This window comes from Mustela nigripes, chromosome 5, assembly GCF_022355385.1.
Source record: "Mustela nigripes isolate SB6536 chromosome 5, MUSNIG.SB6536, whole genome shotgun sequence".
NCBI lineage: Eukaryota > Metazoa > Chordata > Mammalia > Carnivora > Mustelidae > Mustela > Mustela nigripes.
Window position 1 is genome coordinate 80,973,612 of NC_081561.1, and position 144,179 is coordinate 81,117,790.

The 144,179-nt window shown below is 39.2% G+C and overlaps 2 protein-coding genes and 1 long non-coding RNA gene across 5 annotated transcripts in view; 2 read left to right on the top strand and 1 right to left on the bottom strand.

The window, feature by feature from the left end:
• The first annotated feature begins 7,564 nt into the window (after positions 1-7,564).
• On the top strand, positions 7,565-81,176 carry ENPP1 (ectonucleotide pyrophosphatase/phosphodiesterase 1). 2 transcript variants are annotated; one of them, XM_059400740.1, is made up of 25 exons: positions 7,565-7,804; positions 42,656-42,728; positions 44,168-44,284; positions 45,079-45,204; positions 46,259-46,319; positions 48,508-48,605; positions 50,493-50,572; positions 51,820-51,939; positions 52,986-53,095; positions 54,498-54,563; positions 55,079-55,151; positions 57,511-57,619; positions 58,582-58,713; positions 60,544-60,575; positions 61,530-61,657; positions 62,812-62,881; positions 63,581-63,668; positions 64,798-64,967; positions 66,029-66,080; positions 67,953-68,107; positions 69,685-69,814; positions 70,949-71,029; positions 71,902-72,034; positions 74,021-74,183; positions 77,123-81,176. In XM_059400740.1, the coding sequence occupies exons 1-25, from the start codon at positions 7,565-7,567 to the stop codon at positions 77,291-77,293; spliced, it is 2,778 nt and encodes a 925-aa protein (XP_059256723.1). In that variant the 3' UTR covers positions 77,294-81,176. The 2 variants fall into 2 exon arrangements, with proteins under 2 accessions (XP_059256723.1, XP_059256724.1); XM_059400741.1 differs by having other exon boundaries at positions 7,640-7,804; positions 77,126-81,176.
• Positions 81,177-118,102: 36,926 nt separating this feature from the next.
• On the bottom strand, positions 118,103-121,132 carry CCN2 (cellular communication network factor 2). The gene is made up of 5 exons (XM_059400742.1): positions 120,982-121,132; positions 120,635-120,857; positions 120,200-120,451; positions 119,853-120,064; positions 118,103-119,466 (listed from the first exon to the last, which is right to left on the bottom strand). Exons 1-5 carry the CDS (start codon positions 121,045-121,047, stop codon positions 119,170-119,172), a joined length of 1,050 nt encoding a protein of 349 aa, XP_059256725.1. The 5' UTR covers positions 121,048-121,132; the 3' UTR covers positions 118,103-119,169.
• LOC132018169 (uncharacterized) overlaps positions 120,963-144,179 on the top strand; it is a 193,288-nt gene continuing 170,071 nt past the window's right edge. For both annotated transcript variants that reach the window (XR_009404469.1, XR_009404468.1), the window contains exons 1-3: positions 120,963-121,048; positions 139,994-140,042; positions 142,280-142,461. This is a non-coding gene — a long non-coding RNA (uncharacterized LOC132018169). The remainder of the gene's footprint in view (positions 121,049-139,993; positions 140,043-142,279; positions 142,462-144,179) is intronic.

The following is a 144,179-nucleotide window of genomic DNA, read 5'->3' on the forward strand; positions in this document are numbered from 1 at the left end:
TTCATGTACAATTATTCATAATATTCCTGTATCCTTTTAATGTTTGGAGGATTCCTAGTGGCTGTGTCACCTGATTCATTCACAATATTGGGAATTTGTGACTTATCTCTTTTTTTTCCTGGTAAGTCTAACTAGGGTTTTATATCAATTTTTTTTTAAGATTTTATTTTATTTATTTGATAGAGAAAGAGATCACAAGCAGGCAGAGCAGCAGGCAGAGAGAGAAGGGGAAGCAGGCTCCCTGCTGAGCAGAGAGTCTGATGTGGGGCTCCATCCCAGGACCCTGAGATCATGACCTGAGCCGAAGGCAGAGGCTTAACCCACTGAGCCACCCAGGGGCTCCTTATATCAATTTGATTAAGCTTTTCAAAGAAACATTTTTGGTGTCATTGATTTTCTTCACTTATTGCTGTTTTCAATTTCATTAATTTCTATTCTTCTCCTTACTACTTTCTTCCCTCAGCTTCTCTAAATTTAATTCATTTTCCATTCTAAATCATTCATTTGGGACTTCTTTTCTTCTTCTCCTTCCCCTCCCCCTTCCCCCTTCTCCTCCTCCTGTTCTTCCTCCTCCTTCTTCTTTTGTAGGGAGGGAGAGGTGGGAGGGGCAGAAGGAGAGGAAGAGAGAAAATTTTAAGCAGGTTCCATGCTCAGCACAGAGCCCAATGTGGGGCTTGATCTCACGATCCTGAGATCACAAACTGAGCCAAAATCAAGAGTTGGACACAACCAACTGAGCCACCCAAGCTCCTGAGACTTCTTTTCTAACATAAGTTTAAATGTCATGGCATTTCCTATAACTATTGATTTAGCTGCTTATGACAAATTTTGATTCACTGTGTTTTCATTTTCATTAAGTTAAAAATATTTTCTATTTTCTCTTGTGATTTCTTCTTTGACTCGGGTTTTTTTGGAGTAGTATGCTATCTAAGCGCCAAATATTTGGGAATGTTTTTATTTTTAGGTTAAATCTATCACGTTCAGAGAACATATTTTGTAGATTTCCATCCTTTAAATATACTGAGGCTTATCTTATAATCTATATTGTTCATATACCATAGCACATGAAAAAAATGTGTATTTGGCTATTGGGTGGAGTTTTGAATATATGCCAGCTTCATCAGTTTGGTTGATATTGTCATTTAACTCTTCTGTATCTTTACTGATGTTCTGTTTGTTCCATCGGTTCCTGAGAGGAATGTTGAAATCATTATGTATTACTGTAGATTTCTTTTTTTTTTTTTCAAATTAACACAGTTTTGCTTAATATACTCTGATTAAGTGCATGCACATTTGAGGTTAGTATATTTTCTTGACAAACTGTCCCCTTTATCATAAGAAAACGTCTTTTACCTTTGGTAATTTTTTAAAAAGTACTTTGTCTAAAACCATTATAATATGCTAGGTTATTATTTTTTTTTAAGATTTTATTTATTTATTTGACAGAGAGAGATCACAAGTAGGCAGAGAGGCAGGCAGAGAGAGAGAGGAGGAAGCAGGCTCCCTGCTGAGCAGAGAGCCCGATGCGGGACTCGATCCCAGGACCCTGAGATCATGACCTGAGCCGAAGGCAGCGGTTTAACCCACTGAGCCACCCAGGCGCCCCTATGCTAGGTTATTTTGATCAGTGTTTCATGGCATATTTTTTTCCATCTTTTCCTTTTATCCTACCTGTCTTTACTGTTAAAGTGGGTGTCTTGTGCATAAAGCTGGGTCTTGCATTTTTATGCAATATGGAAACTTTCCCTTTAGTTAAAATAGATTTTAACCCATTTGTTCTTAAGGTTATTGTCAATGTAAGTAGATTTAAATCAACCATGTTATTTATTTTCTATTTTCTCATCTTTTATTTGTTTGTTTCTTTTTTCTTCTTTTCCCCATTTGGGGGTTAGTTTGTGTAATTAATTCTGATTTCATTTTATCTCCTATATTGACATATTAGCTCTTTGTTTTTATTTTATAAGTAATTGACCTAAATTTGCAGCTTTGAACATATCATAACTTATCCTCCATTAATTTCATATCCCTTCACCTATAGGGTATGAACTTTACAACAGTAAATTTCCATTTCAGCCCCCCATCTTGTGTGCGATTGCTGTCATGTCTTTTACTTTTATATATACTGCCAACCCCATGGCAAGCTGTCATTAATTTTGTTCAAATGAATTCTATTTTTAAAATATTATATGAGAGGAGCACCTGGTTTGCTCTTGGGGTAGGTGGCAGGCTCTTGATTTCAGCTCAGGTCGTGATCTCAGAGTTTTGAGATCCAGCAAGACCAGAGTTGGCCTCTTGCTCAGGGGGAGTCTCCCTGAGGATTGTCTCACTCACTCTCCCCTCCCCACCACCACCTTGCACATGTGAACACTCATGGGTGTGCTCCTTCTCAAATAAATAAATCTTTTTAACAAAAGATTATATGAGAAAAAATTTCTTATATTTATCCAAATATTTATCCAAGTATCCCATATATCTTATGCCTTTGTATAGATCTCAGTTTTGAGTGGTGTCATTGGAGGAGTGACAGAGTGAGAGGGAGAAGCAGGCCCCACCAAGCAGGCAGTCCAATGTGGGGCTCGATCCCAGGATTCTGGCATCATAATCTGAGCTGAAGGCCTACGTTTAACCAACTGAGCCACCCAGGAGCCTCCATTTATTCAATTATTTTGTTCCATAATTTCTTCAAATAGTTTTTTTCTAAACTCCACACTCCATCTTCTTCTGAAATTCAAGTCTTGTTTATGCTAATTACATGTCCTCAAGCTTTACCTTTTGTGAGCTGAAATACTGGGTGGGGTAAGCCTTAGATAGGTGATGTAGAAAGCCTGAAGTACAGATGCATTTATTCTACTTCCTGTTGGAGCCTGCAGGAGGAACTGTTGACAGATTGTTCCCTTCACTAATACTGCCAGGCAAAATCTGAGGAGTACCCTGGAGCTTTCGTTGACTTTCCTGTACAGAAGGAACAATTCACAAGTTCCTGCATACATTGTGGGGATGTAGAAAGTACTGAGCTGAGAGCCAATGGAGTTATGCCATAAACCTTACAGTTAGTGGGACGCCTGGGTGGCTCAGTTGGTTGGACGACTGCCTTCGGCTCAGGTCATGTTCCCAGAGTCCTGGGATCGAGTCCCGCATCGGGCTGCCAGCTCCACGGGGAGTCTGCTTCTCTCTCTGACCTTCTCCTCACTCATGCTCTCTCAAACTGTCTCTCTCTCAAATAAATAAATAAAATCTTTAAAAAACAAAAACAAAACAAAACAAAACCTTACAGTTCGTGATAAGGTGACCCTAATTCAGAGAGTCAAATATAAAGAGCTCAGACCGTGGTTGGATGGAGGATGTGGCTGTACTGAGAAGTATCTGAGCTGAAAGAAGTTCTGAGATTTGTTGGAGCCAAGAAAACAAGTCAGACATTTACCAGCATCATTTTAGATGACATAAGGGTACATGTGCAGAGACCAGACATACATGCAGATTAATGGCACCCTGAGGTTTTGCTGGAAATGAAATATAAGGGACAACGGGAAGTGGCAGAGACTGCAGACAACCAGAAAGTGAAGGCCTGGACAGCAGCTCCCTCTAGATGGGATATGTGTTTTCCATGTTTCCACAGTTTTTATTACTCTCAATTGCATTTTCCACTTCACTCATTTTGCTATCTGCCTGATAACAAGCCATTTCTCCTCCAACCCAGAGGGGCAAGCATCCCTTCCTGACCCCATGGGCTCCCCCTTTGCAGATGCATTCTTACTGGCAGCTCTCAAACCTTTCCAGAAATTAAGTCTAAATCGTGGATTGTGTATGTGAAAATGAAATTGTTCTATTCTCTCTGTTAGGGATGTGAGTTGAGTGATTGAAATATGGAAAAAAGGGGCACCTGGGTGGCCCAGTCAGTTAAGTGACTGTCTTTGGCTTAGATCATGATCCCAGAGTCCTGGGATTAAGCCCTGTATCAGGCTCTCTGCTCAGCGGGGGGCCTGCTTATCCCTCTCCCTCTGCTACTACACCCCCCCCCACGCTCTCCTGCTCTCTCTGTCAAATAAATAAATAAATAAAATCTTTAAAAATATATATTAAAGGAGACATTTACATTTTTGTGTAAGTTGGGGAAATGTTCCACATCTTGTTGGCATTTGGAGAAAACTATGTAATTTTATGGTATTATTTGTAACACCATTTTATCAATGAGAAAGCCAAGACTCAAAGAGTTCTTGTAATCTGGACAAGGTCACGTAGTTATCGAAGCTTCTCCCAGAGAGCGTCATGTTTTTCCCTAAAAAAGGAAAGAGAAAGGATGTCGAACAAAATTTTAAAAACAAATTAACATGTGGAAAATAATTTTTTTCTATATCTCAGGAAGATTAAAGGGCCATGTGGGTTTTTTTTTTTTTTTTTTTTTCTTTTAAGGCTGGGCTTCATGTTTTACCGGGAATTGGAGAAAGCTGGACCAGCTCTAGAACAGCTGGTAAAATAATTACTAAAATAATTTCCATTTTTCAGAGCCAGGAAGAACTGTTCCTCATGTCAAGAAGTCATCCTTCAAACACAGATAAGTTGGTTTTATTTGGTGTTTTGGTCTTGTCAGTGTCTCAAGTTTCAGGCACTGAGGGAGAAGTGTTTATATACTTCTGCAGAATAAAACTTAAGGAATCTTATAAATTCTTTTAAAATTTAAATATTTAAATTTAAATTTTAAATTCTTTTAAAAAGGTTTTATTTTTACTTATTTGACAGAAAGAGACACAGCAAGAGAGAGAATACAAGCTGGGGGAGTGCGTGTGGGGAAAGCAGGCTCACTGCTGAGCAAGGAGCCCCATGTAGGGCTCAGTCCCAGGACCCTGAGATCATGACCTGAGCCAAAGGGAGAGGCTTAACGATTGAGCCACCCAGGACCCCCATGAATCTTATAAACTCTTAGACTTTCCTCTTTACTGCTATACTAGATTACAGTCTTCAATCATTCAAGCAGAGTCATTTAGGACCAAGGATGAAACAGTTATTACTAACCTTGCATTAACCACGAAAGGTCTGTTGTACTTTGGAGGGTAAAGCTGTCCCTCAGACAATTTGGAGTAGAAACAAGATCAAGGCAAGAAGATGTCTCTACAGGCATGGTGATGTCTGTAGCGAAGCAAGATAAGTGGCGTACTCAAGCGATCCATTCATAGTCCTCTCATTTTAAAATTTCAGTGAGACTTTTATAGTTACCCATGGAAGTCCTGACAAGCCCCAGCGAGGCCAGAGTGTAAGGCAGAGGCCACATCCTGGTGGCCTGTTTGCCAGGCCCACCCTGCAGATGTGTTACATTTTGTTTGGCCTTACAAGTGTTTAGAGAAATTGCTTTTCTGAATTTTGTAGACAAAAATTTTGCGATCTGGAGAATTCACACAAACATCTAAATTTCCTGTTTCTCTTGAGAAATCTATCTTACTACAAGGGGCAGGGACAGGATCCTATGTGAACCTTCACCCTTGTCACAAGAGCCCACGGGTCACCTGCAGGGGGCACCCCACTCATTGATGGAAGTTAAGTTTGTGCCTCTGCAGACTGACTCTGTGTGCTCTCTTTTCCCACAGGGGGGGAAGCCTGGAGAGTGATTTCCTCCTTGCCTTGGGATGTCTACGATCAATATACAGATTCCATTTGTTTTGTCAGGTTCAAAGCCACACTGGAAGTTTCTGTTGACTTTCTTGTAGAAGTTTGGACACTCATTTGACCAGTCTCTATGGCACAAATCTTTGTCCTTGAATCAGATTTTTGGAAACAGTTAAAGGAAAATTTGGAGCCAAGTTTGGGGTAAAAAATATGTGACTATGAAATAGTGAAAACCTGTTTCTCTTGGGTGGTTTGTAAGCTGACTCAAGGTAATTAAAAAAGAAGAAGAAGAAGAAGAAGAAGAAGAAAAAGAAAGAAAGAAAAAAGAGCTCAGTCATGTTTTGAGAGATGGCTTTTACTTCTTCCAGATGTCAATTACCTTTTCACTAAACTTTGAAAATAACTTATTTGTAACTCTATTATGCATCTAGGACTTGGGTTTTAATTTTTTGTTGATGCTGTTTATTGTCTTCACCCCTTCAACTACTTGAGAAATACGTACTTTTATTCATGTTGGTATGGTATACATAGTTCGAAGCCAAAGAGTGAATTGAAAGATTCATTACTGAGTGAATGAATGAATGAATGAATGAGTCAGTATAAATAGAAAGCATCTTAAATTTGACTATTTTAAAGGGAGTAAAACACACTTTATATCTGGTAAATATCCATCCTCAGTTGTTGTTTTTTTTTTAAGATTTTATTTATTTGACAGAGAAAGATAGACAGTGAGAGAGGGAACACAAGCAAGGGGAGTGGGAGAGGGAGAAGCAGGCTTCCCAGCAAGCAGGGAGCCCAATATGGGGCTGGACCCCAGGACCCTGGGATCATGACCTGAGCCCGAGGCAGATGCTTAACTCCTGAGCCACCCAGGCACCCCTCTATTCTCATTTTTTTTAAAAAAAGAATGTTTGTATACATTTGGGCAGTCAAAGTGAATTGACGATTGTCTTTGGAATGTATAACTTTCTTTGGTCCCCACAGTCGGTCCCTGGCATCGCAAAGCAGTTGGAAGTCACTGGTTGGCCCTTGGCCGACAAGCATCACTTCATTACACACTTGTGGTTTTTCTGACAAGGAAGGAAAATTGAAAGTTGTAGAATCAAAGGTGAATCAAAACCCATCAAGAATTATAGTTCACCGTTCGTGTCCTCGTTTAAAAATAAAGTATCAGCGTATAAAATGTTCAATACTCCTAACCAAATATCAGCGTCAACGTCAGGATGAGGCAGCGTTGACACTTTCAAGCCTTCACCATAAAAAGACTAAAGGAACTAAAAAGTAAATATATGAAGGCAAGATCATCAAGAAAAACCCAGAAACCACATAAATCCGCGGAAAACCGAGTATCCCTGATGTATGAGGGCTTTAGTTACACCAGGTATTTTAAGGTGGGTTATTCCTTTGCCAGAGTAGCGGAGCAGTGGGTAGCAGGACTTGGAGGGAATTTTCGCTTGCTTCTACGCCGGAGAAAAAGGTCGCCCCGTCCCACCCCCGACCCTTCCAGCCTCTCTGCGCGTCGCAGCACAGGCACGGGTCGCCCGACTCCGCTCTCGCGCCGCCGAGAAGCCACACCGGCCGCTGCTGCATCCTTCTCCTCCGCCTCCCGCTCTATTTTGGGGCCCCATGATCTCATGCCCTCTGCAGACCACACTCTGCAATTCCAGCCCAGCCCGCGCCGTGAGGCCACGCAGGGCGATTCCTGCAAGTGTTCGGAAGGTGCCCCGGGGCGCGGGGAGGGGAAGGCTTTGGGGGAAGTTAAAGACGCGCCCACGTAAAGGACCCAAAATAACCGACACGCAGAGTGCCCGAAATCAGACAGGAAGCCAAATAATGCTGGGCGTTGAGCTGCTTTCCCCTCGGGGTCTGGCGGCGAGGGGCGGGCGCGGCGGCCGGCGGGGCGTGGCCGGCGCGGAGCCTATTAAAGGCGCGGCGGGGCGGCGCGGCCGGAGCGCCGGGGGCCACGATGGAGCGCAGCGGCAGCACGGGGGGCGGGAGCAGCGGCGGCGAGGGCGGCCGCCCTCCCCGGGAGGGCCCGGCGGGGAACGGCCGCGACCCGAGCGTCGGTCGCGCCGCCGCGGCGCCCGGGGACGGCCAGGCGGCTGAGTCCTTGCTGGCTCCTATGGACCTGGGGGAGGAGCCGCTGGAGAAGGCGGCGAGCGCCCGCACGGCCAAAGACCCCAACACCTATAAGGTGCTCTCGCTGGTAGGTCCGCGGCCCTGCCCCGCGCCCGGGAGGGCGGGGAGGGCGGCGCCCGGCTCCTGCGCCCCGAGCGCGGTCAGCACCGGCGACCCGGAGAGAGGCAGCGCTGCGGCCGCTCCTCTTCGCCTGCACGCGCTCGCCTTCGGGCTCGCAGCCCTGCTCCCTGCTCCGTTCCTGCTCTTTGCCCCCGGGGGAGCCGTTCACGCTCAAGTGTGGCACGCATGCTTCTGAGGGCCCCGTTGAGGAAACCAGGCTGTGAAAATGGCCATCTTGAGAAATACTTCTCGTCCCCCTGCAGAGTACGAAGTTTTTAGAAAGGATAAATGACCAGCCCAAAAGTTGTTGGTCTTAGGCAAGACCAACATTTTTTCCCCTTTTTAATCCTTTTGGGGGGCGACTCTGGGGGTAATATTGATGACTTTCTTTGCATTAACCGATTTCAGTTGAAAAGATTTAACAGAGTTCTTTAAGTGTTATCAGGAACTTTGGGAAATGCCTTTTCTTTTGGCTCTGCTTAGGAATTTCCTTGCAGCTGTACAGAAATCCATCAATATTCATGTTATGCGAATGTGAAGAAACGCTGACGATTCTTTGTCCACTCTTTTAACAGTAGGTTACAGGGTTTTTCATGCTAACAAAAGTAGCCATTATTCCTCTGCTATTGTATAATGACAGTTGCAGGATCCAAGGTAAATTTGACGAAATGTGGCGGGGGGGGGGGGGGGGGGGTGGGGTTCATTCCTATGGTAGGAAATGCTGTGCTGACAGCCTGGGTTCTTGGTTTAGTCAGTAACTGCTGAGGCCTTGTATAACTCTACCAGATCTCAATTTCTTATTTGTTAAAATGAGGACATCACCTCCATTGCCCATTGCATAGGATTATTATGAAGATCCAATGGGAACGAAGTTTGTGGGGAAGTAAATTGAAAGTTACATGGAGACAAAATTTTTATTGCATTATGTGGGAGTAATATCACTTACCTTATGATTGAACAATGCTGTGTAGAGAATATCTTTTCTGATATTTGAAATCTACTTTCCTTTAATAAGCATTTCCATTTTGACTGTATTTTAGGTATCATGGAGATGTTACAATACTTTGAGGAACGAACATTCCTAGACTAAAGAGATGGTATCATATGCTCAGTAATTAAAACTTAAGCCCAAGGTTCAAAGAGTCACAAACCACATAATGTTTGTATCTCAACATATATTTTTGCATCAGAACTTATTTTGGTGTTTTGAGTCACCTTTTCTGTTTGTGTTAGTGGTCAGCCTTCGCTTCTATAACATGATCACTAAAACTATTTAGTATCCATATTTCCAGGTGTTTAGCACACTACCAGGTGTTCACTAATTGTACAGTGAATCTGTGTGCAGTTTTAATGTGAAATCATTTCTAGATGCCTATAGCCTTGGAAGGTTGCTGAATTGCCAGTTGCTATATTCAGGTTTTAAACCTTTTCCTACTCATTTCCTTATAGCTTCACAATAGGTATCAGCAAAGGTCTACCTTTGAAATGTGCATTTCAGTCTTTGACAGGGCAGCATCAGCTGGCCAAACAGCATTCCATTGTGCTCTCATGATGTAACCAGGGTACTGGACATGGAAGTGTCTGTGGTCTTCCTTTCATAGTCACAGTCATGAATGATTCTTATCCCACTAGGTGGGGTCTTTGTCATAACATGAATCGTCAAAGAATTCTTACCTTATGTCTTCGATGAAATACTGTGGGACATTAAATATACACCTAAACTCATGGCAATGTTTTTGAAATCTTAATTAGTAACTCAAGTGAATGTGGAACCTTTTACCCATCCTTCTTTTTCTTCCCTACTTCAGTATCCTGCTTCTCCCCTCCCCCTCCACCCCAAAAGGATGCACTTTTTTTTTTTTTTTTAAGATTTTATTTATTTATTTCACAGACAGAGACCACAAGTAGGCAGAGAGGCCGGTGGGGCGGGGGAGGGGGGGAGCAGGCTCCCTGCTGAGCAGAGAGTCTGATGCAGGGCTCCATCCCAGGACCCTGAGATCATGACCTGAGCCGAAGGCAGAGGCTTAACCCACTGAGCCACCCAGGCGCCCCAAATGATGCACTTTTAAAGGGAAAAGTCTCCAGAAGGAATTTGACAATTGACATCAGAGAGTTCAGGAACAAGTCTTCTAGAAAGGAGCTGCAATTACGGATTCCTTCTTTCAAGTTAAACATCCACACAATTTTCATAAAGCTGAAGAAATGGATTGGCTGATTGCAGTTGGGGTTGAGATTACTAGAGGCTATCCACTGAGCTGGTCCTCAGCCAAACAGTTTCTCTCTAGCAGAGTAACTACAGAGTTGCCCTCCAGAGAGAATCAGTGGCAGCTTGGCATTTTTCTGAAGATATTTCAGACCATCTTAAATGATGCAGTAATGTGAGAGTGGATGACGAGGGGAAGATCCTGTTCTACCCTTGTTTCTCGTTCGTACGGTGTTTGAGTCCAGGGAAAGAATTGCAGACTCTAGTGGCTTTTGGCCCCGGGCCCTGGAAATGCTCATGCCCAGGCACCAAGCTAGACTGTGGGGAAAACTCAGACAGCAAGTAGAAGTATTACTCTGGAGATGCTCCAGCAGATGTGGTATATACTGGATGCCTTTCCTTAGTTCCAAATTAAATTTTGAACTGAAATTTTGACTTTCACTGAGGTCAGACTTGAAGATTATTTGAAATAATCCTTACTCTCTGGTATCATTTTAGAGGGCAGAGAATTCTCAGCCCCAGTGCAGTACCTGTTTCCATTGACCAGTGAGTATGCCCTTCTACACCATTATTTTGTATTTGTGACCTTCTGCGGTGCTTATGAATACGAGTCCACCTGTGTGTAAAGGGCTTTGTGGTGGTGGTGGTTAAAGACCACTTTCATCTTTCAGTGAAAGAGTTCTTGGTAAGTGGCAGAGGTCGCCCTTGTTTATCAGAAGTTTCGGTATTAAAGTTACTAATTCGTATTAAAGTTACTAATTCAGTAAGCTTTTCTCCCCTTTTTACAACACATTACTTTATCTCTAAAATAGGGTATGGAGAACATTCAAGATAATTCTCTGCCCCCCCCCTTTTAAAGGGTTTTATCTATCTATCTATCTATCTATCTATCTATTTAGAGAGCCTGAGCGGTGGGAGGGGCAGAGGGAGAGGATAGGAGAGAATCTCACGCAGAGGCCGATGTGAGACTCCATCTCACAACTCTGAGATCAGGACTTGAGCCGAAATCACAGAGTTCAGATGCTTGCTTAACTCAGTGAGCCAGTGGGTGCCCCTAATTCTCTGCTCTTAATGGGACTAGGAATCTGCATTGCTCTTGTGTTGTTGAAATGTAATATCCATCCAACCATTGTTTAGCATATTTCAAAATGACCAGAGCATCTTAGAGCCCAGATAAGTCTCCCACTTGATCCTTTTGGTATTTGTTTCACATGTTGTGAGAAAATGAATCAAACGTTTCTAGGAGGCAAGCAAGATGGTTGTGTTCAGCACTGGGCCTCAGACAGCACATGATATTCGGTGTCACCTTTTGGCCAAATGAATGAATGCACTGCATTTTTACTTAGACCAAGGGGCACTTTGCTTTGGAAAAGGGCCAGATGGGAAGACTGACTATACAATCACAGACCATATGGTCAGTTGAAAGTCATACGGCGCTTAGGTAGCCATTCAGGAGTAACATCAAAACTGGGATAGTGTTTCATTAGGGCCTTGGGAGATCGAAGAGGCAGTGAAGGAGCTGTAAACAAAAGCTTCCAGCCAAGGCCCACATGCCTTAGGACAGGCCAGACACAGCCTCTGTGATCACGTGGGTTCAGAAACAGGATCTGGCCACCCGCCATCCTCTCAGGTGCAGACAGCCCCAGTGTGGCCATCCTGCTCGCCCAGGTTAGGTCATCCTGTGGGTGCAAATGAGAGTCTGCCTCACTTGCACCGAGGCCCCTTCTGTGTTGGTGACTTTGCTCTCATACCCCACATTCAGTCTTCGTGGCTTTTGAGGGGTACTGTTTCCTTCAGCACTGCTTTCAGTTACTTCCTTTCTGCTCTGAGTCCCATGCTGGTCTCTTTCTCTTTCGACATTGGTACCTCCGCAGTGTCCGCTCCACGGATACACAGCCATCCTTTCAACACTGTCTTTATTCCCTTGCATTCCGCTTGTTCAGTTCACTCTGGACAACAGTTTTGCTGTCTCCTGCCTCCATTATATCCTATCCGTGACTCTGAAGAGAATCCCTAATGGCTGTGTTGAGAGACCTTGTGTGTTCTGTATAATCAAGAACTGAGGACCACTGACCCATTTAAAATAGTTAAGGAATTTTTTTTTTTTTAAGAATTTATTTGTCAGAGAGAAAGAGAGACAGCATAAGCAGGGAGAGCGGTAGGCAGAGAGAGAAGCAGTCTCCCCACTGAGCAAGGAGCCCAGTGTAGGACTTGATCCCAGGACCCTGGGATCATGACCTGAGTGGAAGGCAGATGCCTAACTGGCTGAGTCACCAGGCATCCTTATTTATAGAAATTTTTATCTATTACCTTCTCATCTTCCTCCAGTTAACCTTTTTTCCAGATACCAACATGAAGGTAAATGAAAATAGTTTTATATTCAGATTGGGTTTGATCAATTTCATTGCAAAATATCCCTGTGACTTCTAACTCATAGCAAATGTATTTCACCTGTGTTAGGGCATTTCAAGCTAAAGAACTTAATTTTGTGAGATATATATATATATATATATATATATATATATATATATGTATTTATTTTGGTAGAGAAACATTTCAAATAATTCAAATGATTTAGGAATATATAAGTTTTTAGAATACAACTTGCAATTAGAGATCTACGTCTGGTTAAAATAAACATACCTTTATCAACTATGAAATATTGCGAACAGAAAGTAAACAATGAGGGGTGCCTGGGTGGCTCAGTGGGTTAAAACCTCTGCCTTCGGCTCGGGTCATGATCTCGGGGTCCTGGGATCGGGCCCCACATCGGGCTCTCTGCTCAGCCGGGAGCCTGCTTCCCTTCCCCCTTCTCTCTCTCTGCCTCTCTGCCTACTTGTGATCTCTGTCTGTCAAATAAATAAATAAAATCTTAAAAAAAAAAAACAAAGTAAACAATGAGTTAAAGGCAGAACATAGATTACTCTTTCAAGCCCACATCTTATGCAGCAAAAACTGATACTCAGAAAGTAAAATCCTTAGGCATCAAATAAAATCTAAGGTATGTATTTACCACGGGAATAATGTATAATAATATATTTAAAAGGGTTTTTCAAAAGAGTGACCAGAATGTTCAGCTACATATTAACTAGTCAGAACACTCTATTTCCTGAGTATTTTAGTTATTTGAGGTATGATTATAAGAATTAACATCTATAATAATCTTTATTTTATTCTTCATTTTTTTCTTAAGATTATTCATTTATAGTTTTTATTTTAGAGAGAGGGGAGGAGCGGAGGGAGAGGAGAGACTCTCAACCAGACTCACCACAGAGTGGGGAGCCTAAGATTGGGCTTGATGTGAGGACCCTGAGATCATGACATGAGCCAAAACTAAGAGTCAGATGCTTAATTGACAGAGCTACCTAAGTGCCCCTCACTTTTATTTATTTTATTTTTTTATTTTATTTATTCTTATTTTTTTATTAGTGAGAGAGAGAAAGGGAGGGGCCAGGGGAAACAGGGGAGAGGGAGAGAGAGAATCTTAAGCAGGCTCCCTGATCTCACAACCCTGAAATCATGACCTGAGCCGAAATCAAGAGTGGGACATTTTAACTGACTGAACCACGCACTCCTATTTTTAGTTTTTAGAAGGAGATTTGGTGGAAATGTAGGTGGTAAAAGTTCAGATGATTATTATTCACAAAGCACTTTGCAGTTTGGGAAAGCATTTTCCCGTATTTTTTTAATTGCTCCTCAGCATGTCGGCAACTCTGGAACAGGAAAGTATAGTGACAATTAGTTCTCATCGACAGATTAGGAAAACAGGCTCACAGGGGTGCAATCAGGTTTCTCAAACGGCAGCACACTTAGGAAAACAGCCGGAAGCTGTTAAGGACAACAGATTGCTGGGCTCCATTCCCAGAGGTTGTGGTGTAGAGGCTTGAAATTGTTATGGGCTAAATGTTTGTGTCCTTCCCAAATTCACATGGTGAAGTCGTAACTCCCAATGTGACGATATTTGGATGTCGGGCCTATGGGAGGTGATTAGACTTCACTGAGGTCGGGAGGGTGGGGCTGTCATGATGGGATTAGCAGCCTTACAGGAACGGGGAAGGAGAGAAGATGCGAGCTGTCTCCTTCCCTCCCTTCTCCTATCCCCCTCTCCGGCACAGCCTGAGAAAAGGTTCTGTGAAGACCTCATGAGTGACAGAAGCCAAGAAGAGGAGTCTTCATCGTTGGCTTGCCGGCCGGTAGAACTGTGAGAATCTCTGTGGTTTAAACCACTGAGTCTGCGACATTTTGTCACAGCAGTTTGAGCAGACCAAGATAGGAATGGACCCAAAGACTCTGCATAATAGATTAAGTACCTCGAGTTCTTCAGATGGATTTGGTTCACTTACTCCACTTCTAGAAACAGTGGGTCAGATTTACAGGTGAAAAGTTGTGCATTTGGGAGTAGAAAACTCGGATAACTAAAAGGACTTAACTACAGACTTTTATTCTGGGTTAATGGCTGATGGCATCCCATTCATTTGCTTTTTCGTTGTGATGTCAATATCACATGTTACTCGGAGCTTCCAGTGTCTATAAATTTGGTTTTCATCTTACTTTGAGTGCCCTTCTGAACACATTTTTAAATGTACTAGACTAGGAAAATGGAGAGGCCTTATAGAAAGTCATTTTGGAGGAAGTGGATTTTCACAAACATACCTGTTTTGTGGATGGATCATCTTCTCACTGTGTCCCGTCTCAGGGACTTTATGTAGATTTAGGTGGCAAACATTCTATCACAGGTGTGGTCCTTCAAGAGCATCCTATCTTGATCTTCCGGAAATAATTCAAAGAACGTAGCTTGTTTCTAAAGCTGATATCTCTCCCTGGAAAAGCTTTGTGACATTAGCAAGCATCTGGGCTATGTGGTCTGTCACGGAGAGACAGTCGCAGAAAGGAACTCATTTTTACCGAGGTGTTGTGCAGCAAAATAAGTACAACTGTCATTATGAAATGTTTCCACACAGTCTCCCATTGCTCCAGACTACCTTTATTTTGAATAAAATATGTTTTATAAGCAAAAGACAACACAGGTAGAACAAAGTTTCAAAAGCCAAAATATTTCAGGCAGCAGCTGTCAGACTGTGGTGTGTGGGTCCTTGGGGAGTCCCTAAGTTAAGCCTTTCAGGGGGATCATGAATTCCAAGTGATTTAACAACAATAGCATGAGGTCCTTTGCCCTTTTCATGGGGCTGACCTTTATGCTGATGGGATTAAAGCAATGGCCCTGCTGTCCTCTTAGCCCAGATCCAGGCAATGGGTGACTAGACCAGTAGTTCTGCACTTGGGATTACACCACAAAGAAGCCAATTTTGCTTAAAAGAATGTACTAGATAAAAGCAGTAAAAATGTCCTCAGTGAGGCAAGTCTTACTAAATCTCAACCCTGAGTGACAGATCTCTTCAGTAGGTGTGAGATGGGAAGTACTTGTCCACAATCTGCTGCACACTGAAGAGCTGTGGTTTTCTGGCGGGAAACTATGTAATTGAGCTGTGAGCCGAACTAGCTGCCTTTTTTCACAGAACATTTTTATTTGAAAGAACAACTGACACACTGTTATTCGGGCTTTTGCATGTGGCACACATTTTCTCAAAATACATAATGTTGGCTTGTCTCTTCAAGGAAAACAAATTAAGGTATCTGTTCTCATGATAAAACCCAGTCTTTTCAGCAAAAATTAGAATTTTGGAGAACCTTGTATCTTCTCTTGTACAACTGATAACTTCCCAGTTTTTAAACTTTCCAAAGAAGGGGCGCCTGGGTGGCTCAGTCAGTTAACCATCTGCCTTCGGCTCAGGTCATGATCCTGGGATCCCGGAATCCAGCCCCAGCATGGGGCTCTCTGCTCATCAGGGACGCCTGCTTCTCCCTCGCCCTTTGCCAGTCCCTCTGCTTGTGTTCTCTCACTCTCTCTCTTGAATAAATAAATAAGACCTAAAAAAAAAAAAAAAAAAAAAAAAAAAGACTTTCCTGAAGAAATTGATGGAAATAGTAAGGAGTGTGGGTTTTTTTCCATAAGGTGTAAGACATTGTGTCAGCATTTGGAAGAACTACATAACTTGGTAAGCCAGTATTTTCCAAGGGGCCAATGGAGGATTTATTAAACTATGAATGGGTGCAAGTTTCATTCAAAGTGCAAGGTAGACTATTGGATTTTAGTGTTATCATATGAACAATATATTAATATTGTCTCAAGTTTTATGTTGTATTTTGCCTTTAAGAGATGACCACTTGTAGAATTTTGGTGTGGTTTTAAAGAATGTCCACAATTGTGTGGAAAAGGCTTCTTAAGATCCTCTGTAGGACTATAAAGGAAATCTGAGACCAGAAGTTTTAAGAATATCGGCTTTAAGGAAAGGTATACATTCAGTACTATTTTAAGAAATGAGGGGTTTCTGGGTGGCTCAGTCAAGTGTCTGCCTTCGCCTCAAGTCATGTGATCCCCAGGGTGCTGGGATCGAGCCCCACATTGGGTTCCCTGCTTAGCGGGGAGCTTGCCTCGTTTTCTCTCTCTGCCTGCTGCTCTCTCTGCTTGTGCTGTCTCTGTCAGATAAATAAATAAAATCTTAAATGAGACTTAGAGATATAAAAAGAATCAGCTAGTTATGACTTACTCTATGTAAGATCATTTCTAGATTTCAAAATACTTCTACATCTACTGTCTGGTTTTGGTCTAAACCACAGCTCTGCCATGACCTCTGTGTTAGAGATGAAAAATCATGGCTTAGAGAAACTTGGGGGACTTTCTAAGAATTCCTCAAAATTCTATTAATTTTATCTCTGTACTTTATTGATAAATAGTTTTGAAGTCAGACAGATTTCGGTTTAAATCCCGAAACTGCCATTAGCTATTTGCATGTTGGCAAATAACTTAAGTGTCCTGACTATTAGCTTCCACAACAGCAAAATAGTGATGATCCAAATGTAGGATGCTGTCAAGGAGAATTAAGTAGCATATAAAAATTGGACCCAAAATGTGCCCTGAATAAGTGGTCGGTTTTCTTGGGATTACCAGTAAGCTTCAGTGTGACCAAGTTCTTTATTTTTCCTTATTCAGACAGCACGCAGTTCCTTTCTACCCAAAGTGTAGTCAGCAGGCTGGAAGATCAGCGTCACCTTCTTGGCCTTTGTACAGAGTGCAGAATCTTGGGCCCCACTCCAGACCCACAAAACTAGAATCTGCACTTGTGCGGATCCCCAGGTATTTGTCTACACATTCAAGATTGAGGAACAGCGCTCCATAAGGGGTACAGAAGGCCCACCAACCCGAATTCCTCTAGCTGGGGTGCCCATTCAGCTTCGTGCTTCCCCAGATTTCATACATGAGGCTGTGCTTCAGAAAAAATTTCTCAGTGTTCCTTAAAGGGCTCCCCTGTGTTGGCTTTGGGTTGAAATGGTGCAACTGCTCGGTTGCCTTTGGCCCTATTCTTTCCTTGGACCTCAGGGTGCCTTCATTAATGGTGCCTGTTGAGGGGTGCCTGGGTGGCTCAGTTGGTAGGCGGCTGCCTTTGGCTCAGGCTCAGATCATGATCCCAGGATCCTGGGATTGAGCCCTGCATCCAATCTCCCTCTCCCGCTGCTTGTGTTCCCTCTCTCACTGTGTCTCTCTCTCTCTGTCAAATAAATGAATAAACTCTTAACAAAATATCAAGTAGCCCATCACCCTTGCTGTGCTTTTGGACATGACATACAGGGTCTCTAACCCGCCTCCACATGTACGGTTTCTGGGTCTCAGGAATCTCAGGAACTGACCTGTACTCTCATTTGCTTCTTGTACTTGAACTGCCTCTTCCTTACTCTGTCCTGGCTTGTTCTTTAATTGTCCTTTATTGCTCTCTGCAGAGCCAATCTTCTGCCTTTGCTGATAACATGCAGATTTCCTTCCAATTCAAACATCCATCTATCGGAGTGTCAGGCAGATTTCACTTCTGTGCTGCATCATCAAACAGAGCTCTTCATGTCAAGAGTTTCCATTGCCAGTACCTTCTCAACCATCCACAGCATACTTGACACAAAACCAAAACAAAGAAATCTTGGAGCAGGGCTTTTTCAGGTGTTTTTGAATCACGTTCAGTGTCCTTGGCACAGAGTTTATTCCATAATACTTCGTCATTCAAACACGCTGGTTTGCTATGAATGCCACCGGGCATCACTGAGATTAGAATCTTCTGGAGGCTAGGAAACAGGTGAATGAAGTTTATTCAGGTGGGAAGGGTGTGGTTAGCATTATGAATACTACGTGGGTCTTGTCTCTTGAATTAACAAGAGAACTACAGAACAACTCGTACACTAAAATGCCTTGCCGATCAGCTCCAAATAAGTAAATGTGAGGAATGTTGATACATAAGAGTATCGACACATATCTCATCTCTTGGAGACTTGGAAAAGAGAACAGTGATTTTTCTGGGCTGATTCAAGCATGTCTTGAGGGACAGACAAGTAAAGAGTCTGAAACTTGGAGTCATAAGAATTAGCTGCTGTGTGACCTTTGAACATTGGCTTTGCTCCTCTGACTCTCAGTTTCTTTAACCACAATTCAAGGGTTTTGAATTAGGTGGCTTTCTTCTAGGTCTAAAATCTTTGTATAGTATAGAGAGCTTGTAGTATTTTCTTCTTGTTATAAAAATACTGCATACTACAGAAAATTCAGAAAATGTGGGCAAGCATAAGGAAGAAAATAAAGATTGCATTCTTATTATCTGCTAGTAATAGTTTTTTTGTTTGTTTTTGTTTCCTACCTCAGGACTTTTCTTTGTGTGTATTACTTTTTTAAAACAAAAATGGGATCATACAACAGATACTGCTCCATTTCCTTTTTTTTTCATTTATATTCCATTATTAGATTTTGTTATTGCTGGACAGATTTTTCATCTTTCAGGAATAGGGTTTCAAGACTTTTATTTTGCTAGTTCATGGGGTCATCTTTGAAAGCATCTCTGCTGATACTTCAGACTTACTCAGTCCTCAAGAATTAAAAAAATGTCTATAACACTTTTTTGTTTTTGTTTGTTTTAGTCATTCCTGAGCCTCACCTCCACTGCTCAGGTCTCTTATAGCTGAACAGTGAGTTTTCCTAAACGTCACATATAGGGTAGGTGCATACCTCTAAGCTCAATCTTCTTTTTGCCTTTCTCATTGCTTCAGTTAACAGTGTTACCAGATGGGGGCTGGGCACCAACAGCTTCATCCATTTCCAGCGGTGCTGGAGGCCAGTGACATACTGTGTCAGTCACTAATCAGTCAGTATTTGTGAAACACTTAGAGCAGACCCTTGTGCGTGGTAAGAGCTATTGAAGTATTTGGCGATTTTTTTATAAGTGCCTCTATGGAGTTGACTCTTTGTCAGGCTCGATGTAAGCACTCTTCCTCCTTGGATTGGCGCCGTTGCGTGATGTAAGAGGGAGCACATGCAAAGGCTGGTAAGTGCAGTTCTGGGACCCACAAGTCGGTGGGACTCTGTCCCTTCTGTAGTGTATGGGACATGCATATATTGTATGCCTAACTTGGACTTAGATATTTGAAAGACTCAGGTAATTTTCAACTTCTGCTCTTATGGTACTATGCCAACTGAGAGTTAGCCAAGATCTCCAAAGATGCCTGTTCCACAGTGTCCTAGCTCTGCTGAACATACCTTCCGTTATAGTCCAGAATTGCACTGTTTTCCAGATACATTTTGTATTGATTATTTCTGTTTCCTACCCCGAGTGATTTTTTTTACCCCCCTTTCTCTTACCTGACTACTCTCCCTGGGATCCAAGACGAAGCGTTCCTTAGCTGGTTGTTGGCTCCGTCTCCCCCATCCCTGAAGCACTCAGTTGCCTCTTACTCATATAGAGGTCATAGAGTTGAGCGCTAAAGAGCCAGACTACTGGAGTGGAAACTCATCTTTGTCCAGACTTCTACGTGCCCTTGGGCAAGTCCCTTAGCTTCCCTGTGACTTGTTTCCTCACCTGCAAAATGGGGATAAAAACAGTAGCTAGCTACCTCATTAGTTTAAGGATTAAATGAATTAATATACGTAAACTTATTAGGAAAGTGCGTGAGAGAGTGTAGATGCTAGATTAGGGTTAATTGTTATTGTTAGGGTGGGGTAACTTATTTAACTATTTCGAGTTCCTACTGTGTGGCCAGTCAGTCTCCGGCGAGAAGCCGGCGTCTAAATGGCGGTTGGGGAAGGGAAAGACTTCCTCCTTGTTCTCGTGATCCATTGCGGGGATCCATTGCCGCAGGACCAGACAGTTATCAAAGAATCTGGAAGACTGTCTCAGTGATAAGAGCTGCCTCAAAGCCTTACCCAAGGCCCTAAGGGAGAGTCCTGAAGGGAAGATGGCTTAGTTACAGAGGATGAACGTGTCCTGTGCAGAAGAGGCTTCCGAAGGGGGGGCGGCTCCAAGTATGAAGGCCCTGGGATAGCTGAGCGTGGTCCATCCCAGAATTGGGAGGAGACCAGGGCCGCTGGTAAGGAGAGGGGTGTGATGTGTGACAGAGCTGGAGAGGGGGCCTGGGGCTGGGTCCAGGCAGGGCCTTGCAGACTGCCATATGGATTTTGCTTTTTGTTTCAAGAGCACTTGGAAATCAGTAAAGTATTCTTCTGTTTATTTTTATTTCTATTTTCATTGTTAGTGATAAAGTTTGATTTACATTTTGGACTGATCATTTTAGCTTTAATGGTAGTGATGAGGGAGCAGAGGGCCAGCTGAGGGCTAAGCAGGAGCTGACCCCACCCCCCTCCCGAACCCGCATGCAGGTGGGATCTCTGTGACATTCCTCAAACACTCCTGCCTGCCCTAAAACTAAGAGAAGGAAAAAAACAAATGGTTAACTAATAGAAATCATAGTCCAAAATGGCGGGAGCCTCTGTCAGTTTACAAAATGTCTTAGTGATTTACAAGAAAAATGCATTCTTATCAGTAACCTAACTTCCAGAAGGAAACTGGCAACTACCTTCATGTTAATGCTTTATTAGAGGGAAAAACAACCTGAACTTGACGATGGATTCCAGTATCTTGTAGGTCTTCTTCAACACATAAAAATTCTTTAGAAAACCTCCCTTTTCCTTACCTCTTCTAACTCCCAACTATATAATAGGTCACCCCACTTAACTGGAGCAGCAGCTTTCTGCCCACAGGTTGTGTGATTTAATAAAGCTATCGTGTTGTCCCAAAGACATCCCAAGAATTCAGTCATCAGCTCTGGACCACACTCCACCAACACCAGATCACTGGCATTCCAAAACTACATCAGTGGGGACAAATTAAAGAGCATGGTGGCTGAAGAAAGAATATGCTTTTACTTTTTTACTTGGCTGTTTCATAACTACTTTCTATTTTTGGCTAGGTTGTAAGTTCCACAAGTAGCTATTCAAATTAAAATTTACATAAATTAAGGTTAAGTAAAAAGGAATTCAGTTCCTGTCACACCAGCTACTTTTCAAGTGTTCCACAGTGAAGAGCTAGTCACTACCAGACTAGACAATAGAGACAAAGAGAACATTAGCATCTTACAAACTTCTGTTGCTAGAAGGTTGTGATATTACAGGATTGGTTTTTTTTTTTTCACTTTTATAGTTATTCCAGCAGGTAATAATGAACGTGTACATAGAAGAAATGTTCTTTGTTCAGGAAACATTGGTTGGAACAAAAGAAATTGCTCAAAAGGTTTACTTTGTGAATGTTCTTACAAGTGTAATTTTAGGATTTTTTTTTATCCAGATGATTGAGTGTAATTAAGTTGGCTTAAGCCTAAATATACACATTAAAAAGTGACACATTTCTAAAATTATGTTCCTTCCTAAATTATAAACCCGTGTATCCCTTACCAGTTTTTTTAAAGTTCTGTCTTAATTTTCCACTGTAATTGTGATTAACTATGGTGTTATCTCCTTGTTATTCTCATTTCCTGTCCTTGGGAAGACTTGCCCGGAATCCTCTGGATAGCTGTCTTTTTTGTTGTCCGCCACCCCCCCCCCCCCCCCCGACTATCTTTCAGGAATAACTACAAGTTGCTCTCTCGTCATTATGGTACAAAAATTACTTGGTGTGGGGGGGGAGGCAGAAACCAGTCACAGAAATTTACCTGAGCACAATGTCTTTTCTCCATCTTTTGTGTTTTATCTCTGACCTACCATCTGCGAAAGCAAGATACCTGCCTAGGCAAGAAAAACTGGCTTTTGGATAAAATCCATGGCTCCTTACCTTTTAGTCCATCTGTTTTGTGCTTGGCCTGGGGGTAGAAAGGGCTTTCCTGTCCCATAAATGAACTACTTTTCCTGTCTCTTCTATCTCATGAGCTTAACTTGAAACATTTTTTTCTAAAATTATTTAATAGTACTTTTAATTTAATGACTCATATCTTTCTTGACTGTAGCTTCAAAAGAAATAAACCTTTTTCATGATTATTTTGGGAGCGATTATTTTTTCCTTGAAATCCAGCTGACTTAATTTTAAAAAAAGGTTTGTTTTTTTTTGTTGTTGTTGTTTTGTTTTGTTTTTTTGTATTTAGGAGATAGAGAATTAAAAACAAATGAATCCTCAAAATGGAAACTTCTTTGCCTATATTCAGTTTAGTTTAGATTATACCCTTGGTTTGTGTGTGTGAGAGAGAGAGAGAGCGCAAGCTCTTGCTGTATGGCCAGCATCCAGTCAGAAAAACAAACACCATACTTGGTAATTTCATCAAGAGAATTTAATGTAGGGGCACCTGGGTGGCTCAGTCGTTAAGTGTCTGCCTTAAGCTCAGGTCATGCTCCCAGGGTCCTGGGATCAAGCCCCCCACATCAGGCTCTCTGCTCCGCCTGAGGCTTGCTTCTCCCTCTCCCATTGCCCCTGCTTGTTTCCTTCTGTCACTGTCTCTCTCTCTCTCTCTGTCAAATAAATAAATAAAATCTTAAAAAAAAAAAAAAAGAGGGAGAGGATTTAATATAACACATAAGTTGCAAAGCTGTTGGAAGGACTGAAAGCCAAATGGACTGGTGTGGCAATGAGGCAGCCCCATAAAGGGTAACAGAAAGAACCTGCTACCACCTTGAGGGCAGGAAGGGCAGAGGGAGAAGGTTGATGAAACCAGAGCTGGGATGATTGACATTTTGCATTACTATGGTGCATTTGTCTCAAACAATGAACCCATGCTGATAAAGCCTTATTAACTGAAGTCTGTGCTCTATTCCTGTTTCCTTAGCTTTCCCTGATGACCTGTTCTGTTTGTTCCCATATCCCATCCAGGAATACCACATTACTTTCTGTTGTTACATCTCTGTAGTTTCCTCTTGGCTGTGTTTCTCAGCCTTTTCTTGTTTTGATGACCTTGACAATTTTGAGGAATACTAGTCATGTCTTTGTGGAATGTCTTGCAACTGGGATGTGTCTGACATTTTTCTCATGATTACAGTGGGAATGTTCACTTTTGGGAGGCAGACCACTGAGGTCGTGTTTTTCAGTGTTCCTCATTGCTAGAGATGCTCCTTTTTGTACTTTTCTGTCCTGTACTCTGGAATCCTAGCCAACACTTTTATTAGACTAGAGTAAGTTCTACCTGGAGGGTGGAGTATCTACATAAATTACTTGGAATTCTATATGGGAGATTTGTCTGTTCTTCTCCACTTATTATTTATTCAGTCATTTGTTTATTTCAGTTTATACTTCACTGATACTTATTTAATCCTTTGGATTATAATCCAAAAATCTGTATATCTTTGTATTTTTGCTCAAATTGTTCTGATTTTCAAATTGTTCTGGTTTTGGCCATTGGGAGTGGCCCTTGTGTCCCTTTGACCTACCCCATCACTCTGTGTGTGTGTGTGTGTGTGTGCGCGTGTGTAACACTTCCTTATTTTCTGGTACTACAGAAAGTTTCTGACTTTCAAACTCATCTTGTTCTATTTTCTCTCCTAAATGTTTACTAATATTGTTTTCTTTTTGGATTAACAGCTTTTTAAAATTAAATTATAGTTGGCTTTTTAAAAAAAATTGTATTTGACAAAGTAGCTTTAATTTCAAAATAGTGAGGATTACGATGTTGTGAAATGGAGACATTCATACACTGGGTAATTGGATTGTAATTTTTTTTATTGAGGTATAATTGGCATGTAACTTTATATTAGTTCCAGTTATACAACATGATGATTCAATACATAGGTATATTGTAAAGTGTTCACTACAGCAAGTCTAGTTAGCATCCATCATTACACTTAGTTACAAATTTTTTTGTCTTGGTGATGAGAACTTCTAAGATGTGCCCTTAACAACTTTCAAATATGTAACAGAGTATTTTTAATTATAGTTGCCATGCTGTACATTAATTACATCTCCAGGACTTTTTTATTTTATAACTGAAAGTTTGTACCTTTTGTCATCCCTCTCATCACTCTGTGTGTGTGTGTGTGTGTGTGTGTGTGTGTTTAGCACTTCATTTACTTTCTGGTGCTACAAGATGTTTCAGACTTGGCAGTCTCATCTTGTTCTACCTTTTTTTTCCTAAATGTTTACTAATATTCTTGATACTCATAACCAAAAGTCTGCTTTCCGCTTGAAAATTAGGAGTGGACTTCAGAAATGTTTGTGCCTAAATTCTCTGTGCCTTTACCAAAGGAAGCAAAATACACCTCACATCACTCCCATCCCCATGTCGCTCTGTGGAATATTTTTCAGGCATTACCCTTCATTCTGTGAAGTGATGAAGAATCAGATCATTACCTCTGAATGAAGCTGAATGAAACTGACCATTTGTGTGCTTTAAGCAGAGTCAACTCTTAAATGCCTCCATGGGTCATTTTACCTTGGGAATGATGGAGGCATAAAATCCTAGGGGAAAGAAAAGTAAGCATGCACTCTCCTGTGCTCAGAGAGCGTACTAGTTGGTTCTGCCAGCCTCATAAATTCCTTTCTTCTCAGTGTCTGGTCATCAGTTTTATAGACTCAAAACCCTCTAGTGGTATTTGATGGGTCAGGATTTTGGCGGAAGCTTGGCAGAGCAGATGTGGTTCACTCAGGGTCCATGATGTGGTTGTAGTCAGATGGTGGCTGGAGTTGCCGCAGCTGGAGATGGAGCATCTAGGTGCTGGCTGAGCATGTCAACCCCCATTTCATGTAGTTTCAGGACCTCACAGGGCCTAGATCTATGCATAGGGTAATTTGAGCTTAGAACCTGATAGCCTCAGAGTAGACTGCTTACATGGAGGCTGAAGGCTTTAAGTGTAAGCATTTCAGTGATGGATTTACGTAATTTGCCAAGAATTGACCAGTATTTTATATCATTTGGGTTTATCATAATGCATTACATTTATTCAGTTGTCTATTATCAGAAGTTTAGATTCTTTGCACACTTTTGCTATTACAAATAATGCTGTAATAAATAAATATCTCTGCATAGCCTTTCACTTGTGTGAAGATTTCTATCAGATACATTATTAAATTTGGAATTTCAGGAGTGGAGATTATGCACATTTTGATTTTAGGTAGATGAATCTAAATGACCTTTGAGAAAAGAGCATATACTTCTATGAAGGCAGTGAGAAAGTTCGTGTTTTTCCTTACATCCTTGCCAACATTTGTAATTATTAATATTTTGTTAATTGTTCATTTCATTGGCTAAAAAAGAACTCTTGACAGTTCTTCGACTTGTAATGAAGGTGAATGTCATAATTTTATTGGCCGTTTTACTTTGGATAAACTAGTTTATTACTTTTGGTATATTAAAACTGCAGATTATCTTTCTCTACTTGGTTATATGCTCATAATCTTTCAGGGACTTTAACCTGTTCAAAATGTTTGATTTTTTCAAATGATTTTATTTATTTATTTGAGAGGGGAGCAGTGGAGGGGCAGAAGGAGAAGGTAAGGGAGAGAATCTACAGCAGACTCTGCACTGATCATAGAGCCCAGCATGGAACTCAGTCCCACAACCCTGAAATCATGACATGAACCAAAACCAAGAGTCAGATGTTTAACTGCCTGAGCCTCCCTGGCTCCCTCTGTCAAAAACATTTTATCCCAGTTTCCCTTACCCCATTTTTCTTATGACTGATGTTCTTTTTCTTTGACATTGCAGACATTCCTTATTTTTATGGATCAAATATATTAACTTCTCCATTCTGATTTCTGGATTTTGCACCAACCTTATAATGGTGTTCACTACCCTAAAATTATAAAAATATTTGCTCGTATTTTTCTTCTAGTGATTTTGTATTAAATTTTTAAATACTTATTCCATCTGCCCTTTTATTTTGAAACTTTATTTATTATTATTATTTTTTAAGATTTTATTTATTTATCTGATGGACAGAGAGCACAAGCGAGAACAGTAGGCAGAAGCAGAGGGAGAAGCTGGCTCCCTGTTGAGTAGGGAGCCCTATGCGGGGGGCTGGGTTCCAGGACCCTGGGATCGTGACCTGAGCCAAAGGTAGACGCTTAACTGACTGAGCCACCCAGGCACCCCTGAAACTTTCTTTATTTATTCTTTAGAGAGAGGAAGAGAGAGCATGAGTGGGGCAGGAGAGAAACAGAGGGAGAGAGAGACTCCAAAGCAGGCTCCATGCCCTCATGACCTTAAGATCATGATCTGAGCCAGTATCAAGAGTTGGAGGGCATTTAACCAACTGAGCCATGAAGGGGCCCCCTCATTTTATTTTATTATAAGTCAAGAGATAGAAATCCAGTTTACTAAACACTTTCCTCAAGATCTTATCTCAATAAACTGCATTTCTTAAGAGACTAAAGGAAGTGAGAAGATTACATAAAGAGAAGCCACAAAAATGTATTTTGCTAACTGAAAAAAACCACAGTTAAAGAAACCATCAAACCAAGAACAAAGTGTGGCTGTTTAATAATTCTGTGATCCCTTGTGGGCAGTTCCCATTTGTGGATATAAATGGAAGCTTTAGTGGCAGGAGACTGTATCTGAGGAGTTCCCCTCCAGCCTTTATAAGACTGATCCTGCTTCCTGTTGAGGGATTTTGTTACCCATCTTGTTGATTAGGTGATCACATCTCAAAACTCAGGGCAGGAATAGAGATCATGGAGTGAAATTGCCACTAAAGCTAAGTCTCTTTCCTGAAACCATGACTTTATACCACCAAATGGCTGCTGCTTTACCCCCTGACCTTTAAGTTTAGAGAGAAACAGTCTGTGAAAGCAATTGGTGAGCTCTGAGAGAAGTGATTTGATTGCTCAGCCAGAAGTTACAAATACTGGATAGTCTTCTCTTTGAAGGGCTTGGTACTTTTTGAAACAGAAATAAATGAACAAGTTTTTCTTTTTATACCTATGAGATGATCAATGTTAGTCAAACCTACTGTGGTAATCATTTCACAATATCTATCAATCAGACCATCACGATTTATGCCTTAAACTTATGGTGATGTATGTCAGTTATTTATTGTTAAAACTGGAAAGATATTAAATGAACATAATAGGAAAAAGAGTTGCTGCCCCAGATAACTCAGTTCTCTGGAGGCTTTGCAGCTTTCCACGAAAAATTTTGGCTATGGCTCAAGTGACTTCTTGACTCCCACTTCTGATTTAATTAACACCCTGTGTCATATTAGTTTCAGGAATAGAATTTAGTGATTTATCACTTATAATACCCGGGGCTCATCCCAGGTGTCCCCCTTAAGACCCATCACCCATTTAGACCATCCCCCTGCCCACATCCCCTCCAACAACCCTCAGTTTGTTCTCTGTAGTTAAGAGTCTGTCTTGGTTTGCCTCTCATTGTTTTTTTACGCTATGTTCATCTGTTTTGTTTCTTAAATTCCACAGATGAGGGAAATCACACGGTTTTTGTCTTTCTCTGACTGGCTTATTTCACCAAGCATGATACTTTCTAGTTCCATCCATGTTGTAGCAAATGGCAAGATTTCATTCTTTTTCATGGCTGAAGATTGTGTGTGTGTGTGTGTGTGTGTGTGTGTATACCACAACTCCTTTATCCATTCATCAGTAGATGGACATTTGGGCTCTTTCCATAATTTGGCTGTTATTGATAATACCGTTACAAACATTGGGGTGCATGTTTCCTTCAAATCACTATTTTTGTATCCTTTGGGTAAATATGTAGTAGTGCAATTGCTGAATCTTAGGTTAGTTCTATTTTTAATCTTTTGACCAACCTCCATACTGTTTTCCAGAGTCAGCCAAGAATCTTAATACATGTACATAGTTAGGGTAAAATTCCTTAAGAGAGGAGGGTGTAGGAGATGGGGTCAGGAGTGATGCAAATAGAGGTAGAATCAATTTTCAGAAGTAGATTCATAGGTATTTTAGATTTATCAGGGACCACAGAAAATACTCAGTCCAACTCAGTGAATGGGGGGACGATAGATGATGTGGGTTCCTTGGTATCACAGAGCTCCAAATGTAATACATATCCTTATATGGATCTAAAGCCATAAGAGTTATTGGTCTTTTGTGATTAGGGCCACAGTTTTGCCATATTTATATTTTTAACTGAAAATGGTTAAAATTTTAATAGTTTCCTTGTGGATTATGGTAAAGTTAGTAACATTGTTTCTACTTTATATTTCCCACCCTTTTAATTTGATATTTTATTTTAACCTGTGCTAAAAAAGTTATTTTTTAATTATCACCACCAGGCCCTATTGGCTATTGATATGAGCTTTCTTTGGTACTTTTCTTCAGATGTTTGCTTAACTAGAATATGTCTTTGAAAATCAGGGAATTGATGAAATGACTATTTGCTTAAATATTAAAGTTGCCAAAAAAACCTTTTCTGGCTTATAATTAAACAATTTTTTCTGGTTTGGAATTAAAATAATTCTAGTTTAGGGAAGAATCTCATATTTTATTACCCCAACCAAATATGAAATGTATTTATTCAAAATAATTATCTTAAACTGCATGTTCTTTTATCATTATCTCCTAACAGATTTATGTTAGATTGGGGGCATTGTCTTCTCTGTTTTATGTGAACATTGTATGATAACTGATTGTTACAAAATACCTGTTTGCTGTTTTCCTTTCTTTCTCACTTAGGAAAGGGTTAAATGTCTGGAGCGTGATACATCCTAGCATTTAAGAGAGCCAGTATTTAAAATATTGTGTCTTACTAAACTGTTCTACCTCCTTGTGATTTTATTTCTCTTCTTTCTTTTTAATGATATGAAAAAAGAACACAAATATTCCAAAGAAGAGTGTATGGATTTTCACTGGGGAACAGTTCTCCTTACTCACAACCAGAATCTAGGTTTATAAAGTCTATTAAACTAAGCCTGTTGTGATTTCCCCCTTTATTAAATATGAGAAGTATTTGCCATTAAAAAAAATCCAACAAATTGATAACACTATTTCTCACAAATTAGAAGCAAGGACTGTTTGAAATGATAGCATACATTCAGTAGTTCTCTTAATTAGTATTTATGAAAAAAAAATGTTTTGATGATGGAGTTTTAGAAGGCCCAGAATTTCGTGATACGTCTTTGAAACTTGTTTTTGTGGGCTCCAGTCTTAATAGTGCTCATTTTATTTTATTTTATTTTGTGGTTTTTTTTTTTAATAGCACTCATTTTAAAGCCAGTATTTTCCCTTTCATGTTTGAGGAAAGTGCTATACTAGTATCTATGGGGTGGAGATTTTTTTCTTTTTTTTTTATCCGCAGTACTAGGAATCTCTCTGAGAAACAGTGCTATAGTTTTTGATGTTAGTTTGCTTGTAATAGAGGGGTTCTTGAAGTACTTCAACAGCTGGGTTTGAGCAGGTAGTAACAAGCTGTGCCTCATAGGCACAGATCTTTGCAGATCCAAAGGAACCACCAAATTGTTTCCCCTCTGTTATGTTGTCATTAGTCTTCTGATTGGTCCTTCTAGTTGCTCTTAGAAGCAATGGTTTGGTCACAGATAGCCTTGCCTACCATGACCCTACATATTTTTTAGGTTTTGCTGTCATTGTGTATGTGTGTGTGTGTGTGTGTATGCTTTAATAAATTGCTAGTTATTGCTTAAAACTTTTTAAATGACTTCTCTTTTGCTTTAACATCTGCTCCTCCTTTTGTCTACAAATTCTAGTCTTCAACCTGTACTAGTAATCTGATGATAAATATTACTACAATGACTTTTCTCTGATTCTTAATTGAGACCTGTTAATGAGATAGTAAAAAATATCACTATTTCCATAATTGCCAAATCCTACAAAATTGTGAGGATAAAGGACATTTTACTTAAGACAGTTACCATAATGGATATTCCCTGATATGGTACAAGCAAGCATTAATATTTCTTAAACTGAGTTTGATGAGCTTGACAATAGATAAAAGAGACAGAAATATAAAAGGTACATTTCTGGAAGCTATCATAAATCAGAAATAAAGTTTTGAAATCATAATTTCATTCTATATAGAAATTGTGCATATTTATTTATCTTATATGCTATGAATTGTTATAAATGTGTTACATATGTATTATGTTGTATGGAGTTAGAACAGTCTGTGAAAGACCTAGCTATTGTGTAATTTATGGTTTATTTCTCATAAATAAAGATATATGTAAGTTGATTTCACTTTATCTACCTTAAGCTATAAAGGTGGTCTCAAACTTGAAGTTTCTCTATCTTTGTTTTTGGCAGAAGCAAATATAAATCCTTTTTGGAAGAAAATACTTCCATCCCCGGCTTCTAAAGAATTCTGAAAATTTTCAACATCAATGAACAGAACACAGTTTAAAAAAACAACCTGGCACATAGAGGAAAATGGCACAGTGAACAAAACCCATCAGAAATATCCTACTTCAGGGACGCCTGGGTGGCTCAGTTGGTTGAGCAGCTGCCTTCGGCTCAGGTCATGATCCCAGCGCCCTGGGATCGAGTCCCACATCGGGCTCCTTGCTCAGCAGGGAGCCTGCTTCTCCCTCTGCCTCTGCTTGCCATTCTGTCTGCCTGTGCTTGCTCTCTCCCCCTCTCTCTCTCTGATAAATAAATAGAATCTTTAAAAAAAAAAAAATATCCTACTTCAGAAGCAGGCACTTCAGATGGTATTGTTATAGATGCAGGTTATAAGACTCTTGGCTACTTTTGAAGAAAATATAGAAGTAATAGCGCTTGCGGGGCTCAAGTCAGTTAAGTGTCCAGCTCTTGATTTTGGCTCAAGTCATGATCTCAGGGTTGTGAGACTGAGCCCTGTAACAGGCTCTGTGCTGGGTTTGGAGCCTGCTTAAGATTTTCTCTCTCCATCTGCCTCCCCACCCCCCCAAATAAAGAAATTTAAAAAAATTTAAAAATTAAAAAAAAAAATCTTAGTAGTTGGGGAGGGTATGTGTTGAAATGAGTACTTGATATTATATAAGACTGATGAATCACAATCCTGTATCCCTGAAACAAATAATGCATCATATGGTAATTAGTTGAATTTAAATGAAAAAAATAAAAATTCAATTATTAAAAAAAAAGAAAATATAGACAAAATAATAGTGAATTGGAGGAAGGGTAATTTCCTGTGATCTTTCTTTTTGTGATACATGTTAGATGATGCTTTCTGAACTACTTTCCTGCTTACTAATCCTGTTTTTCACTGTGTGTCTTATGATGTGAATCCTTGGCACTGAATTTTGTTCATTTGTTTATTCCCATAAATTTTATTTGGTTCTTTAAAGACTTTCTAGGTCACTTTTTATAGTTTAATGTTTTCCCATTAATATCCATTTTTCCTTTAATGCATACTATTTGAAGAGATAACAGTTTTCTAGAACTGAGGAAAGATACCAATCCTCAGATTTAAGTAGCTCCTAAACTCTTAAGCAGAAAAAAAAAAAAAAGAAATACATATCAGCAAATGACAGAATAACATTGCAGAATACGAAAGTAAAAATAAAAAGATTTTAAAGGTATTGGAAAAAAAGACATTTCCTTCAAAAATGTAACAGACAGCTGAATTCTCAGTAGCAATGATTAAAAGCATAAGGTAGTGTAACCATATCTTCACTGTGCTGAAGGAAGGTAATTGCAAAACTGCAATTATGTACCAAGAAGAAATATCTTTCAAGATTGAGAACAAAATAAAGACATGTATAAAGTAACAAATACTGAGAGGATCTGCCATCAGGAAAATTGTGAAAGAAATACTTCAGGCAGAAGGAAATACATTCCAGTTGATTCCAGATAAAAGGTGCAAAGGAAAATGTGTTAAAATGAATGAAGTCATAAATAGTTGGGTAAATCTAAATGAACTTATAAAACAACAATGACTTAAGGAATTTAAAAATTAGAATAAAAGTAATATTAAAGAAGAAGAAAGTCTGTAAAGCTATAACCTAAATAGCCATACTTGGGAAAAAACACAAAACAAAATAGAAATTAAACATAGGCTACTGAAGGAAAAAAAAAATAAAGATAAGACCAGAAATCAGTAAAATAAAAAAATAAACCAATAAAAGAGGAGACTGACAAAGCAAGAAATAGATTCTTTAAAAAGGAGTATTATTTCTGGTGAGCCTCATTAAGATAAAAAGGAAAGGAGGAATGGAAGAAGGACCATAAACAGAGCTACAGACACTGAAGAAATAACAAAAAACTATTATAAATCACTTTCTATCAATATATTTGAAAATGTATATAAAGTGAAAAAGTCCAAGAAGAAAAATAATTTATCAAAACTGGCTTAAGAAAAATTAGAAAATAAATAATTTTATAACCCATTAAGAGATTGATGCAGAAAATTAATAAAATTATACAGATCTTTCTAGGCCCAGAGAGCTTCACCAATGAATTCTATTAAACCTCCAAGGAAAAACTAACTCTGATCTTATACCTCTTTATTGCTCTTCTTTTTTTTTTTTTTTTTAAAGATTTTATGTATTTATTTGACAGAGAGAGATCACAAGTAGGCAGAGAGAGAGGGAAGCAGGCTCCCTGCTGAGCAGAGAGCCCGATGCGGGCCTCGATCCCAGGACCCTGAGACCATGATCTGAGCCGAAGGCAGCGGTCTAACCCACTGAGCCACCCAGGCGCCCTCTTTATTGCTCTTCTTAAATTTATTTATTTATTTGAATTTGTCACAGCTTAAAGATCTTTTTGTCATTCATGTTCTGGAGTTTTAAAATGCTGTGAATAAGTATGAGCCTCCTTTTATAATTCTGGAAGCTTGATATTAGTATCTTTGATTTGAAGATTTATGTATATCTTTTTTAATCCCACTGAGAATACTAATTAGGTGTTTGTTTCTAATATATTTTTCTCTTCCTCTTCCTTTTTTTTCCCCTTCGTGTTGATCTTATACTTTCTGTTTATCTTGTATTGTAGGGTGGTGAATGAGTAGTGAATCATGGCTGTTCACTGATAGTTAAGAATGACTGATTGGGGGGGTTCCTGTGGCTCAATTGGTTGTGTCCAACTTGATCTCAGCTCACATCATGATCTCAGGTGCTCCATGCTCAGCTCAGCCTGGAGTCTGCTTGAGATTCTTTCCCTTTGCCCCTTCTCTGTTCAGACACATTTGCTCGCTCTCTCTCTCTCAAATAAGTAAATACTTAAAAAAAAAAAAAAGTAGGATTAGATAGGTTGAATGGAGGCAGAATTTGTTGATTGGAGTTTGCTTAGAGTAAAATGGACAGGGAGGAGCTTCTGGTTGGGTTGAAGATACCTAAATGCCAGGATAGGAAAACTTTACTCTGGGTCACTAATATCCATATCCTAGTGCCCTTAGTCCTCTGGCATATGGGTTCATTGTGGAAAATTTGGAAAATAAAAGTACCAAGAGGAAAAAAAAATCACTTGTGAGCCTATCAGGCAGAGATCAGACTATTTTTAAAAGATATGTCATGTATAATAGAAAGTTAGGACAACACTGCCCATTTTATTTTATTACTTGCAATATGTAGTCATTACTGTATTTTTCCCCATGCTGTAAAATTTCTTCTACATTATCATTGTTAATGACTATATAATATTCAATTACATAAATATATTTTCTTTAGCCATTTTCTGTGGAGATTGTGTATATGTCTATTTTTTCTTGTAAGTGGTGCTACATGTAAACATTTGTAATAAATATTTGTACATAAATTTTTATCTTAGGATAAGCTGCAAGACGTGTAATTTTTGAGCAAAAGAATATTAATATCTTAAGGTGTTCTTATACTCACAGTGCTTGGATCAGTTAAATGCTGTACTTTGTTAAGTGTGCAGACATGGATCTGTGGTGCTCTAATATACAGATTGTTGTTTACCTGGATCCCTTTTTCATTAACATGGATTGGAGAGCTGCTGTATAGATATAATTAAAAATACCAGTACCACCATCCCATGAAAAACAACATTTTGCTTTATTTCTCACTCTAGTGTATCTTTTGGGTAGATTTTTTTAAACCATTGCATGGTCTTCAACGGCTGTTGAAAATAGATTGCTGCAGAAAAAATAAGGGGGAGGGGAAATGTTAATATACTAGTTTATGGCATTTCTTTTTACCAGCGTCTTAAAAAGAATACCCTGTAGTTTGCTTAAACATTGGTTATATTGTCCCTGAATCTTCAATGGGCTCAAGTGCTCTTAGTGAGTTGGCTGTTCCTGGTAGGGACCATCATTTATTGAACACCTTTGTGTCACAGTCACCAATCTGGGCACTTTCTGTACTTTATGCCCAAAGCTTGTGCCAATTTTGAGAGGTAGGTATTATCACCTGTTTAGTGGTTTTTGAAAATAAAATTAAATGGCGATATGAAATGCTTCCAAGTCACACCATTTGTGGTTGTCTAGAAGTCACTGGAACACGAGCTTCATGAGAACACTGAAATCATTTTGTTCACTGGTGTAGTCCTAGCATTAGATCAGTCTTCACATGTAGTAGTCTCTCAAGAAATATTTGTTGAATGCTGACAAAAATGAATTAAGAGAGGTGGGATTTGAACCATAGCCATTTTGAACCTAAAACTCTTTCTGCCAGGCAGAAATCAGTTTCTTCAGAGTTTTACTGTGAGGTTTGCCCCAGAGAGATGGACTTGGTCAGTGTTTGGTGTCTTCTTCCTCATTTTCATTTGTGCACTCATATAAATTGCTTTATGTAAAATGTCACTGTCATTTGAGAGAATCCTCAGTTAAGTCAAACATAACTAATAATACTGAGTGTGTAAAAGGCTAAGCAGAAGTTAGAACTATTTTTTTCAAAAGTTCCAAAATGCACTCTAGCAGTTGTTCTGAAGGATACTTTGAACTCTGTAATAGTTAAAAGTTCCTCAAGGATATGACATTTTCTCTGGTATCCCTTCAGATGCCCTGTGGAAGTTTCTGAGGATCTAATACTCAGTAGGAAAAAAAAAAATTTGCCTGAAGACTCAGTCTTGTATAAAACTGGGTTCTCACAAAGTTTTCCTCAGAGAGCTTGCAGCTATGCTTAAAAGTCAGAAGACTGATAAGCAATGTGATAGGTCAGCTAATCACCTTCACCTTGGATGAGCATTTACAGTCCATCTATCATATGTGAATACAAGATCTATCAAATACCAGTATACCGTATCCTAAAAAAAAAATTGGTTTTCATTTATATTTATTGTAGGCATCATTTATATAGAATAGATATCAAGGCACTTAGATTGACCCTGTCAAGTCAGATGAAGAAAAGGGACAGGTTTATGGTTTTCTCTCAAATTTTGTTTAATGAAGTCACAGTTTGCTCATTTTCAGCTCAGCAATTATTGGTCGAATGCCTACTGTGTGCTGGGCACCATACTACACACAGAGAGTACAGAAATGAGTTAATTACCCCTCCCTGGAGCTCACAGTCTAGTCAGAGACAGACCCATCTCATGGAACATGGTGAAGGCTGTAGTGCTTGGGAGTGAGGAGGATAGAGAGGACAGAGCATCTCCTGAAAAAGGAGAGGTGGGTGAGTCCAGGCTCTTACTTCACACTTGGACTCATACCAGAGCCTTCCACAACATTGCCAAAGGATTTTTCTAGAATTTTATAAATCCAGTCATATCACTTCCATGTTTAAATGCCCCAGCAGTTCCCCACTGACTGCCCCCCAGACTGTGGCCCCCTTCCATCCACTCCCATGTTCCCCACTGCCCCCACTGCTTTACAGCCTGCTTGCCCAAGTTCAAATCCTGCCCCTGCGACTTGTCAGCTCTCTGCCGCTCAGTTTCCTTAAACTGGGTGAATGTCAATAATCTGCCTCAATGTTACTGTTAAGATGAAATGATTTGATCTAAAACCCTGAGAACAGTGCCTCCTGCATGGTACTGGAGAAGTGATGCTTATTACGCCATTCCTTCTGTCTCCTAGGCTGGTGGTAGTTTCTGGACCCCTCTGGCTTTGCACAAGGTGCCAATTGCACCCATTGTTGCTACCATGTGATTTAATTCTTAGGCCACTTCTCACCATTTCCTGTCTTTATCATCAATAAACTGGAGTTCTCAGCCTGATTAGATGGTAAACTCTGAGATTAGGAATTTCACCACAAATAATTTTTTGTTTTATTTTTGTGCTTCCCCACAGAACCTAAATACAGTGCATATTGCGGACACTCAAAATACCTGTTTATTGACTGAGGGGGAAATCCCTTTCTCTCCAAGTCTCTTCTTGTGAAGTGTTTTCTGTTTTTTATTTTTTGTCTTTTAAATCAATATTCTTTCCTTTTCTTCTCTCCACTGTGCTATTAGCATGTTAACATTTTTTTCATATTTCTGCTATAGCTCTTGTCCCATTCCATTGTAATCATTCATTTTCATGTTCCACCCTCCTTCTCCTGCTTCATTTATATTGCTTTCATTTGTCTCTCTGGCCTTTAGTAAAGGGACTGCATACAAGTAGACACTCATATATGAATGAATGCTCAATAAAGAATAATATCTGTTATATTAATGCCACTGTATTTGAGGGAATCTGAGAAAAATAAAATTGAGTGCTTTCTTTGAATCTATTTCTTTTGGTTAACTAAATGTCCAAGAAAGGCCTAATGATTTAAGTACCCCAACTAAACAAGCAGGAAACTCTCAAATAAATATCCTTCTAATGTAGAGGCAAAACATTCCAATAATTTACCTGTGTGTCTTGTAGCTCCATGTGTTCTAAGATAAAATGTTCTGTCTCTAATTTTTAAGAGAATATCAAAATATGAAAACTACCTAAATTGTTATAGAGGTAAAAATGAGTAGTGAATTTTGACATTGCTTTAAAAAAATTATTTATTTGAGAGAGAGAGCACACACACAAATGAAGAGTAGGGGAGGGACAAAGGGAGAAGCCGACTTCCTGTTCAGCAGGGATTCTCATTCTGGGTCTCTGTCCTAGAACCCTGAGATCATGACCTGAGCCAAAGGCAGATCCTTAACTACCTGAAGTCACAGTTGGCTGATATTCAGCTCAACAATTATTTGTCCAGCTGAGCCACCTGGGCGTCCCTGACATTGCTTTCTTAAACCACTTTGAGAAGAAATTAAAATTGAATTAGATTTCACCACTCTGAAATTTCCTATTAAAAACTCTTCTGATTGGGTATTGTATAACACAGTAGTAGGTGATCTAAGTTTCATCTTTTACGGATGTGATTGTAGATGGGAATTGATTGTCCCTATTGTCATATTTTTTGTTTCATTTCCATGCTTTTCATTATCTTATAAAAGATAAATTCAGGGGTGTCTGGGTAGCTCTGCACGTTAAGTATCGCCTTCGGCTCAGGTCATGATCTCATGGTCCTGGAATCAAGCCCTGTGGTAGGCTCCTGACTCAGCAGGGAGCCTGCTTCTCCCTCTCCTCCCCACTGGTGCTCTCTCTGACTCTCTCAGATAAATAAATAAGTAAATAAAATCCTTTTAAAAAGAAAAATCTAAGTAACATCTTTTAGCAATGAAGAGGTAATGAAAAAAAAAAAAAATCATGCCCCATCAGCTTAACGGGAAGGTGGAGATTGCATATATCATGTGTGTTTTAAACCCATGCTTACCATTTACTTACTTATTTTGATTTGTATTTTGCGGGGCTTAACTCCCAACCTTGACATCCAAAGTCGGATGCTTAACTGACTGAGCCACCCAGGCGCTCCAATTGAGAATTTTGTGTATTTCATTTTTCTCTTTTTATTCACCTTTTATTGGTTTTCAGTAAAGTTTTATAGTTTTCATCATCTAGGCTTTTAAGTTATTGGATTTATTTTTGATATATTTGGCTGCTAGAAGCAGTATTTTTTACAAGGTATTTCTGTTGGATGTTAACTGTGTGACACATAGTGACTGTTGAACGTTGATTTTTCCCTCACAGTCTAACTCACAGTCTGACTTGATCACCCACTTAGTTGTTGTTGTTCTTCTTCTCCTCCTTTTTTTTTTAAGTTGCCTCTTTGCCCATCAGGGACCTTGAACTCACTGACCCAAGATCAGGAGGTGTGCACTAGCCAGGTGCTCCTCCCTAATGCTTGGGATTTAAATGCTTGCTTCCACCAGATCGTCCTGTAGCTTTCCTCAAGATGAGTCGTCACTGTAACGGAACCATTCACGCTTTCTGTTTTATGTTTAGTAAGAACTGTACAGTTGTTGGTAGTATATCTTCATGACTAAATTTCTTACAGCAGTGAGGGAATGTGTATTTTAAACAAATACATTTCAGAATATAAATAAAGTTCTCCTGTGATTTTTTTATTTGTTGGTATAAATTTAACTCTGATTATTAGCATAAGTAGTAGAACTTTTGGGTCTTCTTACTTCCAACAAGCATTTTATGCCAATTTCAGGTTTCTCCTTTTAGTTTCATCTCCATTCCAAGCTGTCCTACTTCTGAGAACCCAGACTCTAAAATTCCTTTTAGGCTCATAACTTCCATTCTTCCTCATTCCTTGCTCTCTTCCTCATTCCCACTCCCACACTTGCCTGATCCCCTGTCTTCTCCCAGTTCTCACATTTATGTCCCCATGGTCTCAACCCTGTTCAGCCTCTGCAGCCATAATTTGATTCTTGTCAGCTTTTCTGCTTAGTTTCCCCTGCCTTCCTTTCTCCCCACTCCATGTTATCTTTTTGTCCCATTCCTCCACTCCCAGGTTGGAAATTACAGGCTACCTGGACCATTTATAATTCATGATTTCAGGTTCAGCTGGGCTCCCAGAGCATGAAGGTCTTTGCAGTCTTCTCTTGTTGACTCAGTCTTCTTTGCACCATGGATTTGCAACCATTCTTCACTTGGGATGTCTTATGCCCCTCATTATAGGGCCCCAGCTAGACTTCTTCACTCCCAGGAGATATTCTTACTTGCCCAAGAAAATTGAGGATGTCCATCAGCAGTGGCTTCTAACTTCCTCTGGCTGTATCTCAGTTTTGTTGTTTGTTTGTATCTTCCTCTCAGCCTTCTTCTGACGTTGCCTATCTTTGAGGCTAACCTCCTGAGATGGTGTAGATTAAACGGACTTTCTAAGCCAGTTTCTTAAAATGAGCTTATTTCTTGATTTTTGTTTGTGTGTGTTTGTTGTGAAGACAGTTTTGAAATAAGCATCCTTGGACAATTCTCTTGTCCCTTGTGACAGTACAGATGACCCTAGATTGACATGATCCTGTGGCATGCTCACTTTCAGTTACCACAGTTTAATTCATGAACACCAGTCCCCCAACAACATGGTTCAAGTTTCAGTTACCAAGATTTATTGACTGTAAGGAGTTGCATTGAGTACAGTTTTCGCTGCTAGCTTTTTCAGTCCACAAATCACCATGTAAATAACAGATGCATATGGCGGCCAGTGACCAACATGGCTTCTTCTAAAGTCTGTCAGTGATTGTTACTATGCATCCGATGGTCATTCACAGACAGCAAAGCAAGTGGTTGTGTTGCTTCCTTGTCCGTGGGTGGTAAATGTACATGACATTTTATACAGATGGATGGTTGAAAGAGAAAATTAGCTGATGAAAGTAAAAATTCAGAAATGGAAAGAAAAGTGATAATGCCAGAAGTGAAATTCAGTTCACATGTAAATGGGGTTCTGGAAGAAAAAGCCAACCATGGAAATGTTAACACTGCCTCTGTTCCACAGACTGTAGCTAGCTATGCAGCGAGAGGAGCTTAGTGGTGGTGAGTTTATGGATATAGAGAGGACTGTGGTCATGATGGAGAGGATGAGGATGTCCTAGAGCAAGGGACACTGGCATAAGAATTCATATTAAAGGGGGTCCCTGGGTGGCTCAGTGGGTTAAGCCTCTGCCTTTGGCTCAGGTCATGATGCCAGGGTCCTGGGATCTAGCCCCACATTAGGATCTCTGCTTGGCGGGGAGCCTGTTTCTCCCTCTCTGCCTACCTTTCTGCCTCTCTGCCTACTTGTGATCTCTCTCTCTCTCTCTCTCTGTCAAGTAAATAAATAAATAAATAAATAAAATCTTAGAAAAAAAAAAGAATTCATATTACAGGAACTCATGGAGATACTTCACATTATTAAAAGTCCAAAGGTTGAAATATGGAAAATTAAGCGTGGAAAGGAATGCGGTGGTTTGCCAAGGCCTGGAAAAGATACTTACTCTGTATTGTAAGCTGTATGATGAGAAGATAAAGCACTGTTCAAACATTCTTCATAAGTTTATTATCATGAAAACTTTAATTCTCCATGTTTTAAATTATAGTATACTAAATACAATGAGTTTTACAATTTTTTCATTTCCCCATATGTTCATCACCGACAGAAAGAGTTTTTAGTATTTTTGATAGAGACTTAAAAATTACCTTTCATATGTTTGTGCCTGCTTATACCACCATCGAAGGTTTAGGGGAATCTGTTAGTGCTCTGCTAGTACCTTGTTCTGTTTGCCAATGTTTACTTGTTTGTCCAACCTCTTCCTCTGGTGACTCCCTATTTCAGTGGATATACATACACTTAGGTTTTTGATTTCCTAGGGGAAAGACTTCACCTAGACCCTGTTGTGTTTGAGGCCCACTTTATATCCTTTTTTTTTTTTTTAAAGATTTTATTTGTCAGAAAGAGAGAGAGAGCAAGCACAGATATGGGAGAGGCAGGCAGAGGGAGAAGCAGCATCCCTGCTGAGCAAGGAGTCTGATATGGGACTCTATCCCAGGACCCTGGGATCATGACCTGAGCCAAAGGCAGGCACTGAACTGACCAAGCCACCCAGGTGCCTGAGACCCACTATATTCTTGCTCCCTCTTCCTTCACCCTCATTTTCTTCTGAAATAAGTCAGACCTGCCAATTCAGTTTACTTATTATTTCCTTTCTCTTTAGGTCTTGCAGTCACTTGACATTAGGCACCTCAAGGACAAAGGTCATGTCTGTTTTATTACTGAGTATCCAGTACTTAACCTGGCAACTGCCATATATAGTTAAACTTGGTGTCCCATTTGGGGGAGTGAGTTCATAAAAGCCTGCACCCACCATCCACCTTGTCCCATTTACCCATTCCTCTGGTCTCTGTTATCTCTTTAGCTTGGCTTTGGGGAAACACCACTCCACCTGTCACTACATTCATTCCCCTTTGCATATTCTTTGTTCTCACCAAAGTAGGCTGCTCGCTGTTCATTTGTTGCCTTCCATTTCTTCCTTCAGAACGGTCCTGATGCTGTCCTTACTCCTACAAGTGTTCTCTATCAGATCATCTATCATCTCATACCATCATCTCCCCCTTTCAGAGTCCCGGCTAAAGCTTTTCTCCCTGAAGCCTTCTCTGATCTCATTCTCTCCAACCACTGCAACCTTTCTCCTTCTTTAAACAACTGTGGAATGGGAGCTGCTCCTAGTACCTGCCAAATATGAGCCATTTGTGCTTTCATATTTATGTTTTCCCGAACAGATAGAAGCTCCCTGAGGCATTTCTTCCTCTTTCCTGTGCATAATTCAGGCTTTACACATAGTTGGTACTGAATGCGTGGTTTGTTGGATTTTCCTGCTAAGTGAGATTCCAGAGATCTGTCAAGGAAACTGCATGCTGCTAAAAATATAGAGGGTTGTTCTATGGATTATTATTATTATTATTATTATTCTTGCTCCTTTTCTAATTCTCAAGTAAAAATTCTTTCTGGTATATCTGTCTATCTTAAAATGCCAAAGGCCCCAAGAGTGGAGAATGAGAAAGAGGCAAAATGTTAGAGCTGAAAAGATTTTTAGAGATCCATGTAGTCTAGCCCTTTACTTGTATAGGGGAGTAATCTGATGTCTAGAGCATGTTCGTGATCTCCCCCAAGTTACACAACCAGTGTGTGGTAACGTTTGGGCCCACAGTGCAGGTGCCTAGTCCTGTCTAGTAGTGCCTGTTCCCACAAGCTGCTGTGGGGCATGGGGCATGTTAGGATATTGTTTAGGTTTGTGTAGTTAAATTATGTAAAAGAGGCATCTACTAGTCTCATATTGCCTTTTGTGGATTAACAAATAAGAAAGAATGAAGAATTAAGAAAGAATTAAGAAAATGAACCTCTAAATAGATTGTTTTCCTCTCTCCTTCCCTTAATTATTTCCAAATTCTGACTGGATTCATTTGCATTCACTGGGAAGTTTCTGGAAGCATTCATCTTCGATGGCATAGATTTGTTTGCTAACACTTAAGTAAACTTTTTCTTGAAGTATAACATACATAAAGAAAAATGCACAAAGCCTAGGTGTGGAGTTTGAATTTTCACAAAGCACATCAAGAAACAGCAGCACCAGCAACTTCAGAAACATTTGATGAAATAAAAGGGTTTGAAGCCATATAATTTTTTTTTTCTCTCTGCAGGTATTGTCAGTCTGTGTGTTAACAACAATCCTTGGTTGTATATTTGGGTTGAAACCAAGCTGTGCCAAAGAAGGTAATTACTACAGTAATTCACATGTACACACACTTGTGTGTATGTGTGTTGCTATTTAGACTTCTTCAGAATATGATTGAGAAAAGCATTATATCCTAATCTGTGGGTGGTCCGTAGTTATGGCAGACCTGATGCTGGTTTGAGCCTTCTTGAAGCTCTTTCATTGAATCGGCCATATAAAATTTTACCTATTTGCAGAACTGCATCCTAAAACAACAAAGACGGGCTTGGACCAAAAAAGTCAATCAAACAAAGAGAAAACCCCAAAACAACAACAAAAAAATTCAAACAAACAAGCAAATAATGGCCTAAAGATTCTGGTGCTGGGCCCCTGGAGCCTTCTCCCTGCCTCTCCAGGGACTCCTAGGACACTCTTTCCCCAGGGAGTTAGTCTCTGAAGCAGTCCTGGCGGGGTTACTAGGTAACCATTCAGTGTCACTGGGTAACTTACTGTTACGTGTCCTCACTGCTTTTAAAATCGTGGGATTTGGTGGTCAGGAGATAGGATTACTGCTTTTTTTCTGTTGGATTTGTATTATCTTACAAGTGGATTTTAGTAATCTAATGAAAACCTAGCTTTTTCCAAGTATGTAGTAAACAGTTACAACATAAAATTACTGTTTTTAATAAAAAATCCGTTTTAACAGAAACTTGCTAGTACCAACTATAGCCCAGCATCTTGTGGGCTGCTGGGACACAGTATGCACAGTATACACAGTATACTGGTCTTTGTCCTTAGGAAGCTGGGAGTCTAGTGTGAGACCAGGCTATTAACCAAATGCCCTAGTTCAGATGGAAGGAAGTGACGGGGGTGGGGGAGGGTGGGGAAAGAACAAGGTTTTATAAAAACTTAAAAAAAGGAAATCATACCTTGACTTGGGGAGTTCATGCATTAGGCTGTGCCTAAAGGCTAAATGGGTGTTTTAGGTGATGGGGAGGGTCACTCCAGCAGAAAGCTCACATAGGGACATTACATTACTTCTTTTATAAACCAAGACTGGGGATGGGGTATGTCCGGCATTCTTTCTCTTTCTGAAATATTCAGAGAATCGTTTTTAAAATCTTAACCTCACATACAAAATTTTAGAGAACGTTATTGCCGTCTAAGCCAATCTTTTCTGAGCATAAAACATTCAGCGCAAGTCCTCCTTCTGACTTTTCTTTACCGTGCCGTAAGGATTTAAGTCTTATAAGCCCCAGTCGGGTTTGTAATCAGTTTTAAAAGTTCTATTTCTCTATGACAAGAGATAAAATCAAAATTCTGTGCCTTTTCTTTGTGCCACTTTCTGTGTGTATTTCTGAAAACATTCTTGGATGCCTTTATTTCACCATCCGTGTTCTGTCAAGTAGGATTTGAATCTATCTATCTTAAGTCTGTCAGTTGATTGCTTTGTGATTCTGTGATCTGAAAGCTCTAATGCAGTATTCACTATTTTTAGTTAAAAGTTGCAAAGGTCGTTGCTTTGAGAGAACATTTGGGAATTGCCGCTGTGATGTTGCTTGCGTTGATCTTGGAAACTGCTGTCTGGATTACCAGGAGACATGTATAGAACCAGGTAAATAAAAATATGCAGGGAAAAAGAAGGGGCCATGGACATTAGTAAAAGATCAGACATAAGTTCTGCATCTTTTAGGTATGGGATTTATCTAACTCACTCGAGATTTGTAAAATTTTGGCTTTTGTATTTCCTTAGAGAAAAAAAATTACAAGTTTTGCCCTTTATGGCTAGCCAAACCATGCCTCGTTTTAACGTATGCTGAAACCAGTATAATCTAATTTGCACTTAAACTAACGGCAAAAGTCTGCTTGAAATATATGAATATTTTCAATGTGGGCTCATTAAAACAAGAGTTCTTATACATCTACTTCTTTTTATTGAAGTGTAGCGTTGACACAGAATGTTACATTAGTTTCAGTGTACTTACGTGTCTATTTACACTTCAAAATAAAATAATCAGAATATGGAAATGTTCTCAGTTTGATTTGGATTTCTCTACATATGGCTTGCATATTTAATATTTAAATGAGAACGGGTTAGATTCAGATTAAATTTTGAGAACCCTGAAGATGTTTGGAGGAAAAAGCCTGAATTATATGATAATAATGTTTGTCCATGTTTTAAAATGATGAAATTCTGTTCTTTTTAGCAACATAATAGCATTTGTTTCTTGCATGTTTTCTGTCTGTTAGTTCAGCTCGACCAGTGCAGTGGCAGGCTCTGTGAAGAACTACGAATTATGAAAGTGTTCATGGTGTCTTGTGGATCCTGCTCCAGAAGAGAGCAAGTCTGGGTCCATGTCAGATGTGTTGAATTGGGACTGTAACGTGTATTTTGTTGTTTGTTTCTAGAACGTATATGGACTTGCAGCAAATTCAGATGTGGTGAAAAAAGGTTGTCCAGAAGCCTTTGCTCCTGTTCCGATGACTGCAGGGACAAGGGCGACTGCTGTATCAACTATAGCGCCGTGTGCCGAGGTCAGCTCTCTACATATCCATCTTGTTCCACGGCAGCTCACCATCCTCCTCGGTGGTGGTGGGGTTTTGCAGAGGGGTCATTTTTACACTATGAGTCTTACCTAGGGATCAACTATGTTGGCTGAGAAAATACTTAAAAAAACATTTTACCAAGGGAAGATTCAAACACATCTGAGTAAAGAAAGTACACAGTGAATTTTGTACCCATCCGTCGGGTAAAGAATTACTACTATCTACGCTCAGCAAATCATGTTCTAGCCATAGTCACTCCCTCTCCTGCTACCGCCCCCTTCATGTTATTTTGACATCAGCTCCATATTTCATGCTGCCTTGTGGAAAGATGTCTTTTGCTGTCCTGGCTGACTTCGGTGTCCCAGGTGCCCTCATAGTGAATGAAGACAGTGTCTGCCACGTGTTAAAAGAATAGATGTGAAATTACAGCCCAGGGTCATAGGATATTATGTAAACTGATGATATGCTGATGTTTTGTCCCAGGGTTCTTTGCAATTGATATGAGAGGAACTATGATATCGAGGATTTAGTACTAGAAGATGTTGTTGGGTGGATAAAAGGAGGCTTGTAGGGGCACCTGGGTTGCTGGCTCAGTGGGTTAAGCCTCTGCCTTCGGCTCAGGTCATGATCTCAAGGTCCTGGAATCGAGCCCCACATTGGGCTCTCTGCTCAGCAAGGAGCCTGTGATCTCTCTCTGTCAAATAAATAAATAAAATCTTAAAAAAAAAAAAGGAGGCTTGTAAATTTTGCCTGAAAATATTAACAACTAAAGAGTGAAAAAGATGCCTCTCGGTTCTCGCAAATACAGTAATGTGTTTTAGTCTTACAATTACACATTTTTTTTCTTTCTGATATAAACTAACTCTTACTATGAAAGAGTGTAACTTCCTGTATTTGTTGTATTTTCCTAGAATCATGCCCCATATTATGTATATATCTGTAGACATTTTCGTTTTGGACCCTTTCATAATGTCTCCCAGCATCACAATCATTGGTACTCTTCAGTGTGTTCAACTTGTCTTATTTCTTGAAAATATTTTAGGAGAGAAAAGTTGGGTAGAAGAAACATGTGAGAACATTAATGAGCCAGAGTGTCCAGCAGGGTAAGATGATGTTCTGAAATACTATTTTTCTGAGGTACTATTTCTTTTTCTCTTTCCAAATTGAAAAGATAAAAATAATAACCAGTCCTTGGTTCATTAAATGGTATTTTTAGTCAGGCCTTGTGTTGGGCACCAGTGGTGTAGTTAATTATGGAATGTCTTCCTCTTCCAGAAGCTAACAGAAAAAAGAGAGATTATTGACTATTTAGTCTGTAGTGTTCATGAGCAGTGGGTGGAAATCTTTTGTCTTTCTCCTCAGGAAGGAAGACCCTTTACTTCCATTTGTAGCTTTGAGAGTTAAATCTGTAGCAAATCACTTTACAGTTTTCTTTTAATTTTTTTTATATTTTGGTTCACTTATAAATTAGAGGGATAAGCAATGTATCTGTGAGAGAATGTTGCATAATTTTTACAATTCATTTTGGTTCTTTTTGCCCTTAAAGTATTTTTCACAGTACCTTATGTATGCTAGGCCATCAGAAAAATTTGTGTGCAATTCATGGGAGGGGGGATTTTATGAAGATGTTACATACATTTACCTCTGCTCCAATTGAGATCTCTTAGCTCATATAATTTGAATTATTCATCTTCAGAAATACATTTTTACCTTTTTAAAGTCATCATTTTTTTCCAAACTATTAAAATATTTAAAGCTGTGCTTTAGCTTATTTTTTTGTTGTATATAATTTATTTTTGCTTTATAGGATGTGTATTCTTTTTTTTTTGGATGAGAGAGTACTTTTTTGTTTAAAACAATAGTAGTAGCTGCAGCAAAAACTAAACCCAAACCAAAAATCACAGTAGAAGAGACTTTTTTCAAAGGGACCTCTCTTGTACGTTGTGCTGTCCTTTAAGTCCAAGATTTATTAGATTTAGTGAATTTTGAATCTTTCTTTTCCTTCTACATACTGATGAAGATTTTTCAGTTGTAATACTGATCCTTTTAGTGGAAATGTAACTGTTCCATTCTTTACAATGAGATCGTAATTAGGAACCTGTGTTATGATACTAGAAGTATTTACCTTGTAAATTTTATAATTTACAAAATTTACACTGGCACAATGAGTAGTTTATGTTTTATGTTGAGTGAATACAAATGATTTTATACAGTGATGGACCATTGAGACCCTATGCATCTGATTCTGGAATCTTCTAACTGAGCTATGGTGCAAACATGAGTTAGTGGAAATTACATACCAATTTTTTTTTCTTTTTCCTTTTGTGTTTGTGTGAGAGAGTAAGCTGAGGAGGAGGTAGAATTGAAAAAAGGCAAGGCAAAGTTAGGCATTTACTGTCAAATTTTAAATTACTCAGTAAACTTTAAGTGGGAAGTTCTTTTATGGTGAGCCTGTGATCCATAACTCTCCTCGTCCACCAGGTATTATTATAAGTTCAGAAGTTCTGAACCATGCCTGTTCTGGTTTGGCTGTATAACAGCTGCCCATAGTTGTTCTCCTTGACTGAGCGCGTCACTGTAAATGTTTCTCCTCCTTTGGATTTCCACACCACGTGCATTTTGTGTGTGTGTGTGTTTGTGTTTGCATGTGTGCACGCGCACATACCCTCATTGTTTATTCCTAGCTTTGGGTCATTTCCTTGTTGTTTATTTATTAAAAAGTAATGAATACATTTCAAACGTCTCTACTAAATAGTACTGTCTTTTCAATATAGTAAATTCAAAAACTAAATTTTATATATATAGTTTATGTGATATGAGCTACCATCTAGCAGATTCATATAGAGATGATATCAGAAAGTGATTGTTCAGGAAAAAACTTACTGGAAACAGAAACGTAATTTAGAGAATGCTATTTATTAGCATTCTGCAAACTGGGAAAATATTATTATATTTTAGTAGCATTTGGTCCAGCTTTTGGAATAAGCAGGGACCATGAATGCTAGTGTCCATACAATGGTTCAACATGGTCTGAGTGCTTGAGAAATCCTATTTGATGATATATGTTTATATCATACAGATAATGAAATGTAAAAGCATGTATATTGCATATCAATGTGAAATCTCCTTTATAAGGATGCTTGCTGAACATGTTAGTTTCTTTTAGATCACAGGCTGATCTAAGTGAGAAATCTTCATTGGACCTGTGCCAAGGGAGGAAAAGAACCTTCACTGGATGTGTGTCTTCCATCTGCTTTTTTAAACATTTTTTTTCCCTTTCTCATTATCCAGGTTTGAAATGCCTCCGACCCTCTTATTTTCCTTGGATGGCTTCAGGGCAGAATATTTACACACCTGGGGTGGCCTTCTTCCTGTTATTAGCAAACTAAGTGAGTAACTTCAGAGTTCACTATTGGGAGTGTCACTGTTTCAGTGAGATAGACTAGGGATGCGGGCTTTCTTTGGAAAAATACTGGCAGGATGTGTTTTACCAAACATCACTATGATGAAGTAGTTGAACCTGATGATAAGGAATTAGTCTCCAATATTATAATTACTTTGAAGCTGCCTTTTAAATACTTCTAAGGTAATACAGTTTATATACATACACACACACACACACACTATAGATACCTGTATGTATGTATGTATGTATGTATATATTTTTTCTTAGAATTTTGGATTCCTTTTGTGGAAAAATCATTTATTTGATATTTATTACATCTTAAAATGGAATTTTCAAAACTGAAAGTATTTCTGATATGATTCTAGTAGTGTAGAATATTTGCTAGTTATCCTATAGTATCATGTAGCATCCTTCCAATTTCTTTGCCTCATACAAGGCCTTAATTGAATGACTATTCTGTAAGTTATTGATGCAGTAGTAGAGTGGTCTTAATATTAATGCTCAAGTTTTAAATCACATTAAGCCCCAGTTATATGGGTATCACTTGTATCATCACTGAGAAAGGAAAAGAATTGCATATGGGCATAAAAACTGTAGAACTTTGCTCATTCTCAGTGATAAGAAGTTAAGTAGTTACAGTGTAATGTGAGGCTGAAATAGAAGTTAATACAGTGATTTTAGTGTTCTGGAATTCTAAAATATTACTTATTAGCCTTGAGTATATGAGATTAGTTTAAATATGAAAATCACTCTCAGTAATTACACATGTGCATTTATTTTACTTCTTTTATGATGAACCAAAATAATTTAGGGAAACTTTTAAAACATGTCTCTTTTTAATTTCTACCTAGAAGAGAATAATTTTTATAAGTAATCATTGACATGAAAAGAAATCTTTAGCAAAAAAGCAGTCATGGTCAAGGAAGGCTCTGTTCTTAGCAGTTAGGCCCACAGGCTTTGAGGCCTGAATCTGGTCCTTTGTGACCCTTAAGGGGTCTTTGTTTCCATGGCAGCAAAGATGGCATCCCGGGTTCAGAATTAAGGAGTTGTGGGTACTATATGTGAAGTTTTTAAAGGAACCAGCACACAGTCAGCCTAAGCCCTAGCTTTGGATACTTAGGGGACATACCCTGTAATTCTGCACTGTTTGGAAGGCATTGAGATAGATAGACACTTGCTAATTTGAGGAACATTTTCAGCAGTGATTTATTGAAATGCTAGAATCATTAGTTTTTGTGGTTTTTTTTCTCAGTAGTAGAGGCTGGAGAAAAGGAGCATGACACCGTGAGTATAACACCAAGGCTAAATCCAGAGCAGTCTGGCTTCTGTGCTTTCTCCAGCATGAAGCCAGAAGATGCCTTTTGTCTTTAGAGTTGTGTTGAGTTTGTCCAGACATAGCTGGTTCTGGATTTTCACACTGGGACACTGTCCCCCTCAGCTGCTGCTTCAGCCTTGTTTTAATTTTGCAGATTTTGGCATTAGTGTAGGGTTTTCTTTTCTTTTTTTTTTTTTTTTTTTAAGTACCTCATATAACTTAGGTATATGACCATTAAGTAATATCGGACAGAGCTATAGTAGGTGTCATTATTGTACATGCTCCTTCTGGAACTTTATGTTATTGATAACATGGGATAATTCTTTCATTGGCTTAATTATTTTGTTCAATATTTTTTTGAGAAAAATTAACTCTTAACATTGAATTTGATTCTACAATGTTGCTTTATAATTAACTCTAAATTTTTATATGGTTATAAATCCCTCCGGGGTTATTTTTTTAAAGCTGTTTAGACTTATTTGGCAGGAAAGCTAGATGAAGTAAACAGATTGTCAGTTGCACTTAATAACAATCTTTAATTTGTTTCCCTTATAGAAAACTGTGGAACATACGCCAAAAACATGAGACCAGTATATCCAACAAAAACTTTTCCCAATCACTACAGCATTGTCACGGTAAGCTCCAAGTTCCAACTTTTGTATGTTCACAGAAGAGAGGTGTAAAAGTTGCATTTTTTGAACCAATAATTAGACATCAGATCACTTGTTTTCCAATATGTGATTAAGCGAGGAAACCTAGTCTTTGCCACTAATTGTGTTAATTTGGGGAAGGTCACTTTACCTTCTGGTCTCAGGTTTTCCATCTTGAAAAGAAGTGACTAAAGACTCTTCTTGGTTTCCTTTCAGTTTAAGATTCTCCAATTTTTGTGTCTTGTTTCTTCTTATGGTTTTGTAGCTTGCTCTATTTGTACAAATTTGTCCTACATTTATGGGTTCTCAACTTGTCTTTTTGATCACCTTGATATATAAGTTTAAGCAATCCAGTTTGCCTGACTCTTCATAGGATTGCAGCCCTGTTTTTGTTTCAAAGTTTCCCAGTTTAATTGGAGTCCAAAAAAATAGTCAAATTCATTAGGCATTATGGTTGAAGCCCGGAAATTAATTCTTTAGCCTGTATTAATACAAGTGTATGCTCAGACTCAACTAAATGTTTGTTCCACAGAAATGCTTTACTCAGCAATGCAAAAGGAAAATAGGACACTTTTTTTAAAAATTGGGGAGGCTGTAGGAGTGCCTGGATGGCTCAGTTGGTTAAGCATTTGACTCTTGATTTTGGCCCAGGTCGTGATCTCAGGGTTATGAAATCCGGGTCACGTTGGGCGCTGCTCCGCGTGGAGTCCGCCTGCCCCTCTCCCTCTGCTCCTCCCCCGCCACTTGCACACTGTCTTTCCCAAATAAATAAATACATAAAAATAAAATCTTTTTAAAAAATTGGGGAGGCTGCTTATTTATATAGCTCCTCATCCATACCATTCCTAACTTAATTTCTCCTGTTACATAATTTAAAACGCAAATACTATATTATAAAATCTTGAGTGGTTGGTTGTGTTTTGACAGTCACGTTGTTTTGTTCTTCTCTCCTTAAACTACGTTAAGTTTCTTGCAGCTTCAGTTACCTGTTTTCTCTTCGATGCTTTCATTCTTGAACTTTATTTCATGTTAAAAAACTGACAGCTTGAGGGTGGTTGGGTTATGGACAATGGGGAGGTATGTGCTATGGTAAGTGCTGTGAAGTGTGTAAACCTGGCGATTCACAGACCTGTACCCCTGGGGCTAATAATACATTATATGTCAATAAAAAATAAAAAATGAAAAAAAAAAACCCTCACAAGTTGCATAAATCCTGTTTTTCTATTTTTTAGGGACTTTATCCAGAATCCCATGGCATAATTGACAATAAAATATATGATCCCAAAATTAACGCTTTCTTTGCACTTAAAAGTAAGGAGAAATTTAATCCTGCCTGGTACAAAGGAGAACCAGTGAGTTGTTTGTTTGTTTTAGCTACTAAAATAGTTTGTTTTTTAAAGTATTCTCATCTCTTTCAATCAGAGTAAAACAACAGATTCCCTGGAGCTTTTAATAACTTATGTCATTGATCCTGTCTGTGGCCATCCTTTTGTACATGAAAGGAATGCTGATAATCCTAAATCTTGTATCATTGTGCAGTGGGTGTAGTTTTATTTCATAGCCAGGTTGGGGAAATTCTGAACTTTTTTTCTTTTCTGCTTAATTCTACCTTCTTGTACCAGTAGTTTGTAGCCGTAGTCTGGGGGCCATATTTTGATCCATACAAAACTGTTACTGAAGGAGGTAAACTCTGACTTCATTTGTATATGCTGAGAAGATTCTTTCCGGCCATGATTTGTATGTGTTCTTTGTATTTTTAAAAAACCGCCACAAAAATTCTGTGGGGTCTTTTTGGATAGTCTCAATATTCCTCTTAGAAGGAAAAAAAAAGCATGATGTTTAATTTGCAGGGTATAAATTCATATTTTAGTGCTGATATTTGAAACTATGTGACTTTGGGCAAATTATTCTTTCAGTGGCTCAGTTTTCTTATATTTATACTGTAGATGATACTGTTATCTACCTCAGGGGGTTATTGTGAGGATTAACCACATTAATAATTGGGATGCTTCTGGGGATACTATTTAGAATTGTAATTGGCAGGAGGAGCTTAATATGTGTTAGTCACATAATAAAAATGTCAACACATAAAACACATGTGTGTTTGGGAATATTTTTTTCTTGCAAGGGGAGCCTGTTAAAATCAAAGGCTAGGGCTCTGAAAGTTGCAGAGGTTTCCAGCTGATGGCGTCTATATTTTTTAGGTTAAGTGCTCTCTATTTGGTTTCATGTTGCTGCTGTCCAGTGTCCTATTGATTATTCTGTAGTCTCACTGCTGAAGCTCCTTCACTTCAGAAATCCTGTAGCACTTGGGGGAAATGATGTCCCATGAACACATACTTGCCTAACAGATGCACAGTTGTATAGTTTTCTGACTTGGGTTCACTCTCTTCCCCAGATTTGGCTCACCACGAAATATCAAGGCCTGAGAAGTGGCACCTTTTTTTGGCCAGGATCAGATGTGAAAATTAATGGAATTCTCCCAGACATCTATAAAATATATAATGGGTATGTATACACGCACTTTTTTCAGAACAGCTCATTTGTTCTAAATCTCAGCTTCTCCTTTTTATCAAGTGCTAAGTTCTAGCATTTCTGTGATATGTTGGCTGAAACATGAGAACAGTCAGAATAAGAACTCTATCTCAGTTACCTTTTAGATGGAGGGTATGTAAGTTTTAGATAGATGGATGGACAGCAAAACTAGGCTGAGTTTTTTTTAGAGGTTTTCTAAGAAGTGCTGGTGCATGTTGGAGTTTGCATTCAGATCCTTGGGCAGGAATAAAATAGGAAGTTGTGGTGACTGTGGCTTTTTAAGAATCATGAGCAAGTGAGCTGTCCAAGAGGTACGCTTTATAGAATGTATCGACACACAGGTCATTCACCTGGTAGCAATTGCTCTTCTCAGATACAGGAATAACATCCTTGAGTAGATACAAGAAGCAAATATTTATTTATTTATTTGTTTGTTTTTCCCCTTAAAAATTTACTTATTTGAGAGAGAGAGAATGTGTGAGCTGGGGGAGGTGCAGAGGGAAAGCGAGAGAGAGAATCTCAAACAGACTTCTCACACAGTGAGGAGCCAAACACGGGACTTGGTCTCATGTCCCTGACATCATGGCTGAGCCAAAATCGAGAGTCATACGCTTAACAGACTGCACCCCCCAGGTGCCCCTACAGCCTCCCCAATTCTTTCTTTCTTTCTTTTTTTTTTTAATTTTATTTATTTATTTGACAGAGATCACAAGTAGGCAGAGAGGCAGGCAGGGGTGGGCCGGAAGAAGGCTCCCCGCTGAGCAGAGAGCCCGATGCGGGGCTCAATCCCAGGACCCTGAGATCATGACCCCAGCTGAAGGCAGTGGCTTAACCCACTGAGCCACCCAGGCACACACTCCTCCCCCCCCCCCAATTCTTTTTTTAAAGATTTTATTTATTTATTTGACAGAGACACACCAAGAGAGAGGGAACACAAGCAGGGGGAGTGGGAGAGGGAAAAGCAGGCTTCCCACTGAGCAAGGAGCCCAATGCGGGGCTTGATCCCAGGACTCTGGGATCAAGACCAGAGCTGAAGGCAGATGCTTAATGACTGAGCCACCCAGGTGCCCCCAGCCTCTCCAATTTAAAAAAAAAAAAAAATGTGGAGCATTTCTATAGAACAGAGTTTGTTTTAGTTGAGTCTGAGCATAGCTTATATTAAGACGGGCTAAGGAATTAATTTGTGTAATTATGTGTAAAGCTTAACCTTTGTTCCTTTATTGAGTTTTCAAATAAAACTTCTGCATTGCTTCAAACACAGTTAATGCATGGGATTGTTTTAGTCGTTCAGTGCTATTTTGCATAAGAAAATCACTGGTATTTTAAATTCAACAATTGTCACAGATTGTTTCATTTTGCTTGTTCTTAATTTTAGCTCAGTACCTTTTGAAGAAAGGATTTTAACTATTCTTAAGTGGTTGCAGCTTCCTAAAGATGAAAGGTATGTAGAGGCCTAATTTTCTATGGGAAATACTCCTTTGTTTTATAGAAATTACACAATATTTTAAAATGAGCTGCAAGAAGACATTGCACTTGTCTCTGGCATTTTGTATCCAAATAAACTCTTTTTATGGAGCATTTTGAAGAACTCCAAACCTGTAAATAATTTCTCAGCAAGTTTAGAAATGTTATCCCAGTGTTGTAGACTTTTTATTTTTTATTATTTATTTTTTTAAAAGATTTTTAAAATTTATTTGACAGAGAGAGATCACAAGGAGAGAGAGAGACAGGCGGGGCGGTGGGGGGGGGGAAGCAGGCTCCCTGCTGAGCAGAGAGCCCAGTTCGGGACTTGAGCCCAGGACCCTGAGATCATGACCTGAGCTGAAGGCAGAGGCTTAACCCACTGAACCACCCAGGCGCCGTGTTGTAGACTCACTATCAAGTGTTAAGTTATTTTTTCCGTTCTGTTTTACAATGTGTTTATAAAATATTACATTTTGATGCTGTTTGATTTAGACCACACTTTTACACTCTGTATTTAGAAGAACCAGATTCTTCAGGTCATTCATATGGACCGGTCAGCAGTGAAGTAAGTATCATTTTATCAGTGATTGCTTCTAACTACACCTTGCTTTGAAGCAGGTTTCTAGACCAGTCTCTAAGATTCCATGATTCTGGAATGAGTAGTAAACACAATTTTACTAAACCAGAGGATGACCTTTCATAAAAATAATGGTCGGGAGAATTTGTCTCGTCTGTACTTTCGACAGTGCCAACTCAAACTGAGGGTAAATCCCATATTCTCCATTCCAAAGCCTTTATCCACTCCGTTTCTCCCTACATCAACCTAAAAAGTAAGGGGTCTTTGGAAATGTTATAAATGGGAAAAACTCTAATTTTCTATTTATAATAAGAGAATTAGTCAGATGCCACAAGAAGCCTCCGGTGACCTCTCTACCCTAGGAGATATATCACTAATCTCTGAGCTCATGTTCACAACAGAGCCTGGGCATCAAAAAATGGGAAATTTTGTCAAAACTATAGAGAATTTGAAATTACTGTGGTTTTATTGAGCAGTTACTAGGAAGCTAGAGATGGGGAAACAGCTCATGGACTAAGGTCAGTGTATTTGACCTGACACTCTTGAAGGAGCTTAGCTCACTCCTGGCTATGTTGTAATCTGTATAGAGCTTTAAAAGATCAAATACTGCTTTCAGTGTTTGTGTGGCCGTATGATTTTTGTATCTTGGAGCAGAGGAAGCATTAAAACAGAAAATGATTTGAGCTTCTTTCTTCTTATCTCTAAGCCGACTTTCCTTATGATGTATATTTTATCTGTGACCTGAGATCTGAAAAGAAACAGGAAGTAAGGATCTGTGAGTATTGTTAGTCACAAGGAAAGGAGAATCAGTGTAGCCAGTCCCTAATCTTAGACTCTTTGTTATCTTTTTCCCCATGTGATTCTAGGAGATGAAAGACTAGGAATAGCTAGAATTTTACCCCCAAGCTAAATTGTTGGTGAGCCTCAAGGACTCTTTAGTTCAGAGTTTAGAGCAGAGCCCATCTTCATGTGTCTGTTGCGAGCTCTGGTTTTGAGAGTGCTACTTGCTCTAAGTTCTTGCTTCAGCAAGAGCAGGAGGGGAGAATATAAGCTCATTTTTCTCACTTGAGTTTAAAACACTTGCTTAATCCATCTTCTCCTGATTTCCCTTTCCCCGGGTTTACTCCAAATGTGCCCCCTTAGAGCATAGGTTCTTTTGGGGGCCATCTTGTTAGCTAAAAGAGCGTGAAGAGAGGGGGAAGTTGACCCTCAACCTAGGGCTGTATTTACTTTCCAGATCTTTCCATCAAAATCCATCTGTAGTAGCTCCAATGTAGTTAGTAATTCCATGTGTCCTTGCTTTGCTTCTGTCCTTCAACTAAGCACAAATGGTCCTTAGACGTGGGGTAAGGAAGACGCATGGCAGACAACGCAACCACATTATCATCAGTGAAGGGGAAAGCTTCTTGTCGGTGTTATGTCGGTTTGACAATTGGCCAGATGCTAGTGTAATTTTTATTCATTCACTAAGGGAACTTAGTGTCCTGTCCAGGTCAGTTTGGCTACAAATAAGTCTAAGGATCATTTTGTAATTGTCTGATTATCAGATCATAGGAATTGTAACGTTAGTGCCGCCTTTTCTAATTTCACTGAAGATTTGCCAAAGTACTACTTTTTCTGATTCATCTGCATTCAAGATTGAGCCCATTGCTTTTTATATTACAGTTACCAATGTGTAACCTCTTTTAAATTCTAATGGCACATTGGAACCCACTTTATTTTAATACTTAAAAAATCCAATTTGAATTACTTGGGTAGCTTTAAGCAAATGAAAGACCGCATTGAGGGAGCTTGTTTCATATTACAGTGAAATTAATTGACCATAGAGACAAGACAGATTTGATGCACAACAGAAAACACATATAGAACTGCCAAGAATTTTCCTCAGGTGGTTTTGCAAGGAGAGCAGAAAAGCAGGTTAAGCAAGTTGCTAAAACCATTTGCTCTTCTGTGTCCTTGCGATAAAACATATTCAATATCCATAGAGTTTGTAAGGAAATAATGAGTTGTTTTCCTAATTTTAAAAATCAAATACAATATAAGAACTGTAAAAAGCATTTCATGAAGAATTTTAACATCTTTGACAGGTTAGACAATCAGATCCCCTGGTGTCATTCCTAATATTTATAACTGAGCATGTGTGGGATTTGCACCCCCCCCCCCACTATTTTTTTGGCCCTTCTTCTGTTAACGGGCATTGCCTTACCTGCCCTGGCTTAGCCTAATGTAAATCAGTTCATCATAATAGTTGCATCCACTGAAATTTCCCTGTATTAACAGAGATAGTTTTATGTAGAAATAACCATTAGTATGGAATCCATCACATGAACTCCCTTCCCTTTCGTAGGTCATTAGAGTCTTGCAGAGGGTTGACAACATGGTTGGCATGCTGATGGATGGTCTGAAAGAGCTGAACTTACATCGATGCCTGAACCTTATCCTTGTTTCAGATCACGGTAATCTGACTTTGCATCATTTACCCTTCAGGTTAAATGGTGCTCCCAAAAAAGTTTCCTTGATTAGTTATTGTGACCTTATTTCTTCTGATTGTTACAGTTAATTTTTTTATGTAGTTTTTTGTGGAAATTTTTTAGGAAAAAATTATATTAGACATAAAGTACAGGTAAAACACAGAATTCACAGAAACCTAAGAGCCTATCAATAACAGTGCACCCATCTCCTGATTTGGGTTTACACCGGGAATTTTAGATAGCTAAAAAAAAAAGTAATATTAAATTTTGGTAAATCTAGTCTAATGGTTCTAGATTTAACTTGAACACATTATTATGTGCTTTTCTTATTTTCTTTAGCATGAAAAATCTGATTTTAGAAGGAGTATAAATTCTAGCACTATGTTAATTTCGTTTTTTCTTACTATGACCTTTAGAACATGTTTGTGTAACAGCCTTAGGAGTACAGAAGCAATGAGTGCATAAGAAAATAGAAAACAATTTTCTTTTTGTTTTTGCTTGTTGTTATTGTTTGCTTCAGAAAGAATTCCTAAAAGCTATTTCTAGAAATGATTGTAAGAAGTTCTGTTCCGAAGAAGCTACAGTTCTGGAATGAGACTGAGAATTTTATGCTACCATTCATATTCTAGGTGATCTGGGGAAAATGAGTAGGCATTTCTCTTCAGTTTGAAACCGTGATATTCTTCCTCATAAAAAGATACTATAATACATAAATAAGAAATATTAAACTAATTGTGGATGAAGGAAGGGAAAAAGGTTTTTTTTGGGGTGGGGGAGTGAAGTGGTATATATGGCTGAAATTCTGTGACTTACCTATTAGATATTTAACTAATGTGAGCACTCAGCACATAGTTAGTGAATTAAATTCTGGAAGTGAAAGAAATTCTCTTCTACATGTAAAATTCCTTATTAAAGTTCTAACATGTTTGAGAATTTTTTTCTCCCAGGCATGGAACAAGGCAGTTGCAAGAAATATGTGTATCTGAATAAATATTTGGGAGATGCTAAAGATATTAAAATTGTATACGGACCTGCAGCTCGATTGAGACCCTCTGATGTCCCAGATAAGTACTTTTCATGTAAGTATATTTGGTTGCTAACATTGAATATGATTACATTCAGAATATATACCTCTAAATTATTCTATCTTACACTAAAGTGCAATGGTTAAACTTAATTTCCTTTTCATGATTAATTCTCCAGTGCAGATCTTCTGCACCCAGAAAGATTTTATAAAGGCACTGGGTGTGAAGACACAGGTCTAACCACTTATCTTTGCTATTCATTACTAAGCATATTATCTGATGAGCTTAGTACAATTTTATGTTATAGTGTGTGTTTTACTTGTGTTAGGTTTGAGATTACTTATACTAAAAAAAAAAAAAAAACCTGAAAAGTTCGGCTACATGTATTCAAGTTTAATTAATGACATTCCATTAAAATAGCTTAGAGTTGTTGGAATAATATTCTATTATGAGGAGGAATGTTGGCACTTCTGTAGTTCTTAAAATTCTATAAACAGCTGGTTTCTGTCCTCAGAAATGACTTTCCTTGACCATTCCAAAACACAGTAAGAATGTGTTTTGTAAACAGAAAAGAAGAAATTTCACATTCTTTCTTGACTACATGTGGAACCCCAACTGCCAGGAAATTTTCTAAAAATATTAATTCTTTTGCAAGTGAGGTCCATTTCCTAACTGTTTCCACCTCTGTTATTGCCTACTTTCTGATTGCTCTTTGGTAACTTTCAGATACCACCAGCAAGTCTTTTTTATCTTTCTGTGACAGTTAACTTTGAAACAGAAAGAGAAAAAAGCTTGTGTGACATTTATTGGAACTGGTTAGGTTTGGGCACTGCATGTTGTATGTTTCCATAGAACTATTGAATATTCATGGGGAGAAATAGAGTTTATTTCAGGAAAGTGTTCATGCAGATATTAAACAGTAGGTTAACATAGTGACACTCAGCGTAGACTCTGTACATGCCTCGTAAGTTTTAATTCGTATTTTGTTTTAATTTATAAAAGTAGTATACGGTTGTTACAAAGCCTGATATAAGAACTGTACAGGTGGGGTCAGTGCCCAGAACTATTTAGGATGGGATGGCTAAGCTTTGATGACACCTTTACCTCATTAGGCCTCTATCTTCCAAATTAAAGCAAAATACTATATCTGTATTTATTTACCAATATACAGACATAAGATGTATATACAATACATGTTCTTTTATCTGAATAATTTTCTCAAACTTACATAAAGTACAGCTAGAAGAATCTTTGGAAAGCTACACACTTATTGATTTGTAGTCCAGAGTACACTACATTTGTGGTCTTGCTATGCAAATTCAGTTTCAAAACAAGTCTGTTTGCCCTCTTTTCTAAGGTCCTCCATGTCCTTTTTATTTGAAAATTCTGGAATTATCAAATATCAAAATATGTAAAGTAAAAAGTAGCAGTTTCCCTAAACCTCTGTTATTCACAACTGATTTCCTCTTTCTAGAGATAAACGTTGCTAGGCTTGGAATAGGTCTTCCCAGATATCTGGTATGCTTATGTAAGACGTGTTTGTTTTTTAATCTTTATACCAGGCCATCATACTAGATCTAGATGCATGGGTAGATAGATGGATGGTCAGATGGATGGACACACATATGGATGAACAGATGGATGGATAGATACTTCGTAACTTGCCTTTTCATTTAATAGTATGACACAATTTCACAGGCATGGAGTGGTTCCTAACAATCTCTCTCATTCTTGCCAATAACTAATACATAATGATTTCAATAAGCTGTTTGAAACTTGTTTTGGTATTGAAGAATAGAGTTTGAGTCTGACTTCAGCATTTTTGTTTCATTTTTAATTGTAGCATACCATCAACAATTAATTATTATCTTTGCCCCCCTTCAGTTGATTATGAAGACCTTGCCAGAAATCTTTCTGTGAGTATCTTTATGTTTTCATGATCTAGTTATTGTTAGTTTTAAGATATATTTAGAAAAGAGGTTCAGTATCTGTTCTTGGGATTTTAGCATTAGAATTTTTGAGTATGTAGGCCAGAATTTAGATGCACTCTTGTTTTTAAAGATCTTTAAGGACATGTCCCAGTAAGCTGGCATTGAAAGTTTTTAAGGGGAAGGCTGGTGGCTCAGAGGGTTAAACGTGTGCTTTCCGCTCAGGTCATGATCTCAGAGTCCTGGGATTGAGCCCATGTCAGCCTCCCTGCTCTCCGGGGAGTCTGTTCCTTCCTTTCCCGTGGCCCTTCCCCCCTCACTCTCTCCCACTTTCTCAAATAAATAAATCTATCTTCCAAAAAAGGTTTTTAAGAATTCATTTATTGTCATGGTTTAATTTTTATGCAGGTAAAGAAGTAATTGGAAAAAAACAGAAGAAAAAAATGTATAGCTATATCCCCATAGATACTGTTAGCATTATTAAATATTTCCTACCAGTCTTTTTTATGTCCACTTAAAAAATAAGTTTTGTCTTGATGATGAATTATCTATGGTGATAAATTATCTATAGTGCATTTTTTTTTTTACTTGATTCATTTTAAGCATTAAAGAAAATTCTTAACATTGTAGTTATAAGTGTTTGAAAAGAATATCATCAGCGGTAAATCATATAAAATTGAGTGACATAGTCTAAGAGTTTAGGGTTTTTATGCATCAGATCTAATTTCCTGTAAAAAATGTGAGTATTGAATTGTTGGGAATGGTCAGCTGGTACGTTGTATAAGTAGTAAGAACACAATTATTTTTGCATCTGTGACTTACTACGCAGGCTGGTAAAATTTTTATCGGAAAAAATTCATACAGAATTCAACAATTTCAAGAGAAGTTTACATGTAAGAAAATATGGAAATAAGAGTTTTTCTTTACCTTCTATAATTTCAGTGCCGGGAACCAAACCAGCACTTCAAACCTTACCTGAAACATTTCTTACCGAAGCGTTTACACTTTGCCAAAAATGACAGGATTGAGCCCTTGACATTCTATTTGGACCCTAAGTGGCAACTTGCATTGTAAGTTCTGATGGTTTCCACGTAAATGTAGCCCTGATATGTTTGTAATTCAGTGTACCCACTGGACCCTTTCCAACAATGCTGTTATATGAAAACTGTACAAATGTGATTCTCTCTGCTCTATCCCAGGGTTTCTCAACCTTGGCCTGTTGGCCTTTTGGGTCAGATAATTCTCTGTTGTGGGGAGCTGTCCTGTGCATTGTAGGATGTTTGAGAGCAATCCCTGGCTTCTACCAATTAGATGAAAAAGCACCCTTTTCACAGTTGTGCCAACCAAAATGGCTCCAGACTTTGACAGAAGTTCCCTAGGGGGAGGGCCATCCACCCCCAGCTAGGAACCGCTGCTCTGCTCACATCCATATTGATTATTTCTTATGTCTACATTTGTGTTACCATTGTATCTCTTCGGCACATGACAGCTATCCTAATAATACCTTTAAACCCAGTGAACAATTGGTAAAAGCTCTTTATAATAATGAGCAATTATTTTCTTCTTAGAGTTGTTTTTTCACCTCAGCTTTTGGTGTGTTGGAAAATTATTTGGATGGTTAATATTGTTAATATCTCAAAACATGATAATTAACTCTTTTGATGGTTGCCAGGACGCCATGCTGTAAAGCAAAACCTAAGCAGTGAACATCTCACTGTCTCTCTCCTTTCACTAGAGAGCTGTGCTTTTAGTGTTCAAAAGTAGGTCAATGGTGGGCATCTGTATGGAGATGATGAAGAAACGGATTGTCCTTACCTCATATAATATTTCGCAGACATCTCCTGTATTCCAAAGATATCTTTAGACTAAGCCATTTATTTTGTACAAACAACCCAACATGATGAAATTGAAACCAGGAGAAGATAACTAACTTGCCAAAGTCACAGCTGGTAAATAGCATAGTCAGGGTTCAGAACTAGTTCTGTGTCAATGCTAGTGATTTTTCCCTTCTATGCCACACTGCTTATGCAGTTGATTTATCTACAAAATAAAAGATAAGGATGACCCCTTAATGCTTCCCAAGCCCAGTGGTTTTGTTTACCTTTTTTTTTTTTTTGGTTTAACCAAATAGTAACATTGTTTATGAACAGAAATAATGTCATGATTACAAATCTGACACTGTGAATAGAATTTGCATCATTAATTCATATTATATCAAAATTAGGGCTCCTTCAGAAAAGGAACATTGTGGAAATGGATTCCATGGTTCTGACAATTTATTTTCAAATATGCAAGTAAGTAAACTTGTTATTCTTAAAAAAATAATGATTTATATCTGAAGAAAACTATATAAAGTTATACACTTAGAAACGTGGAGTGTGATTATATGTGTTGAATGAGAATCAATGTAGCTTATAATTTTATAGAACTGTTTTACTTTGGGCATTACATTAAAATTTTATGTTCATGTTTCATGAACATGTGACTTTTACCTCACACTAAATTTCTAATAGTTATTTTGTATATACTTGTGCCCCATTAAGAATATCGCCACATTGTAAGTGAAATGTAGTGATTTAATAGGAGAAAAGGTATCATATTTTTGTTCTAAATGAAGATAATGTCTTATAGTTACCTATAAATTTAAAATTTCAGAATATACTTATAACAGTGATTTAATTTGATGCCTGTAGCACTGTGTGAAATGGGCAGAGTGACATTTATATCACATTTCCTAGATGAACAATGATTTCATCATCCATTCCATTATGATTGTCAAGTCAAGCTGAGAGAAGTATCCCACATGTCCTTAGATTAGATGTGCAACATGGGTTCAGTCAGTATCCCACCAAATCCATGGACACGGTAGTTTTCCCATTATGTTAACCAGTTTATGTATGTACAGCATAGATAATATAAAATACTTTTTTTGTCACCAGCTGCATACACAGGGGAAATGAATTGACACACTGTTACTTTTCTGGCCCATCTAGGCCCTCTTTATCGGCTATGGACCTGGATTTAAGCACCGCTTTGAAGTTGATTCCTTTGAAAATATCGAAGTCTATAATTTAATGTGTGGTAAGTGAGAACAGGCTTCCTTCATTTCTTCTGAAAACAGAGCTGGAATGGGAAAATCCAAAGTAGGTCAATGGTGGGCATCTGTGTGGAGATGATGATGAGGGGAGCCAGACCTTCTTCCTGACCCAGACTCATTGAAAAAAAATACGGGGATTGTGCCATCTGATGACTTACATTTCTTCCACGAGGCTGTACACAGGTAAAGTGGGGCACTCAGAGGAGGGAGGGTCATACGTCACCCATGCCTACCAGTTTGCCAGGCCGTGGGCTTCATTATATGGCAGTTAAAACAGGTCTGGGGTGGAAGCCTGAGGAAGAGTTTGGAGTCTGTGAAGGGGACCCAAACAAGGCGGAACCTCTGGTAGCAGTAATACTCGCATGGATGACAATGTCATGGTTGTAGAAATTGAGGAGGTTCTATTAGATATAGTCCTCGTTTACCCAGTACTTTCTTCATTAGTACTTTTATGGTTAGATACTGTGTTTTAAATATGACTTCCTTTTCCTGACAATGGTACTGAGAGTTTGCAAACCTTAAATATGTCCTCAGTGTAATTCTTTTAGTGGGAGCCTATATGCTTAAATGAATTCATATGTCCTAAAGCTCTTAAAACAGTGCCTGGCATATCCTAAGTGCTTTCCTATAGAAGTGTTTGCTGTGGTTATTGCCAAGGGCATGAGTCAGACTCAGACAAAGCTGGTTTTGAATCCTGGGTCTTACTCCGTTAGTAGCTTTGAGGCCTTAGGCACAACACTCTAATTACTCAGCTACCAAATATTGGCAATAACTTATTAAATTGTTTTGAGGATTAAGTAAGAAAAATACGTTAGCACAGTGACTGGCATATAATAAGCATGCATGGCGGTTACTATAGTCATACACACTGAAATTCACAAGTTCATAGAGGACAGTGTACATATCAGTAATCCCATTAAAATCCCATTATTAAGAACAGCATAGTCATAAATGCTCTAAAATTCAAGAGCATTTCATAGTTTCATTTTGGGTGGAAAGTAAAGAACTCTTGCATAGATAGGGTTTAAAAAAAATAAAAGTCATGAGCTAAGTCTTATATTTATTTGTTTTTGAACCTCTAAGTAACCATTTACCATTCTTGGAATCATGCAGATTTACTGAATTTGACACCTGCTCCTAATAATGGAACTCATGGGAGTCTTAACCACCTTCTAAAGAATCCCGTTTACAACCCAGAGAATCCCAGAGAAGTCCACCCTGTGGGGCAGTGCCCCTTTGCAAGAAGCCCCAGACGTAACCTTGAGTGCTCATGTCATCCTTCAGTAAGTACTGACCAAAGTGTAGCCCAGTTGGATCTTAGGGTGCCCTCTGCATAGCTTATGCCGTGGAAACACTTAGTGATCAAATTGAAATCTGTGAGTAGGCATAAATATCTAAGTATGTTTAATTCTGATGGAACACATGCTGCCCTCTTATTGTTTATTTTTCCTCTTCCTAGTTTTTGCATTTTCACCTCTGTCTTTATCCCTTGGTGCTATGACTTAACTTGGATGCAGGTTGGGAGGAAATCTAGCCAAGTCCTGGAACATCCTGAATCATGGAGTCTGTGCTGTTATCTAGCAGTGAGGGCTTGATTATCAACCAATCATAATTTTCCTTCTCTAAAATATCTCTCAATTAATTTTAAATTTAGAGGGAAAATCACATATTTGGGGGTTTGAAATGGATATATGGCACTCTTTCTTTTTTATTCCTGTCTTAACATAGTCGTAAGAAGATGAAAATATGTGACAAGTGAACAAAACTGATAATGTCCCTAGGGGCACCTGAGTGGCTTAGTGGGTTAAGCCTCTGCCTTCAGCTCAGGTCATGATCTCAGGGTCCTGGGATCTAGTCCCACATCAGGCTGTCTGCTCAGCAGGGTGCCTGCTTCCCTTCTCTCTGACTGCTTCTCTGCCTACTTGTGATCTCTTTCTCTCGCTTTCAAATAATAAATAAAATCTTTAAAAAAAAAAAACCGATAGTGTCCCTAAAGATAGAGATTTAGGGAACAGTTGGGATATGCTTTTCATTTTGTTCTAGGCTCATAGAAAGACTCTGAGAGAGCAGTGCAAAGATGATAAAGGAACAACTCTTGTTTTTCATTCATAGTGCTGTGCTTGGGTAGCAGTTCTGTCTTGTTGCAGTTGTCATCTGAACTTTATCCTCTTCGTCAAAAAAATAAGTTTGACTTGTACAAGATGGCTTTATCTTCATCCCATAATGGGATAATTATGCTGCAGAAGTTGTTTGTTACAAGATTGAAACATGTCTCAAAACAAAAATAGAACAAAACGAAACCTCACGTCTCTCATTGCTTAAAATCGTATTATTAACTTTTTAGGTCTTACCAGTTGTGGATTTTGAGATACAGTTGAATTTGACTGTGGCAGAAGGTAAGACATGTTTCCCTTGAGTTTGGAATGTAAAAGTGGGCTAGTTTCTCAGCCAGGTTAATCATAGAACATGTGGTTTGGGGGCATTAGTTGAGAACAACCAGTAACTTAAAGGTGGTAGTGGAGACCACCTGAGGAAACACAGAGATGTCTTTGCTTGATGGTCTAGACTGTTTGTCATACGGAAGGGAGGGATATTTACAGCAAATCATATATTTAGTGGAAGCTGAATTACTCTTTATGAACATAGTCGAGGTGGTTCGAGATCTTGAAGATTTTTATAGCTTTATTAGAGAACTTCAGATTTCCATTGTAAACACCTGTTAGATTTCTATCTCATCTGCTTCTTAGTTCATTATAAGAGAGTATAAATTGGCTTGTTTATCTAAAGTTATTTCTTTATAGCTTTTGAGTGAAGAGTATGCTTCATATACAGACAACTGCTAACATTTGTCAGTCACTGGGATGTTCAGCCTCACTTTGATACAATCTCTGATACACTTTGATATAGTCTGATACACTCTGATATAGTAAAGTGATTCTTGTTACTTGGCTCAGTTTTTTCCTTCTGTAATAAGAAGGCAAATTCTGCATAATTCCCAAGTTGAATTTGCCTGTATAAAAATCTCTGTAAATGTGGGGCACCTGGGAAGGCTCAGACAGTTAAGCATCTGACTCTTTGATTTCAGGTCAGGTCATGATCTTAGGGTCCTGAGATTGAGCCCCACGTCGAAGGTGTGGAGTCTGCTTGGGATCCTCTCTCTCTCTCCCTCTCCCTCCCCCTCTGCTCCTCCCACCACTCGCATGTGCTCTCCCTCTCTCTTTCTCTTTCTCAAAAATAAAAGAAAATAAAAATAAAAATCTCTGTAAATGTTTAGAGATATCTTTGATAGCCTTGTGATGACAAAACCTTGTGGCAAAGGATTGCATTTCTGGAACTGATTTGTGTTTGAATATGAGCATAGGAACTATATGTCCAGGGAAAAAGTATTCATTCTCTGTAAACTACTGTTTTCTCATCTGTACAATGGGCATATAACCTTAATTTGTAAGGTTATGTAAGAATTAAATTAGATGATGTATACAAAGGACTTTACAAAGCACTTGGCACTTGGAAAAAGTACAGTAAATGGTCTATACTATTACTGTTTCATTCAGCTCAGTCTCATAATTTTAGTTATGAATTTTTGCTTTCTCATCCAAGAAACTTCTCTGCCTAGAGTTTTCCCTGAATAATAATCATTAAAATACTGTTGAAGAATTTTAGCAATATTTTTAAAGTCCTAATGCTGAAATTTGTAGCAATATCACACAGTGTTCTCTTGTGATATCTTGATATTACATTCATCTTTCAGACTCTTCATAGGCAAAAACTACAATGAATCCCTTTTCTTAACTGTTTATGGTTCTGCTCTTTGTGTTTAGTTTTATTTTACAGTTAAAAATAACTTTTCATGGGGTGCCTGGGTGGCTTAGTGGGGTAAAGCCTCTGCCTTCGGCTCAGGTCATGATCCCGGGGTCCTGGGATCGAGCCCTGCATCGGGTTCTCTGCTCAGCGGGAAGACTGCTTCCCTTTCTCTCTCTGCCTGCCTCTCTGCCTACTTGTGATCTCTCTCTGTCAAATAAATAAATGCAATCTTTAAAAAAAAAAAATAACTTTTCAGTAGGTTTAAGTAGAGAATTGGATGGATTCTTATATACTCTATAAGGAAGTATGTTCTTACATATTCACTGTATATATATACATACACACACATATGTGTATATATATAATTTATTCTGTATATACATTCAGAATATATTATATACTGTGAATTATATTCACAGTAAGTATGTTTGAATGGTGGTTTCATTTTTCCCCTACAACCCAAGAGAAGGTTATTAAGCGCAGCACTTTACCTTACGGAAGACCCAGAGTCCTGCAGAGAAACACCTCGGTCTGTCTCCTTTACCAGCACCAGTTCGTCAGTGCTTACAGCAATGACATCCTGATGCCCCTTTGGACCTCTTACACCGTCCGCAGAAATGCAAGTATTGGTCGCTTCTTTAGCTCTGTGTGATTATTTCAAATTATCATTAAGCAAAACATTGAAAGCCAAGTTAGTTTAGGTCAGTTAATCTTGGCTCTCTCATCAGTTGCTGAATTAGAAGATCACTGAACTGTGAGTTAGAAGATTAAGTTCTCGTTCTAGCCTGACCACAAACTCACTGTGTGACTCTAAGACTCCAAGCAGATGTCTTCTTGTGTGAAAGGAGGCGTGTGCATGCAATAAAAGTTTCTCCCTTGCTTTATGTTTGATTTAATATTTTAGGATTCTAATTTACAATTTTATGAAATCAATTTTGCAGTCAGGCACAATGATTCATCTCTAAATACATAGCTGGATTTTCCTCCACTGCGCTCACCTTAGGGGTTCCTCACTGATGGGCAAGGTCATAAAAGCTTAGTGATCTCTCTGCATATACCACCTACAGAAGATCCCCCCACCCCGCCAACCCAGACCAGACCAGACCAGAGAGAGGCCAGGGATCTGTGCACCTCCCAGAACACAAGAAGGCCTTGAGAAGAGTTGGGGGTTCGGGGTGGGGCAAATACCCCAGAATAAGACCACCATTCCCCCTCACCCCTGCCCCCTGGCTGCCCTGGTGGAAAGAGAAACAGAAGATAAGCCTTGAAAGAGAGAATGGGGGAGGGGATAAGATTGAGATTTTAATCAAATTGAAGTTTTAAACTAGACCAACCAGATTTTCAGAAACTGAATGTCTGCCAAGCTCTACAGGATGCCCTTAAGGGGTGGAAAGGGGATCTGAGAGAGCTTAATGGAGGGTAGCAGCAGGATTTAAAAAATAAAACTATTGTTCATAGTCACTGAGAATGCCAAATAAAAAGAGAAGGCTATGTGTGTGTATATATGTAATTTCTTTGTTAAAAATACATATATTATGTACCCATACACGTTCATATAATTCCATAACGTTTCTACCATCAGTTTGATTGTTCTAATTTTGAAGACAGTTTCCCAACACTGTAAACATGTTTTTTTTTTACTTGACTTTGTGATATGTAGGAGTCTGCCCGGTGTTTTGTAGGTTCCCATCAAATTTACTGTTGTTTCATGCCATAATTACAATGTTCTTTGATTCTGTTCAAATGTTCGGTTGACTTATGTAATCAAAGCTGCTTAAATTCAGTCCTCAGTGCTCCTGAGGTTTTTGTGCTACACAGTGGCTCCCCACCCCCAGCTGGAGTTTGTGCAGTTGTGTATGGAAGATAGATAGGCTCAGATCCCCTCAAAATCAGTATTTCAGTATATAAAAGCTTGCAGTTGACCAAAAAAAAAAAAAAAAAGGCTACACTAAATTGGCCCAGCATAATAGGAAAATATTTGCACATATGTAATAAATGACTAATATCCTTACTATCGTAAAAGAGTTTTTGCATCTCAGGAAAAAATGAATATACTACTAGAAAAATGGGAAAATGGCGAAGGACAGCCAGAGCTCTGTTTTCAAATGGTGTGATGCATCTTCAGCTACTCATAAAGCCATCTTCTTTTCTTTTAGATGCCTGACGCCTAATGGCTCTTTTCATTTTGTTTTTCAGGACAGTTTCTCTGCAGAAGACTTTTCCAACTGTCTTTACCAGGATCTTCGAATTTCTCTTAGTCCTGTCCATAAGTGTTCCTTTTATAAAAATAATGCTGAACTGAGCTATGAGTTCCTCTACCCACCACGTAAGTTTCTACCTCCCTGACCTTCCTTTCTCTTGGCCTCTTTCTCTTCTTCCTTTTCTTTTCCTTCTGAGGCCGGATACATCATCTTGTTGTTATTTATTGGTGAAAATGGTGAATGAGAAGTATAACTCTTAGAGAAAAATTTTAAAGTGTCTGAAGCTTGACTTTTAGACAACTTTTTAGCTTTTGCTTGGATGAAGGTTTCAGCATCTGCCTTTGGCTCAGGACATGGTCCCAGAGTCCAGGGATGTTGGGCTCCCTGGTCAGTGGGGAGCCTGCTTCTCCCTCTGGGCTCTGCCCTTCCCAGCCCCTCACCCCTGCTCTTCACTCATATTCTCTCTCTCTCTCTCTCTCTCTCTCAAATAAATAAATATTTTTTTGATAAAAGGAAAAATGTAATTCACCTAAGAAGTAGGGATAGGCAGAACCTAAGGGTGCTCACACTTTCACAGAAATGGATCTGCTAGGGAAGAGCTTTTATTTTTTCTTTTTTGAAGTTAAGTGTTCTGTTTTTAAATATGGCACATCTGTGTGTTAATGAGAAGACATTTTCAGGCTGGCCTTAAAAGGCAAAGAGCAGAAGGCTCCAGGTGCTCAAATATTCTCCATATCCAGCCCAGTCCCCGGAGTAAGGGTCTGAAGTCAAAACTTGGCTGTTGCTTTATGAAAATAGACCAACTCCAAGCTGAAAATCCCTACAAAGAAGCCTTGTACAGCATTTCGAGGCAGAAATCCTGCAATGTTTTTTCTGGGTAGTAGGTGTTGTTCTGAAGCCAGATAATCTCTTTTTCCTTCTTAGCGTAGAAGAGTTTAAGGAAAGAGAGTTGTCAAAACAATACATTGTTAGTTGAAATAGGCAAATAATGTAATATTTGTATATGTTTAATTTAGGCTGTTATTAAGCTTTTGTTTTTTTGATAAATTCATTTTGAAGAAGAAAAGATGTAAGTATTTTACTTTTTTAAGGGACTTGACCAAACACATGGCACTTTCCCTTGACCCTGTACTTAGGAATGTTTTATGGGTTTAAGGTGATACTCAGCTAATTTTTCAAGTGCCCTCCCATGAGAAAGTATGATTTCTAATGTTATTCATGAAGAATGAAATAGTTGTCTTGTTTTGCTTTCTTTATAGAACTAAATAAAGGTTCAGATCAACTATATTCTGAAGCATTGCTTAATACTAATATAGTGCCAATGTACCAGAGTTTTCAAGGTAAAAAATTTTAACCCTGTATCTCACAATTTCAATGAATTTCTATATATTATAGGCATAATTTATATTATTAAGACTAATCCTCTAAATTAAATTACTGTCAAGCATGTTCTTTTAGGTGTATGTTCTTAGAGGTATACATTCTTACACATTCTTAACTTTGACGATACCAGTACACAAAAATTCTACAGCTGTTAGAATTATGATATATTCTAATACCTATTATCCTATCTGTATTTACATGTTTGTAAACAACATTTTTTGATGGAAAAAGTATGTAACATTCTTCCTAAGTTATCTGGCTTATATAGTCTACTAACACATGAACTTTCAGTTTGTTTTCCCATTTAACTTTGGGAGTTGTTGATAATTGTTTTTGACCTTGAAATGAATAGATTTTTGCATCATTATTAACTATCATTGTATTTGGAACTCCTACAAAAATAAATTTAAATTATTCTTCAGGTGACATATAGAATTTTAAAATATGGAGCATACAAGGACATTTTTTACTCTAATTTACGTGCAAGGAAATTTTTTACTCTAATTTACATGTAGAATACTTGTGAATATTTCAAAGGGAATTTCAGATATTAACAATAAATCTGAATAACCTGCCTTGTTTCTTTATGTTCATGGTGAGGCATATAGTCAGGGATGCCCAAAATAATGTTGAATTCAATGTTCGTCTCTTCTGGCCAAAAGCCAGAGCTGAACAGTGGGTTTTTGGCCTCACACTAAGACTGAAGCCACATTTGGCTTTGTCAGTAATTATTACAAACGCTGACTTTGAATAAGGTCGTTGAGTTATTTCACATGACAGCATGGCACCTTGTTCTCTGGAACCTTCACTGACACCCTTCTTGTTCCAGTAATATGGCGCTACTTCCACGGCACCCTTCTGCAACGGTACGCGGAGGAAAGAAATGGCGTCAATGTGGTCAGCGGGCCTGTGTTTGACTCTGATTACGACGGACGTTACGATTCCTCAGAGACGCTGAAGCAGTAAGAACATATTTCATTTCCTCTTAAAAACAGCCGTCGTGTGGGATTACCATCCAGTTGAATCCATGGAGCCTTTTCTGTCTGAAACTGTTTGTGTTGATGGACAAGACATTTCTGTTTACACCGGAAGCCCCTTGAAATATCTTAGGATGTTTTGCTCAGGGTTCAGTAAAATTTTTTTTTAGAGGAAAGGAGTGTTTCTCCTCGACTCTGCTTAGATGAGTAATTCTTGAGTTCAGATTAAACACTGAACTCTGCCATCTGTTAAGAAGGTAACACCCTTGTTTAAAATCTCTGTGCGGATAACTGTTGAGATACCGTCTTCATTAACTACTGCTGGTTAGAAGATAAGGAACCTTGTGGTGTGGCTAGAGGCATCCTGCCTGGAAGCATCAGCAGAATTCTAAAGCTGCAGTGTCCAAGGGCGGGCCTTGGGCGAATGTCGCAGCTTTTACCTAACCTTTTTAACCCTTTTTTTAGGGGGAGCCTGAGTGACCATCTTGAAAGAAACCGCCAGTAGGTGCTGTTTTTGTAAAGTACAGCAGCAGAACATTTTAGAAACCATTTGATCTTTCATAAAACAATAACAGCCTGATTTTTTGCAGTAATATTACTATTAAGGCATAGGGTAACAAGAATGAGATGTCAGGGGAGGTTCAGCTGGTTCCTGAGAAGAACTCTCTCAGGCAGGCTCAGGGAAAATTCTTCACACACGTTTATCTGTGACACGTTAGTTTGTAATGTAGTTTGTGAAATGACAGGCTTTTGTTTTGTTTCTTACTATATCCCTGGAGTCGTAAGGGACCCACCATAACTGCCTGAGATCACAGCAGTAGAGTATAAAGAGGAGAACTTCAGGGACGCCTGGGTGGCTTAGTCGGTTAAGTGACCACCTTCTGCTCAGGTCAAGATCCTGAAGTCCCAGAAACGAGTCCTGCGTCGGGCTCCCTGCTCAGCAAGGAGTCTGCTTCTCCCTCTGACCGTCTCCCTTCTTGTGCTTGCTCACTCTCTCTTAGTCTCTCTCGCAAAGAAATAAAATCTTAAGAGAGAGAGAGAGCTTCATATCTTTCGCATTCCACGAGAGCGCTCTGTTTTAATCAGTTTTCTATGTTATGGTTCCACACAAGATTACAATTGAAGATGAGGCTCCCACTACCCTAAATTTGGAAAGATGCTGAAAAACAAATAAATAAACCTAGCTTTCAGAACAAAGGAAGTAGAATTAAGATGAGGTAAAGTATTACTTGGGACATCTTGAAGAATATGCTGCAATTTAAAAGAAGTTACTGGCATGAGAAAGGAAATCCACCTTTTTTTTTTTTTTAAGATTATTATTTATTTATTTGACAGACAGAGATCACAAGTAGGCAGAGAAGCAGGCAGAGAGAGAGGAGGAATCAGGCTCCTCCACCATGTGCAGCTTGATCCCAGGACCCTGGGACCATGACCTGAGCCGAAGGCAGAGGCTTTAACCCACTGAGTGATCCAGATGCCCCGAGAAAGGAAATCCCTTTAAAACAAAGGAGAGTTCACAGAAACATGACTTCTCTAGAAGGGCTGGAATAGAAAAAAATCCCATACCACTTTCCTCTGTCTCCTGTCTTTGCATAGCTGCACAGAGTTGAGAAGACTATCAATAATGCTTCAGAATCTTGGTTGTAGGTGTTCTAGAAAGATGTATTTTTTCTTTCATGTCTCAATTCCAGTGTCCTAAGGTAGAACTAAAAAAAAAAAAAAAATCTGAAGTTTAGTAAATTTTTATAGAAAATAAAAATTATTTGGCTTATGTTTACCTGTCTTCTAATTTGTTTTCAATTCAGCAGAATATGTTGAGGTATTATGATTACAAACTTCCTACAATATATTTAATTATTTGACTGAATTTTATTTTTAGATTCATTGTATTAAAAATATACTTCACCAAAAGATTCACTAAAAAGAAGAGATCTATTTCTTTCTTAAACTGAAGATTGTCCTATTTTCCAGAAACAGCAGACTCATCCGTAATCAAGAAATTCTGATCCCAACTCACTTCTTCATTGTGCTGACAAGTTGTAAAAACACATTCCAGACTCCCTCCCAGTGTGATGAGTTAGACACCTTAGCTTTCATTTTGCCTCACAGGACTGACAATAGTGAGAGCTGTGTGGTAAGTAGCCTTTGTTCATGTATCACCTTAAACGCTGACCATATGAATATAAGTATATTTGCATGTGTCGTGTCTGACATCACTGTGGGTAAAAACGGAATGTGAATATGCATGTACTTTGAAAGGGTGTGCTTTTACATGTACTTTGCAGGATGATTTTAAATTTGATGCTCTGAGATGGTATATCTTTGGAGAGGACCACCCTTGCCTATTAAAACACAAAAAACAAATCAAAATGTAAAAACTTAGTGCCTGCATTCAGCTTAGCCCCTAAGTTCTAGGTTTATTTGAACTATGAATTTATTTTTGTTTGAAACCTGGATTTATAATTCCTAAAAGTGTCAGCACTGTTATAAATTAGTCCTAAAGTTATGGTTAGGTAGTATTTCAGATTACTTTTCTTTATATCACTTTATTATACAAGTCATGTTTGTTCCTAATTATCTTTTCTTACTCTTTTGTCATTCAGTGTTTGGAAATAATTGTTTTATGTTATCTTACTTGCTCATAATTAAAAACAAACAGACAAACAAAACCTCGTCTTCGAACAAGACTGTATTAAAATTTTAGGGAAGTTTTTTTCCCCATAGTGAGCCAATTTTGTTTTTCTTTCAGAGTACTTCCCAGATTTTCTAGTTGTTGTTTTTTCTAGTTTTTTCCTAGTTCTTTTTTTTTTCCTCCCACTTTTCTTTTTTTTGTCCATCGAAGTTACACTATATAAGTGTAGACCTAAGTTGGCAAAGCAATGTAGCTTTCTCACCAGCCTCATTTGAATGGGTGGTTTAGTTAGGAGTCCTGTGGGCAAAAGGAAGTTGAGGCCCCAGTCTGAGCTTAGCAGGAGAGAGTGCTATCATCACTCATTAATTTCTCCCTGCATTTATTCATTGATCCTTTCTTGGATCCAGCCGTTCATTCCTTCAATAAATACATGTTTCCGGGTACTCTTAGTCCAGAGGACACAGCAGTGAGCAAAGCAGACAGTAGCTTCTGCCGTGGGCCCAGGAGTAGAATACAGAGATCCATTGTCATCCCTGATCTAAGAGCCTGTGTGTCATTCATTAAAATTCATGAAGATATTTTACTTACTTCTCTGATAAACTGAGAATGAATTGACCAGTCCTCATAGAACATATTTCTCATTAACTTCTTTTTCCTTATGCTTCAGAATTAAGGAAGGAATAACAGGGTTTTACCTATTTGGATGCCCTTTGGGCATCTACATCTATCAGCTGGTCACTGTTGTGGACACTGCGGGATACATACTAAGTGTTCTCTCCTTCATTGCTTTCTCTTCCTCAATGGATTGAATTGTCACTAAAGTTACCAGTTAGTGTTATGTTCTGCAGCAAATAATGGAGAACCCATTTACAGTGACTTGAGCAATTAACGGGTACCTCAGGTGACAGGATGTCCAGAAGTAGACAGTCTTGGGTCAATAACACTATGAGGGACCTAGACCTTTCCTGTCTTCCTTCTCCACTATTCTTAGCATGTGGCACATGTGGGCCAAAGATGGTTTCTTCTCTAGATATCATGTCTGAATTCTGGGCCCTCCTTTCAAAGAGACTTATGCTCAGGTCTCCCTGACCAAAATGATGCCAGGTGTCATGAGTGAGGCTTTGAGTTCCTTTTCACCATCTCTACCATTCAAAAGCTATTGTGCTGCTATCTTAAATGCAAATATTTTGTCAAATTCTGTAATAGCAGTGTACCTAGAGGACACTAATTATTGGACATGAACCAGAGAAAGGGTTATTTGAAGGTCTATCACACATCCTGATTGATTCCTTCTGTTTCATCTCTGAAGTAGCAACTAATGATTAGCAGGACATTGGCCTGAGACATCAGATGCCTTGCCTGTACTTTTTATCTGTTCATGTGTATGTTGGGACAGATGGAAAATATCTACTGGCCAAGTAGTCCACGGAGTCAGGGTTATTCCTTCAAGAGCTAGAGTGAAGGCTATTGCAGAGAAGGAGACTGATTGGAGCAGTAAGTAGCCCTGGATACAGGGATGATTGGAAGCTAATGGGAAAATGGAGATTATTGGTCCATTCCCCTTTTATGTGGAAAGCTTATATTTATCATTTCCAACTAATAATGTTCCAAGGGTACAGAAGTCTTTATTGGAGGACGTCTTTAATGTACAATTGCAGCCCGCCATCCAGTGGATACCTTCTTCATCTGACCTTCTCCAGGAGCCATATTCAGAGAAATGCATGCTTACCATGAATGTATGATTTCCATCTCTGCTCCCTGCCTCAGCTACCAGCTCTGCTTCCATGTGTCAGAGCATGTGCCTTTACTTTTCATTTGATCTATTAGCTGAGACTTCACTACCTCCCCAGAAATGGAGTTGTGTTTTACCACACCCCTAACCCTCTCTTCATTGTACCCATGTACGTAACTGATTCTGATAAGAACGGGTGTTCTTTTAGTGCACTTGCACACATCATCACATTTGATCCTCAGAGCACTCCTGTAAGGAAGGAGCAGGTAAGAGAATCAGGATTCAGGTGTTAAATAACTGGCCTCACTTTACATGGTATGGTAATGATAGGACCCGGACTTGGGTCCGAGTTTATTTACGCCCATCCCCATATTCATTCTACCGCGCCACATTGCTTTTGTTCTCCAACATATTTTTAACCTCACACTGTTGAAGTTTCATGCACCAATGCAATACATGAGCACTGATTCCACGTATACTTGCCTTTTCCCAAATTGGGAAATTTGGGAATTCCCACATTTAATTCAACAAAGGTGCATCGTATGTATTAGATGCTGAGCTATTCAAGAACAGGGATCATGCTGACAAAGGTCAGAGCATCTGCCATTTGGGAGCCAGAGGGTCAGAACTCACTGAAATGGGAAGAAGGGGTGCTGGTAGGGAATGCGGATTGTTCTCCAGTGACGTTTCTTTTCCTCCCACTTCATAGCAGGGGAAGCACGAGTCGTCATGGGTAGAAGAGTTACTGAAGCTACACAGAGCTCGGATCACGGATGTTGAACTCATCACTGGACTCAGCTTCCTTCAAGAACGAAAAGAGCCCGTTGCAGACATTCTACAGTTGAAAACACGGTTGCCAGTCTTTGACCAAGAAGACTGATATTTTTTTATTCCAAAAACACACCATAGATGTTTTTGAAAGAACCTTTATTTTATACAGTCCTCTATTCACGCTGTCGCCTTGTTTGGAAACTGCCGACCAGAGTTAGAGCTGAGAATCCTCTGTGATAACAACCATCTCAGGGAACCTGGCAGCCTCCGCCCGGCAGTAGGAAAATACTCTTACTGAGTCTCGCACATGTTTGAATGTGTAAGAATTGTTCCAATTTGGGGAATAAAGACACACCATATCTAAAACTGCTCTTCAACTTCTCTTAAGGGCAAAAATAGCTGTGAACATTGTCTGGATGCCAGATATTTGAATTTTGTTTTCACTAATAAATTTCTATGGAACTGGCAAGCTCAGCATTAATGGATAGGATTGGAATAGTCTGTTTTACCTTAGTATTTTCACAAGGATTTAAAGGTGATTCTGGATTCTTTCCAGCTTGGAGTTTCATTCATTTTAGTTTTAACTGAAAAAAAAATTAGCAGAAGCAAAACTGTTTCTAAGGCCCTCTTTCTGTCTTTGCCAACACCCATTCAAAACCAAAATATGTAATCCTGTGGGTTTGGTTTTTTGTAAATTGTGATTAGGCTTCCTCGGATTTAATGCTTTTAATAAGTTAAACTTTGAGGGAAGATCTGTGAATTGAGTAATTCAGTCTGTGTACCTGCTATAAAATTTTATTCTGCATTTGTACAAAAAAAAAGAAAGATACTCCTATCCCGTTCACTGGTAGTGAACATAGGTTGAAAATAGCTCTAAAAGTGGTTATTTTAGACTATTAAAAATGTCTTCATGGAACTTCAGAGAACTTGCCAATGCATGCCTGGCAACATTTTCCATCAAGACGGCAGGAATGTTTTCCTCTATGCCCCAAAATGACCCCACCAGCAGCAGAACTGTGCTGAGCTGTTTATCTTAAAGTTTCTTGGGTTTGGAAAGAATGTATAACCATTGCTTTATATTTTCTTTGTGGTCATGATATATGAACCTGACCTCTCCTCCGCATAAACTATACCTTTTAGTGTGACTATACCTGTGAACCTTCAAGGGCTTCCTTCACTTGTAGGCTATGTGGGTTTGATTTAGGTGTTATATTAGTCCACCAAAATTTTTTTATTTGTCCTTCCTATGATGATCATTCTTGAACAGACTACAGGCCACAAAATCCTTTAGATAATATAATTTGTACTAAAAATTATTTAATAATTTAGGAAGTTTTGTTGGTTTTTGTTTTAGTCCCATAGGGTCCTGAGGGTTTATACACTGCTTTTTTCCAATCTGTCTTCTCTCTGTTGTTCAGTTTGGGTCATTTCTATTGTCCTGTCTTTAAGTTCACTCGTAATTTTACTTCTCTAATCCATTTTGTTGTTGAGCCCCCCCTCACCCATTAAGTTTTCTGTTTTTATTTTTTTCCCTAAAATTTCCATTCAGTTCTTCTTTATATTGTGTATTACTTTGCTGAGAATTTTTATTTTTTTGCTAAGATTTTTTATTTTTTCATTTATTCTGTGTAATTCATAGATACTCACTGAAGCATTTTTGCAATGGCTGCTGCAAAATTCTTTTCAAATAATGCCAGCATCTGTGTCATCTCAGGGTTGGCATCTGTTTTCTTTTTTTCATTCAAAAAGATTTTCCTGGTTCTTGGCATGATGAATGATTTTCGGTGGAAACCTGAATATTTTAGATGTTACATGACTGTGGATCTTATTTAAACCTTCTGTTTTAGCTGACTTTCTCTGACATCAATCTAGTGGAGGACTTAGGGGCACTGTCTAGTTCCTCCAAGGTGTAGCTACAAGTCCAGGTTTCCCACTCAGCCTCCAGTGACACTTGGAACAAGATGGGATCCATGTCATTGCTGCACAGGGTGGGAATTCAGTTCCCCTCTGGGCTTCCATTGATGCCTTCCTGCCTGGGGTGTGCAGGGGGCCTTGTCACTGCTCCCCTGTGGTGTCCACTGATACTGTGGGCAGGAATGGTGGGGAGGAGGCTTCATTATGACCAGGTGGGGATGAATTGACCAGTTGCTTACTCAACCCTCTCAGATCCCACCCTGTCAGGGGAGTTAGGGTACTGCATGACAGCCCAGAGAGGCTGGAAGTCTAGGCTCCCCACTTGGCCTTTACTGGTCTGGTTGGGTCTGTGGTCTTTCCAGTGGCGTTTGCTAGAGTGGAGCATTTCCTGTTTTCTCTCTTGCGAGGCCATTACTCTTCCAGGCCTTTGGCTGGAGAACAGGCCTTTTTTAGGACTTCTTTACATGTGCTCTGTGGCCATTTCACCTTTTCAGCTCCAAGTCTGGGACATCTGAGCTAAAAAGCAAAAACACAGGAGAACTCATCATAGTTTTGTCCCTTAGGTCCCAAGGTCCCTAGCCTGCCTGACTTCTCTCTTCAGAGTCTTCCTTTTTTTTTGTTTTATATATAATATCTAAGCTTTTTATCTGCATTTAGCAGAAGGATATCTACTTTATAGAAGTTTCTCATTGATTTTTATGTATTCAAAACACATGCAGACACGTGATTGCCTCTATGTAAAGCCTCTTAGCAGATCTTGATTAAATAGGTAGATGCCTCTCCCCTTTGCCAGTCACCAGGAATACAAAGAAAGACAAGTAATAGTCCTACTAATAATCCTAAAACTAGAGAGGGAGAGGACAGAGCAGAAGTGTACTAAGGGGTGGTAGTTGTTTTAATGGAGCCAGAGGCAGAGCCATCTGCCAGGGAGAACAGAGGAGACCACTTGGTATTGCTTGACGGTCTCAGCAGTGACTCCCAGAGGTGGTGACATTTGGGCTAGAACTTGGTGCAGATTGGAGCTCTTCAGGTGAATAGGTAAGGAAAGGACATCCTAACATCCTTTGGATGGATACTTTTTGGCATATTCCCATTTACTCTTCTGATATTTTCTACAAGTGTTGCTATGACCAACTTATGACATAAAACTACTTTATTTTTCCTGCTTTGTTATAATCATCTCCTGCTCTTAAAAGTCAGACTATTAATGCTGTGCTGACTCTAAAGTAAAGAGCATCCACATCTGTTCCTACTTAGTTTGTTTTCTTCAGACAGGGTGTTTGTTTTCTTTTTTTGTCTTGTAACAGATCTCTCCTTTGACTGTTTGATCAGTTTAAAAGATGTGACTGGCCTCCAGTCCCCCAATTTGAATGGTAAATTCACATGGCTATATATGAAAATGTCTTTAACCTACTGCGTATAATAAAGGCTGTTCTTTGCTTTTCATATGCAAAACAAAACCTTTATTTTCCCCTAATTTTATTGCCATGCCTCTGATCAGTACTTCTTAAATGAGGTAAGTAACTTCCATATAAAATTTCATAGATAAGTCAGCCCATTCATGGCAAAGCAAAGAATCAAGTGGAACTTAAAAATTATTTAGAAGTTTCAGAGAAAAATATGCAAACCTTCGGGGGGGAAAGGGAAATGTTCAGCAGGGTAGGTCAGTGTGTAGAGGGCTGTTAGGCCAGCTAGCCCCATCCTGTTTCAGGAGAGATGGTGGATGAGATTGTATCTAAGATCACCCAGTCCTCCAGAAAAGGCTGTTACCAGCCCCAACATTGACTTTTTTTTGTCATTAGCTGCATTAACTGTCCTGCCTTGCCCTGTGGGTACCTGCTTATCTATATCAGGAACAGGCATTTGAACTTTGAAACTAAATGTGGTGATTACACTTCATGCCAAAGCCTATCACAGGTGCTTTGTAAGCCTTAGGTAAAATTGTAACATGGCTACAGTCCAATGACATTTTCCTTGATTTTTGGCAGTCTAAATATTATGAGGGAGAGGGGAAGTCTGTAGAATATGTCTCTAAGCTAAGAAATGTGGATTTACCAATAAAAATTTTACATACAGAATCTTTGCTGCTTTCGCACATGCACGCACGCGTTTGTGCGTGTGTGTGTGTGTGTGTGTGTGTGTGTGTGTAGGGTGGGGACAGGGAACAGGGTGGTGGTATTTTCCCTGGGATGATACTGCATGCAAGGGCTATAGACAATTAACCATGACTGTATTGTTGGAAGGAGGAAAAAGATCCAAAGTTCATGTCAGGTTCACAGAGTAAACATCTATTTCTGATTTGTGACCTATATTCTTGTTTTTGGCATTTTAATTATTTGCAATCATACTTCTAGGTTAAAAAAATAAAAGGCATGTATAAATATCCTTCCAGTATTTAGAATGGTCTGAAACCAGAGGGAAAGTATCTGATTTGTAACTTCCATAGATTTTATTTCAACGTGAAATTTTTGTACTTATCCTTTCCATAAACAGCAATGAAAGGAAAAATAAAGATATTTAGTAGAAATTGTAGCCGTGGTAGAAACTGTAGTCTGCTAGAAATTAAAGAATCTCTGGAATCTGTATTACCCTCATGAGATGTCAAAAGGAAGCAATAGAAAAAAGTATGCCTTTCATTCCGTCCCAGTGTCATAGTTTTAAGCTTAACTTCATACTCGCCCGTAAAACCTGAACTCAGGGAGAGAGGTTTTAATAAAAATAACTCATATAGAATTTCATTATATATCAAATTCAGAACTCAGAATAGACTTCAGCTTTCACACATAGAGATACAAAACAATTTAATACATATCCAGATAATGAGGTTTTTATATCTCTTAGTAATTTTGCCCTAAGACATCTGGGTATGTCTCACTATCAAAATTTTTTATGCCTACACTTAAATGACATTGTGCTAAGTGTAATAGAAAGCAAATGAAACTTTCAGAACTGAAGGTTTATAAGTTAACAGAGACTGGAGATTATTTTAAATAAATGAGACCAAAATTTTCTCAGTTCAATGAACAGATCTGCCTGCTCAAATTTTTACAGTCTAAAAAACCTCAGATCAAAACTTATAATTTTGCATTCTCTATCATAAACTATTCAAGATCTTGACACAATGGCACTGTTTTGAAGTGTTACTCACTTCTATAAAGGTACAGAAACAGTGGTTAACCTGTGGGGCCTTTGTGCACTTGTGTTTTTAAGATCTTACCACTGTTTAATTCAATAGGACACTTTTATCACGTTCAACTAAGTTAGATTCAATTAGATGAAGATTGACAACAGATTTCAAAGCTGTGTGAACTCTGTGTTAAGGAAATGAACATTAGGGTTAAATTGGGGAACAGAATAAACAAGATGCCTGCCCCCTTGGTGCTTATTGACCAACATTTTACCTTGATTTCAAGATCTAGCCCAAGGCCCATATCCTTTTGACACTAGTTCTCCTCTCTTTACCCCTAAAGCATGGTCATGTGATCAGAACCTCCCAGACATTGGGAATGACAGAGCACAGGACTTCAGGCTAGTCATTGTTCTGTAACCGACCAACTGCCTGTGTGTGATACATTTTATTGTCCTTTAATCTGCACAAAATGTTATTAGGTGGCATTATGATCTATAAGAAATTGTACTCAGCCCCTGATACTCAGCCCAAATGCATGGCTTGCTAAAGGTAGTCTGCAGCCATACAAGGAAGTAATTTCAGGGCGATGTGGTTATGGGTGTGAGAGAATCATTTGCTTCCACCTAGGGCTTCTGGATGTGGCAGGATCTTATCCTAAAGAGAACACATTACACAACCCTCATAAGGAAATTAAGAAATCCCAAGAAGTTGCACTATCTAACCATTTCCAGCCGGTGATCTTTGTTGCATTTGCTAAGACTATACCCTTCGAGTTTCTTCCCTAAAACTATAACTTTGATGAGATTTATGTCAAGGGTGTGCTGTTTCATAAGATACACAACTCAGCCCTGTGGGATTTTTTTCCCCCAGTGGTTATAACTCTCATTTGACATTTAAGCATATGTTTTTTAAATTGATAGATTCCTTTTCAGGAATTTCTTTATCTTGTCTCCAAACTCATCTGTCATTGAGAACAGACATAATCTTTTAGCCAGTGTTTCTAGAACAGTGCCTGACAAATAGTGGTTGGTTAATAAAGACAATGTCCAGACAAATAAAACCCAATAAGCTGATCTTACCAAAATATCCACTTAAGACAGCTCAGGAATCCTAGGCTATTGAAATGCAGCTAGAGGACAACCACACTGACATTAATTATTCTTTGCATCCCAAGTTTTTAAATACCAGATGGTGTTTTCCCTGGGTTATGTTTCAAGAGGAGTACATCTCTAGATATCTTCCTAGTACACGAGGTAGAATTTTAAAAATATATCTAATACAAATATAAAAATAAAAATACAGTACATATAAGATCAAGAATGCCTTTCGTGGACTATACAGTTTCATTGACTTTACTGTGGGAAGTGTCATATGTGGTGAACTGAAGAGGAAAGAATGAACTTCTCAGAGTTTGGATATCTCACATGAGAACCTCTACAAGGTGCGTAGTGTCCCTCCAGCTACAAAGAGCTGTTATAAACGTTTACTGGCAAATGTGGAGACACACGGGGGCATCTCTCAATCCTCACATCCATCAACTTCAGGGAATAGCTTTTGCTGTGAGGAAAAACACATCGGCCTGGATGACATATAAGTCGGCGGTAGCAACCCTGCTGGAGCATCTAGAACAAACATTTTGAGGCAACTTTTCTGTTCTCCAGAGGAGAGAGATTTTCCTACTTCTCACTCTCTTTGAAATTCAGGGCCATGGTATCTCACATTGGCTAACATAGTGACAGACAAAGAAGTATAAGTGATGTGAAATCCTCCCTTCCCAACATGGAAGGTTGACCATAAACAAATTTGGTTATTCATTTACCCAATGAATCGGTCACATTATTATGATGACAAAGACAACTCTGAAACTAGATCAAATATAGTGATAATTACAATAGTAACTTACTTAACTGGGTGTTTCTTTGGTTCCAGACATTGTGCTAAATGAGTGATATAAATTTTCTCAACAGTTCTGTAAAGTGAAAATACTAATCCAGTTCTGGCTGGTGGGTTATCACTGGCAGGGAATGGAGCCCAGGTCTAAGTTAGGCTCATATACTTAAACAGCAGGTCCCACTGCCTCCTTGAAGAATGTGTTGAAAATGTTCGGATTTGTCATGTTCTACTCCATCAGCAGCTGAATTCCAAGTCAGAATTAAATTCGTTAATAGCGTATTAACAGCATGAAATATGACCATTTAAAAAGAGCGCTTAAGGGCACGTGGGTGGCTCAGTGAATTAAACCTCTGCCTTCAGTTCAGGTCATGATCTCAGGGTCCTGGGATTGAGTCCTGCACCGGGTTCTCTGCTCAGTAGGGAGCCTGCTTCCCCCTCTCTCCCTGCATGCCTCTCTGCCTACTTGTGATCTTTCTCTCTGTCAAATAAATAAATAAATAAAATCTTAAAAAATAAATACATAAAAAGGGCGCTTACAAGCAAAACCAAAAAATGTTAACTCTCAAGTGAAAATTGGGCAAAAGTCTGCATTAAAACATTCATAAGGAGGGGCGCCTGGTTGGCTCAGTGGGTTAAGCTGCTGCCTTCGGCTCAGGTCATGATCTCAGGGTCCTGGGATCGAGTCCCGTATCGGGCTCTCTGCTCAGCGGGGAGCCTGCTTCCTCCTCTCTCTCTCTGCCTACCTCTCTGCCTACTTGTGATCTCTCTCTCTGTCAAATAAATAAATAAAATCTTTAAAAAAAAAAAACATTCATAAGGAAAAGAGCTGTAAAAAACAAAAACACATAAAAATGTTTTAGCTCTTAAAAATACACAAGTGACATTATTTTGGGGCTTACTATGTGAGAATTTTAACAGATGTGGGTCTCCAGTGCTGAGAAGTTAGTCTGCAGTAGTGGCACCTTGAGGGTGGCCACACAAGTTGTTATGGCCCAGGTGAAGGTAGTTTGATAATTGCATTCCAAAAGTCTAAAAACTGTTCGTAAACTATGGCTCATGTATCAGTTCCCTTCTGAGGAAGCCATGTATCAGTTCCTTATTCTGAGGAAGCCATTGTACAATTGTACAAAGACCTCAAATGATACTCAGTTGAAATGGTTGACTCTTGTTGGAGAAAATAGTACTAGTATAATGTATTCTTACAATAGAATATTCTCAGAGATGTGATCTTCATCTAAGTCTACTTAAGCGGAAGAACTACACAATACAGGAATCAACAATGAGAGCTTCTAAAATAGCATATGATTATGTATCCATTTTGGTGAAAGGAAAACTTAAATCTCTTTTCTTCCTCTTCCTTCCTTTCCTCTTCTCTATCTTTCCGTTCAGTTTCTCCCCTCTTGTTGTCTCTGGAAGTTAATGCAGTAAAATATTTACAGTGATTATATCTGAGTGCTGGGGCTTACTGTGAGCCTCACTTTTTTATTCCTCTATAATTCACTACTTTTATAATGTGGAAAAAAATCAGTGGAATTTGTTTAGAAAAAAAAATACTCTTGAATCTTATAATGTATTTGAAGTGTCTTCACCCATTTCTGTATATGTGATGATAAGCATCCAAAGAGCAGAAAATGTCCAGCACCTCGGGTATCAATAGAGGCGTATTAACACTTTGTGAATGAACACATTGCTGTTCGCTGTGATGAGGTTAACACGGTTAAAGAGCCCATTTGGACTTGAATTCCTCCAGATTACACAAAACGTTTGTCTTCTGTCATCTTCCTTTTCCTTCCAAGCTTCTGGGTTCACACCTACATACCTTCCTTCCTGTCTCTTATGGAGAAAGTGTGATTTCTTTTTATTTTCTCAGACCTGAATTCTCACTTCCTCCAGGGCTTTGTTTTCCTTGTTATTCACCTTTCTTCCTCAGCCACACGTCTGTGATTCCCACCTCTCGCTGCTGTCATTGTTCTGCTTTGAGTATGTCCTGGTCCTTCCGTTTCCCTACAGCGTCTGCCATGTTGCATCTGTCCCTGGAGTTCAGGGTCCAGTGAGACAGGACCAGCAGGTGCCTGGCTTACATTCCCTGACATTATTTCCCCACTAACTTCTCCCCTTGTTTGAAACTCCAATAATCTGGTTTCTAACCACCTCCCCATCTTCCATTAACCTCTCTTTTTAAAAAAAGAACAATGAGGGGCGCCTGGGTGGCTCAGTGGGTTAAGCTGCTGCCTTCGGCTCAGGTCATGATCTCAGGGTCCTGGGATCGAGTCCCGCATCGGGCTCTCTGCTCGGCAGGGAGCCTGCTTCCCCCCCCCCTCTCTCTCTCTGCCTGCCTCTCCATCTACTTGTGATTTCTCTCTGTCAAATAAATAAATAAAATCTTTAAAAAAAAAAAAGAACAATGATTTCCTCAGTGACAGATTTCATTTTTATTTTGGAAATATAAAAATGTACTGTAAAGCATAAGGAGCAAAATAACCATCATCCCAGACAGCCTGTTACTGTTAACATCCTGAATCCATTTATTAGCTTCTCGATTATTGCATTAATCTTTCTTAAATATATTTCTAATCACTGTGATTATCTCAAACATCCTTGTCCTGATTCCATTTCTCAGCATGTTTATTCTCTTCTTTGCTATTTGTAATTTATTATTTGTGTATTATTTCTTTAGGCATGCTATCCTCTCTTTTAAAATCTCCTTTTAGGAGTATTTGGGTGGCTCAGTCAGTTAAACATCGGCCTTTGGTTCGGTCATGATCCTGCGGTGCTGGGATGGGGTTCCACATCAGGCTCCCTGCTCAGCGGGGAGTCGGCTTCTCCCTCTGCACCCCCCCACCCCGTGCCGCTTTTGCCTTTTCTCTCTCAAATAAATAAAAAAAATATTTTTTAAAAACCTTTATTGGTTTATCATATCTTCTTTGAACTTACTTTTATTTATTGGATCCATGTGTCTATTTTCTTTTTATTATTTGACCTACGTTTTTGTAGGCAGAATAGATGAAATAAAGTTTCCTTCCTCCCCTTCCACTCTGCCTGCTTCCTTCCTTTCTCCCTTCCCTCCCTCCTGTTTTAGTCCAGAGTATATTTGCTGAGTTTAATGCCATTTCTTTTTATCTTACCCCTGTTTCACATTCTGTTTTACTCAGAGATGGAGTTGGTGACCATCTTCCAATTGTATCTGAGAGTCATTTGTTTCTTCCTTTAAACTATGGTTTCAGGGAGAAATATTTTGCTTCCTATCCATTTTTTTCTTTTTTTGAAGCCCAAGGTTAGAGTAGTGGTGGGAGAAAAGAGAACTTGAAGTTATCTTCAACTTTCTATGATATTTTGTTTCCTTCCCTCTTCTGAGATTGTGTCTCATACAACTGTTCACTTTGTTGGGGTATAAACAGTTTCTGTGTTGGAAACTCTTGGACTGTGGTTCATTTCCTCAACTTAGTGCACGCTTGAAAGATTGCACATCTCCATCAACCACTTTTTCTCTTTCTCTATGTCCCTGGGTTTTCTCCCAGAACACTCTCCTTACATTCTCCATTTCACCATAGATTGTTTGCTCTTTCTGTTCTGCATGCTTCTTCTCAGAGTGATCGTGTTGCTTCAAACTTCAAATGTGGGCTAGCCTTGGCACTTGCTTTAACCTATAGAATGTGGCCAAAGTGACACTTACGAGATTGTCCTTAAGGGTCCTTGCACCTTATGCTTTGGGCTCTGAAAACATTCCTACCACCAGTTAAGGAAGTCAGGGCCAACCCACTGGATGATAAGAGACAGTGTAGAAGAGTTACTCAGTTCACAGCTGGCACCAAGGCCCCTGATGAGAGGGTAAGGCCATTCTATGCCCTCTAGCCCTAACAGAACTGCCTGATGGCTGCAGTGATGAGAATGACTCCAGTGAGACCACCAGAAGAACCACCCTGCTGAGCACAACAATAGAATCATGAGAATTATTAAATCATTCTTTTAAGCTACTGTGTCTTGGAGTGTTTTTATGCAACAAATTAGATTTGGTACCTGAGAGTAGGTGGTACTAAGTGCAACTTGAAATGTGTGGCATTGGCTTTGGGACCAGGCAGTGGGCAGAGGCTGGAAAATGGTACAAAGACTATTGAAAGCAGAGGAAAGGACTACCTATGTTATTATGTGCTAAGAATGTTGGGATGCTTCAAAAATCTATCTTCTGTTGTTTGTGAAAACAACAAGGCTGAGTTAAAAATTGAGATCCACGTCTTTTGTGTGTGTGGATTGATTTTATATTTAAAAAGCCATGTTGATGCAAACCATGTTTGTAGCAAAACTATTCACAATAACCAAGAGGTGCAAACAACTGAAATGTACATTGACAGATAATTGGATAAACAAAATGTGGTCTATACATACAATAAAATATTATACAGCCTTAAAAAGGAAGAAAAATCCATCACATTCTACAGCATAGATGAACCTTGAGGACATTAGGCTAAGTAAAATATGCCAAACACAAAAAGCCAATATTGTACAGTTCTATGTATATGAACCATCGAGAGCAGTTGAACTCGCAGAAACAGAGGGTAGAAGGTAGTTCCCAGGGCATGGGAAGAGGAAGGATATGTGAGTTATTTAATAGGTACAGAGCTTCAATTTCGCAAGACGGAAAATTTCTGTAGATCTTTTGAACAGCAATATTAATATACTTACCTCTATGAAACTGTGCACTTAAATGGTTAAGAAGGCAACTTTTGTGTTATATGTTTTTATTTGTTTTACCATAATTTTTTTAAAAATGAGGAAGGAGAAGGACATGATGACAGAACAGATGGTAAGCCCTGATTGTAGATGGGGGAATCAGCAAGTTTATGACTATGCTTCACAGCAGTGTGTGTGACAGCAGTAAAATACCAGAAAACAACTGTCACTTTAGAAACATTGTTAGCCCCAAAATGCCAGCATTGGATAAAATTGAACATAGGAAACTACCAGAGCCACAAATATGGCTCTCCCCGACTCCCGGAAAGTGGAACGTTCCTATGAAGCTTTACCTAAGTAGAAATGGTGTACAGACAAGAAGCAATGACCATTAACTTATGTGGAAATTGTTTTGAGCATTGCCCGACCCAAAAAATATCTTCTCTTCAGATTTTCTTCTTCCCTCCCTCCCTCCCTTTCTTTCTTTCTTTCATTCTCTCTTTTCGTTCTTTTTCTTTTTTTAAAGATTTTATGTATTTATTTGCCAGAGAGAGAGCACACAAGCAGGTTCCCCACTGAGCAAGGAGAGGGAGAAGCAGGCTCCCCACTGAGCAAGGAGCCTGAAATGGGATTGGGTCCAAAGACCCTCAGATCATACCCTGAGCTGAAAGCAGATGCTTAACCAACTGAGTCATCCCCTTTTAGGCTTTTCTGATACCTTAGGACCCTTCTTGCTAACAGGCACAAAATAAATCGGGATAAAACACAGATGCTCACATACGATTCTAAGCTATGGCAGTTTGATGCTGAGATGATGAGGGTAGTTCTGGGGAAGGAACTTAGCTGAGCTCCTCTTGCTGCTGGGAGGTATGAGCCCCTCTCCCTGCTGGGGGTGCTGCCCTGGTAAAGGTGCACTGCAAAACAAATGCTGAATGCTACTTTTGCTTTTTTTCTTCTTTTTAAAGCCAAAGATCCTCTTCATATTTCTTCTGGTTAGCGAAAACAGGTACTCATATAGGTTTATTTTGTAAAAGCAAAGTTGCCTAATGTAAACATTCAAAAAGCTGGAGATTCCTGTAAGTGGTTCCGATTCTAATTCTAACCTAAGGAGTAGTTCTCCCCCTGCTGGCCATCTTGGAATTGTTCGGTTTTAGAAAAGACCAGGGCAGCTAGAGTGAGGAACATTCCCTGGAAGATTTTCCTGTCGTGAAAATGTCTACCTTTCCATTCACCACAATATTTCCTGTAAACTCCTGTTGCTGTAATCTGAAATTTTTCATGCATTCTTTCTTCCATTTCTTCAAATTAACATACAGTTTATTTGTCTCTAGCTCCTTCATTCACTGACCTTTATACAACCCTAATACAGGCCAGGCGCTGTACTATAAACTCTGAGGTTTCAAAGATGACATTGGTGTGGACCTGGGTTTGACACCTAATAGAATGATATACACATGTGAATCATTAAATCAAAGGCATTAAGGAGTTAAGAAGTTGCTCATGTACTGGAGTATGAGAATTGGGGCATAAACAAGGCAGAAATACAGTTCAGCAGAGGTATAACTTGTACATTGGATTCTTGCCCTTAGAATTCAGTAATAAGAGGTTATCTGACCATACATATGTACATATATATATTAATTGTCAATGAGCATTTTTTTCTAGTTGGATTTTTTTAAGCAGTTTTTTATTTTTAAATAATTACAGTCGACCCTTGAACAGTGTGGAGGTTAGTGGTGCCAACCCCAGTATAATCAAAAAGTTCTCAGATAACTTTTGACTTCCCCAAGACTTACCTACTAATAGCCTACTGTCAGTAAGCATAAATAGTTAATACATATTTCGTATGTTATGTATCGCACACTGTATTCTTGGAACAAAGTAAGCTAAAGAAAAGAAAATGTTATTAATGTTATTAATAAAATCATAAGGAAGAGAATCTACACTTACAGGATAATATGTACTTATCCATACTGCAAGGATTTGTCAACCATTTACAGGATAAATTGCTGCCCTACCTACATAAATATTTTTATTTGTATCATATGTGTAGATGTTACACATACTACTAACACTAGACATAAAAAAAAATGAAAAGATAATGTGAGGAAGAAATTCGTATTTATTTACAGGTATAATGATTCATGCAGCAAAAATGAAGAAGTAGCAATATGATTGCTTTATGGTAGCCTTGTACAATCAACATGATTGCTTCCCAGTAGCCTAGCTTCTACAGTAATAGATCATCATAAAATTTCATAGCATACAACATTACAGTCCTATTACCATATAGCCATTGGAAACATTGTTATGGTCTTAAAAAAAAAAAAAAACAACTTGTGTGTGATAGGAGGCTGACCTACCATTTCTCCAATTATGAGAGAGGTATCTGTATGACAAGATAATTCTTTAAAAACAAAGTTATAAAACAGGAAGAAAACTTACACATTAGTTATTCTATGTTAAATATCACCCACCTGATGCCTACTGGAGGATAGGCTATCCACTTCCATACCAGTCTTACACATAATGTTCTGTACAATGACTTAGTTGATAATAAGGAAGACACAAAAACATCTCATACAGTTCTTGCCATAGTTATTAGATTTTCACATGAAGGCACTCATACATATGCAACAGACGGGTTGCTGAACTATATGGCGTGATGATTATTTACTATTCATTACGTGGAAGTGGAACATCATAAAGAAGGAGTAAGAGGAGTTGGGGTCCTGCTGTCTCAGAGGTGGCAGAGGCCCCAGAGAAGAAAGAGATGGGAGGGGAGGCAGGAGAGGTAGGCACACTTGGTGGAATTTTGTGGAAATATATCACAATTTGTGTCTGACTTTCGGGACACATTCCTTGGGGTTTTTTACGTAGGCCATCACAACAACTGCAAATGAGGACAGTTTTTTCCTTGTATCCAATCTATCTTCCTTTTATTTCCTTTCTTGTTGTTTTATTTCACCAGCTGGAATTTAAAGGATCACGGGGAGTAATAGTGGTGAGTGGGATTTTTACCTTGTTCCCAATCCTAGCAGGGAAACATTGCATTTCTTTCCTTTTTTTTTTTTTTTAAAGATTTTATTTATTTATTTGAGAGAGAGAGAATGAGAGAGAGCATGAGAGGAGAGAGGTCGGTGGGAGAACCAGACTTCCCGGTGAGCAGGGAGCCCGATGTGGGACTGGATCCTGGGACTCCAAAATCATGACCTGAGCCGAGGGCAGTTGCTTAACCAACTGAGCCACACAGGCACCCTGAAACTTTGTCTTTCATCCTTAACAATGATGTTAGTTGTAGTCTTTTTGGCAAATGTTGGTGTTTTTTCTTGATAGAAACATATATAATCATTTATCTAGCATTCTAAAATGCAAGAAATGATATCTTATTTAATTTTGCTCAAATTAAATCTGAACATTAGTTGCTATGTTTAAGATGAGTGTTCATTTTTTTGTGTGTAAAAACAGTAAGTTTTTTTTAAAAAATGGGAAAAATAAATAATACTAAAAACTGGCATTCCTAGTCAGATTTTTAGTAACCATATGGGCATATTCATAAATAATTTTAAATTTCACCTTGCAGTAATTATATGAAAGGCAGTGATTACATTTTTAGTTACCTAACCAATTAATTTGAAATACCTTTTGTGTCTTCTCTTGTTTTTCTTTTCATAAGGAAGTTCTCATCCTTATGGATTAAAGAAAATAAAATAAGTCAGCAACTGGTTAGTTGGCCCTTATAATTAGGTATGTATAAAATTGGTGTAGGGTTTTGTTTTTTGGTTTTGGATTTTTGGTTTTGTTTTGTTTTGCATAATGACTTTGCCAAAAAAGACTCTCATCTTATTGATAGAATAAAATGGTTAAAATGAACTTTAAAAAATATCATTAGATCTCAGTGATGCATCACCATAGGATATCTTTTTTTTTTTTAATGATTTTTATTTTTATTTATTTGACAGACAGATCACAAGTAGACAGAGAGGCAGGCAGAGAGAGAGGAGTAAGCAGGCTCCCTACTGAGCAGAGAGGCCAATGCAGGCTGGATCCCAGGACACTGGATCATGACCTGAGCCGAAGGCAGAGGATTTAACCCACTGAGCCACCCAGATGCCCCCACCATAGGATATCTTTAAATTTAGGAAATACTAGGGGCATATGAACTAAAAGTACGGATGCCATAGAAATTCCTTGGGAACCATGGTGTGTCTGAGTATCCATCCAGAACACTGACCACTAAGAGGAGCTATTTACAGGAGCATCCTATGCAAGAAGTGCCTTCCCTTGTATCTCAAAGGTCACTGAAGTCTGGGCAAATCAGCGGAGATCTTCACCAGCCATGTCAAAACTCTGAGAACTGTCAGCAATAACTGAAGTTGCCACTGGGTAATTTCTCTGAACTGCAGGGACTATCTTTTCCCAAATGGCTTTTCCTTTAACAATAACAATGACACTAGAGTACCTAGTTGTATAGCCCCAAAGTTGTAACTATGTAGATAGTTCAACTGATGCTTGGGGTCCTTTAACCTTAAGTGCTGCACCCTTTCACCCACCAGGTGGCAGTAAGGGATTATGGAAAATCTGTAACAGGCATCTAGGTACAGAACCTAGGCGCTGGGGCATTTGGAAAGGTTATTCCAAAAGCATATTGGACATGCTGCTGATCTGCAGTTAGCTTTCAATGTGAATATAATCTGAAATATTCTTCTATCTGGTGCCTCTAAATTGGCGAAGTGATACTCTTTGAGCATAAAACAGATTTAGAATACATCTACTTTCCTTGAATAAGCACATGAGGCTTAGAGCTTCACTTCTCAGTGCCCCTTTTCCCCAAATATAGCAGACCCTTAAGACTTTGAAGACCCTGCCTTAGCTCAGCTTGTAGTTCTTACCAGACACCTTCATCTGGATGTCTGACAATCATCTCAAACTAGGCAAGGGTGTGATGGGACCAGCCTCGGGGGGTTCAACAGAGCCAACTGATCATTTGTCAGGGATTCTGCAAGCTGATGGACTTCAAATTGGTTGTTTGAAATTGGCTTTCATGGAAGCATTTGCACTAGAAATTTTCAGTTGCCGTAAACCAGGACCTTCCACCTCTTTCAGCTGGCTGTTGAATATTTACTTGTATTCCACTAATTCAGACCTGGTTGTTTGTCCCTTAACTATACCTCTTCTCCTACTCAAGAATCCTATTTATTCCCAAACCTCTGGTTATCTCACTCTCCAAAGCCCTGTTCAAATTCATTTCCTCCCACAGCCAACTAATATTATCCAAGAATATTCGATGGAGAAATGACAGTCTCTTTAATAAATAGTGCAGGAAAATGGGATGTTCACATAGAAAAGAATGACACTGGACCCCTATTTTACACCACTCACTAAATTAAACTCAAAATCAATTGAAAATTTAAATGTAAGACCTGACACCATTAAATGCTTACAAGAAAACCAAGGGGTAAATCTTCTTGACATAGGTCTTGGCAAGGATATTTTGGCTATGACACCGAAAGCACAAAGCAACAAAAGCAAAAATAAATGAGTGAGACTATATCAAGTAAAAAGTTTCTGTACAGGGGCACCTGGGTGACTAAGTGGGTTAAGCCTCTGCCTTTGGCTCAGGTCATGATCTCAGGGTCCTGGGATTGAGCCCCGCATCGGGCTCTCTGCTCAGTGCGGAACCTGCTTCCCCTTCTCTCTCTGCTTGCCTCTCCACCTACTTGTGATCTCTCTCTCTCCGTGTCAAATAAATAAATAAAATCATAAAAAAAGCTTCTGCACAACAAAAGAAATGATCATTAAAATAAAAAAGCAACCTATAGAATAGAAAAAAAATGTTTGTACACCATATATCTCATAAAGGATCAATATCCAAAATAAATAAGGAACTCACATATTTGCAAACCATATGTCTGACAGGTGTTCATATCCAAAATATATAAGGAACTCAGAAAACTTAATAACAATAATAATAGTAATTGAATTTTAAAATGAGCAAAGAAACTGAGTAGACATTTGTCTAAAGGATATTCAACAGGGGTGCCTGGGTGGCTTAGTGGGTTAAAGCCTCTCCCTTTGGCTCAGGTCATGATCCCAAGGTCCTAAGAGGGAACCCCACATTGGTATCTCTGCTCAGTGGGGAGCCTGCTCCCCCCACCTTTCTGCCTGCTTCTCTGCCTGCTTGTGATCTCTGCCTGTCAAATAAATAAATAAAATTAAAAAAAAAAAAAAGACATTCAACAGGTACATGAAAATGTGTTCAACATCACTAATCATCAGGGAAAGGCAAACCAGAACCACAAACAACATGAAAACCTTACAACTTTTAGAAGACTATCATCAAAAAGACAAGATAGTAAGTATAGGTGAAGATGTAGAGAGAAGGGAAACTCTCTGCCCTATTGGTGGAAATGTAAGTTGGTACAGCCATTATGGAAAACAGTATGGAGGTTCCTCAAAAAATTGCCAATAGAACTATCATATGAGCCAGCAATCCCCCTTCTGGGTATATATCCAAAGGAAATAAAATCACTATCTTGAAGGGATATCTGCACCCCCACGTTTAATGCAGCATTATTTACAAGAGCCAAGACATGGAAACAACCTAAGTGTCCACTGATGGATAAAGAAATAAAGAAAATATGGTATCTATATGCAATGAAATATTACTCAGCCATAAAAAAGAAACAAAACTTGCCATCTGCAACAACAAGAATGGACACTGAGGGCATTATGCTAGGAGAAATCAGTCAGGCAGAGAAAGACAAAGAATGTATGATCTCACTTACACGTGAAATCTAAACAAACAACAAACAAACAAACAAAAAACCCTGAATTCATAGAAACAGAGAACAGATTGGTGGGGGTAGGGAAAATGAGTGAAGGTGGTCAAAATATAAAAGCCAAAAACCAAAATTTACCTCCTCCTGTAAGGACATTGAACTTGCTCCTCCCCCACACCCCCATGCCTACTTTCCCTGTACCTCTGGCTTCCTGAGGCACTTTGTTCATTGCAGGTTAAAATAACCTTATTCTGTAATGTGTGTTTCCCAAGAGTCTCCTGACTAGATAGTAGATTGTTCCTAGAGGGGACTTTGAGGGCTGTGTCTGAGACATTGTACAACCTGAGTGGCTATGGTAGAACTTGGCGCATAGCTGATAGTGAAATGGTTGTGTTTGGGGATTGCCACAAGATAACTTTATACTTCTTCTACGTTCACCTCTGACCCCAACCAACTTATTAACATGATTTTTTATTCCTCATCTTCATTCATCCAGTTATATTTGTCACACTTTACTCAAACTGAGGTCCTTGTATGCCCATAGCTACCTCCCACCTTCTCTATCCTTGTGTTTGCTTCTCCCTGTCCCCATGGATGTCTTCCCCACTTCCTTCAGCTCTTGCTCAAATGCCATTTTTCCCCCCATGGAGCTTTTCTCTCCTTATCCTTTTGATGCTGCCACTCTAAGTAATTGATCTCTCAAGACGGGAGTCTTGAAATTGGTCCACTAACTCCTGAAATTCTGTTAAAATGGGAAACTGAACGAATCCACTGTGGTTGGCTAGACCGCAAAGAGGAATGCTGGAGGTCATGAAGAATATTCTGAGAGCCTTGCCAAAGTCACTCCCTTGTCCAGACCAAACAGGAGTGTGAATGATGGATAGAGATTTCGGATGTGGGGCATGATGAACGGGAGGAGGGCAAGGCCAGCAGAGTTGGAGTTCTGTCTATTTAAAGCGGCGGCCTGTTTGGCAGCCCTCCTTGGAGGTGAGAGGGCTGTTTGTGCTCTCATCCGTATCAAAGATGCCCACAGCCCAGGTCTGTTAGCCTTCCTCATAAAACCATGTTTGGAGAGATATCTCTGGGGAGGGAATTTTGGTTTGAAACTGGAAGAAAGCAAGTCTGAGACTGAACTGGGAAGTAAGAGATAGATCAAGGAAGAAAAGTCAACAGTCCTGAAGTGGAAAATATCTTGAGGAGTAAAAATAGTGGCTTTTTACGTGGCCTATGAGGCAGTTCTGCTGCTCACCCTTTCATTAGCTGACTTCCTGTGCCCAACTGGGACGGTTCTTCCAGGGCTGACTGCTGCTTTCTATACCTCTAACCAACTGTTGTCACCACTCAGGCCATTGATTCAAGGACCCCACAAAGACAGGTAGTTCAAGAAGCTTTGTTTTGGGAAAGCTGATCTATCAATCCATTACCCAAAAAGTGTTGAGCACCTATTATGTGCAAAAAATAGTAACAGGTGCTGGGGGAGGGAAAGCATACAAAAATCAATATGTGAGTTTATTTTTTTTATTTTTTATTTTTGGATGCTCTGGATAGGGTGAATGGTTCTCATTTGGGAAGACGATGTAAAGAATGAAGTGATCACTTATGTTAGAAATGATTCTGCCTTCTGGCTTTTAATTCTGCTCACTCACTCCTCTTCTTCAGTACAATTTTGCACACCTTCCTTAAACCCATGCTAGGTACTAAGGACTTCAGTCAGCCCAAGGGAGACACACTTGGATGAAATATTATTCCTCTTCCTCCAGGAAGCTCATTGTGTCCTGCTGGAGACAGATTTGTAAGCTTCTAACCTTAGTCCCTGAAAGTGATCAAAACAGGTGTACAAAGTGCAATGGGAACATACAGGAGGGACTGAGCTGGGGAAGGACCTGATATTTCACTGCGACTTCTTTCTCTTTTGTTCACAAACTTTTTCATTGCTGAGAGATCCTGTCATTCCTAATGAGAGAGATTAAAACAAAACAAAACAAACAAACAAACAAACAAAAACAAGCAACCTTTTCTTATAGGAAGAGAACACCATACATGACAATGAGGCTTTTCCACTGAGCCTGGACACGGCCTCTGGGTCCTCTCAACACAGCGCAGGGAGCTACTAGCCTCCATTCCCATTTGCTGAGTAGAGACCTATTTCTCATCCCCACCCTGTCCGAAAATGTTGTTCTGTTTCTCTTTTTTGTTAATTCTTATGGGTCTAAAAGTCCAATTTTTCTGCCTGAACATTCCCTCATGAGAGATTCTTTTAATATATGTTTTGTAATTTTGAATTGTGAATTCATCTTTATCTATGGAACTGATTCACAGCCTCCTTGGGAGCATGTCTCTTCACAAAGATTTCCACTTTGCTTTAGTCAGCCACACTAAGGACATTAGCCTTGTAAAACTAACTTTATATTAACCCTCTAACTTGGAGGTTCCCAGACTACATAAATAGGGCTATTTCAAACTTCAGACTGCTCATGGGATGCCAACAGCTATGCATGCCAGAAGGAATTTTTCCTATTCGGTCAGACAAAACTTTTTCTCCTGTGCTAATGGTTTTCTAGTTTTTGGTTTTTTCCTAGGCCACACTTTTAAGTAGTCAAGCTTTTGGGGGAAAAGCACAAGGTGGTGGTTTTATTTTCATCACCACCTCCTGGTGTAAGGGCTTCATATTCTCTGCTTATGTGGGTGCTAAGATCCCAGACTTTTGGTTACTGGACTGGAAACCCTCTTCCCTTCCAAGGTAGCCTCTTTGTTATTTTGCACTCATAGTTTTGCTTTTAAAATTTCTTATAATTTGAAAGTTCTATAAAATTCCCCCCCTTTTTTTTCCTTGAGAGCTCAACAATGCATTTTAAAGATTGTTGGTTATATTCTACCCAGAATTTCTAGCTTTGTAGTGGGAGAATGTTCAAGTTCTCTACTTTCCAAAAACCAGAAATCTATGCAACAAATCCTTAATACCTGATGTCATTCAAGCCAGTCCTTAGAATCCATAGATACATATGACAACGGGGTGTTAATACCTGTGACAGCTGTTTCTTATCTGATTATTTGGATCTTTTCAGGTCTGGGATATAGAAAATTGAGTCCTGCTGATTCTTCCCATGGCAGAAACAAATAATACAGCTCAGGCATGAACCAAACCACCAATTTTAGTGTACAAATATAATCAATTTTCTTTCTTATTCTGTGTTATCCCTTTAAATCTAAGCACCTTTATTAAAAGAGCCCAATGTCTCTCTTTTGAGGCCCCACTCCCACCAGCAAATTATTCAAGAACTCCTAGGGATTATTGAGTACAAAGGGAGGCAGTCCTCTTCCAAGTCCTGGACTGAGAGAATGGTTCTGTCCCTCAGCACAGCTATTGTCAGTCATTGTCACATGGTGTTTCTGTTGACTTGGGTCCTGCGGGTCGACCAGTTGTTGACTGCCACAGTTTCTTCCTTGCTGGCACCCTCATTTGGACCACAGGGTTACAGCTCTTTTAGTTCCCTCCTAGATTTTCAGCAGCTGTCTGTGTTCTGTCTGTGACAGAAGAAGGCCTTCAGCCTCAGCCAAACACTGTGCCACACTGGCTCCTTCTCATCCAGATTTGTCCTGCCCTTCTGCTTTGCAATAGTGTTCAGATGGCATATATTCTTCCAGGGATAGAAAGCTCTCCTTTCTTTTCATTTTCAGTCCAAGAAAGAGAATCACATTCATCGATGTCGTGCCTTACCATTTCAAAATTCACTGACACTCCACACCCACTCTACGCAGACACCTCGGAAGCCCAGAGACGGGAAGTGATTTTCCGAAGATAATTCTATAATAGGATCAAAAAAATGGAACTACACTGGTCCTTGCACCAACACCATGTTTTTTAGACACTAAGTTTTGCCACACAGTAAGCAATTTGAGGTGAAAACCAAATATCCTCTGTGACGCTCCACATATCCTTGCTTATACAAGTGCAGTTCCCTTCACTAGGAGTCTGTCCTGGAACGTCTGGATTCTAGTACATTTTTGAACTGTGGTCCCTAGATCAAGACTAGCAGCATCCCTAGGGAACATGTTAGAAATGCGAATCTCAGATCTCACCCCAGACCTCCTGAGTCAAAAATTCAGGTGGGAGCCAGCAGTTTTTTATTTTAATAAGTCTTGCAGGGATTCTGGTGATCACTGAAGTAGGCGAAGCCCTGCCCTAGAACACATTAGGGGCTTTCACCTGTTGGGTATTCCAGATAAAACACTTGCCCAGGGACAAAAGTTTTCTCAGGCCTACAAAATGTTTGTAATTTGATAAACAGGTTTGATCTCCGTGTCAAAAGAAGAAAATACCAAACTGTAAATCAGATTTAATAAGTAGTTCATTAACTATCTGTAACACAAAACAACATGCCATTAGTGAGCTAATTTCAATTCTCATAATTATCTATACAGGGTGTTTAATTAAGAATATGGGCACATTTTAATATGTTTGATATGATGTGTAATAAATCCCCCAAATAACTGTATACTTCCATCTTGTTTTGTTAGTTGATTCTTGAATGTAAAGACTCAGTTCCTCATCTGGCATCTTTGCAGGTTTAATATATGTGAATTATATTTTGTCAATTTCCAGACATTTTTACTTTTTTTCTACTCTAAAAAAAAGATTTTATTTATTTACTTGTCAGAGAGAAAGAGTACAAGCAGGGGGAGCAGCAGGCAGAGAGGGAAGCAGACACCCTACTGAGCAAGGAACCCTATGTGGGACTCCATCCCAGGACCCTGGGATCATGACCCGAGCCAAAGGCAGGTGCTTTACTCACTGAGACACCCAGGCATTCCCCAAGACATGTTTAAATGACAACAACTATTGGTATAATTAAAGGAAACAAAAGTGACTATATTTCAGTAGACTTCCACTAAAATATCTTTTAAAACTAAATAATTATAAGCAAGTAGAAAGGAAAAAAAACAGACTACATGTTGTCCTTTAGCCTATACTGGCATGATGCTGGGCTTTATTTCAATTTTCTCCTTATTTTTGCTCTTTTACCTATTTATTCACTAACCAGATTAGATGTTCAAGTAATATGAGGTGGGAAAAAAAGGAATATTTACTGATTGGTTATTATGTATAAGTTACTATGTGCCTTGCACATAGTAAGTGCTTGAAAGAATCCACTGAATGCAAATATCAAATAAATTTAATATTCATATTGAAGTATAAGGCATTTATTTTTGCTTCTTTTAACAGATGGGAAAACTGAGGTTTAGGAAGCTTTAATTACATTCTAAGGTCACACAACCAGTGAATGTGCATTCAGGATTTAAATTCCAGCCTTTGAGGCACTAAAATCTCATGATTTTCCCACACTACCATGCTACCTCTCTAAGATGTGGAATTGTCAGGGAGTATTGTTTCTGAACAATTTTTACTCTGCAAGGAATATGGATGCCATTAGCTATTGCTTTGGGACCTGGAAATTTGCGAAGTCATGAAGCTTTTCTATGTTAGTCTATGTCAGCACATGTACAAAATAATTATGCCTTATGGATGAAAAGTCTAGGTTGGCTATATATGAGTTGAATTTCTGAGGTTGACATGTAAGGAGAAAGTTTCTTATAAGAAAATCTGTTTTGAGACTTTATTACTCCCTGTTCTCTTATACTTCTTTAAATGCAGCCAGTCTCATCTATCTGTTTTGTGTTAGTTGCTTAGAGGCAGTCTGTGACTATTGCAGGATTTGTCAACTATACAGAGTCACCTCCTAAAAATAGTGTTATTGCTTGATCATAAGCCTGTGTGAGAGAATAGCCCACAGCTATCACTGAGAGACAATAGTCTGTTCTCATTTCTGCAGCCAGGACAGATGCCAAGGTTTAGCTCATAAATATGTCATCCACAACTCTACTCCTGGAGTAGACATCTGGAGACACATGTCATTGAATGGGTCCAGGGCTCTGCCACCTGTTAGCTCTCCACCCTCAATATTTTAGGAAAAAGTCTGATTAAGGAATGGAGATTCAACTCATGCAGTCTTCTCAGCAAGAAGCTCATGTCAATAACCAAGGATGTCTCATACATTTTAGCACAGATGAGGTCACAGATGATACCTATTCATAAGAGAAGATGTTCTTGGCATGTTTGGAAGTGGAGAAGAGGTTATTCAATAGTTCATGTAGTATTTTACCATGAAAAATTAAACTTTTAAATAATTTAGAGGACATACAGGAATAGGTGATAGAAATATGAACCACATGTAGGTTTTAAGTTTCTAAAAGTCACACTTAAAAAGTAAAAAGAAACAATAAAAATGTATTAATTGTAATGATATATTAATTTATTCTAAAACATTAATTTTACATATGTAATTATCTGTTTTATATAAAATATGTAAATGATCGACATTTATATATAAGTATATATGAAGTAACTGTATGAATACATTTAATAATACATTAATCTTTAATTACTTTTTAATTTAATAATTAATGATATATTTTGTTTAACCCAATATAACATTATTATTTTAACAATATTATATAAAATGATTGAATATTTTACATTTCTTTCATACTTAGTCTGTGAAATCTGGTGTGTATTTTACATTTATAGCCCATCTCAATTTAGACACTAAATTTTGGGGACAAACATGTGATGCATTTAGATTGCCTAAATTTAAAGCTGAAAAACAGATTAAGATGCCCAAGTTATTCCAGTCACATGATGTTTTCCAACAACTGCATTGAATATCAATTTTAAATTAATTAAAATTAAGTAAATTTAAACATTAGTTTCTCAGTTACACTCGACACATTTCAAATGCTCAACAATTGCCATTTGGGACATCGCTGTGGTAAAGTTACTTCCATCAAGTCTCAAACTATGTAGTCTCCTCCAGACCTGCAGGTTGGCTTTTCCTATTCTGAATCCCAGGACAACGGATGCTCTGCCCTCTGCTGGCTTGTCCTGCTTCCAACACCATTTCTCTCTTGCTAGGCTGAGGTCCCTTTGTCAGGTCCACAGTGGGCAACTGCAAAGCTGGTGCACTGTGTAATTCCAAAGGACGCCACTCACACTGTCACGCACAGCCAGTGACCTCCAGTGTTACTGTCAGGTCAGATGCCTTCTCACCTGAAGCCTGGTGGGATGGGTTGAGACATAGAGGGCACCCTTAGCTCCAGATTCTCCCTCCATTAGCCTCCTTCATGACGTGCTCTGCTCCATCTCCTCGACCTTTCTCCACATCTGACCAGGGCTGGCAGCCAAGTTGTCTCTGATGATACTTCTCTTGGGAAGAGTTTTACCTTGGACAGACCTACATAATGACTCCATGATCAGAGACAGCTTGAGAAAAAAATCTTATCCTCATCCACCATGGTGAAGAAGGGATGAGATAAGGCCTGGGAATCAGACTCATAATCAAACAGGGTCATCAAACTCCTCATCAAAAAGGGTCTCATTACTATAGATGAAAAAAATATTTCTTCTTGGTTTAAAAAAAAATATGTTTCAGAAATTCTTTTGTAGGCATTAGGTAAACAGACACTTGATTGTACCATTACAGAGAAGTTATAGAAACAGTTTTACTGATGGTACATCCATCATCTCTGCTTTGAAATCAAATGAAAACCTAGTGGTCTTCTTCAGACTGGAAACATGAATTCAGTGGGAAATGGGAAAAGTTAGAGGGATGAGCTGTTGCAGCACAAAGAAACCCTTTAATTGTGGAAGCCACATGGCGCTATGAGTAAGTTAGTGTAAGTATAAGGGAGAGAGTGTGGACATGAACATCACTTGAATCTTGGGAGCAGAAATCAACTTCACCCACAGAAGGAACCTACCTCAAAAACAGAACAGACAGTTCCCACTGGACAAGTCCAATCAAAAAGAAAGAAACACATTAGAAAAGATATGGTCTTTTCCAGGATCAGAGTCAATGGCCCTTCATTCTAAATTCAGGACAGCCAAAGGTCCAAGGGAGGAAACTCAGGGAAGGGAGTCCCTCTTGCAACGAAGGAGACCAGAAGGGGAGGTACAGCTCTCAGAAAACTTAGATGGGTAAGAACTGTGTCAGTGCAGGAGTTCTGAAGTCCTGGGGAATAGTCAGCAGAGTGAGAATGTAAAGGTACATTTTTTGGCCCAGGTCAACCACAGAAAGATGCCATTCTTAAATGCTGGCTTTTTAGCAAGCCCATCTCCACAGAGGGCACAGAGACACCGGTGCCTACAGTGATCTCTCTGTGTAAGTTCTCCCTCCCCCACTCCCTCCCATTCACTCCCATTCCTCAGGTTTAATCTCAGATTTCTTGCTTTTGTCCTGCTGTCTCACATATAGATTCTATTCTTTGATTTTTGGACAATATTTGACTTACTTTAGTTTCTTCTCAAGGCTTTGTCTTTTCTTGGACTCCGTGTTTTGAGGATGCATTTTTCCTCACCCAGAATGGTTCTGGGATAAATCATCTTCGGGGCGATTCAATCCGTTGAGTAACATAGGCACAAATCCTGGAGCCTATGAGCTTTTCAGAGACTGAGAAAAATGTTTGAGTACTGGGAAAAAAAAATATGTATGGGCTTCAAATAAAGTAAAAAAATTTTTTTGAAAGTAATAAACTATTAATTAAAATCTACAGATGTAACTGTATGTCAACTGTCTTGTCAATTTTAGTATTTATATAAATTTTGTTGCATTTGAATATAATTTTGGAAGTTGGGATTTCTTACTTTGAAATATTTCCTAAGTATACATAGTAATAAATAACAAATCATAACCAACCATAAATCAAATGCTACCTGTAGCCAAATAATTTTAAAAGTAAAATTATAAACATCCTTTGAAAAAAATTTATAGCTGCAAATTATATTTAGTGTGGGATGAGGGTTTGTTTTGATGTGTTTTATATGATGCAGAGTGGAGCCTCCATAGTAAAAGAATTCAGAGCTTACCAAGGCCTTAATATGACCCTGGAAACCTCTCTCCACCCAGCCAATATTCAGCCTTTCCCTTTCCTGGACAAGACAGCTTCACATAGTAACAGTATGATGTGTTGGAAAGTCAGTGGAATTCACATCCTGGACATATCAATTTCTAGCAGTGAGAAATCTGGCAACTTCACTAGCATCTCAGACTTCTCTTTATTTGAATACACAGAGGATTACATAAGACGACAAGTGGGTCTGGTACCTAGTAGTTTGGTAGTAGAGTCTACAAAAAAGAGATGGGTTACATTCTTGTACCCTATGGGAGAACAGAACTGAATGGAGGAATAGAATGGAACTCAAGGCCAAGGATTTAATTAAGGAGTTAAAAACTGTAGGAGACTTCAGAAGCTCAAACGTTGTAAAATTCAGGGGAAGGATAATTCAGCATGACTTTGCTCCTGGCTCTTAGGTAGCTTGTGTTATTGTCTCCGCTGACTCATTCCCCTCCCTGTAGGGTGTGTATCCATTCCCACCCATTGCCATGTAACTCGCTGAGCCAACCTATGGGTAGAATACATTTCCTGCCCCTATAGCTTGGCCGCGTGATTTGCTTCTCCCAATGGAAGTATGAATGCCACATGCAATCAACAGCTTTAAGGGCACTTGTGTGATTTGGCTCCATCTCCTGTCCTTTACCCTCAGCCTAATAATGATGTTGTATCTCAAATAGGGGCTGCTCCTTTAGCCTGGATCCTGGCATGAGAAGGCACATGGGAGCAGAGCCACAGCTGCTGAGGTACAGCTGCTAACATGGAATTGTGCAAGAAACAAAATTTTATTGGTAAAAGCCATGAGATACGGGATTAGTTTGTCACTCCAGGAGAGCTGATTAATGCGGGTGTTCTGGAAGAAAGATCCCCCGAGAGAGAGAGGGCTATACTCATTGTCCTTTCATTGGACTAATTTGAAAAAAAAAAAAAGAGTTTTGCATCAATCAGCAATAAAGAAAACCAGCATGTTCCACTCTTTCCATAATTATGCTGTACATACTTTACAGTAATTAGCATGGTATTAGAAAGTTAACATTAAAGTTAATCCTTGTGCCACCCATGTCACGCAGCCACAACAGTCCATGTCAGGATGCCTGGAGTGAGGTCATAGAGCTGTTTCAATGGCCAATAAAGTGGCTTATTTGTCCTTAATGATATCTTTTGGGATTTACTGACATAGGCATTTTACGTTTTTCAATTACAAGTGTGAAACATTCTTTGTTGCCAATTTTGCTAGTGTTAGGATTTCTTTGCAAAATTCTTTCTGCACTTCTGAGAAAATCAGCATTAATTAAGTCAGCTCATTTCCCAGTGGCTTAATTTAGTTTGGTCCTTATTCCTCTGTGGTGGAAAGCTGTTTTTCTGAACTCTAGATAAATGAAGTACCTTGACTCAGAGAACATAACCTTTCATCAATCACAGCAAAGTAGCAACTATTAAGATTTGTTGTTGTTTATGGTCTATTTTTATGTATTGAGTGAATGCTACTTTTAAGTTTTCTTAATGTAGCCAGCTGACCAGTCAGCGAAACAAAGCAGAGATATCTGTCTTTTGGAACCTTGGAATTATTGCATCAATTGGCACATTTTTGCATTATTCCACTGTCTATATATTCACCCACATTTGTCTTACCATATTCTCTATATTCATTCATTCAGAAAATATTTAATGACTATCTCTAGTACCGTTCTGTACCCTACAGATATGGTAGAGAATAAGAGAACACCCTGTTTTAGTGGATTTAGAAATTCTCGGGACAAGGTCTGCCTAGGTGGAGGGAATAGCCATGAGACAGAGCTGAGCACAGGGCATTTAATGAATGGCCAAAAGACAATGTTGCTGGAATGAAAGAAGTCAGTGTCACTGGGAAGGTTGAGAAAGTCTAGGTCATGAAAGCCTTGTGAACTATGCTAAGGAATTTGGATTTTATTCTAATGGGAAGTCATGGGAAGATTTATGTTTGAGAAAGATCACTATCACTGCTGAATAGAGAAAGGACAGTAGAAGAGCAAGCAGGAGGGAGACCCATGGGGACATTTTTGGAGGAACCTAGGAGAGGTTCTGTAGTGACATGGATGGGAGTTGTGGCAGTGAAGGCAGGAAGAAGGGGTCAGATTCAGTATGTAATTTGGATATAGAATTTGATGACTGGCTAACTCTGCAGTGTGAGCAGAAAAATGTCAAGGATGACACTTCAGCTTTGGCCTGGATGATTAGGTAAAAGGCAGCACCATTACCCGTCATGGGAAAGATTGGGAAAGTAGCAGATTCTCTGGGGGAGGCTGAGGGGGAGACATTGCATGTCTTAGCATATGAAATTGTTGTAGTCTAGAGGCGAATTATTTTTTACTGGAGCTGCCACTGCCCACAGGCTTGTTACCATGACGGCTATCACTTTTTCTCCTGGGTTCCAAGAGTTGCAAGAACCCCCTGGACACTCAGTAGGCCATTTTGATTCGAAACTGGGTAAATATGGAAGAAAAGCAGCCTCCTAAAAGTCATCTGTTAAGAATCTCATTATAAAGGAGGTGATGGGGGGCGCCTGGGTGGCTCAGTGGGTTAAGCCTCTGCCTTCAGCTCGGGTCATGATCTCGGGGTCCTGGGATCGAGCCCCGCATCGGGCTCTCTGCTCATCAGAGAGCCTGCTTCCCCCTCTCTCTCTGCCTGCCTCTCTGACTACTTGTGATTTCTCTCTCTGTGTGTCAAATAAAGAAATAAAATCTTAAAAAAAAATAAAGGAGGTGATAGTTCAAAGACCCAGAAAATAGGCATATCTATAGTATATTACACATAGAGCAGACATTTGTTGTTTGTTCTTGTTCCCTGACTTCCATCCTGATAATTGTACTCAATTTCTATCTAGTGCAGGAGTCAGCAAACTATGGCCTGGAGGCGTAATCTGGCTCATCTCCCTATTTTGTAAAGAAAGCTTTATTGGGGGGCACCTGGGTGGCTCAGTGGGTTAAGCCTCTGCCTTCAGCTCAGGTCATGATCCCAGGGTCCTGGGATTGAGCCCGAGCCCTGCATCGGGCTCTCTGCTCGTTGGGGAGTCGTTTCCTCCTCTCTCCCTTTGCCTGCCTCTCTGACTACTTGTGATCTCTGTCTGTCAAATAAATAAATAAAATCTTTAAAAAAAAAAAAAAAAAGAAAGCTTTATTGGTACATAGCTATCCCTGTTTGTTGATGTGATATCCGTGACTGCTTTTAAGCTCTAACTGTAGAGTCAAATAGACAGATACTGTATGGGCCATACTTTTTACCAAAGGGTAAAGTATTTATTATGGGGACTTCTATAGAAAAAAAATTCCTGATCATTGCATTGGTGGAACCATCATCGCCCAGCTTTTAGCCTAGGTGCTTGGGGTAAAGCTGACTGTGCTCGAAGATGATGAAAGTGTCCTACATCTGTATCATCCAATGTGGAATCCACTAGACACATATCGTTCCTCAGCATTTGATACATGTCTAGTGTCACAGAGAACCTGAATTTCATATTTTATTTAATTTTTATTTTCTCAAATTTAATAACCACATGTGTCTATGTCTACCATCTGGACAGCAAAGAACTAGAGTATGGGTAAAAATGATCTAAGTGACATAATACAGTTATAAACAGAGTGTTTTGTAGAACATTTAAAGGAAAAAGAAGCATTGCAGGTGAGAGGATTCATGGAAGTGACTTCTGGGAAACGCTTAAAAGGTGGGTAGAGTTGATTTATATGTAAATATATGCTGGGGATGGCTTCAGTGGGTGATGGGTATTAAGGACAGGACTTGTGATGAGCACTGAAGGTTGTATGTAAGTAATGAATCACTAAATCCTATGCCTGACACTAATATTACACAGTATGTTAAATGGAATTTAAATAAAAATGTGTAATAAAAATGTGTATGTAAGCGTGCCTGCACGTGCGATCACACACATTATGGAAGGAGCACTCTATCTATCACTAGATAGAGTGACTAGATTGAGTCAGAGCGAAACTATTTAGGAAATAGGAGTAAGTCCATTTGGTTTTTGGCATAAGAAGTATACCAGAGTAATAGGAGATTATGCTCACTAGGACCTTTGATATCAATTTGTGGAAGATTTCGAATGCTATGTTGAAAGGAGAGTGTTTACCTTGACAATAATTTTTGCTTCCTGTTTTGGAGCATCAAACTTATGGGACCAGAGATACTAAGGTAGTGGCATTAATGGAGGAAAATTGTGGAGGAACAGGAAATGCTAATTAGCAGCCCCAAACAAATGTCATTGGCAACGAATAGTGAGATCTGTGATAAGAATGATGAACATGGGAAGTTGGAAGATCGTTTAGAATTTTTTCAGTTTGGGAGCATGTGAATAGAGACTAGTACAGACTTTTCGTCTAGAGATTTGTGAAGACGGGATGGCTCACAGAAGTAGCTTTCAACCATCAAGGTGAAATACGATGGAGGAAAGAACAACCCAGTATCAGTTTATGAAGCTTACAGAGAGAGAAAAGAATGACCTGAGTGGTTTCCACTCCTCACAGAAGCATCTGAGAGGTTAAGAAGAGGCAGAAGTGACAGAAATATCCAGTGACTACTTGGGCCCGGGAGCTCTACTTAGATAGTCCTTTAGTTCAAAATATTTTAAAATTTCCCTTGAGATTTTTTTTCTGTGATGCATGTGTTATTGAGAAGTATATGGTTGAATCTACAGGTACTAGGGGATATTCTAGCTAGCTTTCTGTTACTGATTTCTAGTTTAATTCTGTTGTAGTCTGAGAGTAGACATTAGTATTTTTTTAAGATTTTATTTATTTATTTGAGAGATAGCACAGGTGGAGAGTAAGAGGGAAAAGCAGGCTCCCCGCTGAGCAGAGAGCCCAATGCAGGATTCGATCCCAGAACTCTGAGATCTTGACATGAACCAAAGGCAGACCCTTAACTGACTGAGCCACCCACTGTGATTTGTAATATTTTGTGGAAGGTATACATGATGTACTGAATAAAAGAAACTATAGTAAATAAGCCTTTAGTAACATAGTCATAAGGTGTAGGGGGAGGGGAAGCTATCTATAGTTTTAGGATTAGGTCTCAGTCCTTTGGTGAGCTTGTGCTCCTGTGAACTTCACCAATACTTCTGTTTTTATTTTCACTCCTTAAGTGTGGTTACATAGCTAGAGGATTCTGTAATTAGGTATCTATCTTTCTCTAGATAGGTTAAGTTCTGAAAAAACCCCAATAGGCTAGGCGGTGATAAAATAATTTCTCCAGAGGGTTGACCTTGTTAAGAAGAGAGTGCTTCGGTATATTTAAAAATGGTTAATTATCCCTTTCCTCTGAATGAAGTAAGAGGGGATTTTCCTTCAATATTCACAGACCTCCTGGAGGTAAAACTCATGAAAGCTTGGAGCCCACTGTGACTGAGTCTGAGACTACTTTCCCTATAAATGAGTTTATAAACAAAAGTTAAAATATCTGAGCGTGGGTAAAGGGAAGTGGAGGATTCCATGATAACGGAGTGTTTCCACTTGGGAAACAAGTAGATTAATAGTGCTATTAATAGAAATGTAGAATCACATGGAGAAGCTGGGTTTGAGGGAAATTATGATGCTTTTAGTTTGGAGTGCAATAAGACCAGTAGTATACTTCTTTTTTCCCTTAACATCAAGAATGACTCAGCTAAGCATGTTTAAAGAAAACAAACCACCTCCTCCCTCCAAACTCAGGTAGATTACCCCAGACACAGCTTTCTATTAGAGACACCTAATGCTTCTAGTCGACATTCCCAAAAGAGCCTTTTGGCTCTTGGATCTGTTGTTCTTGGCCATGACAGTTTCCATTGACCACTACTTCCAACAGTGGTTAGCACGAGTTTCCATAGCAGCAGCTTCCAGTGACCACCCACATTGTCACAGGTCCTAACCAGTGGCAATACCTCCCAGCAGATCTTCCTGCTGGTGAACACTGCTCCAAGCGATTGCCTATAGCTCCTGACTTCTATTTCCTTGGAATACCATTAAAACTTAAAATGTTTAAAGAACTTGAATTCCAAAGACCTTCTCAAAAAAGCTCCTGACTTTCCTCAGTAGCTAATGGGAACCTTAGACTTCCAGCATCTTTCCTCAAGGCCAGCTCTTAAAAGGCTCCCTATTCAGGTTTTAGGGGCATTTATAATGTCACACTGTTTTTTTCAGAGTTCTTTGTATCTCCACTGGCTACTCCACATACCTCTCGCAGAAGAATTCCATGGATGGAGATGCTGGGCTTCTGGCTTGAAAGACTGAGGCGTATTTTCTCATTGTGGATCCCCTATGTACTCCAGTTAGTTGAACAATCTGTGTGTGTAGAAGGTCACAAGACAACTATACCATGTTTGGAATAGTGTGACACAAAGACTACCACAACAGATTGTAGAAAATTGACAAAGACTCAAAGCAGAAACAATGAAAGCCACCAATATTGTATGAATGAATGATGAGTGTGTATAAAAGCACTCAGGATGCCATCTCTGCTGCCTTTCCCACTTTATTTTGCCAATTACTGAGGCAGAACACATGAACTGACTTTTCTAGCGCTCCAGGGGAGCCCCTGTCTTCCCTAGAAGGTTATCTCCCCAAAGTCACCCTATAAAGCCCATAATTCCCTCCCAAAGTCCATGGAACTATAGTGTCTGGCTCATCCCCCACATACTTCCCTTCTCCCACCACATCTCTACATTGAGGCATCTATGCAAACATCATCCTGGAAATTGCCCCAGACCTTTTAGAGTTTCTTAATCTAAATATGCAAACTTGCCTAATAACTCTAAGTTGAGAATTATGAATGATATGCCACTTGCAGCACTTCATAATACCCCACTAGAGAGAGGGTAAGAAATACTGACCACAGATCAGAAAAAAATTAGCTAGAGAGTAATTCAGAGTGGGGAGAAAAAAAAAACAAAAAACATTATTCTGGGGGCACCTGGGTGGCTCAGCTCTGCCTTCAGCTCAGGTCATGATCCCAAGGTCCTGGGATGGAGCCCCTCATCAGGCTCTTTGCTCCAGGGAAAGCCTGCTTTCTCCTCTCTCTGCTTGCCTCTCTGCCTGCTTGTGATCTCTGTCTGTCAAATACATAAATAAAACCTTTAAAAAAATTATTCTGAATTCTATCACCATTCATTAGTGTTCCCTTCCCTTCAGTGTCATAAAAATGAAATCATACAGTGTATATTCTTTTGTATTTGGGTTCTTTCATTCTGCATAATGTCAATGGTTTTTGTTTTTTTTTTAATTAATGTGTATTATTCCATTGTTTGAATATTCTGCATTCTATCCATTTTCCTATTACATTCCTATACACATTTGGGTTGTTTTTGGCTTGGGGTTGGATAGAACTGCTTTGGGAATTTTGTTTATGTATTTGTTCATTTCTCTTGGATTGATATCTAAGAATGGAAATTTACTGTGTCACAGGTAGTTTTGTATTTCACTTTCATAGATACTGACATACAGTTTTCCAGTTACTGGAAATTAATTTCCAGTTACTGGTCTGAATTACATACGTTCACTGTGCTGACAAAAATTGTTAGCATTTGTTGCACAAACGCAAATCTTAATATGCTTTATGCTCTTGAGATATAAATTCTAATTAATCAATAATATTTCTTACTAACCCGACATTTCTTCTTCTTTTTTCAGTATCTTTAAACATCTGATATAGATGATGGGTCTTCATGTCTGTTTCTTCAGATCCTATATTTGGATTTGGAATTTGACTTTGTATTTTAAGAATATATTTTACATGGTTTATGCTTAGTCTTAGCAACAGTCTATATATAATCAGTGTGATTCATGAGTTAAAGAATAGTTATTAAAAACTTATGAAGGAAAATCTTCCGTGATTTCATTTATGGCATGGGAGAATGAGGTACAAAAATACACCGGTATGTACGATTATATGTGGATTCTCTAGAGGCTACAGGCGTGTTGCCCATGTTCCTAGGCACACAGCTAATTAAGGAATAGTGGCTTGAATAGTGAAGCCGCTTATTTATTTATATGTTGTGAACAATTTATTAAACCCCAAATCATGAAAACTTCAAACATGTTTTGTCATATTCTCTGCTATTTTTTAGTAAGGAGAGGAAAGGTTTATTTTATATTTTTTTTGAAAGATTTATTTTAAAAGTCTTTTTTCTGATTATAAAATAAAGTGTGTTCATGTCTGAGAATTTGGAAAAATACAGAAGATTATTTTAAAAGAATATAAAATTACTTTAAACTAGCCATCATGAGATGATTACCATAAATTAAGAAATTTATTTCTTTTAAAAGTCATCTTGGGGTTATGTCTGGAGTTGTTGGTACAGATTGGACTGAGGTGCTGTAAAAAGTGGAGTACCAAAAATCTGATACTGAAATATCATAGAGATTGTGTAAAATGAATAGGTTCTCTGTCATTCTCAGGTCACCAATTAGGTGTTTTTCTTTAACTATCAGAATGAACTAGAATTTAAGGAGAGTTGATGGCCTTAATGTATGGCAATTCTTGTCCTTATAGCTACTCAAATTGCTCCATCTTTATTTTATTTTTTTTTAAGATTCTATTTATTTATTTGAGAAAGAGAGAGAGAGAGGGCTTAAGAAAAAGAGAGAGAGAGAGATCACAAGCAGGGGGAAGGGGTAGAGGGAGAAGCAGACTCCCTGCTGAATAGGGAGCCCAATGCGGAACTTGATCCCAGGACCCTGGGATCATGACCTGAGCCAAAGGCAGATGCTTTTTTTTTTTTTTTTTAAGATTTTATTTATTTATTTATTTATTTGATAGAGGAGAGAGATCACAAGTAGGCAGAGAGGCAGGCAGAGAGAGAGGGGGAAGCAGACTCCTTGCTGAACAGAAAGCCTGATGTGGGGCTCAATCCCAGGACCCTGGGGTCATGACCTGAGCTGAAGGCAGAGACTAAACCCACTGAGCCACTCAGTCACCCAAAATTGCCCCATCTTTAATAGTAGTCTTTTAAATTTGCCTCTTGTACCTTTTTGATATGATCTTTACAGTTCTTGTTAGCTTCATTTTTATCCAATATGAAAATGTAGTCCCTGAATAAATGTATTTATTGTACACATTCCTTGTGCTAGACCTGGAGGCCATTCTCCAAGAAGCTTTAGTTTCTTTTAGTGGAAAACAGTACTTCAAGAGCACAGTAGTGGACTAGGGATGCTCATTCCTCTTAAGTTGTCCTTGTATCTAAGCCTTTTCAGGGAGCAGATGTAGGAAAAAAAATGTATATGTGTGTGTTAGGAGATAAGATGTATCACAAGTTTATGCTGATATTTCTAGTTCAAATTAAGAAATGTGGAACTTAACCACTTTTATATTATATCTGTATTTTGACTCTTCCTCACTAAGAATCCCAGTACTCACTGACATTAGGGATAGAATTAGAATATCCATAATGGTTCGCTTGCTTATCCCATATTATACACCCAATAGTCTCTGAATAACAATACCACCACCACCAATAAAAGCGGTTAAGTATTTGGGGGGAGGCATCCACTATGTTCATTCTCCCACACCCTATATGGTTGCATTCATGTGATAGAACATGATATGTATACCCACTCTTCACTATATGTTCTACTATATGTTCTCCTCTTTAACCTTCTTTTAATCTTAGTCCTCAAGATAAGTTGTATTTAATATTCATATACCAGTTTTTACATTAATATCTCTTAGGCAATTTTGTTTTCTGAATTTTGTCTCTAGTAGGGTTTTTTCAAAAAAGGCCCATAGGAACAATATGCTATAAATTCTCATATATTCCATTCTAATTTTATTTATTTATTTATTTATTTATTTATTAAGAGCATGGGCAGGGGAGGAGGAGAAAGACTTCCAAGCAGGTTCCTACCCAGATGTGGGGCTTGATCTCACAACCTTGAGATCATGACCTAAGCTGAAATCAAGAATTGGCTGTTCAACCAAATGAGCCACCCAGGTGCCCCAATTCTTGCATGTCTTTGGCGATTTGTCTGTTTGAATGTCAGTTCTGGAGGATAAAAATTCTTTAATTCATATTTTCTTTTTTGAGCATTCTAAATGTTAATCCACTTTTTTGGCATAAACCATTGCTAAAAGAAGGAAGGAAGGAAGGAAGGAAGGAAGGAAGGAAGGGAGAGAGCTGCTGTCAAAAAGCCTGATGATGAGTTTTCTTTTAATTAAAGGATTTCTGTTCTCTTTGCCTAGATGTTCTGATGATTTTTCCTTTTTCTTTATATTTCAGAAATTTTACTAGAATACATCTTAGTGTTGGTGAATTTTACTAGGTACATGGGATCCTCTTTTAAATATGTGTTTTCAAATCACTTTTTATTTCCATAAAGTTTTCTTGATTTATAGATTTTATTTTCTTCTTCAGGATCTCCTGCTCTCCATATGTTAGATCTTCTTTGCCTATCTACAATACTTACAAATTTTTCTTGGAACACTTACATTCATTTTTTTAAAAGATTTTGTTTATTTATTTATTTAATAGAGAGGGACATAGGGAGAGAGGCAACACAAGCAAGGGGAGCAGCAGGCAGAGAGAGAAGAAGCCTCCCTGCTGAGCAGGGAGCCCAATGCAGGGCTCAATCCCAGGACCCTGAGACAAAAGCAGAAGCTAAATGACTGAGCCATCCAGGCAGCCCCCTCCTTTATTTTATTTTAAAAAAAAATTCCCTCTTTTTCAACCATATATTCTCTTAAAGAACTGTCTGTTGTATTTATTCATTCTTTTGTTCCTTCTTATTTGATTTTTAAAAATTTCTAATTCTTTACTGAGTTTTATCTATTTTTAAGTTTGACTAACTCTGATTTATATTGTTAGTTGTTTCCTTTTTATCATTTATGTCTACTTTCATTTTCTTAATGTTCTTTTGAAATAATATAGTTTTTTTTTTTTTTCCTGGCATGTATTTCTGACATGCTTTCACTAAATATTTATTATGCCCTTTATTATTTTCATGTAATAATGTATGGGATTTGGCTTTGATAATTTTGTTTTCCTATTTTTATGTAAAATTAATTTTCTTGAATTTTATTCAGTAAGGACACTTGGTTTAGACAGTTTTCTGAACTTCATAGAGTTCCCTCTTCTATTGTTTTCATGTGATTTTATAAATATGGCAGTTTGCTTCTTCAGATTTTGTGCATTTGTTTCCTCTCCTCATTTTTATCTAGACCTTCTCTTTTAATGTCTTTGTTGTCTCTGACAACAAATCTCAATTTTGATTCTATTCCCACAAACACAAGTCCTCCTGTGGGAGCTCTGGTTTGTAAGATTTATTTGACTGGGCAGAACCCCTACCCTCAAATTGGACTCCCACACTTCACTGTTGGCTATTTTGGAGCTCTCTTCTCAGAAGTATCAGATATCCCATTGCATTTCTTTGTTCCCATATGTACACTGACACAGTGTACATCTGCTGGCAGTTAATGATTTTCTCCCGCTAACATTTTGGGATTAAAGGGATACCTTGCCACCTAATTTTGTTGTAAATATTGCCCATGGGATTTTGATATTGCAATATAGTTATTCTGTTTTTATGTGGGAAGTTGAAAAATTTAAAATCTATGCTTCTGTTACTACTTCTATCTTCCCAGAATTCTCAAACTCTTTTTAAAACACTCAGGGGAGGGAGACAAACCATAAGTGACTCTTAATCTCACAAAACAAACTGAGGGTTGCTGGGGGGAGGGGGTTTGGGAGAAGGGGGTGGTATTATGGACATTGGGGAGGGTATGTGCTTTGGTGAGTGCTGTGAAGTGTGTAAACCTGGTGATTCACAGACCTGTACCACTGGGGATAAAAATACATGTTTATAAAAAATAAAAAATTACATTAAAAAAAAACAAACAAACAAACACTCAGGCTTGGGGTGGCTGGGTGGGTCACTCAGTTGAGCATCTGCTTGGGTCATTATCTCAGTGTCTTGGTATTGAGCCCCATGTTGGGCTCCCTGCTCAGTGGGAGTCTGCTTCTCCCTCTGCCTCTGCCCTTCCCCTGCTGTGTTCTCTCTCAGATAAATAAATAAATAAATAAATAAATAAATAAATAAATAAAATCTTTAAAAACATATAAAACACTCAGGCTCATTTACCTTGCCATTCTTCTTTGCATCTAGGAGTACATTAACAGAAAGAACATGCAGACTAGTCAGTGTACTCTGTGTGTGTGTGTGTGTGTGTTTGTGTACATGTGGGTTTATTTGGGGAAATGGGGTACACCTGCCAACAGTGTTGCTATATACGTATGTGGGTGTATCCTTAAAGTCCAGTTTTGACCAGAAATACTTTGCACATTTTGAACAGGGGAGGGTTTCCCTTTGGTTTGTGGCAGGGGCACTGTTTGCAGAACTAGTCTTTATTTTCAGATGTATTTTTGTCTCCTGGAATGACGCTGGCACTACAACATTGCAAATTACCCTGTGATGGGTTAGTTTGTCTGCAACCCCCTCCTTCCCCCACCGCTATTTCACAGCTTTATCGATGTGGAGAAAACTGTGCTTTCAATGGTCTTTGGAATATTTTTGTTTGCCATTTACTTCAGTTGACTTTTGGTAGAAGCAGGGAGAGGTCCAGTATCATTTCCAGGCTTCTTGAACAATTTCATTTTGTCACTTACCAGCCACTTGCTAAGCTATTGATCTTGAAATCTGATAATCCAAAGCTTGGGGCAATGAAGGAGTTGCTTTTAATTGAAGACAAATTTCCATAAATGTTAATAGAAATTATGCTCCTTTTCTATTTGGGCCATCATCTATTTCTGATTGGTTTTCATGGCCACTGAAAACAGAATTATACAAAAATGATTTATCAAATGGTTCCATTTAAATGTAGATTTTATCCTTTGCAGATTTAATAGTAAGATTATTGAAGTTCAGAAATAGATCTATAGTAGAGCATACAAACTCAAAAACTAGTTACAACCTTTCCTATGTGTAAGGTACATAGACTAGTTGGTGATGTGAAAGGTTGTAAATTAAATCCCGTCAATGGCCAGAGGTATTAAATGTAAACAGGACCAAGTATAACCAATAGGGGTTGTTGGAGACTAAAATTACCTAAAGATAATTTATTTATTTATTTATTTTTAAAGATTTTATTTATTTATTTGACAGAGAGAAATCACAAGTAGATGGAGAGGCAGGCAGAGAGAGAGAGGGAAGCAGGCTCCCTGCTGAGCAGAGAGCCCTATGTAGGACTCGATCCCAGGACCCTGAGATCATGACCAGAGCCGAAGGCAGCGGCTTAACCCACTGAGCCACCCAGGCACCCCACCTAAAGAGAATTTAATTTAAATGTCTATAGAGTACTGTGAAGGTAACAAAATGTCTGTGTACTCAGTATATCTATCTACTATCTATCTATGTACACACACACACATACACACACACAGGACACAGGGCATATGCCTGCAGTTTGACACTTGATTCAGTGTGAAATAGGTTTATGTAAAATTCTACTAAACTGATTAACCAATTTATCAGTATATATGATAAGAGATTTAAGAAGTTATAGATGAATTGTTCTAAGACAAATAAAAGCTTCCCATATATACTCAAAGAAAACTCAGAAACGTTTAGAAGAGTGAGTGAATAACTACACTTTTTATAGAAAAAATATATACTTTATTTTCAACTAGAAAGGTGCAAACATGTAACTTTTGGTCACATTCTCAATGAGTAAACTGTCCAAAAAACAGTCATAGTCAAAGTAGAAACAAATGCTTCCAGGTGGAAAAACTGATCAACTATACAGAGCCACTTGTGTTTTCATAAAGGCTACGTGTTCATTAATAGTGAGGCTACCACATTTCCAACTGACAGATCAGAATTCCAAGGACATCACCATATTCAGTAAACATCTGTTTTGATGGACTATCTTTCTGAGCAGAAATTCCATTTGAATATCCATTTCATGCTTTGAATTATCAGACAAGCTTTACGTCCTACCTATGGTGTTCAGAATTGAGGCTAACACTTGAAATATCAAAGCATTAAAAACATAAACAAAAAGGCACAAACAACTTTAAATTAACTTAGATAACTGTACAAATATATATATATATATACACACATTATTTACAGTATCAATTAAAAAAAAATTCTGGCTTGTTACAGACAAATTCACTGCCACAAGCTGTCCAGTCTAATAGACAGGATTCTGATTCCTGAACAGTATCATTCAAATCAGAATGTCAGAGCTGAATCTGTGTTCTGACTTAAAGAACTTGACCCAGCCTCATGAAGGCTAGAGAATGCACATCCTAGCTGTCGCTGGAGGTCAGAGAGCATGCTAAAACTTCCCTTCTCAATTATACTCCACATAGAGCAGGCACCTACTACTTGAAGATGATAATAGTTTCTAAAGGTGCCCTCCCACTGCTCCCAAAGCCACACCTCCCTATACATTCTAGTGCTATGTGCTAATGTAGTCCCACTGTCAAGTCTTAACTTTCTTCAAACCAGTGTCTGGGTTGATAGACTATTTGAAGGTCACATGGCACAATATTTTGAAATTGGTGGGACTTTTTCTTTCCCCCAGTTAGAAAGATTTAAATAACTTGCACTACTGAAATCGTGTTTACACAAAAATGAGATGCGAATCAGTTCAAGTTATACCCTAATGAGTCAACGTCTCTCACACTCTCTGGCTTTATGCCATGTCTCCATACATCTTCCTGTAGTACAGGGACTCAAAGATGTCATTGTCTCCGGGACAGTTGTAATGGCAGGCACAGGTCTTGATGAACATCATGTTCTTCTTCATGACCTCCCCGTCAGGGCACTTGAACTCCACAGGAAGAGTTGTGGTTCTGTGGGGGGTGCAGCACCGGCCATCGGTGCAGACGCCACAGAACTTAGCCCGGTACGTCTTCACGCTGGTACAGCCAGAAAGCTCAAACTTGACAGGCTTGGAGATTTTGGGGGTACGGATGCACTTTTTGCCCTTCTAAGGAAAACAAAGCAGAAGGAAAGAAAAAAAAAAATCAATGACTCTGTAAGGGGCGTGACTTTCTTCAAGCTCTGTGTGTTTTAGTCTTAAATTGTCTGACTTATGTTTATATTTTGAAGAGAGGACGTTTGCGTCTCATTTGCCAGTTTTCCAAAAATAGTCATAGCCTCTCTTGGGATGTCTTGAATTAACTAACAGTGTGGAGAATTTCCTAGTGGAAAGCTGGTGGTTCCAATTACACAACATCTCATTCCAGCAAAACAGCTCCATGGTTAGATATTTTTGGAGATAAAAGGTCTATAATAACCAGGGCGGTGAGACCCAACTTTGGTCCTGTCCATTACGATCCCAAGAAAACTGATTAATAGGAACAGAAAATGTACCTTAATGCTTTCTTCCAGGTCAGCTCCGCAAGGCCTGACCATGCAGAGGCGGCTCTGCTTCTCCAGCCTGCAGAAGGCGTTGTCATTGGTAACGCGGGTGGAGATGCCCATCCCGCAGGTCTTGGAACAGGCACTCCACTCTGTGGTCTGGACCAGGCAGTTGGCCCGGATCATAGTTGGGTCTGGGCCAAACGTGTCTTCCAGTCGGTAAGCTGTGAGAGCAGAGCACCCAAACACAAGGTAAGACACCAGGATAAGACATTTTCCCCTTCCCTTGGCAAAGTTAGGGAGGACTCAGCCCCTGGGGGTAGGATCACAACAGTGACTGAGAGGCAGGTTCCACTCACCGGCAAGGGCTGGGCCAACCACCGTGTGGTCCTTGGGCTCATCGCACACCCACTCCTCGCAGCATTTCCCAGGCAGCTTGACCCTCCGCGGGAAGGGGCAGTCAGGGCTGGGCAGGCGGACGTCCATGCTACACAGGGGCACGCAGCCCACCGCCCCGTCCAGGCAAGTGCACTGGTACTTGCAGCTGCTTTGGAAAGACTCTCCACTCCGGTAGACCGTTCCTCCAAAGACGCAGGGGGCACCATCTTTAGCTGAAGGAGGGAGAGGGAATAAGGGGGAGTGGGATGCAAGTGTCAGGCATCGGTAGTAGTAGGCGAGTCGGGGATGCGCGGGGAACAGGGATCCGCGGGTGGGGCTGGGGGGCGGCCGGGGCACCGGAGCTCTCTGCACCCCCGCGGGGGAAGGCGGCGAGGGGCGCGGACCGCAGCTCTTACCGGTGCACACGCCGATCTTGCGGTTGGCCGGAGAGCCGAAGTCGCAGAAGAGGCCCTTGTGCGGGTCGCAAGGGTCGCGCTCGGTGCACAGCTCGCCCAGTTGCTTGGCGCACACGCGGCAGCAGCCGCAGCCGTCCAGTACGAGGCTGACGCCGGCCGGGCAGCTGGGCGCCGGCGCGGCCGCACACAGGCAAGAGCCGCCGCAGTCCTGGCCGGCGGCGTGCTGCGGGGAGGAGGGGGCGGTCAGCGGACGCACGCCGCTCGGCGCCCCGGGCCCTGCCCCGCCCCGCCCGCACGCCCTCCCCCAGGCGCCGGCCGCCGCGGCCTCCGCGGGGCTCTCGGCTTACCCGGCCGCAGAGGGCGAGCAGGAGCACGAAGGCGCAGCGGACGGGGCCCAGGCCGGCGGCGGACATGGTGGGCGCGGCGGGCGGGACGGACCGGGCGGAGGGCGCGGCGGTGGCGGCGATGGGGTGGGCGCGGCGGTCCCGGCGCAGGGTCGCGGGCTCGGGCCGGAGGTCGGTGTCTGGGCGCTCCGGGCTGCGGTCTGGGAGCTGTCGGGCCGGGGCGGCTGCCGTCGGAGGTGGGGGAGGCGGTCGGTCGCCGGGGTTGGAGTTGCACTAGCTGCCTCCTCTCAGCGGGAAGAGTTGTTGTGTGGGGCTGAGGCGGGCGGCCCGCGGCTTTTATACGCTCCGGGCGGCCCCGGCTCGCCAATGAGCTGAATGGAGTCCTACACAAACAGGGACATTCCTCGCATTCCTCCCCACCTTCCTGCCTCATCAACTCACACCGGATTGATCCTGACCCCTTGACACTCAGCATTCCTCCCGTCTGAAAAAGCTGGCACACTCCGGCTTAAAAAAAAAAAAAAAAAAAAAGCTCAGTATTTCCAGCACCAAATAGGATTTTTCCCCATGTTTCTTCCCACTACTCCTGATTTATATCATTGAAAAATACATGAGCAGTTACTATTATTTTTTCATTCCACTCCCTTCTGTTTCTAATAGCTGTTCCAGCTCTACCCACTGACATAAATGCTTTTTAGGAGGTAGGTAGCCCAAGAGGCTGACAGCAGGGATTCCTAAAAAAATTCCGAAGGGTTTCCTTTGTATTATTTTTATAATATTTTAATTTTAGAGGCTGTCTGCCTTTTGACACTCTTCAGGGAGCAGAAAAGGAGTTAGTTGCTTTTGACCAGCTGAGATCTCCAAGAAGCCTACCTGCGAAGTCTACATTCCATATTGGAGATGTAGGAATTTGGTCTTTTCTCACTTGAGATAATGGTCTGGATGCCTATTGCTGGACAAAAAAAAGAACAAAGCCAGAGGTCAAGAGTATGGACGCAGTTTTCCAGGGGAGATTTCCAGCACTCTTGCTTTGTTTTCTCTTAATAAATGTAACGGTCTTATTGTTGGGGGTATAGGGAAGAAAAAAAGATGAATGCAGATCAGTATTTACAGAAAAGTGGGTCAGTTGTTATGTTAGAGCAAATGATGACGTGTTGAGTAAGTAGAGGCTCTGGGTGTTGGGAAAAGAGGAGAACCAGACAGGAGGGCCAGCAAGAAGCTTGGAATTTACTTGGGGTGTTCTAAATTCAGTTTGGGTCTTTGAGAAATGGGTGATTTTTTTAATACTAAAACCTATAATCTTCGAATGTGGATTGGACTTGGTTTGTCTTGCAGTAAAAAAATCGGATAATATTAAGAACAGTGGGCCCTAATATTGCTGGTTATAAACTAAGAGTGTCAGTGAATAAGATATTTTAGTAATAACTTTCTACACGTCTATGAATGGCGATTGTGACTTTTTACTCTCCAAGGAGACTGCAACCTAGTGGAGTGAGATCAGGTCAAGGTAACAACAGGTTTCATTCTCTCTGCTTGTGCACAGAAGTCAAACACAGCAGATAAAGTCTAAGCATATTTCCATTTCTTTTTTTTTTTTTAAAGATTTTTATTTATTTATTTGACAGAGAGAAATCATAAGTAGATGGAGAGGCAGACAGAGAGAGAGAGAGGGAAGCAGGCTCTCCGCTGAGCAGAGAGCCCGATGCGGGACTCGATCCCAGGACTCTGAGATCATGACCTGAGCCGAAGGCAGCGGCTTAACCCACTGAGCCACCCAGGCGCCCTAAGCATATTTCCATTTCTTAGGATTGCTAGTTAGCTTCACTAAGGACTTAATTACTTAACCATGCTTTCATTTAGAATCTATGGTTTAACTGCTTTTGTTGTTGCTGTTGTTGTTAATTCCAGTTACCATTTATGTAAAGAGAATGATTCTAGGGCCCCGCCTTTTGTTTTTCCCATTGTGAGGCCACATTTGACACTGATGTTACCAGTGAGTAAACTCATTTCAGTTGTTGATGTTTCACTGGATAGGTTTAAGATAAAGACACCTGTTCCTGATGCAAAGATTAGGGTTGAGAAACAACACTCAGATTTCTAATTTGAAAACAGCCTGTTTAAAGTGGCCGCCTTTTTTTTTTTTTTACTGTTTCAGTTCATTCTATTGAAAAAGAGCCAAGAAGAAAAGAACCACTCCAACTTAAGCATCGGCCACATCATCTGTACACAATTACCTCCTTAAGCAATGCCCATGTTGTAGAGTGTAGTTGCCTGTCAAGTGTGAGTGGCCAGCAAAGGGGGGTGGGGGGGGCGGCTCTGAAGCTCAGGAAGAATTTTCAGCATTGTTATTTAGTGTTCCTTCCAAGCATTCCTCAAAGAGAAGAGTCCTAAAATTTCCTATTTAAAGATGGAACATTCCAAGTTATGTTAATAGCCACATGTGTATTAAAGGCAACTTGGCCCCCAACTTCTTCTTCCCTCGTGGATGATTTTAAAAGTCCAAAATATGTGGGAAGCCACAGTGAAATCTTTCAAGACCTAAACCCTGAATTATGTCTGCCACTAATGGTTGGGAAGGTGTGGTAGTTGGGGAAGGGTAGGGATGTGAAATTGGAGCCTCACCTAAGGTGGGATGTGGGCTTGGTGGTGATCTCTCGTGGCTTGCGGGGGTGAGGTAGATGGGAGAATGGTTGGGAATTTTTGAATGCTCTGGAGAGTCTGAGAGCCACCACCAATAGCCTCATGTACAGGAGAGTGGAGACTTTCATTCATGGAAGGGATAAATTGCTGGACTGGCTTACAGTTAGGTGACCTGGTTTATATTCTTAGAACTACCATTCACAAATCTTAAGGAAGTAAGAACCATATTTCCAAGCTGACATTATTAGAATGAGGATAATGAGAATGTTTTATTTCCCAGGATTTAATGATGGTTAATTGGATTAAAATTCTTAGGGAGTTGGTGTGTCCCCCGCCCCCCACCATTTTTCTTGATTTCCTTTTCTTCCACAAATGTAGCACGGATACCACCATTCTGCTGTGTTGTTAAAAACAATAAGACATTCTAAAAAGAATATGGTTTTACTATAAAATTCACATGGTTCCTCAAAGTCTCAAAGAGTCCATAGTTAGCTCCAAATGGATGGTTTTAGTATTGGCTAAGAGAAAATATACTGAAATATATAGAACATGGAATCTCAGAATAGGAAAAATAATGTTGGGCATTATAAGGTTAGAGTGAGACTTTATGATCAAAATTCCTTTGAAGAGTTTAAAATAAAAGATAATTATTAAGGAAGTGACAGAAAGAGACAGAAACACAGGGAAACACATACACATGCAAGGAGAGACAGAGAGAGAATGAGAAGATACCAAGACATTCACAAACTCAAAAGTATGTTTGTATTGTGTTAGGGGGACCCTCAAGTGCCAGGAAATTCAAAGGGAAAGGCTGACACTCTATCCTTAACTCATGCCATGGGATCTGAATTCTTGCACTATTATAAATGACTCAGCAAATGTTTGTGTGCACCTGGGCGGTAAAGTGGAAATAGTGGCTTCTTATAACTTTGTCCAACTCTGATTTATCCTAACCCTTCTGATTGACAGCAGGTTAGAATTGGGAGAAAAAGGTCTTTGAATTTGTGTGCAAAATGGTTAAGATGCTCTAATTTTGTCTTGTAAGCAAGTGTTTATCTAGCAAATGCTTTTCAGAGAGTTTTTTTTTTTTTTTTAAGAGGAATTCATGAAGCTGGCCACTAAGGCCTGTTTACAGAGCTATATAAGGTATGTGTGTGTCTACTCAGGCATCACTTGTACAGGTCGTTTGGTTAAGTCTTGTAAGATGTACTACATTCCTTCTCTTATGTTTTTTTGTTGTTTTTTTCCCCCCCTAAAAAAAGGTTATTTGATCAGGTATCAGACAGAGAGAAAACCTGGCAGGACGACAGGAAAGTGGCCAGACTTTGGAGTGTTTGTGTACTTAAAGAAGGAATCTTGCACATTTTCAACTTTCAGTCATAGACATTTTCTTATAAGAGCAAGTAGGAATCTGTGCCAACCCTCAAAGCGGAAATCAGAGCTCCCAGGGAAACATACCAGAGGAATGTGACCCAGTGCCAAGACCCATACGCAATGCATACACTGGGCTGTCAGATTTATAGGAAGTCTGGCCGTATAAGGGCATCTGGACAGGGAGCCATTTGTCGTTATGTTGGGTTGGGAGTGGGCTTCGGATGTTTCTAGCATGCCTCAGATTCAATCAGGTAAATGAATTCCACTCCGAAAAATGATATGCCAGATGGCTTTTGGGAAAATAGTTATAAATATTATCCTAAAATCTTCAGAGACCCTGGCTTGGTTTACATTGCCTTATATTTGCTTAAGATGAAGGTTAAAGAGAGGGCGTACTCCCTGGGAGTTCAGAGGTGGGAAAGAAGTGCAGATGTTTACTATCTAAATTACATTCATTTCCTCCCTGCTCTTTCCTCCTTATAATTAGTTCTCTGACTTTCTTGGGATATTTTCTGATGCAAAGGTGTTTGTCCAGGAGGTAGTCAAGGCTGTTCCATGTGGTCTGTGTTTGTGTTTGCCTCTTCATTTACTTGTTTGTAGATGCAGCTGAAGGTCAGAGTGAGAAAGGAAAGGAATTTTTTTTAGTGACATTTTCTTCAGTTTACTAATTGTCTCGCTTAATTTAATTTAATTTTTTAAAGTTTAATTAAAACCCTGTGCTGCTTCTAGTCTGCTCATCTTAATCTGAGATGATTCGTGGATGCTACTACAGGGAGAGCTGGGTGTCTAATACTTTTCCTGACATATTAGCAACTTGAATTTACTAGTTTAGCAACCCTGAGTCTTTACAGCCCTTGGTTTTATCAGCCTAAATGGGAAGAGCCTCTTTGGAGATACTTGAGGTGGTAAGAGGGAATGAAAAAGAAGGGAGGTATCTGTGCTTTCAAATGTGTGATTTGGGGAAACCAAATCAATAGGTTTAGGAGGAACAGAGCATTGAGACTAGATAACTTATTCCAAAGCATGAGAGAATGGGAAGGGATAGATCTTTGAGAGGACAAGTGTAAAATAGACATGTGATATGAATATGTGCCTAGAGATTCTGCTGGGGTATGGGGGAGGTGGGGCAAACTAAGACAGGCCCCATCAGCTCACCTTTTGAAATGTGTTCCCCATCCCCTACCAACAAGCCTAAGCACCTTCTTGCAACTTCAGGGCTTCCTGAGTATTTTTTTTTTCTCATTATTTATTTAAATAATCTCTACCACCCAAATGGTGCTGGAACTCACAATCTTGAGTCCCAAGCTCTTCCTGCTGAGACAGCCAGGCCTCCCCCTGGTGGAGAACGTTTTTTAAAAAAACCATTAGGTAGGGCCAGAGAACTGGCTAGAAGGCTGGAGACACATGCTCCATACCTGTTGTCTGTCAGCCATAAAAGCTCAGGAAAGGTACCAGTCCTCTCAGAGCTCAAATCTCCTGTGTGCTCAAGGCGAGTTTTCAGCCCCAGGCACCACATTTATGAAAGTACTTTTACATAATGTATTAAGATTTTAAATTTACCATTTTCTTCAATTTTTCAGTGGTTCTTCCTTGCCTTTAAGACTAAGCCCAATTGAGCCTTGATTTTAAAAGCCTTTCAATCTGACTTTATGACACCATTCAATCTTGCAAGAATTTTAAAAGATTAGATCTCTATAAGAGTTCACACAAAAGCAAATACTACTTCTTTATTTTTTAGATTAGATGCTCAGAATTGATAGAGTTACTTCACAAAGGAAACTCTTTTATTTATTTATCGTATACCCTTACATGTTGTCTATATGGGAGAAATATCACGGTAAGTTTCTCTTTTAATCATAGTTTTCAGGATACATAAGAAGAAATTATACACTCAACTTATTTTAGTCACATGATGGCATCCACTCTCTTTCCATTTTATCATTTTCCTTCCATTTTCTTTTTCATGAGGAAAGGGAGGTCCAAGTAGTCCTTTCTTCAGTGAAAAGCATGTGAGCTACCGCTCGTCCTTAGGTAAGACTACAGTGTGTAAGTGTTAAAGAAAGAACCAATTTGTCAGTGTCTTTGTCCATGATGTTTTCTTTGTTTCTCAGAAACTAATTGTTTTGCTTTTACATAATGCCACAGACATTTTTCACCCTCCATATATTTGAATAGACATTTTTTTCCATTTCATTTTGAAATGTGAACCATGGCACCACGATACTGACAAGGAAGTTTTCAAATTAAATAGAAACTGGTAGCCAGTACATTCTAGGTTGCTGAATACCGTTGTTCAAATTGTCCAAAGAGTTTCTCAGATGTTTTTCTATGTGGGGATTTTTAAGTAACTATGCCTTTGAGAATCATTTATGAAAATCTGAACACAGGGATAAAGCTTTCTGAGAAGGTATCTTATCTTCTAAGTCAGAGCTTATACCACATGTGAAGAAGAAAAGCCCACTCTAAGCTCTTCATCAGATTTCAAGTAAAAGTGAAATAATGCACTGTTTAATTTGACAGTGGAATGTACAATGCCGATTTTGTCAGATCAATTTAACAAGAATGCTACTTGGGTCTTTGTGTGCATGCCTGAAATGGATACCCTGTATGGCTGTGTCACCTTCCATTTATGTAGAGATTTTAAATTTAAAAAACCTTCTCACATACACTGTGTCACTTGAGTTTCTTAACGACTCTGTGAGGTATTAGTCTCCCCATTTTACAGGTGAGAAAATAGAGGTCCAAGAAGGTTACGGGACATAACACAAGCTTGGTCAGAGGTGGAGCAGGCATATGTAAATTTGAATTCAGTTCTTGGGACAGGAACACCCTTGAATCTTCTTCTAAACTCTCCTGCTTCTTTTCGTCACATTTAGATACAGGGATCTCTGAAGGCTGTGTGTTCTAAAGGTAGTTATCTCCAATTTTCTTAAACTTTTAAGGCACACACCCTAGAAAGCATATAAAATAAAACACTGTGGGCTAATTGGCAGAGTCAGTATTATGCTGTGGACTGAGATAAACATGAAGAAGAAGCATAAATGATTATGATCTGCCTGAGGAGAGAACTTTGGCTTAGACGAAGGGGTGTGTGTGTGTGTGTGTGTGTGTGTGTGTGTTTTGGCAGTTAAGACTTCTGTGATTTTTGCTGCATAGACAGATGTGTTGCTTGCGATCTGCTGATGAACTGATGTAACTGGAAAGGGAAAAATGAACCATGATGATGGGTGTACCAGGGTGACATCAGCGTCAGCCCACACTGAAAACGTTCAGTCTCTAACTCAGTGCAATCTTATTTAGACTAAGTCTCAGACCAACCACAGGCATTGTGACAGTCTTCTTTAAAGAGAGCATCATTCACTGAGGAGTGACCCTTATGATGAAATATCGTGATAGAGCCTCAGGCCATTGGCACTGAAGCAACATCCATCCTTAACATCAATTTTTCCCGAGTATCCCTTGATAGACATGGTCCGGCATGCTGGTAACATAACGCTTATTCTGTGAACTTCCTCTTCAGTGAAAATGCACTTTCCTGAGCCTGAATACAGTTTGTAGTTCACTTTTCCCTTCTCTCCTTTCACAGTGAAATAATGTGACTTGAATTATGACAATTTCATGTTGTGAATGGACTGAGATCTGTGTCATAACTACCCAGAGCCGTGGTTAAGAGTATTATCCAGGAATGGCAGGTTTATGATGAGGGACTTTTCTTATTGACCCATGCATGTATGTGAAAATTAACAACTATAGGAAAAAGTTTCATATAACCATAGACTTGCTAATGTCTGGAAATATTGCACCACTAAGCTATTTCTCACAGAGAGATGATGAAAGTTGATTTTGTCCAAGTGAATCTTTTGTGGTGATTTTCATCATTTCGGACCATTCTCTGTTTATTCTTCTTGCTCATGGGCTTTGCCCTGCCACTTCCATATATGGTTGATTTTCGACACTCGGGTGTTTTCGGCTCTGTAGGTGAGCAAGCAAACTTCCGGTCCAGCTTCAGCTAGACTTTGAACCAATTTTACTTCGCAGTAGGGCTGGGCACTGCCACAGCCACAGTATCCCCTGTTGGCTTTGACTACTTTCCAGGCAGGCCTCTCCCTCACCAGTCGAGCAGATTTTTTCCCCAGCTAGCTTCTGAAGGAGCTGCCAAGGTGTGTGTGTGTTGGGGGGGGAGGTGGGTTGTACAGTGTGGTGTTGCCTCTTCTGCCTCTCTGATGTTCTCACCTCATTCAGCAGATGCCTGGTTTAAATCTAAAGAGGGCTCAGGAACTCCAAACTCCTATATTTCTCCTGCATCCCATCCAATTTTTTAAGAAGGGAAAATAAAATGACTTTGTGTTGAGTATGAAGGGCAATCTGGAACCTGCTTTGTCTACAATAACTGGACTGTTAGACTAATGTGAGGGCAGGTGACCCAAAGCAGCACCTGTGTCCCAAATGCATTGGCCGGTGTCTCACCTGACCTCCTTTTAGAGAAGCACTCGGAGGGTCACTTCACTTGGGACTTCTCACCTTTCCTGGCAGTGGTGGTGGTAGGGAAATACTGTGTTAGCACACAGCCCAATGTTCAATCAGGCTGGGCCTGGAAAAGCAAAGGTGAAAAAGGACATTGATGATAGTTCATTTAAAAAAAATAGTTGTGGGGCGCCTGGGTGGCTCAGTGGGTTAAAGCCTCTGCCTTCAGCTCAGGTCATGATCCCAGGGTCCTGGGATCGAGCTCCACATGGGGCTCTCTGCTCAGCAGGGAGCCTGCTTCCCTCTTTCTCTCTGTCTGCTTCTCTGCCTACTTGTGATCTCTTTGTCTGTCAAATAAATAGGTGAAATCTTTAAAAATAATAGTTGTTTACATTTTCAAGATCTCAAGAATGAAGTCTGACAAAATAAGCTTGATTCATATTTCATTAAACAAGATTCTCAACAGTTTGAGTTTGATATTCTAGAATGACATTTTATTACTTTAAGTTAATTCTGTAGTTTAAAGCATTTCATAAAACTAGCCACTGTTTTGGATTTAGCTAGACCAACTTTTTGTTACCTTGATTTCTAATGTTTTATTAATAGCAGTAGCATAGAATTGGCCTAAATATAGAATTTGCTGTACTTTGTATCTCTTTTTGACTATTTCAGGAGAGAGTTCTTCCCTCCTTCTTTCCTTCTGTCTTTTCTTTGTTTATATCTATCTTTCTGCCTTGCCTTGCTTTGCCCCACCTTGCCTTTTTACTCTTCTTTCTCCTACCTTCCTTCCTTCTTTCCCTCCCTCCCTTCCTGCCTCTCTCTTTTCCTTCCTTCCTCTTTGTTTTATTATTTCACTGTTTTTATTAAGTGTGTGACACCCATCAGGAATATTACTTAAGCCTTAGCTGGCTCCTTTCAACTTGGAGATACTAGCAATACCCATCGCATAAGATTGATGTGATAATGTGTAAGGATTAAATACCAAAAGTCTTGTAAAGTACCCAGCACAGTGCTTGTCACAGAGTAAGCACTCAAAAAATGTTTGCTAAAGTAAAATAAAACTTTCCTTTTAGCTCATATCTAAATATTTTCAGATACTGAATTTCTGCCTTAGCATTTGGCAAAAATTAGCCCTTAGCCCAGTAGGTTTTGGGGTCATGTATTATACAGATTACACAGGATGAAAAGAATGCTGTGACTTTCTGTTGACAGCTTTTTGCTAGCAAGACACATACCATTGTTATGTCACTTGTGAATGATTTATGAATTGTGATTCTGTCCTTAGTATCCCATTTTCCGTTTCCTTCTTTCTTTTTTTTTTCTTTTTTCCATCAAATTGCCACAGGGGGGAGTATAAGTTCTTGAAAGAAGCAAATAATACTGTTTTAAGGAATTCGATACCAATTATTAGGAATGAATGGCCATATCTAAAACAGCTAAACAGATGATATTAATACCCTTGAGAAAAGAGAAATATTTATGATAAAATAATAAATTAGGCCACTGTTCCATATTAGGTTTAATAATTTTGTGATCCTTGTAAAAACAGTGCCTAGAAAATGTCTCTCTGTGACATGGAGAGGGGAATGCGTGTGTGAGCGTGTGCGTGTGTGCATGTGGGCATTATTGGCACTATAGGAGAGAGGAGAAATTTTAAGTTTCTAGTTTTTGACAAGTCATAAAATGAAAGAGGGAGAAGGAGAGAAAGAACCAGAGTAACTGTTAAGATGTAAAATGAGGATGAGAATGACTTGGATACAAGAACGTGACATGGCTTAACAATGTGGATGACACTGATACCCCCCCCCCCCGGTACATATGGGGACATTTAAACCCATGAAATTCAATAGCTAGATAACTCCAAAACAGAATAGCACAAGTAAAAAATGAATATCTTTTGATAATGCAAATGTACTTAATAGCTGCAAAAATTGTGACCTGATTTTGTAATAGTAGTGGCCCCAAATGCGGTTACTTCCTCTGCCTCTTTGAGGAAAAGTGAAGCACCACGAAGTCCTAGGGAAGCTAAATGGAGAAACTTCTAGGTTGGGCAGGTTGTTTATGATACCAGCATGAACCTTTCTTGTTAGGAGGTCAGCCCTCTTCCTTCTTCTTCTGGGTTGTTTTGTTTGTTTGTTTGTTTGTTTTGAGGAGGGGAGGGTTCCTTTTTAATTTAAATTCAATTAATTAACAGTATTATTAATTTCAGAGAGGTAGAGGTCAGTGGTTCATCAGTTGCCTATAAGACCCAGTGCTCGCTCCATCACGTGCCCTCCTTCATGCCCGTCATGCAGTTCTCTCATCACCCCCACCACCTCCCCTCCAGCAACCCTCAGTTTGTTTCTCTTATGGTTTTCTCCCTCTCTGGTTTCTTCTTGTTTTATTTCTCCCAGGTTTGCTTCTTTTAGGAACCAGAACCATACTGCATGTATTATTCATTGATGTGCTTGTTGAAGATGTTCTCAGCCTAGCACACTGCTTTTACCACAAAATTAGGGTCACTGTTTGGGGTGCTTCGTTCTGCTGTTATAATTATGCCTGCTTTGGGGCACGAACTTGAGCACAGGGGCTGGAATTTGAGGGGAAGTGTGTCAGTGTGAGCCCTTGTCAGTCTGAGGTGAAGGTGTGTTGACTTGGCATTAAGCAGGTCGCAGGCTGTGTATGCTGACTTGGGCAGAAGTGCTGCTGTCTATTTGGGACCCACAGGCCCAATGCATTGTGTGTGACGGGGTCATGGCTGGTTTTGCTTTTAACTTTTGTGGTCAGCCCTCATTCTCTCTCTCGGCTTTTCCCAGAAACTCCTTCTTCAGGACTTTGTGATAAGCCACATTTGAGACATTTCCCACCCTCGACCTCCCTTTCTTTCTCTAGTTTGGTGCAGGGTTCTACAGAAACCCTGTCCTAAAAATTCTTCTTCTTAGGGGATTTCTTCATGTGTGTCAATATAGCATGTTTACTGATTTTCTAACTTGAGGGCTTTGCACTTGGCTTATGTTCTTTCATTGAACCCTACCCCCTGCCACCATCCTGGGTTTTTCCAGTACTCATCAGAACAACCATCCAAACTTATTTCTGTGTTCTTGTTGCCTGCTTCTTTTGAGCCAACCAGGACTTGCCCCAAGCCCTTACATTACCTAGAACTACTCCATCCCCTGGGTCCTAAACCATCTATCCTCTCCTGCTTTCTCTCTCTCTCTCTCTCTCTCACTCATTTACCCTTGTTTGACCCAATTGAGACCTTGATCTCTTGCTCACTTCCTTTTCTTTTCTTCCTTCTCCTCCACCTCCTCCTCCTTTCTCTCCTCCTCATTCTCCTCCCCCGCCTTGTTCTTCCTCTTCCTCTTCTTCCTCCTCCTCCTCCTTCTTCTTTGCCTTCCTTTTCTTCTGAGTTCAAGGCTTTGCTTCCTTACCTGTCCATGGCACCATGTTTTATGTCAACAGTCTCTTGCTAGCACCTCTGGCATTCAGCCTCCCAACCTTTTATCAAGCCAGCCCCCTGTCTTAGTTGTTCCTATACTGCCTGCTGTGAACTATAGCCAGTCGCAGCTGGGCCCTCAGTTCTGCTGCATTGTGCTTTTCCTCATTCTGGTCAGCTCTTTCCTATCTTTTCCTTTATCCTCCTTCCAAACCTTTTCCCTCAAGGGTCCTACCCTGCCCCCCGCCTCTTAGCAGGCCAGCCCTCCTGCCTACATGAGACCAACTCAGGTGCCCTTCCCAGGGCTGATGGGTCTTCAGCTTCGTATCTGTTCCTTTAGCGTAGAGCTGCACTGTTTAGTTCCACAGCCAATGGTCACATGTAGCAATTTAAATTTAAATTAGCCAACATTTAAAATTCAGTTCCTCAGTTGTATTGGTTGCATCTCAAGTGTTCAGTAGCCATGTAGGGCTGGTGGCTACTATACTAGATGGTGTGGTAATGCTTGATGTTGTTGTGGCAAGTTCCATTGGTCAGCAAAGATTCAGACAGACTTCTGTTGGTCCCACTTCCTTCTGTCTGTTGTAACCATGTTCTCTCTTTTCCCTTTCTCTGGTCTTTCAATTTCTTTTTTTTTTTTTTTCCTTGTAGTTTTTTCTTAGCCTGTAATGATGTGTACATTTCTCTTATGTAAAAAAGAAAAGCTCCCAAACAAAACAACCTTTGTCCTACACATCCCTTCGTATACAGCTCTTCTTTTTTTCTTTTTACTCTGAAGCTCCTAAAACACACATTCTTTCTCTCTCTCTCTCTCTCTCTCTCTCACACTCACACACACACACACTCTGTATTTATTATTGCCAAATACTTACCTTCCAGTTACCATTCGACCTACTGCAATAAGGTTCCTGACTCTAGTGCTGTAAATTGGCACCAAACAGCCTCTTTGTTGCTAAATCCAGTGGATTCTTTTCGGTTCTTATATAATTTGATCTCTCTGTGGGTGTTGCGTAGGGTCGCATTCTCTCTCCTTCTCTTTGACCATTTCCTTTGATCTCCTTTGAAGTCTTATTTACCCCTGCCTTTCCCTTTGATGTGGATGCCCCATCGTCTTTTGTCGCTGGTCCTTTTCTTACTTAGTGTTATTATGTAACTACCACATTGCTGATGGTTCTCTGCTCTCTGGATCTCAACCAGAAACATTTTTCTGGGTTCATCTGTTCCGTGTACAGGACATTAATCTGAATGGCCTACATGGATCTTAAAGTAAGCATATTCAAAAGCAAACTTATGCCCCCTACCCCCAAATCTGTTCCCTTTAATTTGTTGCCAGACTTAGTGATTAGGAACAGTATACCACTCCATATTAGCCTGTACGTAGTTGGATGTTCTTTTTTCCCCCTCTTTCCCCTCCTATATTTAATCAGTCACAAAGCTCTGTGGACTCCACCTTCTCATTTTATCTTCCCAATATATTTCGCCATCAGCAACTTTCGTCTGAATCACCGCATTTGTCTTTCTGTTAACTGTTCTTCTGCCTTCTTCAGTTTATTCCCTTTGCTGCTTCTTGAAGAATCTATCAATGCCAAGTGCTTACTCAACCTGCTTAAAATCCTCACAGCTTCCATTGCCCCTACGAGAGGGTCCCATGTCTGGTTCCTATCTTGTCCACTTTCATGTCTCACTACTTACCACTCCTGCCCTCTTCCCTGTGTTTCATTTCCTATTTTGCTCCAGTTAGTTTCAGTGACTTACACTTTTCTCATGTATTTCACGCCTTTACAACTCTGCTCCTCTTGCTCGACCAACCTGTGGAGGAGCTATAAGGTGGGTTTACATCAGATCAACTTTTGACTGTAGTAAGAGCTCATTTCAGATTTGGTTCAGGACAGTTACACTCACACATACATAGTGAAACAAATTTTAGAGAGACAATATTTATTGTTACTAGAGGTGATACCTTTGATATGTTAAAACTGATTTCTTTCTATTAAAAAAAATGCTGGTCTTGATCTCTAAGTTTATTTTACTGTCTTATTGAACCCAAACATTGAATCCACACATATATATGTGTGTGTGTGTTTCTGGATATTACGCACACATACACAGACACACACACACACACACACACACATTTATTTATTTATCAGTCACTATATATAGACAGATAGATAAATAGATACTGTTTCTGGATATTACACTTACAAAATGTTCTAGTAAATACAGACTTCCTCAGTGTGAAAGGGATACATTTGTACTTTTACATTTGTATTTTCTTATGTAATAACAACATTTTCTAATTCTGTCATGGTATTGGGTTAGAGCTTGCTCTTCAGCCTTTTTGTTTTTTTCTTCAACATAATGGAACACATAGAAAATGATAACATTTTAATGAATTTTAGAGCAAAGACTTTCTAAAATTTCTAAAATTTTGGAATGATAAAGGTAAAGAAATTGTTTGCTTAAAGATAGCAAAGATCATAGCAGAACTTACTGGCAAATTGCTACCTTTTTTTTTTTTTTTTTTTAGTTTCTAGGTATTTTAAGGTTTTTCATGGAAGTTGACTTCTGAGTATTTGTGAATAACTTCTCACATAGTATCAACTGCAAACAAATCCACTGTTGAATAAATTTCCTATGTAAAATTTGGGAACTAAGTTGAACTTTAAAATACTCTACAAATATTCCACATTTAGCTAAAATTACATAATTACTGAAGTTTTTGGAACATGGTGATTTATATTATAGCATATTTATATCAATTCATGGGTATTTTGTATTTATTGATTATATAAATAAAATTTCTGAGGCTCATGTATTCATATCTGGTAAGTTTATGTTTTTTTTTTTTTAATTTATTTATTTGACAGAGAGAAATCACAAGTAGACAGAGAGGCAGCCAGAGAGAGAGAGAGAGGGAAGCAGGCTCCCTGCTGAGCAGAGAGCCCGATGCGGGACTCGATCCCAGGACCCTGAGATCATGACCTGAGCCGAAGGCAGCGGCTTAATCCACTGAGCCACCCAGGCACCCCAAGTTTATGTTTTTTAGAATACTAGGGACTACAGCGTTTATTTTATTCAAGCCATAATTTATTAAGGTAAATAATTCTCTATGAAATTGAGTAGTAACACTAGTAAATGTTTAGGAAAAGTTGCTGACTGACTGGCTGCTTCATGTAATTTAAAAAGTTAATACAATTGTTAAAGTTGCCAAACCTAAGGTCTAAGAAGATCTTGGTGGGAAACTATTCCAGACTGATAAATCTATTCCTATAACCCAAATTAAAGTCAATCAGTATTTTGTTGTTTTCCTGCTAAATAAATAATTTATATATATATATATATATATATATATATATATATATATTTTAGTATTTGCTACATTTCTAACATTGTTTTATACCTAGTTCTTGCTTACAAGGAGGTTACACACACAATCTATTTACAGAAGCAGATCAGACACAGGCCAAGAGTTAAACCAAGTGATCTCACATTTGTATGACATAGGACCCACAGGACACTGGGCACTCTGAAGGAGTAATATGGTATAATATTCCATGACTCTGAAATTAAAACTTTTGAGGAACTTTGAAGCATAGATTCTGATAGGATCACATGCTATCAGGTGTAAGAGCTCTTGCTCGAGTGTCAGTGGGTTGGTGGTAAGGCACTAAGTGGACGCGGAGGGGATAGAGCTCTCAGTGCCCTGTGAGTGAAGAGGGAAGTGTAACCAACATGGAGAAACCTGGCGTGACTTTTCAGGGACATAAACTGGGTTAAAGGATAAGGAAAAGAGGAGCAGCAAGGACATTCTAGACCTTCAGAATTGTGTGAACAGTCTTGGCTTTCTAAATGCTGTGGCATATATGGAAGAGAATAGAAGGGTTGTTTTGATCTGAGCTAACATGGGGATGAGCTGGAAGGAGTAAGGAAAGGAGTGCAGTGCAAAAACCAGAATCCTAATTTCTTTCTTTTACTCTCACGTTGAATGCACCAGTTTTATTTTGAGCCCTCTAATTTTTGGAATGTACATACGTTACTTCACTGTGTAGTAGTTCATCAGTTCATCAGAGAGTTTTAAGATGACATTTACAGATTTATAAAGTAAAACTAAGAGGCTCTCAAAAACTAAGAATTCGTAATGCTAAAATTGTTATGCGTCTGTTTCTCTTCTTGCTTCAATAAATAGTATATATTACTTTTTCTCCCCACAACCTGCAGAATACCAAGCATATAGAGAAAACTTAAAGCACAATAAATATTTGTTGAACTAATGCATCTTTCTTGAGAGCAGAGATTATCTTTTTTCTTCTTTTTATGATTCTCCATGATTTCTGGTAAGATGTTTTATACACAGTAGACATCCAATAACTCTAAAGTATTGAAAATGTTTATATTAATGAGGAACAAACATGGCTAGAGTGAATATTAGTTGGCCAAGGTGTCTCACCAATTCTTTCATTCATCCATTCACTCAGGAATGGGTGTTCTCACTGGACACTGTGCTAACATGAGGTCTAGTAGTCTAATGATGACTTTAGCAAGAGCTTCATGCTTTCATGCCTTTGTGAAAGGCTGGCCAACTCTTACTCTTTCTTCAACTCTCAGTTCACCGGCCACTTTCCCTTTCGGTGTTCCAGACTGGCTTAGGGCTTACCCTTTCATAGCTTCGCTGTAACTGTGCAGTGGATTGCCTGTATCCCTTACCAGACAGAGTTCCACAAGAGCAGAATTGAATCTTTTCCCTCCTTCCCTGATGTACCAAGTCCAGCACCTTTGTTTATAAATGTTTCTTGACGGGAGTTTGTTGAGTGTTTGTAGAACAAATATAATCTTTAATGATGGTGTTGTCAGACTTCTGGCGTGGAACTGGGCACTCAGCTTTAATACTGTATTCAGAGACCTAACCAAACCAAAGAATACCAGGATTACAACACTTTGGAGAATGGAGATGAGCCAACAAGAAAGAAAAATGGAAAAGTAGCAAAAATGCAATTGCCAAATGTAAAATGAAATTCCTCTTACCATTAATATGGTACCATTAATATGTTACTATTCATATGGAGGGGACATACACGTGTTTTGTTGGTGTTGGACTTCTATTATGCCTCTAGTGTCTTGTTGAAACCCTACTGGTGACCCTTTCAGTCTATCAAATGATAATTTTATCATTAGGTTAGAAATATGGACTGAATAGTTTTAAAATATTTTTCAAAAACTTGGCAATGTTGTTTGTTAACAAACACAGTGAAATCTACTATCATATCTTTATTTATTTGATTGGGGGTTTTCAGTTCCCACCAGAACTTTTTGAGAATAAACAGAATTTATATATAAGGTCAATATGCTTATTTACTTTATATGAACACATAGGCCATTATACATTTGGAAGATACAGGCATCTCACATGTCTTGGATCAGTTGATAGCAGTGATGTCATTCTGTTTTCAGAACCTATTTGGAAGAGAAGTTAAAACAAATTCAAACTTGGGGCACCTGGGTGGAGCAGTCAATTAAGTGTCCACTTTTGGTTTCTGCTTAGGATCTGATCTCAAGGTAGTGATCTCAGGGTGATGATCTCACGGTGGTGAGGTCAAGCCCCCTGTTGGGCTCCATGCTCAGCATGGAGTCTGCTTCAGATTCGCTCTCCCTCTCCCCTTCTTGCTCGTGCTCTCTCTCTCTCTCTCAAATAAATGAGAGAGAGAGTGAGCATGAGTTGGGGTGAGGGAAGGACAGAGGGAGAAGGAGAAGCCTCCCTTGAGCCCAGTGTGGGGACTGGATCTTACGACCCTGAGATCATGACCTGAGTGGAAAGCAGACGTTTAATCCACTGAACCACCCAGGTACCCCTAAAAAAATTTAAAACTAGATGGAAGGCTAATTACTTTTAGCACAAGTAGATTTTTGTTTCTCCGGATTTGTATTATTTTTCCTAGAAATTACTTAGGCCCGTCTTATGCTTGTCTTAAATGTCTCCACATCCCTAGCAGAGTGCTTTTGCATATTAATGAGTGTGAATTTAGCTTGATTGGATCAAGCTACTCTTGAGTCAGCTGGTATCCTAAAGGCATAGGGATGGAGTATTCTTTCACTAACTAATGTGTGCAACTAGTTTCTACTCTATCTAATGCCTGGAAATTCTCTCAGATGGTCACAAAGAGGGGAAAATGGATGGATAGTAACATAGGACATTCCAGACTCAATAAGTCAGCCCTGTTAGATTTCTCTTCCCTTCACTCTAGATTAGAGTATCTGGAGTTTTGTAGAAATGTAAACTCTGAGCTATGCTTCTCTCAAATATATATATAGATATATATAGATAGATCTACATATAGATCTATACATATATCTGTATCTATATATATTTGATATATATAAGACTGTATCAATATATATCAATTATAATCAAAATAAATTTTGATATGTCAAAATATATAAATATATAATTGATATATAAATCAAAAAATTATGTTAATAGCTTGTCTTTATGTGGTCTATTTATATATGGATGAAAGTAGTGGACTCATTATCATTGAGAACACTACCCAGAGAATTCTATAACTGTCTGGATGTTACGCAGGTGGGCGCTTGTTATCAGTCAAGAGAACCAACAGTTGAATTAGAAGATGAATGCGTAAAACAATCTAAGAGTCACTATTTGGTGAATGAATGTCTTTAAAAACCAACCAACCAACCTAAAACATTTAATTGAAAGTAAACCAAAATGAAAATTCATTAAAATTGATGGCTCTTTAAAAAAAAAAATAACGATCTTATACTCATTTGATTTTTGTGGACTAATTCTTGCTGCATATATTTCACCAAAAATTAAAAAACAAATGTGAAGTGAGGTTAAATTTCTACCTTCCCTCCTCACCCTCCTTTAAGAAGGATGTTAGAATTATTTAACCCACACATTGTATGGGGTTGATTATTAAAGCTGACTTGATCTGAACAGTTATAAAAGTTCTAAATACATAGAAGTTCGCAGGTATTGTTACATGGGCAAATTCGGAATAGGAGGGAAATGTAATTTCTACTTTATATACAAATAGCACATTTAGGAATAGGATTTTCTTTTTAGCTTGTCATGAAGATTAATACCGTGTCTCTTGGTTTCAGGTCACAGGATGAAGGGACAGACAGAGCCTGACTCCCTGCTATGAAAAAGGTAAAGTACAAGAAAAGAACTGTACCTGTGGAAATTCAAACCTATGATTACATACTGACCAAATCTTACCATTTAGTATATCCGTTTGTAGACTAGATTTTTATTTGACTTAAATATAGCAAAAATATGTGCTTTAATTTATTTTTTCTTAAAAACAAAAGGCAAGGCATCTCTCCTATAAGATAAATGAACTTTAAGAAGTGTTTGCTAATTGCCCTATCCTCTAAATACGGCCTCTCTAGAGTGTATTTAATTCTGTTTGTCTTTAGAATGTTGCAGAGTAACGAAGAAGAGTCACACAGGAAATACTGACAGTTTTACTCCTATTTATAGGGAACATTCCACGAAACAAAGGAAACCATTTTTAAACCATCTTAGAATAGTTTTTTTAAGCTCAGTTTATGATAATATACTGGAAATTAACACAGGACTCTTATTGGCAGTTATTCCTTTAGTAATAAGAATGATCACATCAGTTTTGGTGATTAATAATACTACTGACGTAACTCCCTAAAGCCTTTATGAATTTTTATGTAGTTAAAATGAAAGTCTCCCCCACCCTGTGCCCAGGCTTGGAATATATCCTTAGAGACTGGTCCAAAGCCACATAGCCAGTGGCAGATCTGATGTCAAGTGTGCATTTCCTGACTTGAGCTCTGTCTCTATTGCTTTTTCTTTTTTCTCATTACCTCATCCTGTCTTATTTAATTTATGGTAGGATAATATATCCTGAGGAAAATAAAAATAAACAGAAAAGCATAAAATGAATTTTATCTTACTGCTGTTGTTTTTTAGCAATTTTCAACATCCTGGTTTTTTTCATTCCCAGGGTACTGATGCCCTGTAGTAGACATTGTTGCATAGCAATGCATCACAGTGTCTCCAAAAAATGCGCTGAGGAATCAGATCACTTGGGTGAGACTCCCATTCACTTGACAGCTTGTGTCTCAGCTTCCTTTCTAGAAAATGGGGAATGGAGTAGAACCTACTTTTTGCACTGGGGAGAATTCAGCAAAATGTAGTTTATTTAAAGTGTTTATTATAGCATTGATATTTATGAAATTGCCCCCCCAACTGTTAGATACTATTATATTTACTTTAATAATTAATATTATCAAGAAACAGGAAAGATATATTCTCTCAAATTAAAATACTAACTAAACGGTAGCTCAAGTAGAAATTCACTTCCTGGAGAAGGGTATCTTAGTGTTCCAGTGATTTCTCTTCTAAGCATTGTTAGCACATGGTAAAGCCTAATAAATGAGAAACTGAAGAATAATGTTTTCAATTATTAAAAACTATATAAACCAGAGCAATTAACAGCTTAGTTACCAAATTAAATTATTTTGCTTTGAACCTTCAGGTTTATGCTGAAAAGAAAGTCCTTCTAGATGTGGCATTTGTTCTCAGATGATGTGATGAATTCTGAGAAAATGAGTTTAAGACATGAATTAAATATTTATTAAATATGCAAGTTTAAAAATTATGGAAATCTTGGGAATTTATCTTAGAAGTGCTTAGTTGGGGCACCATGAAAGTAGTTTTATTTTTGGTTCTGATTATAAAAGTTGACAGCTTTTTTTTTTTAATTTTATTTATTTGACAGAGAGAGATCACAGGTAGGCAGAGAGGCAGGCGGAGGAGCAGGGGTAGGAGGGGGGAAGCAGGCTCCCTGCTGAACAGAGAGCCCCATGTGGGACTTAATCCCAGGACCCTGGGATCATCACCTGAGCCAAAAGCAGAGGCTTTTGGGGCACCTGAGCCACCCAGGTGCCCCTAAAGTTGACAGGTTCTTCTTTTTTCTTTTTCTTTTTCTTTTCTCCTCATCTAGTTAAACATGAATTAAAAACTTGCAGGGTTGGAAAAATTTCTGGGATCGTGTAGTCTTCCACTTTTCATGGTACCTATGGCACAAATATAATCTATAGAAACTAAAAGAAGTTAACTTGTTTCTTGCAAGAGAGAGGGGTAGAGTTTGGCTTAGCACCCTGGCAGAGCTCAGCCTCTGCAGAGTGAGGACAGACCTCTCCTTTTACAGGCGAGGGAATAGAATCCTGAGGCATTGTGTGCCATACTCAAAGACACACTGTCAGAGAGACAGTGGCAGATCCAGGGAGTGAACAAACCCTCTCCTCTTCTGTTCTTTTGGTTGTACACTATATCCTTCCTAGCGACGAATCTGTAACTTAGAACCCTGACAAACCCCGATTCTTTTCTCTTTTCTGCTTTTATTCCAGAGCTATACCTGACCAGAAAGTCCATTTAACTTGATATCAGCACGAAGGGCATTTCCTTGGATTAGTACAAACCCATCTCAATGTTTAATTGACTAAATCATTACTCACCTATCGCTCACCTACTGCGTGTTGGCACTATGCTCTGGAAATGTCAAGATAATAAACATGTTGTCTTTTCCTGAGTAAGTATGAGAGGAATATAGATAAACACATAAAAAAATGCCATATCTCTTACAGCTGCTTAACTAGAAAATAAAAATTGTGTTAACAACATTGATTCTTTCAGTCTTAAATAGTAGTCATCAAATATCACATTGCTCGTGGTAAAATATAATATGTATACCAGAAACGCATGGTAATTGATTCATTTTATATTTTTATTTAAAAGAATGATTTTCTCTTAAATTAGTTATTTAGTTATTGCTGTGAGTCACGACTCCCATGGGCTGGGAGCTGGTGTCCCGTGGTCTTGGATGGCTGGGTGACTGATGAGGGTGTGGGGGTCTCTCTTGTAGAACCTCAGGAGATCATGGTCAATTGTAGATTTCCTGATAGAAATCTATCTCCTTATATAATTACCAATGGCCACGGTCACCTTGGAACTAGTCAGAGTTGATTTACGCCTCTCAGTGATCTAGTCTGATTGATTAGCCATGATCTAGACAAAATAAGACTTCCTTCGGCAGGGAGAATTAAGTGGAACCCCAGAGGGCCATGTAGCTATGCCAGGCTTCACGTCAGGATTCTTGGCCTTCTCAATGCCTTGCTCGTAGTGGAAGTTCAGGACTTTGAGGATTGCCTAGTCTGCCCGGAGTGAGTGCTCACCTGATTTTCTGCCACTTTCACATTGGACTGTGCCTGTCCTTGTCTGCTACAGTAAATCAGGCTGTTTCTATTGCATGGTATTTTAAGTAGGCTGTCCACCTCCATACCATGAATCCTGGCTAGCCTCATTTTCCTATGTCAGACTATCTTTACTGATCTACCAACCTTAAGGAGGGGATTGGACTTCTCTTTTGATATCCATATCATGAACAAAGTATAAGAAGAAAGTGACTATGTCCTCTACTAGGTAGAAAGAAGTCAGAATTTGGGGCAGCCAAAGTGGCTAGGTATAGAGGGGTGCATTTATGGAGAGGAGGACACCATGGAAAAGTAGCCCAAATATATACACATAAATTCTGCTTATTTGCTAACTATTAACCTGCACATAAACAGGCTAGAGACCTCAAAAGACTGAGTACAAAGGTACATCTGATGGCCAAGTATCTGACCAGGGATATTTGTGGCCACATGATGCTCAGGGAGAGATTTGACTTTAAGTGCTGCCAATGTAGAGGGGTGTTGGTAAACAAACTCGGGCTTTTGGTGGCCTGCCTATCAAGTCCCAAGACTAGGGATTTTACTCTGGGAAAACTGAAATAGACAACAGCTAGCGGAGCTTCCTATTAAGGGGATGTACAAGAATTTTTTTTTCCCTAAATTCCAGGAAAAAATTTAACTCTCCTTGAAGAAAGATATTATTCAGAGTTTCCATAATATTCAATAAAAAAATTACAAGGCATGCCATAACACAGGACCAAATAACCAAAACCTAAGAGGGGGAAAAAAAAAACCCACAATAAACCCATAAAGGATTGAGAGATTACACTTATCAGATAGGGACTTTAAAGTAGCTATGGGTAATATGACCAAGACACTGGAGGTACCAAGGTAGTTGAAGAGATGAATAATTTTAGGAGAGAACTGGAATCTATAGAAATTCATCAAGTTGACCTTCTCTAAATGAAAAATATAACACTAAGAACTCTAGATATTTTGAACAAATGAGTGAACACATCAGAACATAGGATTAATAAACTGGAAGACCAGGTTGAATAAGCTAAGAGAGAAAAAAGAA

Coding starts and splice junctions, on each gene's coding strand:
- CCN2 (XM_059400742.1), bottom strand. CDS start 121,047: ATGTCCGCCGCCGGCCTGGGCCCCGTCCGCTGCGCCTTCGTGCTCCTG. Junction 120,858..120,981: donor TGCTCGCCCTCTGCGGCCGG/GTAAGCCGAGAG, acceptor TCCTCCCCGCAG/CACGCCGCCGGCCAGGACTG. Junction 120,452..120,634: donor CAAGATCGGCGTGTGCACCG/GTAAGAGCTGCG, acceptor TCCCTCCTTCAG/CTAAAGATGGTGCCCCCTGC.
- ENPP1 (XM_059400740.1), top strand. CDS start 7,565: ATGGAGCGCAGCGGCAGCACGGGGGGCGGGAGCAGCGGCGGCGAGGGC. Junction 45,205..46,258: donor CTATAGCGCCGTGTGCCGAG/GTCAGCTCTCTA, acceptor AAAATATTTTAG/GAGAGAAAAGTTGGGTAGAA. Junction 50,573..51,819: donor ATCACTACAGCATTGTCACG/GTAAGCTCCAAG, acceptor TCTATTTTTTAG/GGACTTTATCCAGAATCCCA.